Genomic DNA, 144,179 nt, shown 5'->3' on the forward strand with positions numbered 1-144,179 from the left:
AAAGGATGGAAGACAAATTCAACAACATGTCCAAGAAGAGGAAATGAAGAAGAACCAGGAGGAAATGAAGAATAACATAGCAGCAATAAAGAACACAATGGAAAGTATCAATAGTAGACTAGAAGAAGCTGAGGACCCCATCAGTGAGTTAGAATACAAGGTAGGAAAAAACCACCCAAGAACAGCAGCAACTGGAAAGAAAACCTAAAAATCAGGAGGAGAATGTAGGGAGCTTTGGGACAACACGAAATGAAACAAAATCTGCATATAAGGGTGACAGAAGATGAGGAAACTGAGCAAAGAATAGAAACCCTGTTTGAAGAAATAATGATAGAAAACATCCCTGATTTTGGAAAGAAAAAAGCCACACAAGTCCAAGAAGCGCACAGAGTCTCAAACAAGATAAATGCAAAAAGACTGACAGCAAGAGACATCATAATTAAATTGGCAAACATCAATGACAAAGTAAGAATCTTAAAGGCTGCCAGAGAGAGACAGAAAGTTACCTATAAAGGATCGCCCATTAGACTATCAACTGATTTCTCAACAGAAACACATCAGGCCAGAAGGGAATGGAATGAAATATACAAAGTGATGCAAAGCAAGAAAATTAATCCAAGAATACTATACCCAACAAGGCTATCATTCAAAATTGAAGGGGAAATCAGGAGCTTCACAGACAAAAAAGGGCTAAGGGTGTTTATTACCACCAATCCAGCAATGCAAGAAATGCTAAAGGGATTGGTGCAAAAAGAGGAAATAGACAGGGAAGAAGGAACACAGGCATAAAGAATAAAAATGGCGACAAACAAGTACCTACCAATAATAACCTTAAATGTAAATGGATTAAATGCTCCAATCAAAAGACATAGGGTAACTGAATGAATAATAAAACATGACCTATATATTTGCTGTCTACAAGAGACCCACCTCAGAAGAAAGACTGATAGTGAAGGGATGGAAAAAAAACTTTTCAGGCAAATGGAAATGAGAAAAAGCTGGGGTAGCAATACTTATATCTGACAAAATAAACATCAAAATGAAGGACATAACAAGAGATAAGGAAGGCCACTACATAATAATAAAGGGAGCATTTAAACAAGAGGATATAACTCTGATAAACATATATGCACCCAATACATAAAAATTCTGGAAGGTATCAAGAGTGAGATCGATAGCAGTACAATCATAATAGGGGACTTTAATACCCTATTGACACCACTGGATAAAATCTCTAAACAAAAAATCAGCAAAGAAATATCAATCCTAAATTGCTCACTGGATCAGATGGAACTAATTGATATCTTCAGAACATTTTACTAAAAGCTACAGAATATAGATTCTTCTCAAGTGCACATGGGACATTTTCAAAGACAGATGACATGTTGGGAAATAGGAAAAGTCTCTTTAAATTCATATCAAGATAGAAACCATATCAAGCATCTTCTCAGATAAAAATGGCATAAAATTAGAAACCAACTACAATAAAAACGATGAAAAAAATCAAACACTTGGAGGCTAAATAGCATGCTATTAAACAATGACTGGGTTACCAAAGAGATCAAAGAGGGGTGGGGGGAGCAACCAGGTATGAAAACACAACAATCCAAAATCTATGGAACACAGTGAAAGCAGTCCTGAGAGAGAAGTTCATAGCTCTACGGGGCTACCTCAAAAAAACAAGAAAAAATGATAATTACTTAACCATACTACTTAAAGAATTAGAAAGAAAGAAACAAGAAACTCCAAGAGTAAGCAGAAGGATGAAAATAATAAAGATCAGAGCGGAAATAAACAACTTAGAGACCAAATAATAATAATACAAAAGATCAATGAAACAAGAGTTGGTTCCTTGAAAGGATAAACAAGATTTATGAACCTCTAGCCAGGCTGACCAAGATGCAAAGAGAGAGGACCCAAATAAACAAAATCAGAAATGAAAGAGGTGAAGTAATAACCGACCCTACAGAAATACATAGGATTGTAAAAGCATACTATGAACAACTCTACTCCAACAAACTGGACAACCTTGACAAAATGGACATATTCCTAGAAAAATACAAGCTTCCAAAACTCAATTAGGAAGAAACAAAAAACTTGAATAGGTAAATAACTACCAATAAAATTGAAGCAGTAATCAAAAATCTTCCAGCAAACAAAAGCCCTGGACCAGACGGCTTCACAGGGGAGTTTTACCAAATATTCAAAGTAGAACTAAAACCTATCCTCCTCAGACTTTTCCAAAAAATTCAAAAGGAAGAAACTCTTCCAAGCTCCTTCTATGAAGCCAGCATTACCCTAATCCCAAATCCAGATAAAGACGCTACAAAGCAAGAGAATTAAAGCCAATATCCCTGATAAACATAGCTGCTAAAATCCTCAAAAAAAAAAATTCCAGCAAATCGGATCCTGCATTACATTAGAAAAATCATACACCATGACCAAGTGGGATTTATTCCAGGAATGCAAGGATGGTACAATATCCACAAATCGATAAATGTGATACATCACATAAACAAATTGAGAGACAAAAATCACATAATCATATCAATTGATGCAACAAAAAAAACACTTGACAAAATTCAACACTCTTTCTTGATAAAAACTCTCAGCAAAGTGGGAATAGAAAGATCATACCTCAACATAATAAAAGCCTTAAAGGACAAACCAACAGCCAACATCAGACTCAATGGGCAAAAACTAAACTCATTTCCCCTAAGAACAGGAACAAGACAGGGTTGCCTACTTTCACCACTCCTGTTTGACATAGTACTAGAAGTGCTAGCAATAGCGATCAGACATGAAGAAGAAATAAAAGGCATCCAAATTGGAAAGGAGGAAGTAAAACGGTAATTATTCACAGATGAGATGATACTGTACATAGAAAACCCTAAAGACTCCATCAAAGAACGCCTAGACTTAATAAATGAATTTGGCAATGTAGCAGAATACAAAATTAACACCCAGAAATCTATGGCTTTTTTATATACCAATAATGAACTCACAGAAAGAGAAACTAAAAAAACAATCCCATTTACCATTGCAACAAAAAAATTAAGATATGTAGGAATAAACTTAAATAAGGAGATAAAAGACTTGTACTCGGAAAACTACAGGACGTTGAAAAAAGTGATAGAGGAAGACATAAACAAATAGAATAATATATCATGTTCATGGATTGGTAAAACAACATCATTAAAATGTCCATATACCCAAAGCAATCTATAGATTCAATGCAATTTCCATTAAAATACCAATGGCATATGTCACAGACCTAGAATAAACTCTCCAAAAATTCAAATGGAATAAAAAAGGACCCTGAATAGCTGCAACAATCTTGAGAAAGAAGAACAATGTTGGAGGGATCTCAAAACCAGATATCAAGCTATACTACAAAGCCACTGTTCTCAAAACTTCTTGGTACTGGCACAAGAACAGACACATAGACCAATGGAGCAGAACAGAGAATCCAGAGATCAACCCAAGCCATTATGCTCAATTAATATTTGACAAAGGAGCAAGAAATACAATGGAGTCAAGACAGTCTCTTTAATAAATGGTGTTGGGAAAACTGTACAGATACATGCAAAAAAAATGAAACCAGACCACCAACTTACACCATACACAAAAACCAACTCAAAATGGATAAAAGACTTAAATGTAAGACGAGAAACCATAAAAATCCTAGAAGAATCCACAGGCAGCAAAATATTAGACATATGTCATAGCAATATATTTACTGATACACCTTCTAAGGCAATCAATACTAAGGACAAAATAAACAAATGGACTATATCTAAATAAAAAGTTTCTGCACAGCAAAAGAAACCATCAACAAAACAACAAGAAAGCCCACTGCATGGGAGAACATATTTGCCAATGTTATCTCCGATAAGGCTTTAATCTCCAAAATTTACAGGGAACTCACACAAGTTAACAAAGGAAGATAAACAATCCAATCAAAAAATGAGCAAAGGACCTAAATAGGCACTTTTGGAAAGAGGACATACAGAAGGCCAAGAGACATATGAAAACATGCTCAAAGTCACTAATCATCCAAGAGATGCAAATCAAAACAACAATGAGGTATCATCTCACACCTGTCAGAATGGCTATCATCAACAAATCAACAAATGACAAGTGCTGGTGAGGATGTGGAGAAAAAGGAATCCTCATGCACTGCTGGTCCGAATGCAGACTGGTGCAGCCACTGTGGAAAACAGTATGGCATTTCCTCAAAAAATTAAAAATGGAACTCCCATTTAAACCAGTAATCTCACTTCTAGGAATATATGCCAAGAAATTAGAAGCACCAATCACAAAGGACATATGCACACCTATGTTCAGAGCAGCACAATTTACAATAGCTGAGATTTGGAAACAGCCTAAGTGCCCATCAGCAGATGAGTGGATTAAAAAACTATGGTACATCTGTACAACAGAATACTACACTTCTGTAAAAAAAAGAAAGAACTCTTACCATTCACAATAGCATGGATGGACCTGGAGAGCATTATGCTAAGTGAAATAAGCCAGGTGGAGAAAGATAAATATCACATGATCTCACTCATTTGTGGAATATAATGAACAACATAAATTGATGAACAAAAACAGATCCAGTGACAGAGAAGCATTGAACAGACCATCAAATCTCAGAGGGAAGGCAGGGGAGGGTGGGGTGGAGTGGGGTGGTAAAGGATCAACCAAAGGTACTTGTATGCATGCATATAAGCATAACCTTGGACACGGATACTGGGGCGGTGGGTGCATGTCCTGGTGGGTGGGAGTGGCTGGGGAAGGGTTGATGGTGGATAAAGGAGACATATGTAATACTTTAAACAATAATATATATATATATTTTAAAAGACATGAAGCACACTTAAATGCATATTACTAAATGAAAGAAGCCGATCATATACATACTATATGATTCCAAGTATATGACATTCTGGAAAAGGCAACACTACAGAGATTGTAAAAGATCAATGTTGCCAGAGGTTTGGGGATAGGGTGGAAAAAAATTTTAGAGGACAGTGGATTTTTACAGCAATGAAACTATTTTGTGTGATATAATAATGGATACATTTCATTATACATTTGTCCAAACCCAAAAAATGTCCAGCACTAAGAGTAAATTGTAATGTAAACTTTGGACCTTGGGTAATTATGTCAATGTAATTTCATCAATTGTAACAAATATACAACTCTGATAGGGGATGCAGATAATGAGAAGGCTGTGCATGTGTGTAAATGGGGGAATATGGGAAATCTCTGAACCCTCCCTTCACATTACTGTTAACCTAAAAAGGCTCTAAAAATAAAGTCTAGTTTTCAAAAAAGTATAGAGATAAAAATTATAAATTTAGCATGTCAGATCTCTTTTTCAGTGATTCTGTTGGTAAATTATATTTTCTTTCTGGGTATTTGCTTTTCAAGATAAAATAGAGAGTAATAAGTATAATTTTTAATTAGATGTTTATTTATGTGTGAGTCTATTTATGGACTCTGTATTCTGTTCCATTAATCTATTCATTTATATTTATGCTAATTCCAGTCTTAATTACTGTAGTTTTGTAGGTCTTGAATTAATTAAATTTTATTCCCTTTAAGAAGAGAGGAATCAAGATGGCAGTGTAGAGATATGGGGTACTAGCATATTCCCACAACCACTTCAAAATTACAACTAAAATACAAATCAACCATCACTCACACTGCCTGAAATCTGGCTGAATGGAAGCCCTATAACTAGAGAATTAAAGAAGAAAGCATATTGAGACTGGTGGGGGAGGGGGGGAGGTGCAGAACAGGCTGGTCTGACACATGTTGCATGTTTTTAATAGAGAGGGATATCTTGGCTAAGGAGGCTTCCCATGAGGAGCAAGGGGTCCCAGCCCCAAACCACATCCCCAGTCCAGGATTCTAGTGCAGGGAAGAGAATTCCCTGTAACTTCAGGCTGTAAAAAACAGTGAGAATTGTGTCTGAGTGACAGGAGGCTATGGAAGTCCAAGGCAGTATCTCAAAGATATGCAGATTTACTCGGATTAACTCCCTCTGACCTCCAGCTCTGGGGCAGCAACTTGAAAGGATCCAGGGACATACAGGGAGGAAGTATATTATCTGGCATAAGAGCAAGAACTGGGGGACAGCTTTATCCCAGACAAAAGTGCTAGCAGAGGTAATTGTTCCTCTGCTGAGACCTCGCTGTCCCCTCGAGCTGATTAGAAGGTGCCATATCTCAGTCTTTATCAACCTGGCCCATACTGTTTGCCAAACTCTGGTAATTCCCTGAGATCCTGACCCACCCAATCTGCAGCCCCACCCAAGCTTTTTGCAGTGGCTTTCCATATGAATGGCCTGTCCTGCCTTAGGCTTCAGACTTTCCTAAAATCTCTCAAACAAGTAGCAGCTGGACTCTGTGTGACCAGTATCTCTCAATACGTGGCCCCAGGCCAAGCACTAGCAGTAGTTTGCCAAGGTTCACAGCTTGGCTTCTCCTGGGGATCCCCAGGCCCAACACAAGTATCAGCCATCTGCAGATCACTCTGTAGTTCATGCCCAGTGGCCCCAGGCAGGGCACAGACAGTGGCTGACTTTGCACCTCCTGGGAGGCCCCAGTGGAATGCACTGAATGGATAGCTTCAGACCAGGCCAGATAACAACTCTACCACATCCATGAGCAACACACTCAAAGGGTGGACTCAATGAGCACCAAAGCCCCACTGAAGCAAGTCCTGCCCCATAAGGGTGTCTCCTGCACAGCAGCTCTTCCACTATAGTCACAGCTGGTCCTCACAGCCATTTAGCTTGGCGGTCAATTCTTCCCAGTGACACCAACAACAATCAAAGCTCAACTACAACAGGACAGTGCAAACAGCCCACACAGGGGTGCACCTAGAGTGGAGGCTGAGCCACTGGGCCCTACAGGATACCTACTACACAAGGTCACTCCAGGAGAAATAGAGCTCTCCCTAATACATAGAAACAAACACAAGGGAGCAGTCAAAATGCAGAGACAAAGAAACATGTCATAGAGAAAAAATCAAGATGGTGGTGTAGGTAAACACTGGTACTTACGGCTTCCCACAACCACAACAAAATTACAACTGAAATACAGAACAACCATCATTCAGAATGGCCTAAAAGCTGGCTAAATAAAAGTCCTACAACTAAAGAAGTAAAGGAGAAAGCACATTGACACTGGTAGGAGGGGCAGAGGCATGGCACAGGCTTGTCCGACACCTACGTGTGGCCTGATTTTAGTCAGGAGGCATACATATCTCCACTGCAGAGGCTACCTTTGAAAAGCAAAGGGTCCCAGCCTCACACCAGACCTCCAGCCTAGGGTTACAGAGCTGGGAAGAGAAATCCCCATAACTTCAGGCACTAAAAGCCAGTGGTGATTGTGGCTGCGTGACATGGAGGCTGCTAGAGACTCGAACAGTCCCTCTTAAAGGGCTAGCACACAGACTTACTCGGACTGGATCCTTCTGAGCTCCAGCACTGGGCAGCAGCATTGGGGGAACCAGAGACATACAGGAAGGAACTGGATTGTCTAGCATTGGACAAAAACCCAGGGGTGGCTTTCTCCCAGATGAAGGTGCTCACAGGGGTCATTTTTCCTGTGCTAGGACCTCCCCTGTCCCAGAGCTGACTGGCAGCTATATCTGAGTTTCCATCAGCCTGGCTCACACTATTCCCTCCACCCTGAGACCCGTCCCACCCAACCTGCAGCCCCACCCAAGCTGTTTGCAGCAGCTTTTCCATATGAATGGCCTGTCCTGGCTCAGGCTTCAGATTTTCCTAAAATCTCTTAAACAAGCAGCAGCTGGCATCAGCATGCCCCATACCTATCAATAAGAGGCTCAAGACCCAGCACTAGCACCAGCCTGCCTTGCTTCACAGCTGGGCCTTGGGTCACTTCCTAGCCCAGGAGACATAACAGCTCTACTTAATACATAGAAACAAACACAGGGAAGCAGACAAAATGCAGAGACAAAGAAACATGTCACAAATGAAAGAAATGGAAGCAAGCAAACTACTGGATACAGAGTTCAAAACAATGGTTATTAGGTTATACAAGGATCTTAATAAGAGCTTCAAGAGAATTAATGAGAGCTTCAAGGAACTTAGTGAGACTTTCAAGTATCATAGTAACAATGTCAAAGACATAAAAAAGGACCAGTCAGAAATTAAGCATACACTAACTGAAATAAAGAATAATTTACAGGGATTCAATAGTAAAGTAGAAGATTCTGAGAATCAAATCAACGATTTGGTATGTGAGGAAGCAAAAAACACCCAATCAGAAGAGCAAAAAGAAAAAAGGACCCCAAAATATGAAGATATTGTAAGGAGCCTCTAGGACCGCGGTTCTCAACCTGTGGGTGGCGACCCCTTGGGGGGTCGAACAACCCTTTCACAGGGGTCGCTTAAGACCATCGGAAAAAACATATATAATTACATATTATTTTTGTGATTAATCACTATGCTTTAATTATGTTCAATTTGTAACAATGAAAATACATCCTGTTGCCGAAACCGGTTTGGCTCAGTGGATAGAGCGTCGGCTTGTGACTGAAAGGTCCCAGGTTCGATTCCGGTCAAGGGCATGTACCTGGGTTGCGGGTACATCCCCAGTAGGAGATGTGCAGGAGGCAGCTGATCAATGATTCTCTCTCATCGATGTTTCTAACTAACTTTCTATCTCTCTCCCTTCCTCTCTGTAAAAAATCAATAAAATATATTTTAAAAAAAAAAGAAAGAAAATACATCCTGCATATCAGATATTTACATTACGATTCATAACAGTAGCAAAATTACAGTAATGACGTAGCAACGAAAATAATTTTATGATTGGGGGTCACCACAACATGAGGAACTATATTAAAGGGTCACGGCATTAGGAAGGTTGAGAACCACTGCTCTAGGACAACTTCAAGCATACCAACATTCACATTATGGGGGTGCCAGGAGAGGAGAGAGAGCAAGATATTTAAAACCTATTTGAAGAAATAATGACAGAAAACTTCTCCTACCTGGTGAAATAGGCTTACCAGTCAAGAAAGCGCAGAGTCCCAAACAAGAGGAATGCAAAGAGGCCCACACCAAGACACATCATAATTAAAATGCCAAGGATTAAAGACAAAGAGAATTTTAAAAGCAGCAAGAGAAAGGCAGTTAGTTACCTACAAGGGAGCACCCATATGACTGTCAGCTGATTTCTCAACAGAAACTTTGCAGGCCAGAGGAAGTGGCAAGAAAATATTCAAAGTGATGAGTAGCAAGGACCTACAACCAAGATTACTCTACCCAGCAAAGCTCTCATTTAGAATTGGAGGTCAGATAAAGAGCTTCACAGAAAAGAAAATGCTAAAGGATCTCATCACCACTAAACCAGTGTTACAAGAAATGTTGAAGGGTATTCTTTAAGAAGGGGAAGAGGAAGAGAAAGAGGAAAAGGAAGAAGAGATAAAAATATGAAAAATAAAATGGCAATAAATACTTATCTATCAATTGAATATAAAAATCAAAATAAGCTAACAAGAAATCTAATGAACAAAATAAACTCATGAATAAAACAGAACCAGAGGCATGGAAACATGGAACAGACTGATGAATCTGAGGGAAGTGGGGAGGGGAGTGCAGGAAGAGATTAACCAAAGATCTTACTAGGAACACAGACAATAGGGTAGTGAAGGCCTGGGGTGGGGCAGGAACTGGGTGAGGGGGGCAATGGGGGAAAAAAGAGGGAATATCTGTAATACTCTTAACAATAAAGATTTTTTTTAAAACCACCCAAGTTTATATGAAAAGCTGAAAAAAAAAACATAATAGGATATGAATGGAACTCCATCCAACTGAGTTCTTATATCCTTTTATGTAAATGTAAGTTGAATTCATAAAGATATGGAAAGTTTATGAAAAACTGCCAACATTGACCTAATTGCTTTGTAATGTGGGCATCCCAGTCCCACAGTATCTTAAACAGGTACTGCATGCTTATAAAATCATTGACATAGAACTCAACTCAGTGTTTAAGTAACAAGATCAGAATGTTTTCTGTTCTCTTCTCCACTATATCCTCAGCTCTGTTCCATTGTGTAGCAATTGCTCAATGCCCATTTATTCAAAGAATGAAGTAGATATGTTTAAAATTAGGTTGTATTTTCACCCCTTATTATCTTACATTTTAATTGCCACTCTGTTGTGAATTTTGCCTATGACATGAAGGGGAAAAATGAAGTGAGTAATATTAAGGAAAATGAACAGTCAGCTTCCTCTGGATAGAAACCAAGAGTAACAAAGAGCATTTCTGGTCATGGCCTTGATAAGTCCAGGGCAACGAGCTGGTCTGATTCACAAATGGTTCTGATCACCTCAAAAACCACTGCCCCTACTAGAGGTAAGAAACCAGAATAAATGCTCATCAATCAGGCTCAGTCACAGTTGTCCAGGAAACATGAAAAAAAAATATGATGCACCCAAATTCTCCAAGTACAAAGCACTCTCGTAGCATATTTCAAATGCTAGAGAATATAGCTCTCTCGTCTGGACCTCCTACTCACTTTTTTTTTTTTTACTTTAAAACTAGCATTTCTATTATCATTTATCAAAACACTATTTTGGTTACTGTAAATAAAATATATTAAAATTAATTGTACCTCTTTAGTGTGACTTTTTAAAAATAAATCTTTATTGTTGAAAGTATTACATGTGCTCCTTTTTTCCCCCATTGCCCTCCTACTCACTTTTGCATCTCACCTCTGACCTCATTAAGTCTGTATTGGGTGCACCTTCTGTCCCACAGCCCCTGGCTCCCTCATTACCGTGTTCTTCATGATCTACCAAGATGTCTGTTTGATTAAACTCTGTGTGCCATCAGGACTGTTCATGTCCTTACTGCTGGTGCCAGCTCCACACAATAAAACAAAGGTAGGAGGGAGGGAGTGGAGAATAGAAAAATAGGACAAGAAGGAGCAAGAAAGAAGGACCGGGGGAAAACAAGTCAACCACAGAGTAAAGGGATGTTCCAAGTATGGCTTCCTTCAGAAAGAGCAGTTATAACTCTAATATCTTCATAGACTAGTAAAAGTCTTTTTATTAGTTAGAAACAGAAATCCCACAATGATGTTACTTACCAGCCCTGTACATACACTAGAAGCCAGAGGCAAAAGCCAGTTATAGCTTAAAGGATGTTTTTCAGCATCCCACAAAATGGTTAGAAAAAAAAGCCCACATGAATGCTTTTAAAAATAAGTTTCTCCAAGCTGGGCCATGAACACTGTCACTAATGCTTGTCCTTCCCCAGTATAAGGAAGGTACAACCAGTTGTTCAGTTCTGAAGTTCCTCGTTGCACTCCTTCTAACTCTTTAGTTCCCAGTATCAACTGTTCCTGGCTAAGTCCACTAGTGACAATGGAAATAACCAAAACCATAAACATAGTTAGAAGGATCTTCATAAGGGTACAGTAGGAGTGGGGTTGGGGGGGGGGGGGGAGCAAGGGCTGGTTATAAGCACAATGTGCCAAGTGCTATTAAGATGTCAGTGTACCTACATGTTTTTTAAGTTAAAAGCAAGTTTTTAAAAGTGTTTTCCAAGATATAAGCTGGAATACAGTGGGAGAATAATAAGAATTTTCTCTTTTACTATTAACCAAAATAGCAAAGAGGCTTCTCTTGGCTGTTTTCCTGGCCCCCCTGGTAGCCATTACAACAACTGCCTAGCTTTAGAGCTGGATGTCCATCAATCTGATGACTATACTGGTGCTGAAGCAAAGGGAAGACTACTACAAAGAATACTCATTTCATTTTCTTTCCAAATAAAATTTTAGAAGACACTATTTATTTCTTATTTCAGCATGTCCCTCCCTGTGAAGAAAATGTTACATCAAAAATTCTGCCAGATAATGGTTAACTGAAGTTACTGTGGTCATCATTTCACAATATATATGTGAAACCATGATGCTGTGCACCTTACACGTATTCAGTGATGTATGTTAATTACATCTAAATAAAACTGGAAATATTATTCTAAAGACCTAAGAGCAGACAGCCACCCAGGAACACTGCAAATAAAAGGCAAAGATCATATGCCAAGGTACTTTTGTAACCAACCTGTTGTGGCCAGGGTTCATTCTACAAATCTGTGTCCCAGAATTTGGGGCTATATACTAAAGGAGGTAGGCACAGTTTATCCTTATAATTCCTCCATGTTCAACTTTTAACAACAAAATATCGATTTTATAATGTGCAATGTTGGGAGGTCCAAGAAGGTGGCATCCAAGTAGGAGGACGCTGACCTTGTCCTCTCTGTGAGCAAACTCAAATATGCATATATGTAGGTAGCATTTCTCCTGCAAAGCAACCGAGTGCTGAATGAATAGCTCTGACAGCAAACAAGAGAAAGAGAACAAATAGAGAGGCTAGCAGCCATGGGAGTCCTCCACCATTGTGTATTGTCCCCTCCACCTAGACAGGGTGGGCAGAGGTTCTATGCAGGTACTCTGGCCTGCTTGCAAGGTAGTTGCAGTGTGTTCCTGGACACATTATCTGAACCCATTTTGACCCAAACAAAGGGAGCAGGCAGGATCAACTAGGCAGTACTACACACAACTGTCCTCCCCTCCCAGAGCTGCTTCGGTTCTTAACCTGTGGGTTGTGAACAATGAAAATACATCCTGCACATCAGATATTTACATTACGATTCATAACAGTAGCAAAATTACAGTTATGAAGTAGCAACGAAAATAATTTTATGGTTGGGGGTCACCACAACATGAGGAACTATATTAAAGGGTCGCGGCATTAGGAAGGTTGAGAACCACTGAGACAGACCAGATGCCTTAAACATCCGCTTAGCTCCTACCTATCTGCCTGTCAAAACCATCCAGCACATACAGTCTATACAGAGTCTACTTCTACATAGGCCAATTTCCCAAGACTGGAAGAAAGGACTATTTTTTTCTAATTCATATAAAGAAACTATGAAAAAATTCATAGAAAGTCAAACAAATTTTAAAAACAAAATTTTAAGATTAAAAGACAGAAGAGTATCTTTCAAATGAAGAAACAAGAAAAATCCTCAGAAAAAAAAAAAGAGAGAGAAACCTAGGAAACAAAAATCATTTGCCTGATTAAAAATTCAACGAAATGGTCATAGGATGCTCACCAAACTCAAGAGTGGAATAGAGGAACTGAGGGAAAACTTCAACAAAGAGTTAGAAAGTATAAGAAAGAATCTAGCAGACCTGAAGAATATAATAACTGAAATGAAAAACACAAGAAAAGGAATCAACAGCAGATTATCTAACACAGAACAATGGATCAAAGACCTAGAAAACAGACAAGTGGAAATCAATTAATCAGAACAGCAGAAAGAAAAAAGAATTTTAAAAATGAGAATAGTTTAAGGGACCTCTGGAATAAATAACATCAAGTGCTCAAACATTCATATTATAGGGATCCCAGGAGAAGAGAGAGAAAGGAGCAGAAATTCTAAGAAAACAATGGCTGAAAACTTTCCTAACCTGGGAAAGAAAAGAGGACAGACATCCAGATCCAGGAAGCACAGAGAATTCTAAGCAAAAGGAACCCAAAGAGACCCATACTAAGACAGATTGTAGTTAAAATGATAAAAGTTAAAGATAAAGAAACGATGTTGATGAAAGAGAAAAACAAGTTATGAAAAAAGAAAACCTGTATGATTATTAGCTGATAGCAGCAACTTTGCAGGCTGGAAGGAGTGGTGAGACATCTTTAAAGTGCTGAATGAAAGGACCCTACAACCTAGAATAATATACCCAGCAAGGCCGTCATTCAGAATTGAAGGATAGATAAACATTTTCTGGGACAAGCAAAAACTAAAGGACTTAATCACCATTAAACCAGCTTTACAATAAATGTTAAAGGGTCTTCTTTCAGTAGAAAAGGGAAGGCCAGAAGCAGAAAAATTTTAAAATATAAGAAACGTAAAATCCTCACAGGTAGAGCCAAACATTCAGTAAATATAGCAATCTGACATCTTAAAAGCAACTACAAAAGTTAAAAGAAAAAAGTATCAAACTCAACTCAAACTACAATATGTAGTTAGATACACAACACAAAAGGATCTAAAATATGACATCAATAACATAAAACATAGAAGAGAAAGTAAAAATGTAGCCCTTATAGAATATATTCTAATTTAAACACCTATCAGCTTAAAATAGATAAAGAATGATAAACATAAATCTCATGGCAACCAAAAACCTACAAAAGACATACAAAGAACAAAGAGAAAGGAAACTAAACAAAACACTAAAGAAAAACAGCAAACCACAAGGGAAGAGATCAAGAAGAGAAGAGGAGAACTATAGAAACAACTTAAAAACAATTAATAAAATGGCAATAAGTACATATTTATCAATAATTCCTCTAAATGTAAATGGATGAAATGCTTCAATCAAAAGACATATTAACAAATTATATATTCGATAAGGAGTTGATATTCAAAACTTCTAAAGAACTCACAACTAAACACAAAAAACAAACAATACAATTTAAAAAATGGGCAGAGAACCTGAGCAGATATTTCTCCAAAGAGGACATACAGATGGCCAATAAATATATAAAAGATGCTCAGTATTACTAGTCATCTGGAAAATGCAAATTAAAACTACAATGAGACATTACTTTACATTTGTCAAATTGACTAAATTGATAAATCAACAAACAGTGTTGGCAAGAATGTGGAGAAAAGGAAACCCTTGTATATTGTTAGTGGAAATGCAAATTGTTACAGTCAGTATGGAAAACAGTTTGGAGTTTCCTCAAAAAATTAAAAATAGAACTACCTTATGACCCAGCAACCCCACCTCTAGGTGTTTATCCAAAGAAACCCAAAACACTAATTCAAAAAAAATATATGCACCCCTATGTTCATTGCAGTATTATTTACAATAGCCAAGATACAGAAGCAATTCAAGTGTCCATCGATAAAGAAAATGTGGTCCATATGCACAATAGAATATGACACAGTTATAAAAAAGAATGAAATCTTGTCATTTAGGACAAAATGGATGGACCTGAAGAGTATTATGCTAAGTGAAATGTTAGAGAAAGACAAATACCATATGATCTCATTTATATGTGGAATCTAAAAAAAAAGTACCCTAAATAAATAAATAAAACAAAACAAAAACAGACTCATAAATACACCTGATAGTTGCCAAAGGGGTGGGGGTGGGGAGATGGGAATAAAAATAAATTAAAGTAAATTAACCTAGGCAATGTATGTCCTAAACTGTCTAGGAGTGTTTTGAGGCTCAAGGAATATACTTTTTAAAACTTCATGGTAATGCCAGGATAAAAAGCTTGAACATCACAGTTTGCTCTCAGAAACTACCAAAACTCAAAATTATTGAAGTGGCAAAAAAAGAGTTTTAAATAAATTGTGCAATGTCTATGCACACACGTGGGTATTACATAACGTGTATAACACACATATACACACACATGACCTCCAGAGGGGCTTGTTAGCCAACACATCTTCTGAATCCATCTGTATTCCCCCACCCCACCACTGCATTGCTCTTTGGTGCAAGTGACCAAAAACTGGATCTACGTAAATTTGGCACATTTCAAGGTCAAATGATTCAGCAAACAGAATTTGACCTCAAACAATGTGACTTTGTCCATTCACCCATCCACACAAATGTCCACACACACACCATTTTCCTTCCTACAACTCCATAAATGTCTATCCCAGAAGGTTACCTGCTTCTCCATCTAATGCTTACAGAAAGAAAAGGCATCTAGATGTGTTTGTTCCTCCCCTTCCATCTCCCACCCCCTACTCACTCAACATATATGTAACAGCTGTAAGAGCAAGAAGAGCATGTTTTAAAATTCCATTGGTTCAAGTAGGCACATAATTTGAAGCAGCTCCAAAATGGACATCAAGTTAAAAAAAATACGTTTTCAAAAGTCTATAATTATGTATTTACACAATTACAGATTATCAAGGCAATCATGCAAGGTGTAGTGTTCATGAGAACAAACAGAATGAAAACACCATAAACTGAATCCATTCATTTATCTACACAACGGAATCTAGTGGAGATAGGTTCCCCAACCTGGCACATCCTTCGACACTGCCTGGGATATTCACAAGATAGATGGGAGGGTGGTTCAATCATGTTAAATATTAACCAAGGTGCACATATTGGCACCAATTACATAGCGGTTGGGCTGTCGAAACATCTGTTGGTGAAAACTGGGACCACCCATTCCACAGTAGCTAAGGGCTGCCAAATGAAGGGCTCTAAGTCTCTTAGGCAAAGAACCAGATGCAAACCTCTGCGCTCACTCTGCTGCCCAATAGAACAATGCCCACCAGAACCCTGAGCAATCTACTCTCCCAGAACACTTATTTACATAAATTGCATAAGTCAATATTTATTTATTTACAGACCATTACAGTTTATTGTATCCATTGCCAAAAGCAAAAAAACATTTTTCTCTTTTTTTAAAAAATAGGTACCAAAACAAAATAACTCCAAATGTAGACATTAAAGTAGCATTTATCTAGGAATGCATGGAGCTTTTAGCTTTTTCACAAATTGTTTTCTTTATTTTGGGCTAATTGCACCTCATGCTACTTTACTTTTGGTTGCCACCTAAAATCAATTTTTTCAGTGCTAAATATTGTACCTATGACATCCTACAAACTTGATTCATCCCTGTGGTCAGATGTTTAATGTTTCTCAGTCAAAAATATTAAATGCCTTTTGGAAGAACTAAAGCCTGAATATGTGCACATTTTAACAGCAGCAAAGAGTTAAGTAATAAATAAGACTACTACATCTAGGGGTTAAATACAGTTTCTCTTTAGAAAGTTTAAAAGAAAAAGGGGGGGGGGGGGACTAAATGAAGAGAACATTCTGACCTTTATCGTAAATTAACTATCTTACATTGCTCCAGTCCCCCACCCCCAAAATATTTCTTAATTCCAAAGGTTAGACTTAATTTTTCCTTAATGCCTATCAGCAGGAGGACTCTTCTGTGTGCTCCAGCTTGGACCTTAGAAGGGCCACATATGTTCACGGCTATAAGTCATGGGCTTCTACTTCAAAACAGCTTTAACTCACCAGTGACATACCTTTATTTTTCATAGAGAATATGCATCACAGCAAAACAAAGTTGGAGTATTAAATTTTAAAATTAGCTACATAAATTCCAACACATTTTTTAACTGTCACTTTTAATTTCCCAACATAACTGACTAAAAACTATTCTCTATGGTATGATAATTTGTTATAAACTCCTTTTTCTTAAATATTGCTTTAAGAATTTGGCTCTTTTCTCCTTAGATATAGTAAGGAATAGTCTCCCTTGCCCAAGGGCAAGTTCCAAAATTATTGCTACTAAATAAATATGTATTCTTAGGCTTTTCAGCATAAAATGTTATAAAAGCCTTGTAAAAGATATTCTATATAGTAACCGCCTCTTTAAAAAACTGAGCGCTTGTGAAGACCTTTTTAAAAGCAAAACAGTCAACAAATATAATACTTCTCCCTCATTGTCAATTATTAGTGAAGAGTTATTAGTTTCATTTGCAAGTTTTACTTGAAGGTTCTATTACCACGTATTATGACAGTTCACACCAAAATCAATTTTCCATTAAAAATGTTACAATGACCTCTATGGTACTTGTATAATTTCATATTTGATAACCAAATGTACAAATAAAAAGTTTACAAGAATGATCCTACTAATCTGGTTCAGGTGTCCCTTTAAAGAATAATCTGTGCTATATAAGCTTTTTTTTTCCTTTTTGAGAATTCTAAATCAGTACAATGTTTGATGTTCATCCTGTTGTTCTAGAGACCAACTAAAATAAAAGCATGGCTACTGCTTAGCTTTGGTACATTCTGCAATAGATTTAGACGAGTCGGATATATACTGACCCTCATATTTTCCAACTGTGACATTACAAGGATGGCGTCAGTCACTTATGAGAGAGTAAATAGTACAGACACAGAATAAAAGTTTGAGACCCAGTTTATCTTTAATCCTCTGGGATAAGCTATGAAACAAGCATTCTGAAGAGTGAATACTCAGTGTCATGAATGATGTGCATAAGTTTACAATAATACGGGCACAAAAGAGATTGTCGCCTTCAGTACATTAAGGGTCATCAGAATTTCTCATATCCATGCAAAGTTATATTCATTTGCATGAATTCACCACAGGTTCATAGCAGACTTTCCCATTTAATGCTTACAGAGCCTAAGCTTCCAAAATGCCTATCTGGCCTGTACATATTTCATTAAAAATAAACTCTATATAATAAATAAATATATAAAATAAATAAAATGTTGCCTTTGGAATTTCTATAAATAAATTTAACTTTTTTTTTTTTTTTTTTTTTTTTTTTTTTACTAAGAGATCTTTGCTTTAAATTCACTGGGATGGCACCAGTGAGAATTAACTGAAAAGGTCTCTTAAGTAAGACTGCACCCTCCATGCCTTTGCAAATGCAGTGTACCCTTGAGCAGGCCACCAGCCAAGATCTCATGAGTCAAAGTGTGGCAGCTGTGCTGATACCAGCTGAAGGACAACTGATTGGACATGTGAAAGTGTGTCTATTCCCCAGCATGCATCAGGCCACCATCTTCTACTTTGCTCCTGTCTTTGATTTCCTGCTTCTCATCCACTCACACTCACTCATACACACACTAACATACACACACCCTTGTCTCTTCTCACAATAAATCAAGTGGGCACAGGCAGGCCTCCCAGAGGACAGGCCTGTAAGTGCAACACAAAGTCAGCACGTCCCCATCCAAGCCTCCATCCTATGTTATACATGCGACAAAGTTTGGCAACAGTGGAGCAGATGTGATGACACAGCTAATCAATAAGAACCCACTGCACAGAACCTTTATAGTGGTTACTTTTTTAAGGGCTCAAGTGAAGAAATGGTCTTTGTCAACTTTGGCTGAGAATATCCTTATATAGTTCAGGTACTTTGTCAGGGTCCACTGGTCTTGGTAAAAAATGTGTGAATTTCTGGTGCCGTTTAGTCCTCGTTCCTTCTCTTGGGGTCCCATCTTTATTTAATGCAACATAGTATCGCCTTCCAGTGTCCACATGTTTATAGAGATTCGAAGAGTACGTATTATACCAGTTTTCTTCAAACTGTTCTCTGAATACACACTCTTGGGTTAGTTTTTCCTGTTTAAAAAGAAAAGGAAGCAAATGAGTATTTTTGCTAAATTAGCTACTTTCTGTATTTAAAACAATTTTCATTTGCTACACACTATTAAGTCTGGCAAGAAAATGGTGATTTTAACCCACTAACCCATTTTAACACATTTTGCCAAAACTGCTTTACTATATAAATTTAACACATTCTCATTTCTTATTCAGAATGATTAAAGCACAAAAGATTCAAAGTATTTTCTCATTAGACTTTTATGTCTACCAATTATTAGAATGAGTCAAACAGGCAAAGGACAACTAACAAGATAAGTTGTTCTCATTTTTACTACAGCAATTAGGGTGATGACCATCCCAGCAGAAGCCAAAGGTTCAGGTAACTGCTTCATCTTTTCTATATTTTTCATAAAGTACTTGCTACATAGGCCAACATGAGCAACATCACCAATGATTTCAGTCGTTGTCTAACCTTTGAACAGTGGTGTTTGCTTCTCCCTCCATAAATGTGGTTTTCAAACCTCAGTGTCCACAAGAATCACATCAGATGCTTTTTAAAAATGCAGATTTCCAACCCCAATCCTTTAAAATTCTGATCCAGAAAGTCTGGAAATACGCATTTGTAACAGGCCCTTGGGGGAATTCTGATGCAGACACTCCTCGATCTACATTTTAAGATATAATGCTGTTGGTCATGACTAAAGTAAAAACAAATATTCTAGCCCTCCTATTTCCCTGAGCTTCGATGGAAGAAGAACCTTTCCCCCCAACTTAAAAAGCCACATTCTCAGGCATGCAGCTACCAAGAGAAAAGCTGTACTACTTCCCACATTTATCAAGCAAAAAGGTCCCACCACCCCAAAAATCTGCAGCTGCCTGTTGTGGACTGGAGTCGTGACCAGAAACAACATGCACATTAAATCCCAGAACTGTGAACAATGTTCCAAGCACAACCTCAAACTGCTCACCTGACACCTGGAGAAAGGAGGCAACAGACTGAATGGCCTCTCTGCTCTTCTCACTCAACTGAAACTTTTCAAATCAATCCCTTCCTAGATGGTACTTTTTAAAAATAAACACAAAAATGTCTTTTTAAAATCTCCTCCTTGCTCTTGCCCACCTGGCACCTTACATAAATAAGAAAACAAATAAATATATGCACACACACACACACACACACACAGTTAAAACAGCATAACAGATCAGGACATTTGACGTGTTTCCAATTCTGTCATTCAGACCCAGAAGACAGACAGCAAACTATACATCACCAAAATACAGACATCCTTTTCACATGCACACACCTGACAACACAACTTAGGACACTGAGTTCATAAGATATCAGCTGGGCAGAATCCATTCTCTCTGACTGCTGTGGAGTAAATCAGGAGAGTGAAGGAGGGGAGAAAGGGAGGGAGTCTCACAAAATCAGCAGTCTAACAAAGGCCACCTTCTTGCCTTCTCTTCTTTAATTAATTGAAGGCTTAAAACCCACTCAAAAGCACACAAGGGCCTGCATTTCCTGACAGGTGCTCTCCCAGGTGACCAGGAAGCATTGAGTAGGTCTGTAACTAAATGTTAACTTACTGGACAAGTTTTTGCTAAGTGAATGGAAACAGGGGAAAACAGAAATTAAAAACAATGCATCTGGCAAGGACAGAAGGGATGGGAAAACTGAACTGCTGATGCTGGTGTATGGGGGACAAATGAGTGGCAGGGAGTGAGAAGTGATCCATATTCCCCTCTGCAAAACCATGCCCATTTGGGGTGCCAGCAGGAAAAGGCCCTGTGCCTCCTCTACATGTAAACTACAGGCACATTCTTCTGAGAGGCACCCACCTGCACCCTCTGCACTGGGTAGATGAGGCTAAATCTCTATTAAAACTGGCAAAATAAAAATTGTGTATTAAAGACACTAACAGTTATTTCAATCTTTCCTTCCAACTGTATAATAAATATTGTCCTCACAGACAAGATTATTCATGGCTAAAATGTCTGGTTTGGGTTTGCTGTGATTAAATTAAATTTTCTAAACAAAATTTGTTCACTTTTTCTTAACTTCATAAAATGGACCAAACTATGGGATTATAAATGAGCCTTTAGTTCTACAAAGGATGTGAAAAGCTAACTGAAATTAAGCTTTCCTCTTCTCAGCAGGAAATCACATAACTTGACAGACTCTTCCTCCTCTTTCTGAAACATGAGTTGTACACTAGCTTGTACACACATCACACCTAGTTGTCTTGGGTGAAGAACACACACAAGTAACCTCAGTGGGAGACAGCTGGCATGCACAATGGCTCTGGAGTCTGAGGCCCATGTGAACCCTGGCTTTGCCCCTTACTGGACGTGGGCATTTATAACTACTTATTAACCTCCCAAAGTTCAGGAGCCCCACCCTTAAAGCAGGTGAGGAATAAGAATCTCGAGAGACGACTGTCACAAATATGCACGCAGAGAGCATTGCCTGGCACACAGGAAACCCTGAACAGACAGTGCTTAAGTTAACACCATAGTCTCTCAGATCTGGAACAGGCCTTAGAAGACAGCTGGTGCAACTTTTCCTGTCAAATATGCGTAAAGTGATCTGCCCCCATCTATGCAGCAGGATCTTGTAACAGTAATGAAGCCGCTAGAAGTCTTCAGGGTCCCTACTGGAAATGCAGGCCCTTCTGTTTTCCACTTGTCACTAAGCAGTGTGATGCCTCCAGACCCCCAAGTCAATCTGTCTTGGAAGCTTTCTGATGCTGCTCCCCAAGCACTGGAGACTGTGCAGGAGACAGGCTGGGGTAAAGCCACTCTTACCTAAGACTCAGACATGCTTCCTTCCTTCTCTACCTCAAAAATGTAACTTTTTAAAAACACCATTTTAAAGGAGGAATGGGAACAGATGAAAAAAACAGATTATGAACAAAATTCTACAGATAGATATATCACAGTCTAACAATGAAACACATTTATTTTCCATATTTAAGAAAAGATTCTTATTTTACACTAGTGGCCCGGTGCACAAAATTCATGTGTGGGAGGGGGGGTCCTCAGCCCGGTTTGCACCCTCTCCAATCTGGGACCCCTCAAGGGATGTCCGACTGCGGGTTTAGGCCCGATCCCGCAGTCAGATATCCCTCTCGCAATCCGGGACCTCGGGCTCCTAACCGTTCACCTGCCTGCCTGCCTGATCACTCCCAACTGCCCCCCCTTCCAGCCTGATCAACCCCAACTGCCCCCCCTGCCGGCCTGATTGTCCCACCTTCCAGTCTAATTGCCCCCACCTGCCCCCCCCCCCCCCGCCCCGCCAGCCTGCTCGCCCCCAACTGCCCCTCGCCCCGCTGGCCTGCTCGCCCCCAACTGCACCCCCCCGTAGCCTGCTCACCCCCAACTGCCCTCCCCTGCCAGCCTGATTGCCCCTAACCGCCTCTGCCTTTCCCCACCACCATGGCTTTGTCCAGAAGGATGTCCGGAAGGTCTCCTGGTCTAATTAGCATATTACTCTTTTATTAGTATAGATGTTTTGGGTTTTGGTTGTTGTTATTTTGTTTTAGTTTAAAAAAAAAACTTTAAAAAGTTGAATAAGCTAACAAATTGAATGTGCCTTTTCACTGCTCAGTGAACACTAGTATTTCCCCTTGCAGGCTATTTTAGCATCATTTATACACATATAATATAACTATCTAGCAACCCAGGTAATATTTCATTTAAAGCAGTATAATCTAAGGCCAGCATTTGTTGTGATGGTTAAGAGTTCAGTTGTCTCATACATGGGAGGGCTGTAACTTCCCTTAACAACTTAAATGTGGTTGTGCAGACATTACATTGCAAAACCACTGGGACCTTTCAGCTCTTGCAATTATTACAGTTGGTATAATGCCACTCAGAAAAGCTTACTTTTAATGATCATTTAAAATTAAAGACACTTTAACTTTTCTGTACCATGTATGTGCTTTTAAATAATTTCTTCCTCTTATTGGGGACTATGTTAATATGTGATTTTTTTTACACAGACCTATAAAAGTAACAAGATTTACAGAATTAATCTCTTTATCCTCACATTTCAGTACTTAGCAATAAAATATTTGAAGTGAATATATTTATGTTATGGATTTGTACTCCAAAATGACTTTTCTAAGTTAAAAATAAGCAAATGAATGCAAATTGGGACAGCGACAAATTTATTAACCTGCCTTCTTATAAATATAAATATATGCAAAGGAGAAAAAAGTTTCTGCCTTCAAATAAACTATACACTTTACAATTATAGAAGTCAGATGTTTGAAAGCCACCACATGTTCCCAATATAGACAATTTATATAGTATTCCACTATCAAGTGATCAATTCTTATTTTATTGTACTTCCATATTTTAATTATTTAATTAATTAATTATTGTTTATGGCATAACTATCTTTGAAATGTTGGATTGTATCACTAGGCTTGGGTGAAGAATGTGGATTTAATTCAAAATTCTTCTAAAACCCATACTTTGGCCCTAGCCAGTTTTGCTCAGTGGGTACAGCATCGGCCTGCAGACTGAAGGGTACTGGGTTTGATCCCAGTCTGATATCTTGGTTGCAGGCTCCTCCTTGGCCCGGACCCTGGTCAAGGCATGTGCAGGAGGCAACCAATTAATGTGTTTCTCTCACATCAATGTTTCTCTCTGTCTATCCTCTCTCATCCACTCTCCCTAAAATCAATGGAAAAAATATCCTCAGGTGAGGATTAAATAAATAAATAAAAACCCAGCTTTTGGAACAAAATCCAGTGAATGTTAGCAACTATGGAAACCTCTTTTCATTTTATATCACCAAACTCTAAGCAGTGGGGGAAAACCAAAATTTAAATTTCAAAACTTTTACCAATCTTATTAAAAACGAAGTATGAGATAATAATGTGAAAATTATAGTACACCTCAGATAATGTTTAGAGACATAATAAGACATAAACTCATACACACAATCATTTAAAATATTAGACAATTGAAAATGTAGAATCAATATGGGCTTTACTATGTCCAATTCATATCTATAGCCATTTTTTTTAAAAATCAGAATTTTTCAAAATTCAAAACTCATTTGTTTTCTTTTAAAATGAATAACTTTATCATGCTGCTATTTTAAAATGTGGTTTCCATGTTTACATAAACATGTAAATAAATATAGATGGTGTAGCTTTAAATACACTATCAAAATGGTCACTTTTATCCAACTGAAGGTCACTTTTATCAATTACTTGCATGAATCTGAGGTGGGTGATGTACAGAAACTGACAGACTGTAGAGTTCCCAAATAATTTGTGAATTAATTATTTGATGCAATAACTAGCTCCCATATCTGCTGTTTATTAGTCATGGTATTTAAATGTCCCGGAACCACAATTTCCCGTTATCTGTGTAGTCTTCCTCACTAACAATCTGGCAGTAATGTCCTAATGGGAGTTGTTGCAGGGATTAAGGTGGTTAAATATAATGACCATTAATAAGAAGCCAAATCTGTTAACTCTTGGAGAGAATTGGCAGGCAGCACTATTTCTTCTTTTATTAGAAGTTCTGATTCAGATCTGACCTCTTTGTGCCTTCAGTATGGCTCACCTTAAACTCCTCTTTTCAAAATCACTTTAAAATATCCCTTATTCTAGATGGGCCTTCTTTCAGATCTATGATCCTGACCATCAGGATTGCCACTAGAATTGTGGGAACAATTAAATCAGTTGTGTCTGGTCAATGTAAACAACAAGAAGCAAGTAGGTAAAAATTTTTTTCATTTTTGCCTCATCAAAATATACAGAAAGATAAGAATTCCTATTGTCGCCAAGGCCGGTTTGGCTCAGTGGCTAGAGCGTCAGCCTGTGGACTGAAAGGTCCCAGGTTCGATTCCGGTCAAGGGCATATACCTGGGTTGCGGGCACACCCCCCAGTGGGAAGTGTGCAGGAGGCAGCTGATCGATGTTTCTCTCTCATCGATGTTTCTAGCTCTCTGTCTCTCTCCCTTCCTCTCTGTAAAAAATCAATAAAATATATTTTTTTTAAAAAAAGAATTCCTATTGTCTCCACTCCTCCCCTACAAAACCAAACAAATCAAAATAACAACAATTTAAAAAATAATAAATTTTTAAAAGCCAGAAAAATACCTTCCTTCCAGAAGCTGCTGACTCAGGTATATGGGAATTTAAGGTTGGGCACAGTTTGAATCCAAGGGCACCTGCAGATATCTCTGATGCTATACATACACCACCTTTGTGGCACCATTAATGACGCCAAGGACAGACCTGCCAAATTGCCACAAGACAAGCTAGACAACATAGGGGCCTTCCTAAGAAGCTACCTATAGACATGGACATTTATTTAGCAAATCATATTAGGTCATAAACTTTCTATACATTTTCAGAGATACTGTCCCATGTGAAAAGAAAACCTAGCTGAGAGTATAACAGAACTCAAATCTGAGAAGACCAATATTCACTTTAAGAAGTGTTTTTGGAAAAACTATGTCTTTTGAGATTCCAAAATGGTGGTGGAGTGAGTGGAAGCTACACGGTCACTCTCCCAGGACCAAACTAGAAATACAACTAAAATACAGAAAAGCCATCCTGAATAATCAACTGAAGAGCAGCTGGAGAGAACCCTGATAACCAAGGACAGAAAGTGGAGACCACATAGAGATTGGTAAGAAGTGCAGAGGCTCAAAAGGGCTGGTCGGGCCCTACAGAGAGCAGCTGAGGGGATATCTAAGCTATGGGAGGTGTTCCCACTGAGAACTCTGGGGACTAAACCCCAAGTGGGACTCCCCAGCCCAGAACTGAGAAAGGTGCTCAGAAAATATCTGGCTGTGAAAAGCAGCAGGGTTGCTGTCTACCAGGGAGAGACAGCTGGAAATGTAGGCACCTTCTTAAAGGGCCAAAACACAAAATTTTGTGTACAGCCACCCACCTTGGGCTCCAGCAGAGTGAGGGCAGAGTGGACTGGAACTGTGTGAACAGAAGCCAGGTTTGGGGGATCAAGGGTTGGAGCTTAGAGGACAGCCACCACAGATTCCTGTGCTGAGTCATTCCTTTACAGTGCAGAGGACATCTTCCTCAGGTGAACCTTTGCTTGCTATACTGGCACATTTTTGCCTGGGGAAGGCAGTTGCCCCACCCTGCTGGAAGATGTCTCACCCCACCCTGCGGTCGATAGCCTAAGGCTAATCAAAACTGAGTGTCAATGGTACTGGAGGCAGAGATGGGTCTCTGGAGTCTTTGAGTCTTTGCCTGATCTAATCCAGGGTTCGGGGCTAGGAAAGGGAGACCCTGGAACACATCTTCATCCTTTACAAAGGCACTCAGCCCAAGCAGAGGGAGCAAAAAGCTGTGGATTGCTGATAGCTCCAAACAGGGTACTCAGGGCCACTCGTAAATAGTGTCTGACACTGTCCTGCACTAGAGATTGGGAGTCATAGCAGATCGACCTAATAGACACAAACCCAAACGGGCAGCCAAAATGAAGTGACAAAAAACCAAGCCCCAAATGAAAGAATGAGAGAATTCTCCGGAAGAAGAGCTAAATGAAGAGGAGATAAGAATTTATCAGACGTAGAGTTCAGAATAATGACGTCAAAGAAGTTCAACAGCATGTGAAAAGATATAATAAATATGAAAAATGATCTGGCAATAATAAAGAACACAGTGGAAGGAATACACAGCAGCTTAGGGCAGTGGTTCTCAACCTGTGGGTCGCAACCCGAACAACCCTTTCACAGGGGTCGCCTAAGACCATCGGAAAACACATGTATAATTACATATTGTTTTTGTGATTAATTTTGTGTAAGCCATTATGTTCAATTTGTAACAATGAAAATACATCCTGCATATCAGATATTTACATTATGATTCATAACAGTAGCAAAATTACAGTTATGAAGTAGCAACGAAAATAATTTTATGGTTGGGGGTCACCACAACATGAGGAACTGTATTAAAGGGTCACGGCATTCGGAAGGTTGAGAACCACTGGCTTAGGGGAAGCTGAGAATCGGATCAGTAAATTAGAAGATAGGGCAGAAAATATCATACAATCAGAAAGCCAAAAATAAAAAACAATTAAAAAACAGCAGGATAGCTTAAGGGAGCTATGGGACAACATGAAATGTAACAATATTCTCATAATAGAGGTGTCAGAGGTGAAGAAAGTGACCAAGAAGTAGAGAATGTGTTTGAAAAAATAATGGCAAAAAAATTCCCTAACCTGGTGAAGGAAAAAGTCACACAAGTTCAGGAAGAACAGAGAGTCCCAAGCAAAAAGAACCCACACAGGCCCACACCCAGACTCACAATTAAAATGCCAAAAATTAAAGACAAAGAGAGAATCTTAAAGGCAGCAGAAGAAAAGCAATTTGTTACCTACAAAGGAACTCCCATAAGGCTGTTAGCTGATTTATCATCAGAAACTCTACAGGCCAAAAAGGAATGGCATGAACTATTCAAGATAATGAAAAGCAAGGACCTGAAACCAAGATTACAATATCCAGCAAGGCTACCATACAAAATAGATGGTAAAATAGTTTACCAGAAAAAAAAAAAAACTAAAGAAGTTTATCACCATCAAACCAGCACTACAAGAAATACTAAAGGGACTGCTGTAATGAGAAGAAACATAGGCATAAAGAATTAAAAATGACAATAAATAAGTACCTATCAATGACAACCTTAAATGTAAAAGGATTAAATGCTCCAATCAAAAGACATAGGGTAGCTAAATGGATACAAAAACATGACCCAACTATATGCTGTCTAAAAGAGACCCACTTCAGAATAAAATACTCATACAGGATGAAAGTGAAGGGATAGAAAAAAAATGTTCCATGTAAATGGAAATGAAAAAAAAAGCTGGTGCATCAATACTCGTATCTGACAAAATAGACTTCAAACTGAAGGCCATCACAAGAGACAACAAAGGTCACTACATAATTCTAAAGGGACCAATACAAAATAATGATATAACCCTGGTAAGTATATATGCACCCAATATGGGAGCACCGAAATATATTTTTAAAAATACTTCTGGAGGACTTTAAGGGAGAGATCGACAACAATACAGTCATAGTAGGGGACTTTAACACCCCCGCTGACTTCACTGGATAGATCTTCAAGACAAAAAATTACCAAGGAAACAGTGATTCTAAATGACACACTGGATCAGATGGATTTAATAGACATTTATAGAACATTTCACCCCAAAGCTGTAGAATATACATTCTTCTCACATGCACCTGGGTCATTCTCAAAGATAGACCACATGTTAGGACACAAAACAAGTCTCTACAAGTTCAAGAAGATTGAAATCATATCAAGTATTTTCGGAAATCACAATAGAATGAAATTAGAAATCAACTACAATAAAAACACTCAAAACATTCAAACAAATGGAGGCTAAATAGCATGTTATTAAACAACTAGAGGCCTGGTGCATGAAAATTCATGCACTTGGGGGGATCCCTCAGCCTGGCTTATGCCTTCTTGCTGTCCAGGAGCCCTCAGGGGATGTCCGACTAACGGGGAGCCAGCCTAAGCCACAGTCTGGCCTCCCTCTGCGGGAGATGACCAGGCAGGCCGATCAGGGAGTGGTACGGGCCGGCAAGTGGCCAGCTCCGTTCCCCCTTCCCCTCCTGCTGCTGAGGGCCTCCCTCTGCGGGAGGCAACCGGGCAGGCCTATCAGGGGAGTGTCAGCCAGGCCTGTCCCGCCCCCTCCCCCCCAATCGCCCCTCTGCTGCCGAGGGTCGCTGCCACCCTCCGATCGCCATCCCCTCCCTCTGCCCGCTGGCACATGCCTTGGCTGGCCTGGTGCTGCCTGCTTGCCAGTCACGCCCCACACCAACCGATCGTTCCACCATTCAGTCGATTTGCATATTACACTTTTATTATATAGGATAAATGGGTTATCAATGAGATCAAGAAAGAAATAAAAAACTTCCTGGAAACAAATTAAAATGAACAGACAACAACCTAAAATCTATGGGATAGCAAAAGCAGTCCTGAGAGGAAAGTTCATAGTACTACAGGTCTAACTGGAAAAAAAATTGTTAATAAACTATTTAACCCAACAACTTAAACAATTACAAGAGAACAACAAGAAAAGCCCAAAGTAGAAGGGAAGACATATTAAAGAGTAGAGAAGAAATAAATGACATAGAGGCTAGAAAAAATACAAAAAAAAAAATCAATGAAACCAAGAGCTGGTTCTTTGAAAAGATAAACAGCCATAGCCGGTTTCGCTAAGTGGATAGAGTGCCTGCCTGTGGACTGAAAGATCCCGGGTTCGATTCCGGTCAAGGGCATGTACCTTGGTTGCGGGCACATCTCCAGTAGGGAGTGTGCAGGAGGCAGCTGATCGATGTTTCTCTCTCATCGATGTTTCTAACTCTCTATCTCTCTCCCTTCCTCTCTGTAAAAAAATCAAAAAATATTTTTAAAAAAGAGATTAAAAAAAATTGATTAATCGTTATCCTGACTCATCAAGAAACAAAGAGAGAGGACCCAAATTAAAAAAATCAGAAAGGAAAGTGGTGAAGTAACAACTGACACCACAGAAATACAAAGGATTGTAAGAAAAAACTATGAACTACTATATGCCAACAAACTAGACAAACGGGGCAAAATGGACAAACTCCTAAAAAGAATACAATCTTCCAAAACTCAATCAGGAAGAATAAGAAAACCTGAGTAAGCCAGTAACAACTGATGAAATAGAAGCAGTAATAAAAAAAATTCTCAGCAAAAAAAAGCCCAGATCTAGACAGCTTCACAAGGGAGTTTTACCAAACATTCAAAGAAGAACTAACACCTGTAGTCCTCAAACTATTCTAAAAAATCCAAGAGGAAGGAACACTTCCAAGCTTTTTATGAAGCCAGCATTAACCTAATTCCAAAACCAGATAAAGACACTACAAAGAAAGAGAATTACAGGCCAATAACCCTCATGAATATAGATGCTAAAATCCTCAACAAAATATTAACAAATTAGCTCTAGCCGGTTTGGCTCAGTGCATAGAGCGTCAGCCTGCAGACTGAAGGGTCCCAGGTTCAATTCCAGTCAAGGGTACATGCCTGGGTTGAGGGCTTCATCCCCGGTGGGGGGCATGCAGGAGGTAGCCAATTGATGATTCTCTCTCATCATTGATGTTTCTATCTCTCTCCCCCTCTCTAAAATCAATAAAAATATTAAAAAATATATTAACAAATCGGATCCAGCAATATATTAAAAAGATCATACACCATGACCAAGTGGAATTTATTCCAGGGATATAAGGCTGGTACAATATTTGCAAATCAATAAACATTATACATCACATAAACAAATTGAAACACAAAAAATCACATGATCATATCAATAGGCACAGAAAAAGCATTCGATAAAATTCAACACCCATTTTTGATTAAAAAAAACACACACAACTCTCAGCAAAGTGGGAATAGAGGGATCCTATCCTAACATAATAAAGAACATATATGAGAAACTTACGGCCAACATCATAATCAATGGGCAAAAACTAAAATCATTTCCCCTAAGAACAGGAACAAGACCAGAATTGTCTGCTTTCACCACTTTTATTCAACACACTACTGAAAGCCCTAGCCACAGCGATCAGACAAGAAGAAAAAGTAAAATGCATCCAAATTGGAAAGGAGAAAGTAAAACTCTCATTACACAGAAAACCATAAAGACTCCACCAAAAAACTACTAGATTTAATAAATGAAATTTGGCAATGCAGCAGAATACAAAATTAACACCCAGATATCGATGGCATTTTTATATACCAAAACAAACTCTCAGAAAGAGAAACTAAACAAACAATCTCATTTACCACTGCAATAAAAAATTTAAGGTGCTTAGGAATAAACATAACCTAGGAAGTAAAAGAGTTTTACTTGGTAACCTACAAGACTTTGATCAAAGAGACAAAGGAAGATATAATCAAGTGGAAGAATATACCGTGTTCATGGATTGGTAGAATTAACATCATTAAAATGTCCATACTACTCAAGGCAATCTACAGATTCAATGGAATCCCTATTAAAGAACCAACAGTATATTTCACAGATCTAGAACAAATATTTCAAAAATATATATGGAACCAAAAAGACCCCAAATAGCCACAGCAATCTTGAGAAAGAAGAACAAAGTTGGAGGGATCACAATACTACAAAGCCACTGTAATCAAAACAGCCTGGTAATGGCACAAGAACAGGCATATAGATCAATGGAACAGAACAGAGACCACAGCAATCAACCCACAAGCCATTACGCTCAGTTAATATTTGACAAAGGAGGCAAGAACATATAATGGAGTCAATACAGTCTCTTCAATAAATGGTGTTGGGAAAATTAGACAGACACATGCAAAAAAAATGAAACTAGACCACCAACTTACACCAACATACACAAGAATAACTAAAAATGGATAAATATCTTAAATATAAGACGTGAAACCATAAAAATCTTAGAAGAAACCATAGGCAGCAAAATCTCAGACATCTTTCGTAGCAATATGTTTGTGGATACATCTCCTAGGGCAAAGGAAACTAAGGAGAAAATAAACAAATGGGACTACATCAAAATAAAAAGATTCTGCCCAGCAAAAGAAACCATCAACAAAACGAAAAGGAAACCCACTATATGAAAGAACATATCTGACCATGATACATCTGATAAAGGGTTAATATCCAAAATATATAAGGAATTCATACAACTTAGCAAAAGAAAAGAAAACAATACAATTTAAAAATGGGGAAAGGACCGCCCTAGCTGGTTTGGTTCAGTGGATAGTGCATCAGTCTGCGGACTGAAGGGTCCCGGGTTTGATTCCGGTCAAGGGCACGTACCTCGGTTGCAGGCTGGATTCACCACCCTGGACAGGGTGCATGTGGGAGGCAACCAACCAGGTGTCTCTCTCACATAGATGTTTCTCTCTGTCTCTCCCTCTCCCTTCCACTCTCTCCAAAAATCAATGGAAAAGTATCCTCGGGTGAGGATTAACAAAAAAACAAAAACCAAAAGCCAAAAAACTAAAAATAGGCAAAGGACCTAAATAAACACTTCTCCAAAGAGGACATACAGATGGCCAAGAGACATATGAAAAATGCTTAAAGTCACTGATCATCAGAGAGATGCAGATTAAAACAACAATGAGGTATCACCTCACACCTGTCAGAATCAACAAATGACAAGACTGGCAAGGATGTGGAGAAAAGGGAACCCTAGTACACTACTGCTGGAAATGCAGACTGATGCAGCCACTATGGGAAACAGTATGGAGTTTCCTCATAAAATTAAATATGCAACTGCCATTTGACCCAGTGATCCCACTTTTAGTAATATATCCTAAGAAACTGGAAATACCAATCAGAAAGAATGTATTCCCCTCCCCCCACCCCCACGTTCATAGCAGTGCAATTTACAACAGCTAAGATTTGGAAACAACCCAAGTGACCATGAGTAGATTCATGGGTAAAAAAAGCTGTGATATATTTACACAATGGAATACTATGCAGCAGTAAAAAAGAAGGATCTTACAATTTAAGACAGCATGAAGGGACCTGGAGAGTATTATGCGAAGAAAAATAAGCTAGCCAGAGAAAGACAAATATCACATGATCTCACTCGTATGTGGAATCTAATGAACAAAATAAATTTATGAACAACATAGAGTCAGAGACATAGAAGCATGGAAGAGACTTTGAAATCTCAGAAGGAAGGTGGGGGAGGGTGGATGGGTGGGAAGAGATTCATCCAAAGAACTTGAATGCATGTATGCATAACCCACAAACACAGACAATAGGGTGGTGAAGGCCTGTGGTGAGGGGTGGAGGCATGTTAAAAGAGGTCAAAGGGAGAAAAAAGGGGACATTTGTGATATTTTCAACATTAAACATTTTTTTTTTTTAAAAAAGAACTGTTTCTGTCGATGTGCAGACAATGTACATTTAATTCTTCAATAAAGAACACTACAGGAAAAATTCACAAAATTTACTTTAGGATCTTACAGCAACAAATTAAAGAGAAATTATATGTAACATTTCTTTTTTCCTTTATTGCTAACAGTATTGCACATGTCCCACATTCTCCCCTCCCTTGCCTTCATGCCCCTTCACCCAATTACTGCTCCAGCTCAGGCCTTCCACACACTATTGTCTGTGTCCATGGGTTATAAATACATGCATATATGTTCCCTGGTCAATCATTTCCTGTCCCGGCCCCACCATCAACCACCCTCCCCTCTGAGATCTGTCGTTTTGTCCCATGCATCCATGCCTCTGGACCTATTTTGATCATCAGTTTATTTTATTCATTGGCTTCCATATGTTAGTGAGATCATGTGATATTTACCCTTTTCTGTCTTATTTTGCTTTGCATAATACTCTCCAAGTCAATCCATGCTGTGGCAAAGGGTAAAAGCTCCTTTTTTACTGCTACATAGTATTCCATTGTGTAAATGTACCACAGTCTTTATATCCACTCATCTACTCATGGGTATTTAGGCTGTTTCCAAAGCTTAGCTATTGTACAAAATGCTGCTATGAACATAAGGGTGCATATATTCTTCCTAATTGGTGTTTCAGGATTCCTAGGATATACTCACAGAAATGGGATTATTGGGTCAAATGACAATTCCATTTTTAATTTTTTGAGGAAACCCCATAATGTTTTCCAGTGCACCAATGTGCACTCCCACCAGCACTGTAGTAGGGTTCCCCTTTCTCCACGTTCTCACCAGCATGTCTGGTTTGTTCATTTGATGATGGTAGCCATTCTGTCAGGTGTGCAGTGATAGTTCACTGTAGTTTTAATTTGCATCTCTCTGATAATTAGTGACTTTGAGCATTTTTTCATGTCTCTTGGCCATTTGTATGTCCTCGTTGGAGACATGTCTATTCTGGTCCTTTGCACATTTTTTAATTTTATTGTCTTCCTGGTGTTGAGCTGTATGAGTGCTTTATATATTTTGAAAATTAACCCCTTGTCAGATGTATCATTGGCAAATATGTTCTCCCATACAGTTAGTTCCCTTTTTGTCTTGTGGGTGGTTTTTATTGCTGGGAAACTTTTTAGTTTAATGTAGACCCATTTTTAAAATGTTCCTTTTGTTTCCTTTGCCCTAGGACAGTGATGGCGAACCTTTTGAGCTCAGTGTGTCAGCATTTTGAAAAACCCTAACTTAACTCTGGTGCCATGTCACATATAGAAATTTTTTGATATTTGCAACCATAGTAAAAGAAAGATTTATATATTTTTTAATTTAATTTTCATTTTTTTTTTGCTAAAAGTATTACAAAGGGTATTACATGTGTGTCCTTCCCCCCCCCACCCCGCCCTTGACAATCCCCTGCCCTCCCTTACCCCCCAGTGTCTTATGTCCATTAGTTATGCTTATATGCATGCATACAAGTCCTTCGGTTGATCTCTTACTCCCCTCCCTCCTGCCCCCCAACCCTCTCTGGCCTTCCCACTGCAGTTTGACAATCAGTTTGAGGCAGCTCTGCCTCTATATCTATTATTGTTCAAAAGTTTGTAATGGTCTTTATTATCCATGAATGAGTGAGATCATGTGGTATTTTTCCTTCATTGACTGGCTTATTTCACTTAGCATAATGCTCTCCAGTTCCAGCCATGCTGTTGCAAATGGTAAGTTCCTTCTTTTTTACAGCAGCATAGTATTCCATCGTGTAGATGTACCACAGTTTGCTAATCCATTCATCTACTGATGGGCACTTAGGCTGTTTCCAGATCTTAGCTATGGTGAATTGTGCTGCTATGAACATATGGGTGCACATATCCTTTCTGATTGGTGTTTCTGGTTTCTTGGGATATATTCCTAGAAGTGGGATCACAGGGTCAAATGGGAGTTCCATTTCCAGCTTTTTGAGGAAACTCCATACTGTCTTTCATAGTGGCTGTACCAGTCTGCATTCCCACCAGCAGTGCACAAGTGTTCCTTTTTCTCCACATCCTCTCCAGCACTTGTCGTTTGTTGATTTGTTGATGATAGGCATTCTGACAGGTGTGAGATGGTACCGCATTGTTGTTTTGATTTGCATCTCTCGGATGATTAGTGACTTTGAGCATGTTTTCATATGTCTCTTGGCTTTCTGAATGTCCTCTTTTGAAAGGTGTCTATTTAGATCCTTTGCCCATTTTTTGATTGGATTGTTTATCTTCTTTTTGTTAAGTTGTATGAGTTCCCTATAAATTTTGGAGATTAGGCCCTTATCAGATATGACATTGGCAAATATGTTTTCCCACGCTGTGGGTTTTCTTGTTGTTTTGTTGATAGTTTCTTTTGCTGTGCAGAAGCTTTTTATTTTGATGTAGTCCCCCATTTGTTCATTTTCTCTTTAGTTTCCAATGCCCTAGGAGCTGTATCAGTGAAGAAATTGCTTTGGCATATGTCTGAGATTTTGTTGCCTTTGGATTCTTCTAGAATTTTTATGGTTCCCTGTCGTACATTTAAGTCCTTTATCCATTTTGAGTTTATTCTTGTGTATGGTGTAAGTTGGTGGTCTAGTTTCATTTTCTTGCATATATCTGTCCAATTTTCCCAACACCATTTATTGAAGAGACTATCTTGGCTCCATTGTATGTTCTTGCCTCCTTTGTCAAATATTAATTGACCATATTGGTTCTGGCTAATATCTGGACTCTCTATTCTATTCCACTGATCTATATGTCTGTTCTTGTGCCAGTACCAGGCAGTTTTGAGAACAGTGGCTTTGTAATACAGCTTGATATCTGGCATTGAGAGCCCACCTACTTTGTTCTTTCTCAGGATCGCTGCAGCTATTCGGGGTCTTTTTTTATTCCAGATGAACTTTTGGAGAGTTCGTTCTAGATCTTTGAAGTATGCCATTGGTATTTTAATGGGAAGTGCGCTGAATTTATAGATTGCTTTGGGTAGTATGGACATTTTAATGATGTTGATTCTACCAATCCAAGAACATGGTATGTTCTTCCATCTGTTTATGTCTTCCTCTATCTCTTTTTTCAACGTCCTGTAGTTTTCTGAGTAGAGGTCTTTTACCTCTTTAGTTCAGTTTATTCCTAGGTATATTAATTTTTTTGGTGCGATGGTAAATGGGATTGTTTTTATAATCTCTCTTTCGGAAAGTTCACTATTGGTGTAAGATTTATATTTTTGATATTTATTTTATATATTTAAATGCCAGTTAACAAAGAAAAATCAACCAAAAAAGTGAGTTTGCATGTCACCTCTGACACGCGTGTCATAGATTCGCCATCACTGCCCTAGGAGATGTATAGGTGAAAATATTGCTTTGTGAGATGTCTGAGATTTTATTATGTTTTCTTCTAGGATTTTTGTGGCTTCATGGTGTACACTTAAGTCTTTTATCCACTTTGAGTTTATTCTTGTGTACAGTGTAAGTTGGTGGCCTACTTTCATTTTATTTTTTCTATGTACCTGTCTAATTTTCCCAGCAGCATTTATTGAAGAAACTATCTTTACTCCATTCTATGCTCTTGCCTCCTTTGTCAAATATTGACCACAGAGGCACGGGTTGATTTCTGGACTCTCTGTGCAGTTCCATTGTTCTATGTGCCTGTTCTTGTGCCAAAACTAGGGTTTTTTCATTACAATAGCTTTGTATATTGTAATAGTTTGATATTGGGTATTGTGATCCCTCCATCTTTGTTATATTTCCTCAAGATTGCAGAGGATATTTAAGGTCTTTTAGGGTTCCATATAAATTTTTGGAATATTTTTTCTATATCTGTGAAATAAGCTGTTGGTATTTTTATAGGGATTACATTGAATCTTTAGATAGCTTTAGGTAGAATGGACATTTTTAAAAAATATATTTTATTTTTTACAGAGAGGAAGGGAAAGGGATAGAGAGTTAGAAACATCGAGGAGAGAGATACATCGATCAGCTGCCTCCTGCACACCCCCTACTGGGGATGTGCCAGCAACCAAGGTACATGCCCTTGACTGGAATCGAACCCTGGACCCTTCAGTTCGCAGGCCGACACTCTATCCACTGAGCCAAACTGGTCAGGGCTAGAATGGACATTTTTAATGATGTTAATTTTTCCCATCCATGTACCCAGTATATGCTTCAACTTGTTTGTATCTCCCTCTATTTCCTTTTTTAATGTCCTATAGTTTTCTGAGTACAGATCTTTAACCTCCTTGGTTAAGTTTATTTCCAGATATCCTATGATTTTGTTGCAACGGTAAATGGGATTTTTTTTAGTTTCTCTTTCTGAGAGTTTATTATTGGTGTATAAAAATGCCATCGATTTCTACATGTTAATTTTGTATAATGCTACTCTGCCAAATTCATTTACTAAGTCTAGCAGTTTTTTGGTGAAGTCTTTAGAGTTTTCTATATACAATATCACATCATCTGTAAATAATGACAGTTTTAATTCCTTTTTTCCAATTTAAATGCCTTTTACTTCTTCTTCTTGACTGATCACTGTGGTTAGGCCTTCTAACATTATGTTGAATAAGGTTAGTGAAAGCAGTCATGCCTGTCCTACTCCTTATCTTAGTTTTTGCCCATTGAGTATGATATTGGCTGTAGGTTTGTCATATATGGCCTTTATTATGTTAGGATATGATCCCTCTATTCCCACTTTGCTGAGAGTTTTTATCAAAAATGGGTGTTGGATTTTGTCAAACACTTTTTCTGCACCTATTGATATGATCATGTGATTTTTGTCTTTTAATTTGTTTATGTGATGTCACATTTATTAATTTGCTAATACTTGTACCAGTCTTGCATCCTCAGAATAAATCCCACTTGGTTATATGGATGATGTTTTAAATGTATAGCTGGATCTGATTTGCTAATATTGTGTTCAGGGCCTTAGCATCTATGTTCATCTGGAATATTGGCCTATAATTTTCTTTCTTTATTGTGTCTTTATCTGGTTTTGGAATCAGGATAATAATGCTGGCCTAGCGAAAAGACCCTGGAAGTCTTCTTTCCTCTTGAATTTTTGGAATAGTTTGAGGAGAGATGTTAGTTCTTCTTTGAATGTTTAGTAAAACTTTCCTTAGAAGCCATTTGGTTCAGGACTTTTGTTTGCTGGGAGTTTTTTTAATTACTGCTTAAATTTCATTAGTTGTTATCAGCCTATTCAGGTTTTCTGATTCTTACTGATTGAGTTTAGGACGACTATATGTTTCTAGGAATTTGTCCATTTTTCCCAGGTTGTCCTATTTGTTGGAAGTTTATCATAGCATAGTCTTACAATGCTTTGTATTTCTGTGATGTCAGTTGTTACTTTGCTTCTTTCATTTCTGATTTTATTTGGGTTCTCTATCTTTGTTTTGCGAGAACTGTGGTGAAAGTTTCATCAATCTTGTTTTAGTCTCTATGTCATTTATTTCCATTCTGATCTGCATTATTTCTTTCCTTCTACTAACTCTGGGCTTTTCTTATTGTGCTCTTTTAAATTTTTTGAATTGTAGGGTTAGATTGTTTACTTGAGCTTTTTCTTGTTTCTTGAGGTAAGCCTGTAATGCTATGAACTTCCCTTTCAGCACTGCTTTCACTGTGTCCCATAGATTTTAGCTATTTGTGTGTTCATTTTCGTTTGTATCCGGGTAATTTTTTATTTCTTTCTTGATCTCATTGGCAACCCATTCATTGTTTAATAACATGCTATTTAGCCTCCATGTGTTTGAATGTTCTTTAGTGTTTTTACTGTAGTTGATTTCTACTTTTATGCCACTGGGAACCAAGAAGATCCTTGACATGATTTCAATTTTCTTGAATTTTTTAAGTCTTATTTGGTATTCCAACATGTGGTCCATCTTTGAGAATGTCCCATGTGCAATTGAGAATAATGTATGTTGTGCTGCTTTGGGATGAAATGTTTTGTAAATATCAATTAAATCCATCTGATCTAATGTGTTGTTTAATGTCACAGTTTCCTTGTTCAGTTTTTTTGTCTGGAAGATCTACCCATTGGTGTCAGTGGAGTGTCAAAGTCCCATATTATGCCTGTATTGTTATGGAACTATCCCTAAAAGTCCACCAAGAGTTTTTAAAATATATTTAGCTGCTCCTATGTTGGGTGCATATATTTTTACAAGGGTGATATTTTCTTGTTAGATCAATCACTTTAGTATTACGTAGTGACCTTCCTTTCTCTCTTATGGCCTTTGTTTTGAAGTCTGTCAGATATAAGTACTGATACACCAGCTTTTTTTTCATTTCCATTTGCATGAAACATTTTTTCCCATCCCTTTATTTCCAGTCTTTGTGAATCTTTTGTTCTGCGGTTGCTCTCTTATACACAGCAAATATATGGGTCATGTTTTCTTATCCATTCAGCTATTTTATGTCTTTTGATTGGAGCATTTAGTCCATTTACATTTAAGGTGATTATTGATAAGTACTTATTTTTGCCACTTTATTCTTTATACCTATATTCCTCTCGATTTTTTCTTCTTCTTCTTAAAGCAGTCCCTTTAACACTTTTTGCAATGCTATTTTTGTGGTAATATACTCCTTGAGTCTCTTTTTGTCTTGGAAGCTCTTTACTTAACCTTTAATTTTAAATGATAGTCTTGCTGGATAAGTAGTCTTGTTTCAAGTTCTTGCTTTTCATTACTTTGAATACTTCATGCCAATTCCTTTGGCCTGAAATGTTTCTGTTGAGAAATCTTCTGACAGGGTAATGGGACTCCTTTGTAGGTAACTTTCTGTCTTTCTCTCGCTGCCCTTAAGAATCTCTCTTTGTCTTCAACATTTGACTATTTAATTATGATATGTCTTGGTGTAGGTCTCTTTGGGTTCACTTAATTGGGACTCTGTACTGCCTGTACTTGAGTGACCTTTTCCTTCATCAGGGTAGGGAAGTTTTCTGTCATTATTTCTTCTAACAAGCTCTCTATCCATTGCTTGCTTTCTTCTCCTTTTGGCACCCCTCTGATGCAGATGTTTTTATGTTTCATTTGTCTCAGAGTTCCCTTAAACTATCCTTCTACTTTTTAATTCTTTTTTCTTTCCACTGCTCTAACTGGATGTTTTTTCCACCTTGCTTTCCAAATGACTGATTCGATCCTCTACTTCATTCAATCTATTTTTAATTCCTCCCAGTGTATTCATGATGTTGGATATGGTATTCTTCATTTCTGACTGGTTCTTGCTTATGATTTCTATTTCCTCTCACATGCTGTTGTAGTTTCCAGTAAGTTCCCTGTAATTATCACTAAGTTCCTTGAGCATCCTTATAACCATTACTTTGAACTTCATATCTGATAAATCGCTTGCCTCCATATCATTTATTTTTTTCTGGAGCTTCCTCCTTTTCTTTCATTTGAAGATTGTTTCTTTGTCTCCCCATTGGAGCTATCTCTTTGTATTTGTTGCTATGCATTAGATAGAATTGCTATGCCTCCCAATCTTTGTGTGGTGGCCTTATGTAGTAAATGTCCTGTAGGACCCAGTGGTGCAGTCTCCTTAGATGAATACTCTAGGAATGTCACCTTGTGCGGGTTATTGGGCTCTCTTATTGTAATTGGGTCTTTATTGTTGTTGTCCCATTCATAGGTATATTTCCCCTCTGGCTGGGTGACTGTGAAAGCTCACCTCTAAACACACTGTGCTTTCTGTTGTGCAGGTGCTTACAGAACAAAACAAGAAACACAACAAAAACTTATGATAGACCCCCTAAACAACAATAAAAACAACCACAAAAGAAAAAAGAATTAGGAAAGAGAAAACTAAAATAAAAGTATGAGGGAAAAAAAAGGAAAGAAAAAAGAATATGAAAGGAAAGAAAGGGAGAGAAAAACTAAGAATATGAAATAGGAAAAGTAAAATGGTATAAAAGAAAAGAAGAAGGAAAAATGTTATAAAGAAAAAAGAAATCCTATATAATAATGAGCTAACATGCAAATGGTTGTCACACCCTCACACCGTCACGGCTCAGACACTCAACACTGGGGAGAAAGGAATGGGGACCAGCCAGGCACAAATGATCTTGTGAGAGAGAAATGGGAACCAGCCAGGCTGTGGCCTAGGAGAGGGACAAGCCACCTGCCCTGCGGTCCTGCGTGCCAGCGGCTGCGCCTGTGCCTGCGGCCCAGGAGAGGGACAAGCCGCATGCCCCGCAATCTGGGGCGCCAGCGGCTGGGGCGGCAGCTCGGCCTGGGAGAGGGACAAGCTGCACACCCCGCAGTCCCGGGAGCCAGCAGCTGCGCCTGCAGCCCAGGAGAGGGACAAGCCGCTTGCCCCACAGTCCCGGGCACCAGTGCCTACGGCTGTGGCCTGGGAGAGGGACAAGCCACCCGCAGCATGGTCCCAGGCGCCTGAGGCTGCAGCCCAGGTGAAGCCACCCGCCCATGGTCCCCTGTGGCTGCGGCTGGCCCAGGCGAAGCCAGACCAGGTCATGGGTGCCTGCGGCTGGCCAGAGGGAAGAAAGCCCAAGTCCTGGGTGCGGGGGAAAACAGAGGCAGTTAGGGGCAATCAGGCTGGTAGGGGAGCAGTTAGGGGCGATCAGGCAGGCAGGCAGGAGAGCGGTTAGGAGCCAGCAGTCCCGGATTGAGAGAGGCAGTTGAACATCCCCCAAGGGGTCCCGGATTGGAGAGGGTGCAGGCTGGGCTGAGGGACTTCCCCCCCCCCCCCGCCCCCGTGCACAAATTTTGTGCACCAGGCCTCTAGTTAAATAATAAGAAATAAAGGAAAAGAGAACAGAGAAAGGAAAAATATAGAGTAAGAAAAGGAAAGAGAAAAATAAGAGATATGAAAGAAAAAAAGTGAGACAAAAATAATAACAAAGCAATGAAAATAATGCAACACTGTCAGAAGTTGTATATATTTGGCTCTCGGCAATCTGTCAAAGCTTCAAGCGATTCATATTTGTGGCTGCCCCCATAAGGCTTGGCTGCATGCAAGAGTGGCCAAGCTGCACTCTGTACAGGTTGTTAGCAGCATAAGGCCTACAGAGGGGTCAGCAAATGTCCCAAGGTGTCTTGGGATCCACCTCCACCCACCTCTACCTGTCAGCCAGATGCCAGACTTAGTCACTGAAAAAGATGTTTCTGAAAGGTATTTTGATGGAATTGGGAGGATGTCACTTCTGAGTCTCCCGTGATGGGGAGGTGCCATTTAGATTTCAGGGAAGATGATGGGTGTGTTGCCTCCATCACAGAGCTACATATCTGAGTCTGCCCAGAATATTTCCCTGACCTGGACAGGGCAGAGCCCCTCGTATGCAGTCTAGTGGGGTCTGCTGTAAGCTGAGAGTTTCTATCAGCTCTCCTGTAAAGAAGAAGCACCAGTCAGGTTTTCAGGACAGTCAGGAAAATAGTCCCACCTCAAAGCCAGTCACTGAGGCCCCTGAGACTTTCCATACCCATAGGTTGGGCCTCTGCTGGCTGCCTCCTCATCAGGGGTCAAGATGCAGGGTGGAGCGAGCTGTGTCCCCGAGGGCAGGGTATTTGCCTTTTCCCAGACTGTTGCTGCTGGAAGGGGCTTGCACTTCTCAGGGAAAATGGCTGCTGTAGTATGTGGGGGGATGACCAAGCACAGATCTCCCGGGCTGCCGCATTTCCACATCTCCCCCAATGCCTCCCACCCTAGCCTTTCCTCAGGCAACTCCCATGCACACTGTCCTCCCTCCACTGAAGCCTTGGGTTATTGGCTGCAAAAAAATACAAATCTGTTGCTCTGGTTTTTGCTTTTTTTGTTTTATGTGGCTTTATCTCCAACTGACTCCTTCTCTCCCAGGATAGAAGCCCTGCCACGTTTCATGGCTGGATGTCACATGGGCCACTGATGCTCTAGGCTGGCAAGCCCAGCCTGGGGTCTGGGCCTCCCTCCTCTCATGGAAAGTACCCCCACATATTCCTCCTCTCTCTCTACCTGCCGCCTGGTGGCACTGAGCCAGCCCTCTCGTGGCCCTGCCCTTCCTACCAGTCTCAAGGTGCCCTTCCTTTTTAAAAGTCGTTTCTTCACCCTCACTGGTTTAACTCAGTGGATAGAGCGTTGGCCTGCGGACTGAAGGGTCCTGGGTTCGATTCTGGTCAAGGGCATGTACCTTGGTTGCAGGCTCGATCCCCAGTGGGGAGCATGCAGAAGGCAGCTGATGGATGTTTCTCTCTCATCTGTGTTTCTAACTCTCTATCCCTCTCCCTTCCTCTCTGTAAAAATCAATAAAATTATTTAAAAAATTAAATAAAATAAAAGTCGCCTCTTCAGACAGTCTTCAGTTGGTAATGCAAGGTGAATATTCCCCAATTTCGTTTTATTTCAAGTTTTGTTCTGGGAGGAGGTGCAAGAAAGACCCACCTACTCTGCCACCATCTTGAAACCCCTCTGTAACATTTCTTAACATAGAAATGTACCTGATAAGAGTAGTATGTCAGGGACTCCAATATGGCTGCAGACTAGGTAAAAGCAACACACACCTCCTCCCATCAATCCGGATTTACAGCTAAAATTTAGAGCAATTAACCTGAATAAACAATGGAAGGACAGCTGAATAGGAGTATTATATCCAAGAATTGAAAAAAGAAGCTACACAGAGACTTGTAAGAAGGGCAGAGAAGCAGAGAGGGCTGGTCCCTGCACTCAGGGGCAGTGGCTGAGAAGCCAGAGAAATATCATGGCTACAAAAATCCCCCATTAGGAAAGTGGGATCTCATCCACATGTCAGGACCCCCAAACCAGAGCATCAGGACCAGGAAGAAGAGCCTGCATAGAATGAGGCAGCAAAAATAAGCTGCCAGATTTTGTCTGCCAGAAAGAGGAGGGAGTTTGCTAGAATCCTTAGGTGTTCTCCTTAAGGGCCAATGCACAGAGGCTCGCTCCTGGGCATTCACTTGGGGTACCAGCAAAGGGAAGGAGACTTAAGGCATATGGAAGACATAAAGTGAAGATCTGAACAGCATAGCTTTGGAGATCTGGAAGGTCGGCTACTGAGGTCCTGGTCCAAAGTCAACATCCCATACTGCCCTCAGGTGTCATCTCACAGGGTTGAGCACTTCCATTCTTGCAGCACAACAGGGACCCTGAGGTACGCTATTTTCCGGGAGAAACTATAAACAGATTCTCAGATGGTCACTATATTAAGTGGTTTTGGAACAAGGGCTCATCTTTTCCCCCTACCATGGGTTAGGCAGGCGCCACCCCAATTGAAGACTCCCTTGTTAGGGCCTCAGGCATAGGGTAGCTGTGGAGCTAGGGGGAGGCATGCTTTTGCACTCCCAACCACAGCCCTGTGCCACCCCTAACAAAGAGCTGCCTTGAGTTACATTCCCAAATACTGCTGGCAACAGCCTGCCAAGTGCAGTTCCACATGGGTAATAAAGCGTGCAACTCAGAACTGGGACATTTGGCATGATTCCTTTAGAGTTTCACATCAGGCAGAGCACTGCCAAGCTAGGAGAAGGTAAGCAGCTAGCTCCCCTCCCAAGGGCCAAGGGCCCACATCATCCCAATTAAAGGGCAGATTTGATTTTCACCCCCAAATCCTGCTGGCCCCATCCTGCTAAGCTCATATCTGCAGGGGGAAAGGAGTGCAACTAAGAATTGGGGCATTTGTCATGACCCCTCAGAGCCCTCTGTCAGGCTCTCTGGCAATGCACTGCAAAGCTAGAAAAAGGTGAATAGCTATCTCCCCTCCCATGGGCCAGTACCACCCCCAGTAGAGGATTGCTTTGATCTGCTCCTCCAAGTCCTTCAGGGAGGAAGGGAGCAAGGAGCATAACTAGGAGCAAACAGGAACCGGGAGTTTTGGAATGCAGATCAGTTGGAATCTCTGAAGGCATGGCTGCAGAGCCAGCAAGACTACGAATGTAAGACTGACTTGGTTTGTTTTCAAAAGCCCAGTTGGCCCCATCCTGCTAGGCTCAGTTTTGAGGGGGAAGGAGGGTCTGCTCAGAGCTCGGACATTCAGAGTGCATTTACCTCAGAGGATCCAGTGAAGGGCTTGAGCAGGGAGGACTATAGAGCTTCATGGCACAGTTGGTGCCACCCCCAAAAGAAGGCTTTCTTAATCTATTTGCCCAAGTCCCAATGAACCTGTATTGTCTTACTGAGCTTGCTCCTGCAGTGAGGTCAGCTAGCTATATCCAACCTGAACCTGTGGTGTACTCCTCCTGGGGAAGTCAGAGTTGGAGACCCACACAGAGTGTGAATGGTATGGTTCTAGAGTAGGTGCCACATTCTCCCCGTTGAATGCCAGACCACACTGCCCCAAACTAGGGGACCTACTAACCCTGTCTGCCTGACCTGTTTGCCCCAACCTACCAAGCCTGAGCCCAACTTTATTGATCTCACCCCAGCTCAGAGCTCCAGGAAGTAGAACCAACTACACAGATTGGCCCCTCCCACAGACACCCAGGTCCAGTTTATGCAGACACAAACATTGAATGGTGTGGAAGCTCCAGACAGGTAGCCCAAAACCGGTTACACACAATGTCTGACAGTGACCTGTATCTGAACTGCACCCAAATGAACCCAGAACCAACATACCTAGTGGTGAGCTTCAGACCTCACCAGAGCTTGACCCAACCACCCACACAAGCAACACACCCAAAGGAAGAATCTGGCAGGCACCAGACCCTGCTGGAAACAACTCCACCTCAAGGGGCAGCCCCTACACAACATCTCATATATGGCAATCAAAGTTTACCCTTATAGCCACCCAACCTGAAGGGATAACTGCACCCACAAAAGGGCCAATAGCATTCATCATAACACAACTAAATAGGGGATGCACATAACCCACAGAAAACATTTCTGGAGCACAGAGCACATATCAAATGGAAGATTGTGCCACTGAGCCCAAAAAGACACCTCGAGGTTGCACCTGCACAGAAGCTTGCATGCCATAGTCAGATTGTGCCTTAGCCAGCCAGCCTGAGAGTCAATCCCACCCAGGAATGGGCCAAGAGCAATCAAGACCCAATTATAACAGAAAGACCCACATAACCCGTACAAGGGACATTCCTAGAGTATCCAACTCAGAAGCACAAGGAGACTGCACCATTGGGACCCACAAGACACATTATATAAGGCCACCCCACAAAGACTGAGAGGCATAGCAGTGCTATCTAATACAAAGAAAAAAAACACACAAAGATACAGCTAAAATGGGGAGACAAAGAAACAATCCCCAAATTAAAGAAAAGTAAGACTCCAGAAAAAGAGCTAAATGAAATGGGGGCAAGCAATTTATCAGATATAGAGTTCAAAGTAATGATTATAAAAATGCTCAAACAATTTAATGAGAACTACAAGGCACTTAGTGGGAAATGCTGAGCAGCCATGGTGAGCCAAGAACCATGCTAATTGTTTCATAGACACCACTTCCTCTATCCTTATAACAACATTGCCATGTGGCTTCATCAGCCCCTTCTCCTAGACTACCAAAATTTGTGCAGCTAGTGGGAAATAGAGATAGGATTTTGAGCCTTGTATTCCCACAAGTCTATGCTTTAACTCCAAGTCCAATCAGTTCAGAATGCAAGTATGGGCTTGACTACTCCATCAAAACATAGCAAACTGAAAATCAACTTTAAGGATAGAGAAAGCAGGGCGGGGGGGGGGGGGGGGGGGGCGGAGACACAATAAAAGTCAATAGAAAAATATCTGAAACAAAGTAATTCATATGGAAAAAGGATGGATGGAAGGAGAGGGGGGGAGGTATGGATGGAGGAGAGGGAAAGAGAGAGGAAGGAGGGAAGAAAGGAGGGAAGGGAAGGAATGGAAGGAAGGGAAAGGGAAAGGAAAGGACCAGGAGAATAGAAAGAAACCTAGAGCTAAGAGTGAACAGCAACTATGTGAGAATATACAGTGCAAAGTGGCAGGTGAATAGGCAAAAAATCACTCCAAGGCAAACATAGGATACCCGACAGGGACAGGGGTGTCTTTGGAATGACCTTTGCAAGTCTGTTCTTGGAGTACTTCATTGAGCTTTGAGCACTTCATCACAAATGAAAAGCAAATCATATTGGATTTCAATGAAGAAATACAACAGCACACACAAAAAGAGATTAAGAAAGGAGGGGATCAAGTTATGTCAGGATTTGAAGCATTTACAGAGAGGGCAAAGTAAGATAGCTCTGTGTGTGTCTCTCCCACTTAATGCTTTAACCTTTTAGTCCTTAGGAGAGCCATCTGTGGCAGGTGTGTTAGGAATGCAGATGTTTTTCTCAGCACCTGTTGGTATGCTGCTGAGGCCACCAGGTCAACAGATTGACAAAAGATTTTTGCACAAGTGTAAATCAGTCCCTGGCATGTGGGAGGTTGGGAGGAGATGGCCAGACCACTGCAAAAACTGCCCCCAGGGGAGTTAGTCCCACTTGCTTCCACTGGGGCTCAAGGGCACCTCTCAAGCCAGGATATAGAGCAACTTAGCAGCACCATCCTTGATGGCAAATGACAATGACAAGGGAGGTACCCTCCCAATGTCAGCAGTGTAGACTCCAGCAGCAGCTGGGAAAAAGAGAAGCAAGACAGGACCATAGAAGGGGAGCAGAAGTAAAGACAACATATTCAGGAAACATCTAGCAACCTATGTTTCCAAACCCTGCAGCAAAGCGGCCTTTTCTCCTGAGAATATCTACCTATTTTCCTGTATCTCCTCTGTGAATAATCCTGACATTCTCTTCCACCCCCCAGAACTTAGTTCCTTTCTCCAAGCCTTTTTTATATAATAATCCTATCTAATAAAAGAGAAACATGGTAATTAGCCATAACTTCGCTACCCTTCCCATTGACTAATCAGCGATATATGCAAACTAACTGCCAGCCAAGATGGCGGCCAGCAGCCAGGCAGCTTGAAGCGAACAGGAGGCTTGCTTGCTTCAGTGATGGAGGAAGCCAACATTCCCCGCCTGCCGCTGCTGGGCTCTGAGCTTGCAGTTTAAGAAACATTGTTGCAATTATAGAAGCTAAAAAAAACCAGAAACCTGCTTTCAGCCAGCCGGGCCTCAGAGCTGGAGTTGAAACAGTGTTTCGATTATAGAACCCAAACAAACCAGATACCTGCTTTTAGCAGCCGAGGTCTCAGAGCTGGAGCCGAGCCTCAGAGAGAAAGCTGGCTCTCAGTTCCAGTGACAGCCATAGAAGGTAAATAAATCCCAGAATAAAAGAAAAAAGGACAGGTTGGGAGCTTCAGTTGCCTGCCAGACTGAAAACAGCCCTCAGCCCCTCACCCAGACTGGCCAGGCACCCCAGGGGGGACCCCCACCCTGAAGGGGGTGTGACCAGCTGCAAACAGCCATCATCCCCTCATCCAGTCTGGCCAGGCACCCCAGTGGGGCCCCCTACCCTGAAGGGGGTATGACCAGCTGCAAACAGCCATCATCCCCTCACCCAGGCTGGCCAGGCACCCCAGTGGGGACCCCCACCTTGAAGGGGGTGTGACCAGCTGCAAACAGCCATCATCCCCTCACCCAGGCTAGCCAGGCACCCAAGTGGGACCCCCACCCTGATCCAGGACACCCTTCAGGGCAAACCAGCCGGCCCCCATCCATGCACCAGGCCTCTATCCTATATAGTAAAAGGGTACTATGCCTCCCAGCACCGGGATCAGTGGAGCAGCAAGGCCTCCCAGCACTGGGATCAGCGGAGCCGCGAGGCCTCCTTGCCCCTGGAGCAGCGTGACAGGGGGCAGAGCTCAAACCCCCTAATCGCCCTGCAGCTCTGTGTGTAACAGGGGGCGGGGCCACAACCTCCCTATCCGCCCTGCTCTGTTCGTGACAGGGGAAGGCGCCCCAACCCCCTGATCGGCCCTGCTCTGTGCCTGATAGGGGGGAGCTCCCCAACCCTCTGATCAGCCCTGCTCTGTGTGTGACAGGGTGTGGTGCCCCAATCCCCCCCATGGGCCCTGCTCTGTGTGTGACGGGGTGGAGCCACAACCTCCCCATCGGCCCTGCCCTGAGTGTGACAGGGGGGAGTGCCCCAACCCCTGATCGGCCCTGCTCTGTGGGTGACAGGGGGTGGCGCCCCAAACCCCTGATGGGCCCTGCTCTGTGTGTGACAGGGTACGGAGCCCCAACCCCCCTGATGGGCCCTGGTCTGTGCGTGACAGGGGATAGCGTCCCAACCCCCTGATCAGCCCGTGCTCTGTGCGTGACAGGGGGTGGCGCAGCAACCTCCCCATCGACCCTGCCTTGAGTGTGACAGGGGGCGGCGCCCCAACCTCCCAATCGGCCCTGCTCTGAGCCCAACCAGGGGCTGCACCTAGGGATTGGGCCTGCCCTCTGCCACCCAGGAGCGGGCCTAAGCCAGCACGTTGTTATCTCCCGAGGGGTCCCAGACTGTGAGAAGGCACAAGTGGGGCTGAGGGACCCCCCCCACCAGTGCACAAATTTTTGTGCACTGAGCCTCTAGTTCTATTATAATATTTATCATACCAAATTATAATTTTTGGTTTGCCTATCTAACTCCCCAACAAAGTTGCAAGTTCTTCTTGAATCAGTTCTAGGATCACCCACATGAGGAGGTATCATTTACATTTATAGGTTCAGTCATTTACGTTATCACGGTAGTTCTGTTCTACAGAGTAGCCATGAACACAGAATTAGAGAATACCGAACCACTTGTTCCTGAGGGAAAAACAGGGTTAGGTTCCTGCCAGCCTCTCAGCATAACATTTTTTCCAATAATCAACATATAACCCTGTTTTATGTGTGTTTCTGTTTAAGTTAATGTTGTTGATTCAAGTTAATGTTGTTGTTATTATCCTATATAATAAAGAGGTAATGTGCAAATTGACCATCATTCCAACACACAAAGATGGCCGCCCCCATGTGGACACAAGATGACCAGCAGGGGAGGGCAGTTGTGGGGGACCAGGCCTGCAGGGGAGGGCAGTTGGGGGCAACCAGGCCAGCAGGGAAGAGCAGTTAGGGGCGACCAGGCCTGCAGGGGAGGGCAGTTAGGGGTGACCGGGCTGGCAGGGGAGGGCAGTTGGGGGCAATTGGGCCGGCAGGGAAGGGCAGTTAGGGGAGACCAGGCTGGCAAGGGAGGGCAGTTAGGGGTAACCAGTCCACAGCAGGGGAGGGCAGTTGGGGGAGACCAGGCCTGCAGGGGAGAATAGTTAGGAGTGACCAGGCCGGCAGGGGAGGGCAGTTAGGGGCAATGAGGCCAGCAGGGGAGCAGTTAGGCATCAATCAGGCTGGCAGGGAAGTGGTTACGGGGTGATCAGGCTGGCAGGCAGAAGCAGTTAGGGGCAATCAGGATGGCAAGCAGGTGAGCAGTTGGGAGCCAGCAGTCCTGGATTGTGAGAGGGATGTCCGATTGCCCATTTAGGCCCGATCCCAGGATTGGGCCTAAACCAGTCGGACATCCCTCGAGGGGTCCCAGATTGGAGAAGGTGAAGGCTGGGCTGAGGGACACACACATACCCCTGCATGAATTTCGTGCACCGGGCCTCTAGTGTAACAATAAACTCACAGCCAATAGCACTGTAACCTGTGCCTGAACGAAACTTGTCTAACACATGCATTTGCCCCATAAGACACATCATTGCTTCCTTGCTTTCAGGAACACTAGACAGCACTCAATACAATGTGTGGGGGCATTTTAAAACACAAAATCACCAATAAAACACAAAAATGTCAAAAACGTGTCACTAACTAGATCCTGAAAAGAACACCTTTTTACAGTGAGAGCTGGAACAAGAAGGCAGAGGTTGCCTTGATGGACCTCAGCTGGGAGGGTACCCACCAGGTGACTACAAGGCGACTCATTTCTTGCTTGTCTGTGCATGTTTGCAAATGATCACAGAAGTGCCATAAGGAATAATTTTAGGATTACAAGCAAATTTTAGCAAGTAAATAAATTGGCAAATATGCAATCTACAAATAATGAAAATCAACTGTATTTCCAGCACCTGGCACATGATGGTAAGAGGTGATATCAATAATGCTTGTGGACTTTGTGAAAGCTAGCAAGCATCAGTGTGCAAGTGAGTAAATGGAAGAGTGAGTGAGTGGAAGAGTGACTGAGTGTGTGAATGGAATAGTGAGTGTGCAAGTGAGTGAATGGAAGACTGAGTGAGTGACTGGAAGAGTGATTGAGTGTGTGAATGGAATAGTGACTGAGTGTGTGAGTGAAGTAAAGACTGGGTGTTCAAGTGAGTGAACAAGCACATGGTTATGAAATGGAAGCATAAATGAGTGACAGAGCACCTCCTGGCTCTTGATCAGGCTCCCAATAGCATTAATGGGAGAAACTGGGAGATAGGTCTCCCTGAGAGAAGCAGGAAGCTCTGCAACTAAAGACCCATGAAAGAGGCTGAGCTGAGGAGCAAGTGCAGGCTCTGTGTGACCCACAGTCTGTTCTGGGAAAAGCGGCATCCTAAGAGGTGAGGTGAAGGTAGGTGAGGGAAAGTGGTCCCAGAGCTCTGGAGTGCAGAAGATCAGAAGGGGCAGAAGCAGGGAACACTGGGAGGCAAGGAGCCAAGGTTTGTTTTCCCCAATGTCATTTTCTACTGGTGGTCCTCACATCTCAACTTAGAAATTCACTCGATGTCGTGGGTGCAGCAAGGCTCAGGGTAGGAAACCAGGGGTCTGCACAGTCAGTAAACTTTATAAAGGAAACATCACCTCACAGACATGCTGCTCTTTCCAAATGTATATCTGACCTGCTCTGTAACCACTTAAAAACATTAATGAATTCTTAGGAGTTTTTGTCATAAGGCATTTTTTCAATCAAAAGACATAAGTACAAATACTATCATGTGGGACTCCCTGCCACTTTTTATCAAAAAGGAAGCCTTATATACAAAATGATCAGGAACTACTCTGGTCTCCTTTTCTAGCATCAAATACCTATTTGTAAATTAGGTGTTTGTAAGCCACAATCTACCTGGTCCTCTTTTTACAGAAAACAAGAAATAGGTAATCTGGAATCCCACTGACAATACAGTGACACCTTCAATATTTATTAAGTGCTAAATGCATGCAAGACATGGTTTAAGTCCATGCAAGACATGGTTTAGCTTCCATGGGAAACTAAAGTGACCACAACCCTACCTTTGCAGAATTCACACTTTATGAAATGGAATTCTATTAGGGACAGTGAAGAACTGTCCAGAGGAAGTTCTTCCACTGAATCAAGAACTTCCATTGGAAGAAACAGCTTTTATAGTGCCTTACTTGGGGCTTCCTGAAACCATTCTCTGAACTCTCCTTATCAGACAACTCTGACGGGGACTTCTGAGCACGCCGCAGTGTGGAACAAGGAAAATGACTACACCAAGGGCAGGAAGAAAGAAGTTAGGATCACGTGTAGAACTGTGCCCATCAGGAGGAAGATTCTGTTTGGGAATTCCTAAACCTAAAGAAGGACCATCCCTGAGCATGTTACCTGGTGCCCAGCACATACCCCTACCATGAAAGGGGATGATAGCCATCTACAGAGCCGTTAGCTATTAAAACTAAATCCTTTGCAGAGCCTGTAAGATCTGCAGACCTGTGCCCTATGATTTTGGCCATTACTGACCTGAACATTTTAAACACACCTCAGATAATCAGTAAATGTAGCTACCCTGCTAAACAACATAAACTTAATTAAAATTAAATAATAAGTACATATTTAAATGACTTCAACTAACTAGTGGCCAGCAGTAGAGATGCTAAGGACCAGTAAATGAACCACTAAATAATAACTAGAAAGAAAAATAATTGTTCCAAATCAGATCTGTGAAGGAAATACTAAAATCCTGTTATAATATGTGGTTAATTCTAGTTAAAAAAAATGTTATTCCCAAAAATGGATGCCCACTCTTATACGTGTATGTTGGACATGGTTTACTAATTCACCCAAGTTCAAATCATAATTTGTCACATACTATCTGGGTGACCTTGACTAAGTCACTAACCACTACATTCTCACTCTCCTCATCTCTAAAATAAGGACACTGTATGAAACAAAATCAAATAATATGGTAGAAGATACTCTTCTTAGGTGCTGCCCTCTTTATCATCAAAGATTAGTTGATCTTTTGAAAACATATGCAGTATAAGGCAATGCTCTGTCATCCAAAATCTGTGTTTAAAACCATTGTTTCCTGAGCATTCCTGCTTTCAAACAGACAAATGACCCTTTCCATTTCCTTTATATGAGTTACATTCTTTGGAGACTCTACGTAAAGGACATATCTGGATGTCTACCATCAAAATCATCTGAAATAACACACATCATGACAAACTGCTAAGTCTGGTGGTACATGCTATGTGTTATGGTGTCCTGTTTCATAAACACAGAGCTTATTCTGCTTGTTCAAAGTTCGCTCACAATTGCCACAGCAGAGCACCTAACGGAAACAATGCCTCCCATAAACCTCCAGGGTCAAGCTGCCACCTCCAGCACACCACAAACCCTCCTTGCTCGGACTTCCCACCACCACAATGTTTTCAAAACTGGCATCTTCAGATCCCAGGACCTATCCTGGGGGCTACAAGTATTCTACAAGAACATTTTCACTTTGTCTTCTCATTTCATGAAAAAATTAAGGGGTCATTTTAAGGCTATTCTAGACCTTCCAAATCAGTGGTTCTCAACCTTCCTAATGCTGTGACCATTTAATACAGTTCCTCATGTTGTGGTGACCCCCAACCATAAAATTATTTTCGTTGCTACTTCATAACTGTAACTTTGCTACTGTTATGAATCATAATGTAAATATCTGATATGCAGGATGTATTTTCATTGTTACAAATTGAACATAATTAAAGCATAGTGATTAATCACAAAAACATTATGTAATTATATATGTGTTTTCCGATGGCCTTAGGCGACCCCTGTGAAAGGGTCGTTCGACCCCCAAAGGGGTCGCGACCCACGGGTTGAGAACCGCTGTTTCAGATGGCCTCGTATTACCAGATACTGCCATCCAAGGGTGCAGTTGTGCTTAAAGTTACTTTCAGGGCTAATAGGAAAAGGAAATAACATATATGGAACATCAGTGAAGACCAGATGACCTCATCTGGCCTCCCAGTTATTGAATAGGAAGACATAGGGGAAAATGTCTTCCCAAGGTGCCAGGGGCTAGGTCTTCTGAGCTCAAGAGAAGATGGGCTGCCACATAAGAGCCACCCAACATTCAGAAGCATCTTAGCCTCAGTCAGATAACAACAGCCATCTCATTAAAACAATCATGCCAATTTGGCTTGTATCGGTTTTATAATTTAGTGTGGATTTTAATATATGTTTTGAATTGCCCTTATCAAAGGGGTATAAGGAGTTTGTACATATTTAAATAACCTAATAAAATCGTTTGAGTCAATATGGGATTCTAAGGATCTGAGATATGTTTTCCTCTTAAAGAGGTGGATACAGGTCTTCAATCTAGGACAGGTGGCTCTCCAGGGCCCCTCACCACTCTCCACATTGTGAAAACACCCCTCTAGTAGCTGGTGGCTCATGTACCTCTACTCAGTAAAGACAGCCACCCCAACTAATGGATTTACTTTTCTCTAAGACGATACATGTGGCAAATCCACCAAACTTCAGTTATGATTACATGAATTCACATAAACAGGGCCCAACTGCATCTCTGGAAATATAACCACCAAATCCTTTAGTAAACACTCACTTTACAAGCATCTCTGTCAGGATGGTGGCCAGGTTCTTACAAGAATTAGCTTAAGTCCCCACTGTGCCACCTACGAATTCTGGGCTTTGAGCAAGTCACTCAACCTCTCTTTGCTTTTTTAGTAGTTAAATAAGACAACTCCTATGGAAAAACTGGACTCTATAAGTGGACAATCACATACTAGGTCATGTATCAACACATGAAATTCAAATGTAGCATGACTCTGTGTGTGAGGGCCGTGATAGGCTGAGTAGTTGGGTCACTAAACCAGGTGCCAACTGCACAAATGTGCACCGCTGGGCCTTCAAGAAATGGAAAGATTATAGATACAGAGACTCTGACTCCAAAAAACACAGTCCAGTGGGAAATACGAAGGCATTAAAATTCTGGACAGAATGAAGCAAGTGCTATAAAAGGGATACAAACCAGGAATCTGTGTGTTGTCCTTGTATATCACTTTTGCAGAGTCCATGCTGTACTTTCTATATCATCACAATTTTAGTAATTGTGCTACCATTTTTTAATGAAAACATCAAATATCTTTCATTAAATGCCAGCTTTTTTAAGGAAATTAATTTTTCCTAGAGTTCTTTTTTAATTAGATATTTATCACAGTCAAGTATCTTGATAACACTCAGATAATTTGGAGTAAGATCCTAAAAATAACTATTTGAGCCTTACTTATAGTCTCTTTGATAACAACCAAAGTGGCAAATGTAAACATACTCTAATTCTTTAATCTTCTGGCCAAGTGTGTGTGTGTGTGTGTGTGTGAGAGAGAGAGAGAGAGAGAGAGAGAGAGAGAGAGAGAGAGAGAGGAGAGAGAGAGAGAGAGAGAGAGAAATCTAACACCCTCTCTAAACTTCACCAAGGCAGGATATCCTAATCTTTAAATTTAAGACTTATGTGCCCTAAATTGTCTGTCATTCCTTTTCTGAGACTCCTATACGTCCCTCAAGATCCAGTTTAAATGTAACCACCCAATTTCCCCAAATACTCTTCTGGGCACCCAAGACACCTGCATTTCTCTAATATAGTGCATTTCACATTGCACTGAACTACTAATAATCCTACCAGGTTTTAAGATATTTGTTGCAGTGTTATGCACTTAGAACATAATAGGTATAAATGTTTGTGAATAAATTAGCAAATGAATGAATGAATGATTAACATATGATACAATCTAATTCCACCCCAGAACTAGAATTATTCAAGTTTCCTCAAACCACACACCATGATACACAGCAATATACTTTTTCCTACTTCCACATTCTAACAGGAAACCAGAATCCTAGATGTACATTATTCTGAAGCAATATCACCCCATTCACTTCTGACCTTTTAAATCCATTCCTATAAACTTGAAAACAAAAGAACTACATAGATAAAAAGAGAAACAATCCAACTTTCAAAATACATTTTAAATTAATTTCTGCTACATTTACACATTCATTTACTTTATACAAGTGTCTGTTATTTCTCCAAATCTCCTCTTTACCTTCTTTAATAATGAGATCAATCTTTTCAAGTTTTCCTCGATATTTAGAAATAAAAATTCCACTTTAATTTACTAAGCTTTACACAACTTCGCAAAGGTGAAAATTCCTTAAGCTACAATTTTTGGTTTAATGTAGAATCATCGCCCATTTCTTTCCTTTCCTTCTCTGAATCTTATCACAATGAAATGAGATATTTGGGTCACTCCTCATTCCCAAGTGTGATGACCACAAGGCCAATGGACAATGTGGTCCTGGGCCATAGAAAAGCATTGCTATCACCCTCTCTCTACCCTTTACCTGCATCAGATACAGACCACAGAAAAAGCAACCTGGCTGCCCAGGGAGTTTTCCTCCCAGCTCTATGTGTAGGAGGGAAAAGAGCTCACTGCACAAACATTTCATGTGCACAGAGAACATCACAGGTCAGACAGACAAGACTCATGAGTGAACCTGAAAAAGCCAAACCATAAATTCTTGAGATGCAGAGTAGGAAGAGACATTCCAGACAGCTAAGTCATGCTTTTTGTTTTATACATCAGAGTGAACACCAGCATCTTGCTAGTGGCAGAGACAGAATGAGAGCCCATTCTGTTCCCATGCTCCCATCACTACACTTTTTTTGTCTCTAGGCTCAGCCATATCCCCCTGGGGCTGGACACATTATCACCTTCTGATCCAGCATGGCAATGGAACATAGCAATTCTTCCTTCCAGCAGAGTCCTAAGTACACACTAGCCATACAATGAGGTCCACACCTGTATGTTTAATGAAGCATAAAAAGAATCACAATGGTTCATTCATTTCAATCCAATATTCATATATTGAGCACCTATCATGTACAAGGGCCATGGCTATGTTAGGCAACATTAGTGAATACAGAAATACAATTAACTTCACTGGATATCATATCGTACTTGAGTGACCATGGAAATATAAACAGTGGTACAGGGACCCAAAGGAAAACACCAGAACTGCTAACCAGAATAACTGGGGTTCAAGTTAGAGGTGTAGTGAAGGTTTTGTAGAAGAGGCAATATTTTCATTGAATCTTAAAGAAAGAATGCTGCTTCATCAGATAGAGCAGAGAAGATAAAGACATGCCAGAGAAAGCAGTTAACTTAACCACACATACAAATAGAACAGTAAGTGGACAACTCAAAATACATGGGGAAAGAGGGCAAGAGATGGGACTGGCACAATATTTGTGATAATATTGATGGCATTGCTAAAGAATGCAGGCACTGGCATTTAAAAGCGAGCATTGGTCTGAGCTGAGAAGGACATTCATTTCTGGGTTTTGGAGGTAATTATCCCATTCCTGTGGAGAATGAATTGGAGATGAGAGAGGCAGGATGCACAGAAGCCATTTAAGATACTTTTCCACAAAGGAAACACTGTATGGAAATGTGTTCCTTTTCACACTTTTCCTCCAAGCCTGGAGACACACATGAGAAGGTATGCATTTCTCAAACACAGAAGGAAGAAGAGCTTTTTTTTAGCTTTTCTGGGATTGTCCCCTTTGCTGTGATAAGGATTGTCAACTAGTCCTATGGCTGTGGGGTAGTGGAGGTGAGAAGTCCACTCTTAGCCCTGCTCAGGGGCTCGCTCTAAACAAAGCAGTTGGAAGTCACAGAAAACTTACTACAATGGGATTCTCCAACTTCCTGCCTCTGGCCACCTTTTCACATACTCCTGTCACCGGTGTTCACTGAGGCTGGAGCCCTCACTCTGTCCCCAGTCTGTGCTACAGAGGGAGCCACACAGGCAGGAGGGCAGCTGAATGACAGGAGAGGAGGCCATCCAAAGAATCCAGAAGGAGAGACAAGGCTGAGCCCAGACAACAAATGGGAGGCTCCTGTGCTGAACACGAAGTTCCATCTGCTCCTTGTCAAACAGCAAACTGCAGGGGCTGTCACACAGCCATTTCATCTAAAAGATGAGTCATCTCTCTAAGGGGCAGGGGCTGTGATGGGGTATGCAAGGTGGTCCCCAGAGCAGGGGACAAATAGCCCAGCCTCTATTTGTGTTGACTCAGTCACTGCATCCTTAAAAAATGTTTACCTTAATTCATGTTTTATAAACTAATACTTATGAACTATATCTTATAAATACAACCTATAATAATAAAAGCGTAATATGCTAATTAGACCGGAGAGCCACCACCTTCCGGATGACCTTCTGGACGAAGCGGGAGCAGCCGCCGCGGCTGTGAGGGCCGAGACCCTTACACGAATTTAGTGTATCAGGCCTCTAGTTTTGAAATAATTTAATATGCATTATTGAAATCCATACTCAAAAACATTTTTGGTGGTGGTACATGATTTGAAAAGTTTGGAGATCGTTGTGATAAACCATAGTCTCACACAAAAAGTATTATATGGAGTTGAACTGTGACCAACTTAAATTCACATTATATGCCTAAAGGTGAAAAAAAAATTGAGGGAGGGACAAAAAGGAGAATGTCACTATATAGTTAAAAATTGAAAAATTTCCTTACATCTTATGTCTTCATACTGAAAGTATTAACAAAAATAATTTTGGAAATAAATAACTTTATCAAAACCAATAGCTGTGTTTAAAAAGCTAATCTCAATCCTATGCTTAAAAACATTTTAGCCCTAGCTGGTTTGGCTCAGTGTCAGCCTGTGGCCTGAAGGGTTCCAGGTTCAATTCCGGTCAAGGGCATGAAAAATAAATTAATTAATTAAAATAAAACCATTTCAAAAAAATCTATTCTCTCAAGGAAGCACTTTTTTTAAAAAGACTTAACTATCTAACAAAATCAACCAATCCTGATTCAAATTTTACAAAGGCAGGTAAAACACACAAGTGTCACTAAAAATGGTGTATGCTATATTCAAATTACATAATCCATAACTTATTGTCATCTGAAGTTTTAGAGTGAAAATTGGATACTATTTCCAACCCTAGTACACATATACACAAACACATTTACTAGTATGTGGCTAGGAAAGAAGCAATCTATAGAAAATATCTCCTGATTCTACATATATGCCCTTCATTCCTGTTACAGGGGACTCCAGAACCTCTCCATCCTCAGCTGTTAGTTTTCAACTTTTTGTAAATTCTAATCCAGGTTCTCATATGGCAGAGAATGGATTAAATTCCCATGTGACCACCAATAATGGCAGGTACCATAAATACTTCCCTGCCTCCCCCAAGCAGCTCACAGCCAATGAAGATAAGAAATGAGGAATAAAAAAAACCAAAATTCAATACTTGCAAATTATTATATTTATATTCTTACTCACATACAAGAATATCTGACAATAATTTCCATCTCCCTTCTGACTCCATAATGAAGATCTCATGTAGCTCAGAAAAAGGGCTTATATATCCTGCATGATCTATTTTTAGTTTTAATTACAATGCTTAGCAAAGCTTGGGAGAAAATAATTTCAATTCATTTAGAAAATAACTCCCATTCAATACAAGAAGATGAGATTTTTCACATGTAAATTTTATGTATTTGACATGAAAATGGTTTGGCATATGATAAAATATTTTCTTAGAAACTTTGGTCTATTGAAGATCCAGGGATGATATCTATTAATAAAAACAAAATGATTTGCCTCAAAAAAGTGTAAGAGCTCACACTCTCCTTCCCAACAGACTCGGTTTTATCGAGGCTACTATAACCCAGAAAAAGTGCATTCAAGCCAGTGTGAGACAGAAAGGCTGTGAAGTCTTCTCAGTACTTACTGATCCGTACAGCTCCCCCTTCTCATTCATGCCGAGGTAGAGTCCACTGTCCACGCCTCGAATGCTGACAAGGCCCACGGCTATACTGATAAATTCCAGAATGCCTACAAGACAATAGGCAGAAGGTGAAGGGCAGGTCAGAGCACAGAGCACTGCCCTGAGCCTCAGCATCACTAGAAGTTTCAAAGAGGACTGAGGTTAGCTCCCAACTGGGATAATCTCACAGTCATTAAGGAAGTGTCTTTTAGAACCACTGCTGAAGAGAATTGATTTTTATAATAATGATACAAAAATACTTATCAACGTGACACATAACATTTTAAAAATAAAAAGCTAGTATGTACATAGATATGCTGAGAAGTGATGGGACATAAACTAGTATACATATTCTAATTAACCTAAAATAATTTAATTGGAGAGAAAAACACCCAGTTTTCCTCCCAGATGACAAATGTGAAATTAAACATTTGTGTATGGGCATAGATAAAAAAAAATTATATTCAGAGAATGGTCTTATGTCCCTCAAAATAAGAGTATGAGGTGCTAAATTGATTGGTTTATACAGAAAGCTATCCAGCTCTCTACTGTATGTAGAGCTACATCTGAAACACTAAAATAGCCTACTCATATCCCAAATATTTCTGCTTAAACAAAGTATCTATTATTGCTATAGTTATCTAAGCCTCATAGGGATACTTAAGCAATTAAGATAACACAATATTCTGAAAAAAATGCAGATTCCAAAAATACTCTTGATTTTAAATAGTCATGGAATATTATATCCCAAAAACAAATCAACATAATTATCTTTTAGTTCCTTCTTTCTGCTTTCTTACCTCACTAAGAATAACAACACCTATGCTGGGCATAAACCCAGGATTTTATGGCTATACAACAACAGCTTCAATGTCTCTAACTATATTGTTGTTTTAATATGATTACCCAACAGGATATTTGGGACAATGCTAATATTACTCATGCTTAACAATTTACTCAATCTATAATAATAAAATTGTAATGTGCTAATTAAACCGGAAAGCCAAACGACCTTCTGGTCGAAGCCAGGGCTGCAAGGGCTGAGGCAAGCCGCCGCAGCTGCGAGGGCCAAGCCCCTTGCATGAATTTTGTGCATCACGCCTCTAGTTTCATGATAAAGTGCTAGACTTTGTAAAAGCCTTGCATTAATGTATACCAAATATTGGGTTTTCTAAAAAATCTTCAACTATTGAAAAATTTACTTACATCTTAGAATAACATTGGCCTATAGTTATGTGACTGACAAAAAAGAAATTATATGGATTTTTAAATAATTAATTTTCAACTCTCACAAAACAGACTGTGCTACAGTGAAAAGATGACATGACAGCCTGGTGATGTGGCTCAGTGGTTGAGCATTGACCTATGAACCAGGAGGTCATGTCTGGTTTGCAGGATCAGTCCCCAGTGTGGGGCATGCAGGAGGCAGCCAATCAATGATTCTCTCTCATCATTAATGTTTCTATCTCTTTCACCCTCTCACCTCCTCTCTGAAATCAATAAAAATATATTTAAAAAAAACACAAAGAAGACATGACAAATACATGGTGATGAAGGGAGACAAGACTTTGGGTGAGGAGTACACAGTGGAGTATATGGATGATGTTATTATAAATTGTACAGCTAAAAGTTATAGAAAGTTATTAATCAACGTCACCCCAATAAATTTAATTTTAAAACAAAACACATGGAGGAGACAAAATGGCGGTGAAATAGGCAGACGTGTCCCAAGCCTTGTCCCAGAGCAGATATAAGGAGCAACTAAATCGAATAACATCCACCCCGAATTGGCAAAGTAGACACAGCTGGTGAGACAATTCGCAGCCGAGAAGGGCAGAGGACACCTGGAGAACAGTAAAATCAGGGATCTGGGCTGGAAAGAATTACGAGACCTCCAAGCCCAGAGGGTCAGAAGGAAGCTGCATGGCACCAAGGCCGTGTCCCTTAGGACAGGCGTAACATCTAACTGTGGAAAGGAAGTCCACAGGGCTGCTGGCGACAGGGGATTCTAAATCTAAGCCCACAGCCACGAGAGGCTGAGCCCAGAGGCGGCAGCCGGAACAACTGCCCAAGCCGAGCTGTGCTGGGGTGGGGGGAGGTGCTCACAGTGGCGCAGCTCTTTCCCTTCTGGTCTTTGCTTTTATTCGCTAAACCCAGTTCATAGGACCTTTCAAATACAAACACTCACCTGTGGCTGAGGTTCGGACTTGTGGAGTCTAGGGAGGGGAGCAGCTTGGGGATAGGTGGCCGGGAGTCTGGTACTGAGACATACCTGACAAGCTGGACCTAGGTAGCCATTTTCTCCTGAAGAGATAGCCCCTGCCTGCAGTCTCCAGGCCCCCAATACAGCCACAACCAGACTACACCCTGAGTGCTACAAAGGATACCAAAAAAAAAAAAAATCTGAATAGTACCTGAGAGCCCTCAGGGACTGGCCTGAAGAGAGGCCATTCAGTCCTGGAAAGCCATACGACAACCTCCCCAACTATAGCCCTGTCAGAAACAGCCGCTTGAGAGATTAAGATTAAAAGCAGACAGACAGGCAAAGTGGGCTGATTAATCCCGCCTGCTGGCAGTCAAGGCTGTGGAGTTAGACACAAACAGAGGAGCAGTGGACCGCTTAGAACTTCAACAATCTAACAGGAAACTGAGAAGTGGCAGACAGTACAGAAGAGTGAGATCTTAAACCAGCCCCCATGGGACATTAAAACTCAGCGGAAAGGAACAACACTCACTTTTTCATTTTTACTAGTATTTTATTTTATTTTATTATTTTGTTATCTTTCTCTATTTTCTGTATTTCCTTTTTTGTTTCTTTATTTTGATTTCTTCTTGCATTATTTTTTCATCATCCTATTCTATTTTCCTATTTTTTTATTTTCATTTTCTTCATTTTATCCTATTTTTAATGAATTCTTTTGGTTTTTTTTTCTTCTTTCTCTTTCTTCTTATCCACTCATCCTCTTCCTACTTCCTCTATACTGAACTGAGGTCCTCCCCCTATTCATCCAATTCCTTAACCTTACTTTCTATATATAAGCTCAGCCTCTACAGATTCTGCCCCCACCCTCTTTTCTAGGTGTTTGATATTTGCATTTTTTTGTTCATCTCTTTGTTCTGTGGTGTTTTCTCCAATACACACACACACACACACACACACACACACACACACACTCTATAGGCCCGGTGCACAAAATTCGTGCAAGGGGGGATGAGGTTCCCTCAGCCTGGACTGCACCCTCTCACAATCTGGGAACCCTTGGGGGGTTCCAACTGTCAGTTTAGAATTCCAACTGTCTAAACCGGCAGTCATACATCCCTCTCGCAATCTGGGACCACTAGCTCCTAACTGCTCGCCTGCCTGCCTTATCACTCCTAACCACTCACCTGCCTGCCTGATCGCCCCTAACCGCCTCAGCCTCTGGCCCCTGCTGCCACGGCTTCATCCAAAAGGATGTCCGGAATGATGTCCGGAAAGTCATTCAGCTGTCCGGTCTTATTAGCATATTACACTTTTATTATTATAGATTTTTTCCCTCTTTCTTCCTTTCTCTTTTTTTTCTTTTCTCTCTTACCATTTTTTCTCTCCTTGATATCATTTGTGCTCTCTTTTCTCTCCTCTAATTCTCTTTTCTCTGGTGGTCACCTATATTGGGGTAATCAGTGTTGTGAGTACATTCTTCTTTTGTTCCCTTTGTGTAGTGTCTTGTCGAGTTGCATTTTTTACTGTTTGGTCAATATGGTAGAGAGCAAGCCACATAACCAGACACCCGGAGAGGAGACTCCATCCACAAACGGGTCAGAAACACTCCAGACCCAAATACAGAGGCAGGAAGATGGCGACAGTGAGGGAGAGAGCATGAGTGAGTGAGGAAGAGAAACAGGAGTGTGTGGACGTGTGGGGCCTGTGTGTGTGCATGTGAGTGAGGGACTGTTAGATCCCGCAGGACCTACGTGGGCAGGCAGACCGGGCTCGCCTAGCCAGGCAGCCTCTGCTACCATTGCGAACAGTTCCGGGGCGGCTGGCTCTACTGCAGAGGCTGCGCCTTCCTAAAGGGGAGAGCTGCTGTGACTGGGAGGCCAGCCTCACCTCTACCCAGGGTACCCTGAGACACCACCCAGGACTCGAAAGCCACCTCTGCCAGGGACCAGCTACCTCAGCTGAGGTCCCACGGTCACTGAGACTCCAGCCACACCAGCCATGGGCTCCTGTGAGTTCCAAAGCATGCTCCCCTATGGCCAGCCCAAAGCTTTAGCCTAGGGCACCATGACCACAAGAGCAGCAGCAGTGAGAGCAGACCACCCCCATCCAAGAAGCAGCCCCGCACGAAGCCTGCCCCCATCAGAGAAGCAGCAGCCCCTCAAGCAGTGTGCCCCAATCAGAGGAGCGGCAGTCTTACATGGCCTGCCCTCATCCAAGGAGCAGCAGCCTAGTGAGTATCCCACCCCCGTCCGAGGAGCAGCAGCCACGCGTGCAGCCCGCCACTGTCTGAGGAGCAGCAGCCCCGTGAGAAGCCCACCCCCATCTGAGGACCAGCAGCAGCGCAAGCAGCCGGCGCCCACCCGAGAAGGAGCAGCCCCGCAAGCAGCCCACTGCCATCTGAGGAGCAGCACCTGCACACAACCCGACCCAGTCAGAGAATCAGCAGCCACGTGGAGCCCGCCCCCGTCCGAGGAGCAGCAGACACGCACAGCCTGCCCTGTTCGAGGACCAGCAGTCACATGAGCACCCCACCCCAATCTGAGGAGCAGCAGCTGCACGAGTTGCCCGCCCCCGTCCAAGGAACAGCAGCCTCACAAAGCCAACCCCCATCCAAGGAGCAGCATCCTCGTTTGCAGGCCACCCCCAACAGCCAGAGGAGCCACCATTGCTGCGAGTAGCCATGTGAGCAGCACCCAACAGAGGAGCCACCACCAACGGAGGAGTGGCCACTGCCACGACCGCCCGAGGAACAGCCACGGCCTGAGGAGCTGCTGCCACCCAAGGAGCAGCCCCCGCACAACTCAACAAATAGATCCTTTGGTGAGAGCAAAATTGAGGAGACAAACAAACCCCCAATGGAAAGAAGAGGAGGATTCACCAGAAAAGCAGCTAAGTGAAAAGGAGGCATGCAATATGTCAGAAAAAGAATTCAGAATAAGGATCATACAGTTCATAAACTGGATGGATGAAAAAAATTAACAACTTATGTAAGAATCAAGAAGAAATAAAGAGTGATATCGCTGCAATAAAAAACACTATAGAAAGTTTCAACAGTAAACTAGGAGAAGCGGAGGACCGAATTAGCAAATTAGAAGAAAGGGAAACAAAACAAGGTTAAAGGAGTTTATCACCACCAAGTCAGCAATGCAAGAAATGCTAAAGGGACTAGTGTAAAAAGAAGAAATAAAAAGGGAAGAAGAAACACAGGCATAAAATATAAAAATGGCTACAAACAAGTACCTATCAAAAACTTTAAGCATAAATGGAAAAAATGCTACAATCAAAGACATCGAGTGGCTGAAAGGATAAGAAAACATGACCCATAGTATACGTGCTGTCTACAAGAGACCCACCTTAGAACAAGGGACTCACACAGACTGAAAGTGAAGGGATAGAAAAATATCTTCCAGGCAAATGGAAATGAAAAAGAAATCTGGGGTAGCAATACTTATAAATATCTGACCAAATAGACCTCAAAGTGTAGGCCATAACGAGAGATAAGGGAGGCCACTTCATCATACTAAAGGGATTGATAAAACAAGTGGATATAACCCTGGTAAACATATATGCACCCAATGCAGGAGGATCCAAATGCATTAAAAAAAAAAAAAACTCCTGGAAGATATCAAGGGAGAGATCGACAATAATACAATCATAGTAAGGGACTTAAACACACCACTGACATCATTGGATAAATCCTCTAGACAAAAAATCAGCAAAGAAACAGCAATCCTAACTGACTCACTAGATCAGATGGACTTAATTGACATCTTCAGAACATTTATCCCAAAGCCATGGAATATACATTCTTCTCAAGTGCACATGGGACATTTTCAAAGATAGACCACATACTGGATCACAGGCAAAGTCTCTCCAAATTCAAAAAGATTGACATCATATCAAGCATCTTCTCAGACCACAATGTCATAATATTAAAAATAAACTACAATAAAAACAATAAAAAAAAATTCAAACACTTGGAAGCTGAATAGCATGCTATTAAACAAAGATTGGGTTACCAAAGAGATCAAAGAAGAAATTAAAAACATCCTTCAAATGAATGACAATGAAAACACAACAATCCAAAATCTATGGAACACATGAAAGCAGTCCTGAGAGGGAAGTTTATAGCTCTACAAGCCTACCTCAAAAAATAAGAAAAAAAATGTTAATAAATCATCTAAATCTACAACTTAAAGAATTAGAAAGAGAGCAACAAGGAAACACCAGAATGAGCAGAAGGAAGGAAATAATAATGTTAAGAGTGGAAATAAATGATATAGAGACCAAAAAGACAATACAAAAGATCAATGAAACCAAGAGCTGGTTCTTTGAAAGGATAAACAAGATTGATGAATCTCTAGTCAGGCTCACCAAAAAACAGAAAGAGAGGACCCAAATAAAAAAATCAGAAATGAAAGAGGCAAAATAACAACAGACCCCACAGAAATACAAAGGATTGTAAAAAAATACTATGAACAACTATTCCAACAAACTAGAGAACCTATAGGAAATGGACATATTCCTAGAAAAATACAACTTTCCAAAACTCGATCAGGAAGAATATAAAAATCTCAAAAGGCCAATAACTATGGAGGAAATTGAAGCAGTCATCAAAAAGCTTCCAGCAAACAAAAGCCTGGGGCCAGACGGCTTCACATGGGAGTTTTACCAAACATTCAAAGAAGAACTAAAACCTATCCTCCTCAAACTATTCCAAAAAATTCAAGAGGAAGCAAAACTTCCAAACTCATTCTATGAAGCCAGCATTACCCTAATACCAAAACAAGATAAAGACAACACAATGAAAGAGAATTACAGGCCAATATCCCTAAGGAACATCCATACCAAAATCAACAACAAAATTCTAGCATACAGGATCCAGCATTACATCAGAAAGATCATACACCATGACCAAGTAGGATTTATCCCGGGGATGCAAGGATGGTACAATATCCGCAAATCAATAAATGTGATACATCACATAAACAAATAGAGAGATAAAAATCACATAGACATATCAATTGATGCAGAAAAAGCATTTGACAAAATCAACACCCTTTCTTGATAAACCCCTCAGCAAAGTGGGAATAGAGGGATCATACCTCAACGTAATAAAAGCCTTATATGACAAACCTACAGCCAACACATACTCAAATGGGCAAAAACTAAAACCATTTCCCCTGAGAACAAGGAACGACACAGGGATGCCTACTTTCACCACTCCTGTTTGACATAGTACTGGAAATTATTAGCCATAGCAATTAGACAAGAAGACAAAATAAAAGGTTTCCAACTGGAAAAGAAGAAGTAAGACTGTCATTATTCGTAGATGACACGATATTGTACATAGAAAACCCCAAAGACTACATCAAAAAACTATTAGACTTAATAAATGAATTCAGCAATGTAGCAGGATACAAAATTAATGCCAAGAAATCTTTGGCATTTTTATACACCAATAATGAACTCACAGAGAGATTAAAAAAACAATCCCATTTACCATTGCAACAACAAAAATTAATATACCTAGGAATAAACTTAACTAAGGAGGTAAAAGACCTGTACTCAGAAAAGTACAGGACATGGAAAAAAGAGATAGAGGAAGACATAAACACATGGAAGAACATACCACATTCATGGATTAGTAGAATCAACACCATTAAAATGTCCATACTACCCAAACAATCTGTAGATTCAATGCACTCCCCATTAAAATACCAACAGCATATTTCACAGATATAGAAAGAACTCTCCAAAAATTCATCTGGAATATAAAAAGACCCTGAATAGCTGCTGCGATCCTGAGAAAGAAGAACAAAGTAGGAGGACTCTCAATACCAGATATCAAGCTGTATTACAAAGTCACTGTTCACTAAACTGCCTGGTACTGGCATAAGAACAGACATATAGATCAATGGAATAGAATAGAAAACCCAGAAATCGACCCAAATCACTATACTCAATTAATATTTGACAAAGGTGGGATGAGCATACAATGTAGTCAGGATAGTCTCTTCAATAAATGGTGTTGGGAAAATTGCAGTGGTACATGCAAGAAAAATGAAACTTGACCACCAACTTACACCATACACAAAGATAAACTCAAAATAAATAAAGGACTTAAACGTAAGATGGGAAACAATAAAAATCTTAGAGGAATCCACAGGCAGCAAAATCTCAGACATATGCCGAAGCAGTATCTTCACCAATACAGCTCCTAAGGCAATGGAAACTAAAGAGAAAATAAACAAATGGGACTACATCAAAATAAAAAGATTCTGCACAGCAAAAGAAATAATCAACAAAACAACAAGAAAGCCCACTGCATGGGAGAACATATTTGCCAATGTTATCTCCAATTAAAGCTTTAATCTCCAACATTTACAGGAAACTCATACAACTTAACAAAAGGAAGATAAACAACCCAATCAAAAAATGGGCAAAGGACCTAAATAGATACTTTTCGAAAGAGGACATAAGGAAGGCCAAGAGACATGAAAACATGCTCAAAGTCACTAATCATCCAAGAGATGCAAATCAAAACAACAATGAGGTACCATCTCACACCTATCAGAATGGCTATCATCAACAAATCAACAAATGACAAGTGCTGGTGAGGATGAGCGAAAAAAAGAAGCCTTGTGCACTGCTGGTGGGAATGAAAACTGAAGAACAGTATGAAGTTTCCTCAAAAAACTAAAAATGGAACTCCCATTTGACCCAGTGATCCCACTTCTAGGAACATATCCCAAGAAACTAGAAATACCAATCAGAAAGGATATATGTACCCCTATGTTCATAGCAGCACAATTTGCAATAGCTAAGATTTGGAAACAGCCTAACTGCGCATAAGCAAATGAGTGGATTAAAAAACTGGTACATTGCCCTATTCGGTTTGGCTCAGTGGATAGAGCACTGGCCTGCGGACTGAAGGGTCAAGGTTCGGTTCCAGTCAGAGGCATGTGCCTTGATTGTGGGCACATCCCCAGTGGGGGGTGTGCAAGAGGCAGCTGATCGATGTTTCTCTCTCATCAATGTTTCTGACTCTCTATCCCTCTCCCGTCCTCTCTGTAAAAAAATCAATAAAATATGTATTTTTTTAAAAAACTGATACATCTACACAATGGAATAATATGCTGCTGCAAAAAGGAAGGAACTCCTACCATTCGCAACAGCATGGATGGACCTGGAGAATATTATGCTAAGTGAAATAAGCCAGTCAGAGAAAGATAAATATCACATGATCTCATTCATTTGTGGAATATAATGAACAACATAAAGTGATGAACAAAAATAGATCCAGAGACAGAGAAGCATTGCTTATATGCTCAAACCTCACAGGGAAGGTAGGGGAGGGTGGATGTAAGGAGGAGAGATCAACCAAAGGACTTTTATGCATGTATGTAAGCATAACCAATGGACACAGACACCAGGGGGATGAGAACATGAGCTGGCGTGGGGGGGGGGCAGTTAGGACACATATGTAATAGCTTAATCAATAAAGAAAGAAAAAATACATGTACTACATACATATAATAAAGCATAGGATTCCAAGGCAATGTGAAAGACAAGAGATATTTCTTATAAAGGGGCATTCCTAATTGTTTTTTTAAGTACAAAATACAACTAATATCTTGTGTTTACAATTCACAGAATATCTATTTGGACCTGCAAACTATTTATTTATGGAATATGAAATACTGTATAGAAAAATAGAAAGCAAAATTACAAATTATATTTCAGATCTGAAACTCTGTGACTCTGGAATGAAAGAAAAACCAAAATTAAAAAAGTTTCCTAATAGTCTTTCCTACCTCACAAAGCCATTTGAAAGATAAATACGGGAATGGGAGACCAAGATGGCGGCATAGGTAAACATCGGAGACTGCTGCCGCAAACAACCACTTCAAAAATACAACTAAAAGACGGAACGGACATCACCCAGAACCACAGGAAAGCTGGCTGAGGAGAGACTCTTCAACTAGAAGGAAAGACAACAGCATACCGAGGCTCAGAGGAGGCGCAGTGTGGAAAATTTAAAGGTGCGGAGGTGCGCGCGCAAAGCGGGCTGGTGGCTGAGGGCGCGGTTGTCGTTTTCAATCGGGAGGGAGTCTCAGACTCTGAGCTCCAGATCCGGGCAAGTCTCTAGGACTCAGACTCAAACGGGAGAAGCGGGATTGTCTGGCATCAGTTGGAACGTGAGGGCAGCTTTCTCTCCGAGGTTTGTAGCGGTTGCTGGGGTTCTGAGAAGCAGAGCCTCTGGGAAGAGGACTGAGAGCAGCCATAACTGCTCCCTCCGCCCGCCCTGTTGATCCCCTGCGACCAGCCCCGCCCAAGCCCTGCACAGAGCCATTTACCGGATCGCCTCAGGCAAGGGCTAGATTAGCACCTCCCCAGAGGACAGAAGTTTTCCCGGGCAGACACAGCTGATTCTCACAGCCAGTCGGCCTGGTGGTCAAATCCCTCTAGTATAAACTACAACAATCAAGGCTTAACTAGAACAAGACTGCGCACAAAGACCACAAGGGGGTGCACCAAGAAAGCATAAAAAATGCGGAGACAAAAAAACATGACAGAAATGGAGGATATAGAGCTAAAAAACGCAATTTTGAGGGCTTGCAATAAACTTGATGAGAGCCTCACGAAAACTAATGAGACCCTCGATGCTATGATAAAGAAACAACTAGAAATTAAGCATACACGGACTGAAATAAAGAATATTATACCCAATAGCAGACCAGAGGAGCGCAAGAATCAAGCCAAAGATTTGAAATGCGAAGAAGCAAAAAACACCCAACCGGAAAAACAAAATGAAAAAAGAATCCGAAAATACGAAGATAGTGTAAGGAGCCTCTGGGACAGCTTCAAGCGCACCAATATCAGAATTATAGGGGTGCCAGAAGATGAGAGAGAGCAAGATATTGAAAACCTATTTGAAGAAATAATGGCAGAAAACTTCCCCCACCTGGTGAAAGAAATGGACTTACAGGTCCAAGAAGCGCAGAGAACCCCAAACAAAAGGAATCCAAAGAGGACCACACCAAGACACATCATCATTAAAATGCCAAGAGCAAAAGATAAAGTGAGAATCTTAAAAGCAGCAAGAGAAAGAGACTCAATTACCTACAAGGGAATACCCATACGACTGTCAGCTGATTTCTCAACAGAAACTTTGCAGGCCAGAAGGGAATGGCAAGAAATATTCAAAGTGCTGAATACCAAGAACCTACAACCAAGATTACTTTATCCAGCAAAGCTATCATTCAGAATTGAAGGTCAGATAAAGAGCTTCACAGATAAGGAAAAGCTAAAGGAGTTCATCACCACTAAACCAGTATTATACGAAATGCTGAACAGTATCCTTTAAGAAGAGGAAGAAGAAAAAGGTAAAGATACAAATTGTGAACAACAAACATGCATCTATCAACAAGTCAATCTAAGAATCAAGTGAATAAATAATCTGACGTACAGAATGAACTGGTGATTATAATGAATCAGGGACATAGAAAGGGAATGGACTGACTATTCTTGGGGGGAAAAGGGGAATGGGAGATGCGGGAAGAGACTGGACAAAAATCGTGCACCTATGGATGAGGACAGTGGGTGGGGAGTGAGGGCGGAGGGTGGGGCGGGAACTGGGAGGAGGGGAGTTATGGGGGGGAAAAAGGAGGAACAAATGTAATCTGAACAATAAAGATTTAATAAAAATAAAAAGAAAGATAAATACGGTAATATTTCCATGAGATTCATTTCACCCTCATTGCAATCAGTTTGTTGCATTATACTATTTCTAGCTCTTATGGTTGAAAATAATTAAAAGTGTGGCATTTAACTGCCATTAGAAGTCACCTATACATGAATCTCTTCTTAGCTACCTGAAAACACAGCACAATATAGGTCACAGTTACCCTAAAATTAGTGTTAGAAATTCATTAATGTGCAATTGCCATCATAAAGTGAAAGACAGGAAACATTTGCCTCCTTGGAGGTCTGACCCATTAGGTAAACCATGTCAACAGGAAAAGGCTTAATCATAACACTAAAAAAATACTCACAACCCTATTAAAATACCAACAGTATACTAGTATTTCACAGACCTAGAACAAACTCTTCAATAATTCATATGGAATAAAAAAAGACCCCAAATACCCTCAGCAATCCTGAGAAAGAAGAACGATGTTGGAGGGATCACAATACCAGTTATCAAGCTGTATACAAAGCCACTGTTCTCAAAACTGCCTGGTATCAGCACAAGAACAGACATATAGACGAATGGAACAGAACAGAGAATCCAGAAATTGACTCAAGCCATCATGCTCAATTAATATTTGACAAAGGAGGCAAGAGCATACAATGGAGTCAAGACAGTCTCTTCAATAAATGGTGTTTGTAAAATTGCAGTGGTACATGCAAAAAAATGAAACTAGACCACCAACTTACACCATACACAATAATAAACTCAAAATGGATAAAAGACTTAAATGTAAGACCTGAAACCATAAAAATCTTAGAAGAAACCATAGGCAGCAAAATTTTAGACATCTCTCATAGCAATATCTTTACCAATACATCTCATAGGACAATGGAAATTAAGGAGAAAATAAATAAATGGGACTGCATCAAAATAAAAAGCTTCTGCACAGCAAAAGAAACTGTCAACAAAATAACAAGAAAGCCCACTGCATAGTGGAACATATTTGCCAATGATACATCCATTAAGGAGGTAATCTCCAAAATATATAGGGAACTCATACAATTTAACAAAATGGGCAAAGGACACTTCTAAACAGACACTTCTCCAAAGTGGACATACAGAAGGCCAAGAAGCATATGTAAAAATGCTCAAAGTCACTAATCATCAGAAGAGATGCACATCAAAATGACAATGAGATACCACCTCACATCTGTCAGAATGGATATCATCAACAAATTAACAAATGACAAGTGTTGGCGAGGATGTGGAGAAAAGGTTCCCCTCATATGTTGCTGGTGGGAATGCAGACTGGTGCAGCCACTGTGGAAAATAGTATGGAGTTTCTTCAAAAAATTAAAATTGGAATTCCCATTGACACAGTGATCCCACTTCTAGGACTATACCCTACGAAACCAGAAACACCAATCAGAAAGGATATATGTACTCCTATGTTCATAGCAGCACAATTTACAATAACTAAGATTTAGAAACAGCAGTGCCCATCAGCAGATGAGTGGATAAAAAAGGTGTGGTACATTTACACCAGTGATTCCCAAAGTGGGCGCTACCGCCCCCTGGTGGGGGCTGCAGCGATCCAGGAAGGCGGTGATGGCCACAGGTGCATTTGTTTTAACTTTTTTTGTATTACCTTTCTATTCTGAGTTCAATAAATAGTTTCATAATTTCAAACTTCAATGTTTCTAATTTACACCTTTCTTTACTATATTTTACAAAAAAGGTAGAAACATTAATACATATATCTTTCTGTTTAATTGCTATTAAAATTTTTTAAAAAATTAATTTCCAGGGGGCACTGAGTAATATTTTTTCTGGAAAGGGGGCGGTAGGCCAAATAAGTTTGGGAACCACTGATTTACACAATAGAATACTACGCAGCTGTAAAAAAGAAAGAACTCTTACCACACAACAGCATGGATGGACCTGGAGAGTATTAGAGTATTATGCTAAGAGAAATAAGCCAGTTACAGAGAGATAAGTATCACATGATCTCACTCTTACCAGTATGTGGAATCTAATGTACAAAATAAACTGATGAACAAAAATAGATCCAGAGACACAGAAGCATGGAATACAATGTCGAACCTCAGAGTGAAAGCAGGGGAGGGTGAGTTGGTGGGAAGAGGTCAGCCAATGAGCTTGTTTGCATATATGCATAACCCATGGACACAGAGAATAGGGTGGTGAAGGTCTGGGGTGGGGGACAGGGGCAGGCTAGAAGAGGTCAATGGGGGGGAAAGGGGGAGACATATGTAATAATTTCGACAATAAAGATTAAATAAATAAATAATATAATAAAATAAAAAATACGTCTTCTAAGAGAATATATATATATATATATATATATATAGACCTTTCTTCTTTCTCTAGACAGGAGGTAGCTCTGAAAACTAATAATGAATATTGGCCAATGGTGACCATCAGGCCCAAAAAGGAACAGAGTGTATGTGACCTCACAAAACCATCTGACTGGCTGGTATGCAGAACATCAAGAATAACAACAATGACAATCTAATTAGTAGCTAGAACACTTGAAAATTTAGTCTGTGCCAAATGAGAGGCCTTCTCTCATTCAATCCTCAAAATTTTTTTAATTCTCACCTGGGTATATGTTCATTGATTTTAGAGATAGAGGAAGGGGAAGATGAAAAGAGAGAATGAGAAACATCAACGTGAGAGCGAAACATCAATTGGTTTCCTCCAGTATGTGCCCTGACCTGAGATTGAACCCATAACCTAGGTATGTGCCCTGACCAAAAATCAAACCCGCAATGTGTATAGGACAATGCTCCAATAAACTGAACCACCTGGCCAAAGCTCATTACAATATTTTAATCTCCAGTTTATAAATGGGAACAGTTATCAGGGTATTAAATAACTTGGCTGCAAGCAACCAGGCTCCAAAACCTATCTCCTCATCTATTACACACATCTTACCATTAGTTTCACCTTTTTTTCGCGGATCCATGATTTCTGTATCATTTTTATATAGTTATTCCATGACTAGCGACTAGAAGATGTTGCCTAGGTCAGACTCCACAGACCCCATGGGCAGGACTAGGAGTAGCAGAGGAAATGAAAATGGGTGAGCCACTAGGACTGCACTGTCTTCTCACACAGACCTTGGGAAGGTAGGCATGTCTTGTGTGTGTAGACTATTTACCCAAACCACTTATTTTAACATAGCATATAGCTTCTTCTGTTATATAACTTAAGTTCTGAAATTATTATTATTACATACCTTGGAAATGAAAGTTTTAAGATATCTATCTTGTTTCAAGATAGCTATAATTCATTGTATTGACTCATTCAATCGACAAACTACAGTGGGGCCTTGACTTACAAGTTTAATGCGTTCCGTGACGGAGCTCGTAACTCAAATTACTCGTATGTCAAATCAACAGTGAACGAGTGAGACACGTGATGCTGGGCTGATGTTGTGGCATTCACTGTGACGTTCGTTGCGCCAACTAGTGGTGGGGTATCTGAAGCTGACTCGTAACCCGAATTTTAGCTAGAAACTCAAAGCAAAAAATCGGCCGAGAGACCGCTTGTATTTTGAAAAACTCGTTAGTTGGGATACTCGTAAGTCAAGGCCCCACTGTATTAGTGAGTGACTATTGTAAGTCAAGCATCAGGCCATTTGCTGAGTATATAAGGATGAATAAGATATAACCTGGGCCCTATAACCTCAAAGGCTTCCTCATCTAGTGGGAGGAAGGACGAATAAACAAATGAATATGATAACAATGTGGTGAATGCAGTGAAAGGGAGCCATTTAGGGAACAGTCAGTGTCCAAAGACAGTTTTGGGAAGGGGAGTGATAAGAGCTTGCTAAATGAAATAGTACCTGGGACAAGCCTCCAAGGGGCTTACCATGTGAAAAGGAACTACCTATCTAGTGACCCCAGGTGGAAAGGATTTCATTACCTCAAACATCATACATATCTCTGCAACTCCTTGAAAAGTAAAGACCTCAAAAGAACGGCCCAGCTTTTCATGAGGTCATCTCAGTGATCTGAGAGCCAACGGATGTTTGGGTCAGGGCCACTCCCAGGTCTTTCTATTTGAGTCAGAAAGACCTGGCAATCTGGCAACCAGATCTACACACACACACACACACACACACACACACACATATACCCAGGTCAGACTGAAATCCTTACCATTTATAGTACCATCTTGTCCCCAGTGAACTCTATAACCTCAACCAGGTCAACTCACCTGTCTTTTGGCCTGAGCCAGAGCCAAGCACATGCTTCCAACTGTCCTCATTTGAGTAAGGCCCACTCTCCATTATTTGTTTATACAGATGTTCAGCACAAAGGAGGCCCAGGAGAAGGCTTCTGTGTAGGAACATTTAAATGCTTAATGATCAACGGGAGAGGAGGAAAAAAAAGAGCAAGGAAAAGAAGAAGAAAGGGAGGGAGGGAGGGAGGGAGGGAAGAGTGAGATTGCACTTAAAAACTGCCATCATATGTGCACTATGGTGGCCTATCTCTCTTCTTTAACAGACACACCCTAGACATCCTCAAGTAATGGATATTGATGGAGGTACATGGGAAACACAGGGTCATGGCTAGTTTCATTTGGCATTCCCTTTCACAGCAACCAACAGTTCCCAATGAGGATGAGCTCACTGGGTTCCAGAGGGTCTTATGCTGTCCGAGGTCACTCCTGGTCCACAAGAGGCAAGGTCAGTTCCAGGGACTACTTTAGAAAAAAAGACCACACCAAAACTTCATCCTCACTCCAGACTCAGAAGGTAACTGATCAGCCCCAGAGCTCTGTTCAAAAGGACAATTAACACAAAGGTGGCCTAGCTCCCAAGAGCCCCCTATATTGTGCCTCACCTCCAACGCCATAACAAGGCCAACCCTGGAAAGTGTTATGGTGGACAGAGGCTGTTCTACTCTGGCCTATGTTAAACAGCTCTCTAGTCTAAAAGCCCCCAATACTTAACAGAGCTGCATTCTTCAGAGGACAAGAATGTATGCAGGCTTTGGAGAGAGGCATGACATGAGGCTCTGAAAACAGATTAACCTCCCTACTACAGCGAGTTCCCTGCTCAGCCAGCAACCCCATATGAGGGCCACCCAGTCATTTATATCAGGGCCTGCATCTCAGAAAGTCTAGTCAGCAGCAACTTGAGCAAATCTCAGAGTTACTTAAGAAATGACTACTTGAGCCCAGCTCAATGGTTGAGCATTGACCTATGAACCAGGAGATCACAATTCAATACCCCTGTCAGGGCACATGCCTGGGGTTGCAAACTCCAGGCATAGTAGGGAGCATGCAGGAGGCAGCCAATCAATGATTCTCTCTCATCATTGATGTTTCTACCTCTCCCTCTCCCTTCCTCTCTAAAATCAATAAGAATATATTTTTTTAAAAAGAAATGACTATTTAAATGGCAGTTATAACTCCACCAATTTTTCAAGAATCTGGACCAGTCCTAAACAGTTTCTTAAATAGGCAGTCTTTCCCTTAGTGAGGTATTTTTAATGAGATTGCTTTAACCTCTTTTTTAAAAAACTCATCCTACCCTGTTTCTCCCCTTTAGTACAACTTCCACCTGACTCCTGGCCCCTTTAAAGTGCAGCCCCAGTTAGGGTGTCATTTGGGGTTCTTGCAAGGCCACCACACCAGGCCACAAGGCACAGCCAAAAGAAGCAGGCCATCTGTCCACCAAGGCCAGGGTCAAGTGCTCAGGCTTTCTTCCCTGTGCAAGTAAAATAGAAGATCAGGCCCAACACTCACTTTTTTATTCTTCTACATGACCATTTTCTCAATTGATATTCTGTTCACTTTTTTCTGCCTAGTAAGTGCTTTAAAGAGAGGAAAAAAACAGGAAATGAAACGTCTGGCTCCCCTAGCCTGTACCCCAGAGCCACAATTCCCAATTCCTTATCTCTGCACCACCGCCCCCAAAGGGAAAAAGCACAGGGCCCTCTCAAGGTCTCACCTAAGCTGTCACCGCTGCAACTCTCCCCGCCCCCACTGCCTGCTGGGTCAACGCCAGGCTCCCCCAAAGCCGCAGTCACCTGCGGGTGGGGAAGAGAGGTCACTTTCCTCCAGGTGGTTCATTCCAGGTGGAAGATGCATCTTTTATATATAACAAGGTATAAACCAGCCCATCCCTGCCCCACTGAATGCTCTTTCCTAGAGAATGGGAGAAGACACTGAGGGTAAAGAATGCCGTCCCCAGAGAGGGAGCATAGAGGTGAGAGCCCTGTGCCTGGTGTGACACGCTACCGCAGCCCCCGCCCACCCCGCGCAGGTCTCTTCTGGGCGCGGCTGCGCAGCGAGAGTAGGAGGCAGGAGGCTAGCTCACCAAGCTGCAGAGGTTGCTAATATTGGGACCTGCCGCAGCGGTAGCGGCAGGAGACCGCGGCACTGCTGTCAACCCCACAGCCTTTCTCACTACACCCAGATGAAATACTTATATAGCTCTTGTTCCCCACCCCCGTTGCGCATAGCCACCCACTGAACTCCATCCAAGACCCGGAGAGCAACACCACAGAGAGTGCCAGGCACACCCTTCCCCCTCCGCCGGCTCTCGCTGATTATATAGCTCCCAGCCCCTCGCCCCCCACACCCCGCCCCCCCACATACAATATCCCTGCGAACCAGGCCAACAGTGCCCAGCGAATCTAAACAGTAGAGATGTCACCTGCAGGATGGGGGAAGCAGGGGGAGTGCCGAGGACTACTTTGTTATTTTATGGTCTTTATTCAGCCGCTGTACCAGCAGTCCTTGTCCGCTAACGCCACAACGCGCCTCTGGGGTCCTCGCCACCCTCGTAGTCCCCACCTTACCTCCCTTGCATCCTACTCTCCCAGTGACAATTACTGGATTTCTAATGACTCAACTGCATGTAGCAAACGTCCTACCCTAAAAGTGAGTACACTAAAATAATAATAAGCTTGGGGTGTGGGGGAGCCCCACTAGCACATCCCATAATCTCTCTATGCCGGGTCCAGTAGTGCCGCACGGGGGTTCCGAGGGTCCCTCAAAGACCAGGCTCGCCCAGTTCACACAATGCCACCGGGCCGGCCCTGCCCTGCCCCACCCCACGGCACCCTAGGCTCTCCGCGCTGAGAAGCCAGCCCACCCAGCGTTGGAAAGCCGGCCGCGGACCGCAGGCCAGAAGCTGGGCTCCGGGAAGCGGTTAACAATAGCTTGTCATCGTTCCACCGGGCCTTTGGCCTCACCCCCACCCCCCATCCTTCCCCGGCGCTCCGGACTTGCAGGGCCCGAGCCCCGACCCACCTCCCGGGCGCCTCGGAGCCCCGCCTGTGAGCTTCCAATAGAGGAAGAAAGGTCCGGGACAGAACGAGGTGTCAGGTTCCGATATCCAGGTGGTCCTCAGTCCCCGCACCAAGTCTCCCGCCGCGGCGCGCGCCTCCAGCGGTTCCCACACCGAAAACCACGGCGCAGCGGGGCGGCGGCTGTCAGCCCCGCAGACCATACACACAAAGAAACGAAGGGGTTCAACTTGGGCCAAAAAACCTGGTTACCCAAATGCGGCCATAGATGTAAAGCCACCGCCCGTGGCCTCCAGAAATGAGTCTGGAGTCTCCACAGCAACGCAGGGCGCACCAGCCGGGTAGAGGGTGCCGGATGTGGAGCGCGTTAGGACCGCGCGGAGCCGGCGGGGCAACCGCTGAAAGCGCCACGGGCCGGGGCTGCAGAGCCGGCACCTGCCGGCCGACTGCGCGAGGACCGCGTTCCGCCGCGGGGCGCACTAAGGCACCCGCCCTCGCCGCTCACCCCCGTGAGCGCGGCCCCGACCCCAGACGGCAGCTGCGACCCGGACACTCCAGCAGTCCCACCGGCGGCGCCCATCGCCTGTACCTTGGTGCGAACGCTGGGAACGGTGGCAGCCCCCACAGCGGCCCCAGAGCAGCACTAGTAAAGTTTAGTCTGCTGTGCAACTAACTACAAGAGCTGCATCCACTGGGGCGGGGTGGGGAGCGGAGAAGTATTTTTCAACCGAATAATTGCAAGGCCAGGAGTTACCACTTTTTTTTTTTTTTTTTCAGACAGCCAGGAATTTTTTGCACTAGCAGATTCAGCTTGGCGCTGCGGCTCGGGAAGCAAAGGGGCAAAATGCTAGGCCATCCCATCCCAGGCCTGAATCCTGCTCGCCTTCTGGCCTCATCAACAGCCCCTGAACCTAAAACAGATAGTTTAGATTGTGGTCTACATCTGGCATGAAAGCTTGAGGGAGAAAAATCACAGCGGGACTTTGTTTTTTACGACCCATTTTAAGTGTTGTCAGGTGGGTCCACTAAAAAATCAACTTTTTTCAACAGCCTGGTTGCCCGAACTGGCACTTTTTATTTCTTTATTTTTTATTTTTTGTATAAGTAAGGGGGGGGGGTTGCGGGGAAGCAGAGTCCCCCACCTGGACTGTGCTGACTGTTGGGCTCAGGGCAGCCCAGCCAGCACGTGTGTGCAGAAATGAAAGGGGTGGATGGTCACCAGCCCTCCGGTTTGTAGCCTCCATGCTGAGTCACAAGTACCCTCCTGGGGAAGTGAAGTCCTCAGAACTGAATGCTCTTTATAATTAGCTCTCAGCTTTTGCACAGCGCACACACATTCACACCAGAGAGTCACCCAGGAACCCCACCTAGGCTGCACACTATAGACCGGTGGTAATTTGATGGCTAGAAGGACAAGCAACCCCAGTGAGTGTCCTGCCCCTTCCCAAATCTAATGTGACTTCAGTCCTCCCAAAAGAACATTCAGCTAGCAAGCCTAGCAGAAGGGGTTCAGACTCTCATTTACAATTCAAGCAGGATACTTGTTAGAAGAAAGGGGGAGGGGGCAAAAACTTCATTGGGGCACCAGATTACAATAAAACATGCCTTCAGGAAATGCGTTTTTAAGTTCTCAGTAGTTAATGATTAAAGCTTTAAACTCCTGGGATTGGTCCATCCAAAACAAAAACAAACAAATTCCTAAACCTGATCTTCCTGAGTATCTGATTCAAAGGAATGAGGAGCTTATGTGATATTTATAAATAATGCCCTTCTTTAAAAAAAAAATATTTTTTTTAATTTAAAGCCTTTCAATGTAGACTTGCATAGGTGCCAGTGGCAGAAAAGCAATTCCGGGGGCTTTTATTTTATTTTATTTTATTTTATTTTATTTTATTTAAGCTGGCAAGACAGAAGCAGAAAGAGGGAGAGACCCTTCCTGCACCCCCGCCCGGCCACCAACCCTTCTTGGTAATTATAATCCCAACGTGTAACGGCGCGGACACGAGAATGTTAATGGTATACCTACCGAATCGGCTGTGGTCTTTCCTGGTTCCTTGGATAGTACCATTGGGGAAGATTTCCAAGTGAAATCCAGTCCTGCAGTAGAGCTGCCTTCGCCTGAGAATCCCCTTTAAATGATCCAAATCCGTGACTGCAGGTCCCCGGGGAAGCCCCCCTGCTTCGGACTGACCCAGGTGGTCACTTAGCAAAACCGGGCTGTCCACCGGCAACACGGGCACATTCCCAAACGGTACTGCATCCTGCACACCGAAATAGTTCCCAACTTCACCTAAGGGAGCCATCAGAAGGCTGGGCTGTTGGAGCACAGGGATAAACAATAATGATGGTGCCAACCCGGGAAATCTTAGGCGAGGTATATTCAACTCCCCTCCCTTACTGCGGTTGCAGAGAGGGGAAAAAAACACGTTATTTTCTTCAATCCATGAAATACATAAATAAAAGTAATCTGCCGTTTCACTGGTACAGGTTCAAGGTCAAACCACTAATAGCCTAAAGAAACCAGCGCTGTATACTCACACGCCGACACACTGATAAACACATCTATGCATCTCTATGGGCAGAGCCCCGGCTCCTAGCAGGCAGGAAGGTCTGCATCCCAGCCGGCGGTCGTACGGAAGAAATTTCGTAGTTTCTCCATTTGGTTCCAGATCGGAATGGCCATGGCAACTTCAATGCCTAGGCGTTATTATAGGATTTTAAGATGCACGGGCTACGTCAGAATCCACGGGTCCTGACTCCGGGGAAGGCATGCGCCGTTTTTACTCTAACCGACTATGCAGACATCAGCAGGAATCCTTCCAGAGCGGGGGTGGGGGGTGGGGGGGTGGAATCTCACGTTGGTGGCGTTGAAGACTCTCCCCTCCCGATCCCCCCTCCAAAACAAAACAATAATAATAATAATATAATAAAACAAAAACCAAAAACTTTAGGCGTCCAAAGCTGGAATCCGGAATCGTGCGGCGGCTCGGCGGAGGTCCATTGGTTCAGCGCAGACGGCCAGAGGCGAGCGAGAGAGCCGTGTCCACAGATCGCGTGCGCCCTGCGGCCGCGAACAGGTGTTGCCGCGCGGGCTCCAGCCTGGTGACGGGCGGAGCGCTCCTCCTGCGCAGCCCGGCCGGCGCGCAGAGTGGCGCAGCGGCGGCATTGGGCCGGGTTTAAGGTAGCGCCGTGCTGCCCGCGCGTCCCGTGGTCCTAGCGCCTGCCCTTTCCCGACGCGCAGTGGCAGGCCCAGCGCAGCCAGACGGGCGCGACCACCGGGACCACCCCGCGTTACAAAGACGCCCAGAGAGAGGCAGGGGATGCAAGTCCTGAGACTCTAAGTTCTCCTGCGGAACTGGAGCCTGGACCCCGAAACCTGGCTCGGCGCAGTGATGAAGGTTCAGGCAGGAGTGGGAAAGTAGTTTCGCGTGGACTCTAATGATACATGAAAAATACAACTTAGTTGATAGAGTTTGGAGGGATGGGTGCTGATTTAATGACATTGAATTGACACAGCAGTTTCTCCTTCAATCCTCTGCCAGGCAAACAGTAATGCAGGTGAGAAGGGCGAGCGGACGAGACCCCCGACCCCTATTACGCGCACACACGCACACGCACACGCACACACGCAGGTGGGGCCTCAGAGTCGGTTTTGAACGGCCTTTCCGGCGGGCATCTCCGGTGGGCGCTGTTCAGGTCCTACCCGCGCGGTCCCGGGGGCTGCGACGCAGGCGGCGGGGGCGCCCAAGACGCGCCTCGGTCCCGGAATTGGACCTGCGCGCGTCCGCGGAGAGTCAGGGAGGGGAGCGCTCCAGTGGGTCCCTCTCTCCCCAGACCAAGCTACTCGGGGCGAGCTCGGATAAGGAGAAGCAAGTCCAGTGTCCCCACTACGGCCGCGAGACAACGTGGAAGCCTGGGCTCCAGAGCCGGCCTCGGGTTTCTGCTCGCGACCCACGGCCTCCGCGCCCTGCCGGGCCGGGACAAAGCAACCCGCCGCCCGGAGCCGCAAGGGGCACTGCAGTGCCAGGCTAGGTGCGCTCTGCACGGGTCCCGGAGGAGGTTCCCCACCACACACTCACATTCACCCCGCAACCGCCCGCGGGCCCCTCTCCCTGCTCCTCTTTGTTCACATTGTCCTAGAAAGGAGCAGTCTCTCGGGTCTGGATGGGGAAACTTGGCGAGACTTGCGCGCAGCCCCAAACAGCAGGGCGAGCAGTGAGAAGCGAAGTCTAAGCCAAGACTGGACCCCTGCGGCGGGAAGGGGAATCGGAGCCTTTTTAGGGGAGAAGTCAGACCCGCCTTAGCAGCAGCTTTAAGCTGGAGGGGAAGGGCCAGGCTGTCCTCCTCAGGACGGAAGGTTATGGGAGATGAAAGGCAGCGATGAATTTGCAGATTCTCGGGCGACCTCACCCTGCCCCCGCGAGGACGACATGCTGGGGCGGATGAGAAGCAAGGACAGGGACGAAGTGACCCTCCCTTCTTTCCATCCCCACACCCATTTGCCGCAGTCCCGGATCATGGGGTGTCTCGGGCTGCCTCTGAATGTCCCGCTCACGTGCTCATGAAGCACCAGCGTCCTGCCCTGCCCCGCAGTATTTCCAGCAGTCACGTCCACTGTGGACTTTCACATTAACTGCTCGGTGGCGAATACAAGAAGCTGAGAAGCAAGTGTCACTTCTCATAAACCATCCGCGTAGCCTGCATTCATCTCGGGCAGCCAGCAGCTCTGGGTTAAACAGGGGTATGCGTGGACCACTTGGGTACAATGAGCCGGGTGATTACTTTTTTTTATGAAACCTGACTTAGGAAGAGACACAGGCAGACAAGAGAGATGGAGAGGGGGAGACGCTTGATCAGGAGACAACCGAGCAGCACGTGGACATTTCCACTGAAGGAAGGACGGGCAATTTCCACCAGCTGTCTCCCACCACATTCTTTAGAACTGGTTTTAGACTGTCGGCCAATGATGAACCCATACCATTTCCACTTAAGAATTCTGAAGCCTCGTGACTGTCACTTTAAAAAGCAATGCAGCAATGGGAGAACAGGCTAAGTAGCTGATGGAGCATTTTCCTACTTAGAGGCAGCCTCCTCTGGGCATCCCTTTCCACTGCAGTTGGCTTAGTCCACACTCCATCCGCATTCCTAACTGCAGCTGCAGGAAGACTTCCTTGCTTCCTTGCCCATTAACTTACCCATCCTGTTTCTTTCCCTCCTTTCCTATTACACATATAAAAACAAAGTCCCTCCTTTCATTGCTCACATCACATTTCTTAGAAGCTCACCCCATTGGCTATGGCTGACTTCTTCACAATTCCCTCCCAGCTCTGCCATGATCAGGAGCTCCTATGTCCAGGCCTGTAGGTGTGTTTTACAAGTATCCTTTAATTAGTATATTGATGTTAAGCTCCAAGAAGACTGAGGCCGGGCTTTCTAAAGACACGTGGTGTAATTGGCATAATAACACCTGCCTTGGAAGATTAAAAATAAAAGAAAAAATGCACATAAAACAGGCAGCACACAATAGACACTTAAGACATGGTTGCTGTTATCATATTATTCCTAACATAGTTCCCAGGAATTTCTGCACATAGTATATTCAGCAAATACTATTCTTTATTGCAGCTCCCAAGCTCTCTTAGGCTCTCTCCTCTCAAAATATTTTAATCCTTCTTGTTTCCCCTTCTTCCAGTTTGTCCGCTGTTTTTTCTGCTGACAATTTAGTACTTAGACTCAGATGAGAATAAATGACAAGGAAAGAGAAATGAAGAGGAATGAGCGTCAGCATACATCAGCAGATCTGGACCTGGCTTCCCCAATACCCATTTACTCCGTGTGATTTCAAGTTTCTCATAGACCGAGTGAGCTGCTGCCAAGATGGGTTTATGATACAAGTATGTTTAAATGGCCTATAAGCTATCAAGACCCTTTCAATTTAAGGTGGCAATTTGAAAAGTGCTCTGTTCACTTCCACTGTTTCATTCATTAACATGTATCTACTCCTCCAATCTCCTTGGACACCCCAAATGCAAATCACCAAATCATTTTATTCCTTTCCTACAACAAGGTGTAATTGGGTCTCTAGCCTTATGTCTCCATTCCCCTAATTCCCCCACCCACTCTGCAGCCCTCAGTTCAGTCCAGCACTGTTTAGAAAGTGAGGAGTGTGGCTGGAGGGGACTGGTTGGGAAGTTTGACATCTGTTCTCCATCTGACTCCCATGCACTAGATTTAAGCTTCAATGTAAGAGCACAGAACTGCTCACTACATTCCAGAAACCCTTCTAAGTGTCTTTGTGCTTTTTCTTTTCAATCCTCAAAAGTTCCTTATGAGGTAGGTACTATTATTATCCCATTTGATACATGAGAAAACTGGCTTATAAAGATTAAGTACCTTGTCTACTGCCACAGGGCTAATCAATGGTGCAGCCAAGTTCATAGACCTCAGACCCCCACTGTGCAGCACTGCCCTATATTATAATAAGCATATACTTTTAAATTTTTATAAATAGCATGTTTCAAAAAATAAATATACAGATATAAATAAATTATATGCATATATAAACAACCAGTTAAGAAACATAATGAAGAAATAAAGACACCAGTTACAACAGGGGAAAGAAGAAAAGATAAGATTCCTAGGAACAAAAATGTGCAAGATCTACATGAAGAAATGTATTTTAAGCTCTCTAGGGGACACAAAGGGAAACTTGGAACGAACAGAAGGGTATATAATGTTTTTAGATTTTAAAGAACTCAATTTCATAAATATGCATTCATTTCTAAATTAACATAAAAGCTTAACATTGTTACAATAAAAGTACCAACAAGTTTTTAAATTAGAAACACTAATGCTAAATTTTATATAATTAAATTGACCAAAAAATGTTTGAAATTGACAAGAAAAATAAAGGGGTAACTAGCCATAGATTATTTTTAAACATTGTGGAGCTATCACAATTAAAACAGTGGTATCACTGTATGAATTATTCATATTAGCATATGAAAAAGAGATAAAGCAATAACAGAATAAAATTACAGAAATAAACCCCGATACATATTGAAATTTAATAATGATAATCAATCAATGGGGGGAAAATGGACAACTAAGTAAATGGTTTTGAAACAACTGACTAGACAACTGGGAAGAAAAGTAGTACCTAATCTTCACACTTTACTTGAGGATAAAATGTAAATGGACCAAATATTTAGCTATAAAAATAAATAATAAGTACTAAAAGAAACAATAAAAGAATTCCTTTATAATCTGAGTTGTGAAGGCCTTACTACAGGCATACCTCAGAGATACTGCAGATTCGGTTCCAGGATACCACAATAAAGTGAGTCATGCAAACTTTTAGTTTCCCAGGGCCTATAAAGGTTACGTTTACACTACACTATAGTCTATTAAGTGTGCAATAGCATTATGTCTAAAAAACAATGTACATACCTTAATTAAAAATAATTATTGCTAAAAAAATGCTAACCACCCTCTGAGCCTTCAGTGGGTCCTAATGTTTTTGCTGGTGGAGGGTCTTACCTTCAATTCATAAACTAAACAATATGTGAGGAACACAATAGAGCACAGCAGAGTAAAACTAGATATACCTGTAATTGCATTACAGACTTCAAATGTCTAAAAGAAAATGGTAAATTCAAACACACACAAACATTTATTTAACTGCCTGGGAGGACAACATAAATTCAAAAGATAAATGACAAAATATAAAAATGTGCATCTCATGTAAAGATAAGGAACTAATTTCCCTAATACATAAAGAGCTCCTAAACCAATAAGAAAAATACAACTTCCAGTTTCCAGATTAACATGTAAAGAGCTTGGAAGTAATCATTCCTGTTCAAAAAAATAGCTGAAAAACTGAAAGTCAACAACTATTAGATCTATCAAAGAATTGCCCGCAGGTATGGTTCAGTGGTTGAGCATTGACCTATGAACCAGGAGGTCAGGGCACATGCCCGGGTTGTGGGCTTAATCCCCAATGTGGGGCGTGCAGGAGGCAGCCGATCAATGATTCTCTCTGACGTTTCTATCTCTCATTCTCTTCCTTCTTCTCTGAAATCAATAAAAATGTATTTTTTTAAAAAAGAACTGAAGTCACAGGACAAGCTGCTGCCCTGAAAACTGGAAAGACAGAAAAATAGAAACAGAATTATAGCTTTCTGGAACAGAAACCCATAGCTGGAACCAGTATCAGTAGAAACACTTTAAACTATAATGAAGCTTGAGAGTTAAAAATTCAGAAGAAACCCCCATACTTTCCCGAGATTTACCTCCAGAAGCCCTACCAGTACCAAGTTCTCACTGAGAAAATCTGAGACTATGCTATACACCTGAAATTAATACAAAATATTCAATGTAAAGTGTAATTGAAAAAAATTTTTTTAACTAAATCTGAGCAAAATCTCCTGTTTCCTTCAGGGGTAGGGAAACATAACCATTTTTAAAATATGCCCAGAGTGCTCTGTTCTCCTTAACAAAGTCATCCCTCAAGGTAAACTATTTCACCAGCACCTAACCAACCTGCAAGAAGGGGAAAATCTAACTCTAGCCCCCTTGGGCCTTCAATGTGGATGAAGGGAAACACCCAGCTGAGGCAGACTTACTGAAAGACTGAGGTGTCATCATAGGACTATAGAACACTTCCCCTACCCCCATACCTTACCATCACCTCCACAGGGCTCCTGTATAATAACAGGGATTAGAGCTAAAATACTCTAAATAGTCAGACCCCATTTAAGGAGTCTCAAGGGAAACTCAAAGACAACAGCGGAGACACAAGGACACAGGAAGAAATCTCAGCTGCTAACACCACAGCTACTGCAAACAGTAAAAACATCCTTACTTCTAGCCAGATAAAGGCCTATTTATCGCAGTAATTTTTATCCAATACATCATATCCAGCTTTCAATTTTAAAAAAAAAGCATGCTAAAGGTAATCACACACACACACACACACACACACACACACACAGTGTAAAGAGACAAAGCAAACATCAGAACCAGTCTCAGATATGGTCAAAATTTTGATATTATCACACAAGGTGTTTGAAATAACCATGATTGGTATGCTAAGGGCTCTAATGGAAAAAGTGAACAACATTCAAACACAGATGGGTAATGTAAGTAGAAATATTAAGATTAAAGAAAAGATTCTAAAGGAAAAGCTAGAAATCAAAAACACTGTATCAGCAATGAAAAATGACTTTGATAAGTTCATCAGTGGACTGGACACAGCCAAAGAAAGAATCAGGAGCCTGATCAGATGTCAATAGGAACTTCTCAAACTGAAATGCAAAGATTTTTTAAAAAGAAAGAAATGGAACAGCATATCCAAGAACTGTGCAATAGTAACAAACGGTATAACATACACAGAATGGGACTATCAGAAGAAAAGAATGAGAAGAAAAAAACCCCACAAGATATATTTGAAGTGATAATGGTTCAGGATTTTCCAAAATCGATGACAGATTCTAAACCACAGACCTAGGAAGCCCAGAGAAAACTAAGTAGGATACATACCAAAAAATCTACACTGTATATCATATTCAACATATATTCCATATCTACAGTGTAGACAATCAGAGACAAAGATAAAATCTTGGAAAAGGCCAGAGAGGGAGAAAAAATAAGCCTTACCTTTAGAGGGAAGAAGGATAAGAATTACATCAGAATTCTCTTCAGAAACCATGCAAGCAAGAAAATAGTGGTATCAAATATTTCAAGTGTTGAAAGAAAAAAAAATACTAACAATAGAATAAAATAGTTTACAGAAAAGGAAATGCAACTGGTTCTTAAACATTAGTAAATATACTCAACTCCACTTACAATAAAAAATAAAACTGTGCTGATATGCCATTTTTACCTATAAATTTGACAAATAAAAATAACATAAAACACTATGTTTGAGTTTGGGGAATTCAGGCACTCTTACACATTACTGTGGAGATAAAATTGACACAGACTATGAAGGGCACTATGGTAATATTTACTAAAATTTAAAATACACAGCTCCTTTGACTCAGCAATCTCTCTTCTGAAAACTTAAATATTTAAATATGTACACAGACATGTGCAAAATAATGTGTGTAGAAGATACCTCACTGTTATACTCTTTGTGGTTAGCAAAATATTGGAAACAGCCCATGCGTTCATCAAAAATGACTGGCTACAAGAATTATAATAAATCCATAAAATAGAATCTTAAGCAACTTGTTAAGAGGGGAAAAATAGGAAAGCTTTTTGTATACTGCTATAAACTAATCTCCAAAGAATATTGCTAAAGAACAAATACAACCCTGAACAATGTATATGGTATGCCATCATTTATGTTATAATGGATAACCTTTTATATTTATACTTATAAGTAAAATCTTTAGAAATATATACAAAAAACAAATATAATAGTTTTGGTTGCCTTCAGGGCAAGATGGAGAATTTTAATATATGAACTTTCTTACCTTTTTATCCACATAAATGTAGTATTTGTTTACAAAAACATAAACACAGTTTGATTTTTAAAAATAACTACATATTGCTCTTTGAAGAATGGAAATACAGTGGGTGATGCAAAGATCTTGAGAGCAACTGCAGAGAATGTTGGAATTATGGCCCTCCTTCCTCCACACAAGCCCAGGTGCACAAACTGACACATCACTGAAAATGCAATCAAGTCAAACTCATCCACCCTCCAAGGAATCTCTGTAATTCTTGTTTTTTCTTAGCCATGTCCAGCTTTTGTCCTTTCCATTTTACCTTCCTGCCTCTCCCTGTTTCTCATAAAGTGTGGCTGATGAAGTCCTGGCACTTCCTTCACTTACAATTGTCCCAGTGTTACGTCACTTTGCTGGTTCAAAATATCATGCCTCCCACTCCAAGTTCATCCTCATGGCCAGCAAAGTTACCCAACTTCCTAATGTGACCTCCTTTTTAATTCCATTTTTCTTCACTTTCCTTTAGGTCACTCCAGCATAATCCATTTTAACTTTTTTTTTATTGCCTATTTCCCTACTTTTAGAACATACATGTGGTATAATAACAACAACATTTAAAAGATACATGTGGTATAATAACAATGGTATTTATTAAACACTCACTATATAGAAAGAACTTCACATACATCATTTAATTTAAACTTGATTATGCTATGAATTAGACATTATTATCTCTGCTTGTTGAGGAAACTGAGGCTTAGAGAGGTTAAGACACTTGATCAAAGTCACATAGCTAGAAGTGATGGAGCAGGATTCTAACAGATTTCCAACATCAAATCCTGGGTTCTCAGCTGCTTTAATATACTGTGGAACTTAAGTTAAAATTGTGTGTGTTTTTTTCCTGTTAAATAGCTAGCTTAGGGATTTTTTACATTCAACCTCTGAAGGGAAAATAGCTTCTTTTCCCCTTTTTTTCTAAAGGCCTCTTCAATATTTGCTTCTTCCTGATAGTTGATGGAATGTTCTCAGGATTCTCCATAGATGATTGGAAACAAAAAGCAAATTACTTCTCATTGATGCTGCCCATATTCTCTGAAATTAATGATCAACAAAACAAATTCTGGGGTCAGTTCTCAACCTACTCTACTGCCCTCTCAGCTGAACTTGACTTGAATCACTCTTGGCTCTCATACACGTTTTTCATATCTTCCATGATTAGACATTCTCTGTTTCCCTCCTACTTCACAGATCCCTTTCTCAATATCCTTTGTTGCATCCTCCTCTCCTCAACATCCAATGTTTAGTGTCCAAAGGCTCAGTCCTCAGATCTCTTCTCTGTACTCACTTCTAAGAGGATTTCGTCGCCCAAGGCATTAAATAACAATCCATTAGCTGAGACTTCCCAAATTACAACTGTAGCCCTTTCCTCTCTACTAAACAATGTTTTCCAAGAATTGGGTGTTATTCCAAGTGTGATGAACACCCATGGTGATTGATGATGATTCCCTCAAAAGAATCCATACACTATACAATGCAATCATAATTCTAAGCAGTGTTTCTGTAACTCACTTCTTTCCCAAGACTGTGTTTTTCCCAGGTTTCTCTACCCCTACTACTTCCCCAAATTAAGCTTGATTTGTAATGTCTCCCACTGAGTTATCTGTTTATATTCTCAATGTTTTCCAACTTTGCTTTTTGTTATCATTAACAAGAATGCTAAGTTTAATATCTGTTTCATTTGTTATAGTCCTATGCTTTTTAGTGATTCAATTGATAATTACCAAGTTAACACCTTTTTTTGTTGTTGTTAATCCTCACCCTATGATATTTTTCCATTGATTTTTAGGGAGAGTGGAAGAGAGAGGGAAAGACAGAGAAACATCGATGGGAGAGAAACACATCAATTGGTTGCCTCCTGCACGCAGCCAGACCAGGGTCCAGGCTGGGGAAGAGCCTGCAACCAAGGTACATGTCCTTGACCAGAATCGAACCTGGGTCTCTTTGGTCCACAGGCCAATGTTCTGTCTACCGAGCCAAACCAGCTAGGGCTAGGTTACCACTGTCTAATAATTACCTAAAAACATAAGACATAGGAAGAATAGAAAAACTTACAAAAGCATAAATTATATTAAGAAAAATAAAATATTAGTGGTGTGAGTTAAATTTATAAAAGCCATGAATAAATTTGGTGAAGGATGAGTGAAAAAGAAAGAAGAGGAAGGATAAAGAGAAATTTATTTAAAAAGAAGATAAGGGTATTTATCTTTTGCATTATTTCCCCTGCATTTTCCAGTTTTCATCTGGAAACATTGTCCTTCTGCCTAAAGAACTCTGTAGTTTTTCTTCTAGTTAAGTCTATTGGCCATAAATTCCCTGTTTTGTCAGAAATGTGTTCACCTTCATCTTTTTTTTAATATACATACTTATTGATTTCAGAGAGGAAGGGAGAGGCAGAGAGAGATAGAAACATCAATGGTGAGAGAGAATCATCAATCAGCCACCTCCTACATGCCCCACACCGGAGATCAAGCCCACAACCAGTGCATGTGCCCTGACCAGGAATCGAACAGTGTCCTCCTGTTTCATAGGTTGATGCTCAACCACTGAGCCACACCAGCTGGGCCGTCTTTGACTTCTCAGCAGCTTTAATATGTTGTGACTATATATAATTTTTTGTGTCTTTATTCTGCTAGGTGTTTAAAGAGCTTCTTAAATAAAGAATTGATGTTCTCCAGCCTGGGAAACTTCTTCGTTATGTTTTGAATATTGCCTATTCCCCATTTTCTCTTTGTCTGGTACTACAGTAATGTATATGTTAGACAATTTTGTTTTGTTTTCTATTCATTTTTTCTCTTTGTACTTCAGTTTGAGTATTTTCTTAAATCTCTCCTCCAATTCACTCATCCTAATTTTCACTATAACCATTCTACTATGAAGCCACTTCACTAAGCTCTTAATTTCAGACAACAGTTTTTTCAGTTCTAAAATGCTCATCTGATTTTTTTAATAGATTCCCATTCTCGTGAAATTTTCCACCTCTCTCTCTCTCACACACACACACACACACACACACACACACATCATTTAAAAATTTTTATCTATTAACTCCAATAGTTTTATCATGTGATATGCTTCTGCTGGTTTTTCTTCTGTCTCTTTATCATCATTCATATGTTCTTGCTTCTTTGCATGTCTAAATATTGTTGATTGTATGTCAGATGTTGTATTTAGAAAAGTGAAGGCTTCCCTGGCCAGTTTTTCTCAGTGGTTAGAGTGTCATCCATGGACCCTAAGGGTCATGGGTTTGAATCCCAGTCAAGTGTACATACCTGGGTTGCAGGTTTGATCCCCGGCCCCATCAGAGCGCATACAGGAGGCCACTGATCAATGAGTCTCTCTCACATCGATACATAGATGTTTCTCTCTCTCTCTCTCTCTCTCTCTCTCTCTCTCTCTCCCACTAAGCCTGAGCCAAGTCCAATCCACAACCCTCTCCCTCCCTTCCACTCTCTCTAAAAGTCAATGGAGGAGAATATCCTCAGGTGAGGGTTAACAAAAAAAGAAAAATGGAGGCTAACAATAATGATTCCACTGGAGAATATGTCCCTTTTATTCTCTCTGAGCACCTGACTCCAGCAGGAATTGAAATGGGTTGGGGTTGGGCCACAGTTTTAGTAAGACTCTATGGACCTTTGGTTGGCCCCTGTTCCTTGGATGCATCACTCTTACACTTCTGATGGAGAGCCTGGCTCGTGTCATTTCCTCAAACTTGAAAGATTGCAGGAAATCTATCTCTACCCTTTAGAGATTTTTCAAACCAGTTCTCTAGCTTCCTGGCCACACAAAGCTTCAAAATCTGGCAAAGGCCTTAAAGGGGGAACAACCATGTGCCTGAAGCAGGCCCCATCCTCTAGAGTAGTTGTTCTCAACCTTCCTAATGCCACGACCCTTTAATACAGTTCCTCATGTTGTGGTGACCCCCAACCATAAAATTATTTTCATTGCTACTTCATAACTGTAATTTTGCTACTGTTATGAATCGTAATGTAAATATCTGATATGTAGGATGTATTTTCATTGTTACAAATTGAACATAATTAAAGCATAGTGATTAATCACAAAAACAATATGTAATTATATATGTGTTTTCCGATGGTCTTAGGTGACCCCTGTGAAAGGGTCGTTCGACCCCCAAAGGGGTCGCGACCCACAGGTTGAGAACCGCTGCTCTAGAGGCTTAGTGTTTCTTAGGAACATAAGTCCGTGGGAGGTTTCATTTGCTCTTTAGAAACATTCAGCCCCACTCCCCAGTATCCTATGAATCCTAAGAACTCAACAAATATCTTGAGGAGAAAACCAGCTCTGAGTTTGAAGCCCCTTAAGTTTCTGGTTTATCACACTAGCAGTCTATTGATTAGAGTTTTGCAGGTTTCTCTTTCCTTCACAAGGACCCTCAGCCTGAGCCAAGTCCAATCCTCAACCTGTGTGCAGTCAAAGGCCCCTCAGGCAAAAACAGCTGTTAATCATCAGCTTACCTTGGAACAACTTTCATCTCTCTTTAATTTTAGTTCATCTAGGACTTGTTTCTTCCAAAATCTATGGTGCCTTTAAAATGGTCATTTTTGTAATTTCTCCAGTTTTCCCTACTTGTTGCAGTAGGACTACCAACCTGCCTCCAACAGCTAACATATTAGCCAAAGTACTATTTTCATGTTTTATTTTTGAAATTAAGAAAATTACTTAATTTCATGGTGTTTTCTAGTTTTCAAAGGTCTTACACATTCACTGTCTCAATTGAAGCTTGTACCAAAGCTGTGACATAGGTACCTAGGGTACCTGACTCAGCAATGACTCTCTGAAGGCCTACCACCACCTGGGCATGACTCTCCATGTGAAATGCCAGGAGGGCTTTTCCAAGTTCTTCTGAGACCAAGCTTGCCTACATTCTCTTTAAACACGTAAGCATAAATGACAGTGTATTCACCAGGCTAAACAACAGTCTTCAATAACTGACTTGCACTTCTTAGTCTTCATTTACAAGACTGCATGAATGCAGACAGATTCAAGGTGAGATTTAAAGTTATTTGTGAATTACCATCTCAGATCTTCATAAAGGTGGGTTTACAACATTTATGAAACAATCACCTTAGGCAGCATTTTCCACTGATGGGAGAAAATTCAAAATCAAAAATAACATTCCAGCCCTTACAGCGGTTCTCAACCTGTGTGGGTCATGAACAATGAAAATATATCCTGCATATCAGATATTTACATTACGATTCATAACAGTAGCAAAATTACAGTTATGAAGTAGCAATGAAAATAATTTTATGGTTGTGGGTCACCACAAGATGAGGAACTGTATTAAAGGGTCGCGGCATTAGGAAGGTTGAGAACCACTGGAGAGCATCAGCCTGTGAACTGAAGGGTTGCAGGTTCGATTCTGGTTGAGGGCAAGTACCTGGTTTGCAGGCTCAATCCTCAGTCCCAGTCAGGATAATGTGGGAGGCAACCAATCGATGTGTGTCTCTCTCTCACGTCAATGTTTCTCTCTTTGTCTCTCCCCCTCCCTTCCACTCTCTCTAAAAGACAATGGGAAAAATATCCTCGTGTGAGGATTAACAAAAATAATAATAATAACTTTCTACAGTTTTCTAAAGATATATATAGCAGTAAAATCATGCCCTATGTGAATTTTCTGGCACATTAACTCTACAAATTATGCTGGTATATAAACTCAGAAAACTATGCTGGCTTCTCGATATGACAGAACTGAAAATATATGTTTATTCTTACCAGCTCTCTGGATGGCTTTTCCAAACTGGCCTTTCAAAGACATGTTTGTGCAACATCTTTAAGCACTTCTTCTAGATAGCTGTAGGAATTCAATGAAGCTCCTTTCACTGTGACAAAGTCATTGCTGTTCAGCTGAACTAGTCTTTAGCAAGGTGGTCAGAAGTATGTATGTGATAGCCTCTAAAGGACATCCAGAAAGTCCCTATGCCCAAAACTTCTCCCCTAGCATTACTGTAATTTTTTTTTAAAAGCAGAGGGATAGAAGAATGGGTCTCATTCATGAACTGACGAGGCCAAGAAGATAAACTATTAATATCAAGAATAAACAAATAGCATGAGTTTAAAGAAAAGTAGGGAATGGTGACCATGCCCAGCCAACCAAATCACTGTAGACAGTTATAAATGAATTCGGCAATGTAGCAGGATACAAAATTAACACCCAGAAATCTATGGCCTTTTTATACGCCAATAATGAACTCACAGAAAAAGAAACTAAAAAAAAAAATCCCACTTACCATTGCAACAAAAAAATTAAGATACCTAGGAATAAACATAACTAAAGAGGTAAAAGACCTGTACTCAGAAAACTACAGAACACTGAAAAAAGAGATAGAGGAAGACATAAACAAATGGAAGAATATACCATGTTCATGGATTGGTAGAATCAACATCATTAAAATGTCCATACTACCCAAAGCAATTTAAAGATTCAATGCAATCCCCATTAAAATGCCAACAACATATTTCACACACCTAGAACAAACTCTCCAAAAATTCATCTGGAATAAAAATGACGCCGAATACCCTCAGCAATCCTGAGAAAGAAGAACGATGTTGGAGGGATCACAATACCAGATATCAAGCTGTATTACAAAGCCACTGTTCTCTAAACTGCCTGGTACTGGCATAAGAACAGACATACAGACCAATGGAACAGAACAGAGAACCCTGAAATCGACCCGAGCCATTATGCTCAATTAATATTTGACAAAGGAGGCAAGAGCATACAAGGAGTCAAAAAAGTCTCTTCAATAAATGGTGTTGGGAAAATTGGACAGATACATGCAAAAAAAAGAAACTTGTCCACCAACTTACACCATACACAAAAATAAACTCAAAATGGATAAAGGACTTAAAAGTAAGATGGGAAACTATAAAAATCTTAGAAGAATCCACAGGCAACAAAATATCAGACATATGTCGTAGCAATATCTTTCCCGATACAGCTCCTAGGGCAAATGGAAACTAAGGAGGAAATAAACAAATGGGACTACATCAAAATAAAAAGATTCTACACAGCAAAAGAAACCATCAATAAAACAACAAGAAAGCCCACTGCATGGGAGAACATATTTGGCAATGTTATATCTGATAAGGGTTTTAATCTCCAAAATTTACAGGGAACTCATACAACTTAACAAAAGGACGATAAACAATCCAATCAAAAAATGGGCAAGGGACCTAAATAGACACTTTTCGAAAGAGGACATACAGAAGGCCAAGAGACATACACGTAAAAAAATGCTCAAAGTCACTAATCATCTGAGAGGTGCAAATCAAAACGACAATGAGGTACCATCTCACACCTGTCAGAATGGCTATCATCAACAAATCAACAAATTACAAGTGCTGGCAAGGATGCGGAGAAAAAGGAACCCTCCTGCACTGCTGGTGGGAATGCAGACTGGTGCAGCCACTGTGGAAAACAATATGGACTTTCCTAAAAAAATTAAAAATGGAACTCCCACCTGACCCAGTAATCCCACTTCTAGGAATATATCCCAAGAAATCAGAAACACTAATCAGAAAGAATATATGCACCCCTATGTTCATAGTGGGACAATTTACAATAGGTAAGATTTGGAAACAGCGTTAAGTGCTCATCAGCAGGTGAGTGGATTAAAAAACTGTCATACCTGTATACAATGGAATACTACATTGCTGTAAAAAAAAAAGAACTCTTACCATTCACAACAACATGGATGGACCTGGAGAGCATTATGCTAAGTGAAATAAGCCAGTCATCCTATATAATAAAAGCCTAATATGCTAAGTGTCTGGTCGTCCAGTCATCCATTCAACCAATCAAAGTGTAATATGCTAACGATATGCTAAGGCTGCTCAACCGCTCACTATGACATGCACTGACCACCAGGGGGCAGACGCTCCACCCAGTAGGTTAGCTTGATGCTGGAATCCAGCTGATTAGGACTGAGCAAGACAGGCTGGACATGCCCTGTAGCCCTCCCATGGTCCCTCCCTGGCTGGCCAACCTCCCACGTTCCTCCCCGGCCCCAATCATGCACTGGTGGGATCCCTCGGCCTAGCCTGCGCCCTCTCGCAATCCAGGACCCCTCAGGGGATGTTGAAGAGCTGGTTTCGGCCTGATCCCGCAGGCCAGGCCAAGGGACCCCACTGGTGCACAAATTCATGCACTGGGCCTCTAGTGGAAAGATAAATATCACATGATCTTACTCATTTGTGGAATATAATGAACAACATAAACTGATGAACAAAAATAGATCCAGGGACACAGAAGCATCGAACAGACTGTCAAACCTCAGAGAGAAGGAAGGGGTTGCAGGGGGAGGGGGTAAGAGATCAACCAAAGGACTTGTATGCATGTATATAAGCATAACCAATGAACACAGACAGTAGGAGGGTGAGGGCATGTGCTGGGGAGTGGGAGTGGCTGGGGATAGGTCAGTGGGGGAGGCGGAGAGGAGACATATGTAATACTTTAAACAATACAGAATTTAAATTAAAATAAATGAATAAATAAATAAATAAATAAAATGCCAACAGTGGCGATACTTTCTTCACCACCATGCTGCAATTGGATAATATATGTGTTTTAGTTGACTGACCATATTTGGGGTTTAGTGTGGCATTGTTTACTTTGTGTTGAACACACAGTAAAAGGACAAAAAAAAAATGCCTTAATGTTTCTCAGTATACCCAACTATGGAGAGAATACTGTATTTTGAATCAGTTCTCATGTGAAAAACTACAAGAAAAGCCAATGACAGTGCCTGGTCTTAATCTTTGAACATTTCTTTAACAATGACTGGATTTTGCTTACTACCTTCCTTACTTATTTATTTTACTTCCCAGATTTCCAGTTGGATTGGATGACCACATAACACTTTTTCTGTCACTCTCAAGTATGTATCTGACTATGCGGATTTCAAGTGGGATAGTTACTGGTGACAAACCCAAAGCTTAGAACTATGGAATGTGAACTAAATTTGAAAACATAAGCATCAATAGTCATGTACCTAAAATAAAAAAGCATGGTTCACTTTGCTGAGTTTTAGAAAAACACTATACAATACAATATGGAGCCAGCTATTGAGTCTTTGCACATATTCTTTCCCACAGAGCAAGATGAAAGGAATGCTCTCCCACAATTCAAAAATCCTTTTAGTCACCAAAGAAAAGGTAATGTGAAATGAGCAAAACAAGAGAGTACAGCAAAGTAGAAAGATCAGATTCCTCAAAGGCTCTCTTGGGCTGGAGAGGATCGTTAGCAGTTTCAAGACGAATTTCCTCATCTGTACAAAAGAATGATAATAATACCTGCAACGTACTTGTTTTGAGAATAAAAAGAGATAGACCATGTCAAATGCCTGGTACCTAAAAAGGGCTCAATAAAAGTACACCATACTCATGAGCATAAATTAAGTTTACCTAAACAGTAAAGCTATTTTCAGTAGGGAAAAATAAAGAGAAACTGATATTTATAAAGACTAAGTAATAAGAAAGGAAAAAGCAGAAACAAATTTTAAAACCAGTATGATTAGTACTATACAAAAACCACATTTGCATATGGTGGGGGTTCAGGAGCGAAGATCAAGTAAATACGCCAAAATGCTGGCACCAATGATTCATGATCATGAACTTACTAGTGTTTTTGCTCTCTATTTTCAAGATTTTCAATAGTGTACTTAATGTTACTTATATAATGAAAAAAAATGTGGTTTTTTTTTATTTTGAATGATGCCCTTTTTCACAAAAATTACCTACTTCCTAGCAGAGGCATTAAAACATTCTTTTATATAGTCCAGAGCTATTTTGCATGATTGCTAATAATGATTTCATCCAATTCATCATTTATCAGGAGCTTTGTGCCAGACTCCAAAAGGACACAAAATAAATGATAGGGTCCTGTCCTCAGTATATCCCTTGATAATAACAATGGCGGTGTTTCTACTGTTGTAAATTGGTTTGTTCATTAAGGCTTACAGGGAAACCGAGAGGGAGCAGGAGAGGGAAGAAGAGATATACTGCAAGGAACTGTGGGGGTTGGGGGGGGGGCAAATTCAAAATCTGTAGAATAGGCCTGATCATAGATATTACCTACATCTGCAAAAAAACTGTGCAAAACCTAGAAGGCTGTTTGAAGAACTGAAATATGTAGCCTAGCCAAGTGGATATATCCAACTGAACCTCACAGTCACTCAATATTCCCTTTATTTTCTTCAACTTTCTAGTTTACTTAAAGCCACCAGGCTCTCAGTTCATTTCAGACCACACCAAAAATAGTGCATTCAGGAAATACTGTCCTTGATGCACACCATCTTCCTTCCCAAGGCCAGCTTGATACAACAGTGGATGGATTGGAAAGTTACACTCTGCTGAACCATCAACTCAAACAGAGTGGATGTCTTAACAAATTAGGACAGAATTCTTATTTTGGGTGGGCTATTGCTTTAATCCTGGTCAAAACCAAGAAAGAGTGGCATTAGAAAAGTCAACGAAAAGCAAAATCCACTTCCTATTAACCACAATGTTAAATGTCAGGAGGCAAAAGGTAGAGATTGGCTGTGTGTCCAGCATTGTGGGTTCCAAATATTTTGTGATAGTTGTCCTCTATTGAACTTTATTTTTAGTAGTCAATCTCCTATTTTTTAATTTATTTTAGGGTATAATCCCTTACTTATTTGTATAACTGGCCTTACTCATGCCATATGTATCTAATCCCCAGGGTTTCTCAAATGGGGCTAATTTGCCTCCCAGGGGATTGCAGGAAATGTCTGGAAACATTTGTTGACTGACAAAATTTGGGGAGCTACAGGGTAAAGGCCAAAGTGCTGCTAAACACCCTAAAATGTACAAGGCAGGACCATACAACAAAATATTATCCAGTCCCAAATGTCCATAGTGCCCATGTTAAGGACCATGGTCTAAACCAGCCGTGGGCAAACTACGGCCCGCGGGCCAGATCTGGCCCGTTTGAAATGAATAAAACTAGAAAAAAAAAAGACCGTACCCTTTTATGTAATGATGTTTACTTTGAATTTATATTAGTTCACACAAACACTCCATCCATGCTTTTGTTCCGGCCCTCCGGTCCAGTTTAAGAACCCATTGTGGCCCTCAAGTCAAAAAGTTTGCCCACTCCTGGTAGTGAGAATTCTGCCACAAATTCCAATCAAGATCCTCAAAAACTAGGTCTATGAAGAAAAAAAGCTTGTTAAATTTTCTTAACCTTTAGTTTCCAGACTATGCTGAAATTGCCCTTTAAAATCATGTCAGGTCTTTTAGTGATTTTGGAAGGGTAAGATGAAGAAAATATGTCCATTTTTTAAATAGCTGAAAATTCTAATGTTCTAAGTGAGAGTTATTGTTATTAATTATAGTTAAACTATTAAAACTTTAAGTATAATCATATGTATAATGTCTACAACACTATTGTTAGTTTATCATGAGACATAAATTTATATTATTAATTTTTTAAAATAATATATTTCAAATGATTTAATTTTCGTTTATTCTTTAACTGAATTTACATTACATATCTTTTTCTCCTTTCAAATTCTATTTCATCTCAAAAGTGGAGTCAGAGGAAGTTTTCTAAATTGTAACTTTAGAATGCTCATGCCCAATGAGTCTAATTTACAAGTAACACAACCTATATTTTCCTGCTAACAATCCAATACATTTGTCATTGAGGAAAAAAAAATTTTGAGGGAGTCTCAGGGAATCACCAGGACAGGGCAAATAGTGCCAGCCAGGTTGATGAAGGCTTAGATATGGCACCCACCTGCCAGTTCTATGGGGGGAGGTCTCAGCAAAGGAACATGGCCTCTTCCAGTACTTCTGTTTGGGTGAAAGGTACACCTTCAGCTCTCACCCTAAAGCCAGACAATTCAGTTCCTTCTCATATTTCGCTGGTGCCCCAGCATTAAAGCTCAGAGCAAGTGAGTCTGAGACTCTGGTTAGGAAAAGAATGGGACAATCCCAAGAGAGGCAAACATGATGGAAGCCTTGAGGGGACTGTGTATTTTCAATGCAGGCATCCAACTAGAGGATCCGTTATTAGTCCAACTTTGGAGTAGACTTTCTTACTGCAATTAAGAACTGCTATGTATTAGATAATGGACCAGAGGAAGATGGAAAAGAGCAAATTTGTTACCACTGGAAATAAACCTGTTGAAACTATTGTTTTTGAGTCTGTTATAAAATGTCGAAGTCAGCTGAGCAAGTTGCAAGAAATTTTTTTTTTTAGGAATTGTGCAGTAAATTGTGCTGGTGACAGAGGAAGCATTGCCAGCGTGTCCTAATATTAGAAATATAGATTTGTCAAAAACCTGCTGACAGTATGGGATGCTGATCAGCTCAGACACCTGAAGTCCTTAATCTCAGTGAAAATAAACTGAGATTGGGGGAGAAACCAAGATGGCGGCATAGGTAAACACCGGAAATTGCTGCCTCCGACAACAACTTCAAAAATACAACTAAAAGACAGAATGGTCATCATCCAGAACCACAAGAAGGCTGGCTGAGTGGAAATTCTACAACTAGAAGGAAAGAGAAGAGCACACAGACTTAGAGGAGCTACGAAAGTAAAGTGCAGAGGTATGGAGGCTCGGCGCGCGGGGGAAGGGGCTGGCACCTGAGGACGCGGCTGTCTTTTTGAATCGGGAGGGAGTCACAAGCTCCCGACTGCTCTGAACTCCGGTTCTGGGAAATCTCTGGGGTCCCAGGGCTCATACGGGGAGAAACTGGACGGTCTGGCAGCAGGCAGAACTCGGAACTTGAGGGCGGCTTTCCCTCAGAGGTGCTGGCAGCAATTACCTGGACACCAAGACCCGCGGCCCCTTAGGGCAGGGCTGAGAATCAGCCATAGCTGCTTGCTCCGCCCTGTTGATTCCGAGACCCCGCCCCATCCAGGCTGCTGCAAAGGCTTTTGCATATGAATGCTTGGGTCCTTTGCAACCTGAAAATTACCTAACAAATTGCAGCTGGGCCAGACAGACCCAGAACTTCCAAGAGAAGGCCCAAGGCCCCACAGCAGCTTGCATTGCTTCACAGCTGGGCCTCATCTGGGCACCCCCAAACCCCCAATAAAGGAAGGGGAATCTGCATATCTCTTCGTAGCTCCTGCTGGGTAACCTCAGGAAGAAGCTTAATTAGCACCTCCTTAGATCCAAGAGCCAGTGTACCCAGTGGTCAGAGTGGGACCATCCAGATTACAACTCCTCAGATTCATAAGGAACACACTCAGGGGGCAGACTCAGTGAGCACCAAAGCCCCACTGAAGCAAGTCTTGCCCCAGAAGGGTGTCTTCAGCACAGAAGTTCTCCCACTGCAGACACAGCTGATTCTCACTGCCAATTGGCCTGGAGGTCAATTCCTCCCAGTGACACCTAAAACAATCAAGGCATAACTACAACAAGACTGTGCACAAAGCCCACAAGGGGGTGCACCAAGAGTGTCCACCTCAGGTAATTGGGGAGGCTGAGCCACTGGGCCCTGTAGGACACCTAGCACACAAAACCACTCTACCAACACAGGGAAGCAGACAAAATGCGAAGACAAAGAAACAGGTCACAAATGACAGAAATGGAGGAAAGCAAATGACTGGATATAGAGTTCAAAACCATGTTTCTAAGATTTTTCAAGAATTTTATGGAAACCGCCAATAAATGTAGTGAGATCCTCAAGAAATCTAGTGAGACCCTTGATGTTGTGATAAAGGACCAACTAGAAATTAAGCATATACTGACTGAAATAAAGAATATTATACAGACTCCCAACAGCAGACCAGAGGATCGCAAGAATCAAGTCAAAGATTTGAAATACGAAGAAGCAAAAAACACCCAACCGGAAAAGCAAAATGAAAAAAGAATCCAAAAATACGAAGATAGTGTAAGGAGCCTCTGGGACAACTTCAAGCGTACCAACATCAGAATTATAGGGGTACCAGAAGAAGAGAGAGGGCAAGATATTGAAAACCTATTTGAAGAAATAATGACAGAAAACTTCCCCTACCTGGGGAAAGAAATAGACTTCCAAGTCCAGGAAGCGCAGAGAACCCCAAACAAAAGGAATCCAAAGAGGACCACACCAAGACACATCATAATTAAAATGCCAGAGCAAAAGACAAAGAGAGAATCTTAAAAGCAGCAAGAGAAAAAAAGTCAGTTACCTACAAGAGCGTACCCATACGACTGTCAGTTGATTTCTCAACAGAAACCATGCAGGCCAGAAGAGAGTGGCAAGAAATATTCAAAGTGATGAATAGCAAGAACCTACAACCAAGATTACTTTATCCAGCAAAGCTATCATTCAGAATTGAAGGTCAGATAAAGAGCTTCACAGATAAGGAAAAGCTAAAGGAGTTCATCACCACCAAACCAGCATTATATGAAATGCTGAAAGGTATTCTTTAAGAAGAGGAAGAAGAAAAAGGAACTCTTACCATTTGCCACAGCATGGATGGAACTAGAGAGCATTATGCTAAGTGAAATAAGCCAGTCAGAGAAGGATAAATACCACATGATCTCACTCATTTGTGGAATATAATGAACATCATAAACTGATGAACAGAGACAGAGAGGCATTGATTGGACTGTTGGGCCTTGGAGGGAAGGTAGGGGAGGGTGGGGGTAAGGGGGAAAGATCAGCCAAAGGATTTACATGCAAGCATATAGGTCTAACCAATGGACACAGACAACGGGGGGGGGGGGGGGGGGGTAGGGGGTAACGTGGGTATAAGGACACATATGTAATATCTTAATCAATAAAAAAATAAAATAAAATAAAATAAAAATAAGAAAAAGAAAAAGAAAAAAGAAAATAAACTGAGATTTCCCCCTGGCTCACCAAATCCAATTGGAACATTTCTATACTGAAGGTTTAACAAGAATAACATGGGCATAGGTGTTCTGGTGTGCCACTGGGTGGCTGGTCTTCCAGGAGTCTAACAATCTCCATTTCAGAAAGGCTGGCTATCGTTCTACAGATGGTCAAGTTATTAGACCTTTCCTCTAATCAACTAATTGGTGAAAATCAGCTGTTTCCAATAGCCTATCTGCCCAGATTAGAACAACTAATGCTTTCAGACATTGCGATTTCTTCTCTACATTTCCAAGATTCTGGGATTGTGTGCAAAACTTCAATGTTCAATACCTTATAGTCAATGACAACTGAATATCGCAATGGCCATTTATCAATGAATGAGCCGGATAAGTTACACTGTCTGCATGATTTGTCCTGCCTATGAAACCCTGTGACTGAGGGATGCAGAGTGGAGACCACCTGCCAGCTCATTATCATCAAGATCAGTCAGCTGGAGACCCTGAACAAATGCAAGATTCTTTGCAAGGAGAAGAGAGGCCTGGAGCTGAGACGGATTACCAAAAAGCACTTGAAAGTGAATGGAAAAAGGCAGGTGGGCATCAAGATCCAGAAAAAAAACAGGCCAAATGCGGAGTTCCTAGCAGCCCGTCCCAGATGCCAGTCATTCTGCCTCAAATATGGTGCACCTGAAGATGGGGACTTCAAAACACAACAACCATTTTTGCTCAAAATCCCAGCTACTACACTGAAGATAAAATATCCTAATCATCTTAATCAGAAAATCCTAGAGAAACAACTGCCAGACTACATGATGACTCAAGGTGAAAGGATTGCTGTCACGTTGTCTCAAAGTTCTTGTGTCAGACCTTCAGTTGTCCTAGGAAAGTCCCAAAATGCTGGGCAGAGAGATTGAACTAGAAAATGACCAACAGTTTTATTCTGTGGAAAATGGAGACTATTAGTGCAATGGTAACAGCCAATTAATAAACTTCAGAAACTAGACTGTTTATGGTGACTGGGGTTCACTGGAAATAAATTATCTATTGGAACAATTCTACCCCCCCCTCAAAAAAAGAGGTTTTATAACTTGCCCTATATTTAGAAAAGGTTGTGTACTTTTCATTGGGAATAGACCATTTCTAGGTTTGTATATAATAGCAACAATAAACACTTTGTACTTACTTAAAAAAATGTTTGAAAATACACTAAAAGTCATGTGTTTTTCAATGCCCATTGTATTATTCAGGGTTCTCCAGAGATGAGAATCAATAGAATCAATATGATATGTGTATGTGTGTGTGTGTGTGTGTGTGTGTGTGTGTGTATGGAGAAAGAGAAAGAAAAAGAAATGGAAATTTATTATTTATGTCATATATAATAGATGATTGATATATCTATAACAATAAAAGCATAATATGCTAATTAGACTGGACGTCCTTCTGGAGAATCTTCTGGATGAAGCCGCAGTGGAGGGGGCCGAGACAGAGGTGGCCGCCCACAGCAGCGGGGGCCGAGGCCCTAGCACAAATTTCATGCATTGGGCCTCTAGTATATACATATATACATACACACACATATGTATACACTGAGTGGCCAGATTATTATGACCACCTGACGTTTGTAGGCAAATTAGCTATAATTTCGCGCTGAAGTTGCTAGAGGGCCAGACCATTATAAATAGGGAAGCAGGTTGTTTACCACGACAGAAGTGATTTTTTTTCTGAAGATATGGGTAAACAATGCAATTCAACACCCTTTGAACATGGGATATATATATATATATATAGATATAGATATAGATATAGATATAGATATAGATATATACATATCTATATATATAATATACTGAGATATATATATATACTGAGTGGCCAGATTATTATAACCACCCCATCAGTACTTTGTTGGGCCACCTTTTGCCTTCAATACTGCGGCGATTCTTCTTGGCATTGACTCCACGAGATGTTGAAAGGTGATGTGAGGAATCTGACACCATGCCTGATGAATAGCACTGTCCAGTTCTGTGAGATTTGATGGTTGTGGAACCAGCTGCCTGATGGCTCCCACAAATGCTCAATTGGATTGGGATCTGGTGATTGTGGGGGCCACCCAAGCAAAGTAAAGTCTCCCTCATGTTCTTGAAAGCACTCCTGCACAATATGAGCACCGTGGCATGGCGCATTGTCTTGTTGGAAGAAGCCATCTCCATTGGGATATGCCATCAACATGATAGGCTGAACTTGAACAGCAACGATACTTAGGTATGTTGTGCTATTCAGACGTTGTTCCACATGAATTAAAGGGCCCAAATCATGCCAGGAAAACATGCCCCAAACCATAACACTGCCCCCACCAGCTTGAAGGGTTGTACTCATGCATGTGGGGTGCATGCTCTCATGCTGTTTCCGCCAAATTCTCACTCTGCCATCTGCATGATGCAACTGGAAATGTGATTCATCAGACCACATGACTTTTTTCCAATGCTCGACTGTCCAATCCTTGTGTTCCTGTGCAAATTGGAGACGTTTTATCTTGGTAACTGCAGACAGCAAAGGTGTTCGAACAGGCCTTTGGTTTCTATATCCCATATGATGCAGTGTACAGCTAACCTGCCTACAAACGTCAGGTGGTCATAATAATCTGGCCACTCAGTGTATATATACATATATATATATATATATATATATATATATATATATATATGGACTTATTATAGAGAATTAGCCCATGTCATTATGGAGGTTGGCAAGTCAAAATCTGCACAGCTGATGCCCCAGAAGCTGCTGTGGAACCAGGAAGAGCCAATGTCCTATTTGGAAGATCATCAGGTGGAAATTTCTTTCCTACTCAGGGCAGAGTCAGAGTCAGCCTTTTGTTCTATTCAAGCCTTCAACTGATTGGATGAGGCTTACCCTCATCCTGGAGGGCCATCTGCTTTACTCAGTCTAGTAATATAAATGTTAACCTCATCCAAAACCAACATTTGATCAATGTTTGATCAAATATCTAGCACATACACCTATAACACCCACTGAAGAAAAAAATTAACCATAACACCCACTAAAGAAAAAGAAAGACATCAGAAAAAGGGAAGAAAAATTAGAAATAACTTAAATGTTCATTAATACAGATCAGTTAAAAGATTAATTCAGCCCCACACTGATATACATAAACCATTAATTTTTAGTGTAGCAGAAGATTGTTTAGTATCATGGAAAAGTTTCTTAAATACCATCCAACAGGCTTTGCTATTAGATGAGTGAATTCTTATAGTATCTTGAGATATAATTCATGCAGGCCTAGACATTTAAACCTGTCTAGTGCACTCAGGTACATCAGAGCCAGAAGATAGAATCATATAACTGGAACGAAACGTTGTGGTCATCTCATCCAAATGCCCCCTAAGAGTGATTAAAAAAAATAAAGCAGTGGTTTAGATATATCTAGAATTATTGACAGAGCCTTGATCTCAGACATGTAAAAATAGTATTGTAAGCATTTAAAATGTCAGACTGAGGTTTGATGCTGACCATCTAAACAAATGGGAAAAGTACAAACCTGTTTTGGCAAAATAATGTTTCATTATTCCTATTTTGTGTTAAAGTCAATATTACACAGAGTATTTTTACTATCAAAGGAAAACCCAGGCTTGGTTCTGCCTATGCCTCAGGATTGCATGGGGAATGACATAAAAATATAGTTGTTGGGACCCATCTCAGACTTATTGATATTATTTCCCTCCCCTTCTGGTGAAAATGCTGATCTAGAGTTTTACTCAAACATTTGATTTTATTTATTTAGACATGCCCAGAGAAAAATGCAAAAAATAGGGAGTTGTACATACAAATTATGATTCAATATAAAAAGCAGTTCTACAATTTCAAAAACAGTGTTTTCACTACTGTTTTCAACCTCTAAAATAAAGCCTATTATCAGAGAAAGTCTAAATAATGCCATTTATGAAGTTAATAACAAAAAAAGTAAAACAGCTCGACGGTATAGCTCAGTGGTTGAGCGCTGACCTTGAACCAGGAGGTCATGGTTCAATTCCAGGTTGGGGCACATGCCTGGGTTTTGGGCTTGATCCCTAGTAGGGGCTGTGCAGGAGGCAGCTGATCAATGATTCTTTCTCATCATTGATGTTTCTATCTCTCTCTTCCTCTCCTTTCCTCTCTGAAATAAATTAAAAAAATATTTTTTTAAAGTAAAACAATTGGAGTATTGATTTTAACTTCATATCTGGGACCAGCCTTTCAAAATCCAGTTATTAAATGTATATAATACCTCTACCTGTTAATAATACTTAAAGATTTGAATGTCACTCCCTCTCCATTAGAGTTTAAAGCTCTGATATTTTTTTAATATATTTTATTGATTTTTTACAGAGAGGAAGGGAGAGGGATAGAGAGCTAGAAACATCTATGAGAAAGAAACATTGATCAGCTGCCTCCTGCACGCCCCCTCCTGGGGATGTGCCCGCAACCAAGGTACATACCCCTGACCGGAATCGAACCTGGGACCTTTGAGTCCGCAGGCCAACGCTCTATCCACTGAGCCAAACCAGTCAGGGCTAAAGCTCTGATATTAATAACAAATATATTCTTCTTGTACCACTTAGTGTGAACTGCAACAAAGTCTACAGAAATATTAGTTCTTATTACCAGGATGTGACTTTTAATTATGAATATGCTATTCATGAACTAAAAATGAACCAGCCCTGGCCAGTGTGCTCAGTGGTTAGAGCGCGAGTCCTCACACCAAAGGGTCACAGGTTCTATTCTGCTCAAGGGCACAAACCTAGGTTGTAGGTTCAATCCCCGGCCCCAACTGGGGCATATGTAGGAGGCAACCAATTATTGTGTCTCTCTCACATCGCTGTTTCTCTCCTCTTTCTCTCCCTCTTTCTTTCTTTCCCTCTTCCCCATCCCTTCCACTCTCTAAAAATCAATGGAAAAAAAATCCTCATTCCTTGGAAGAGGACTAAAAAAAAAAAAAACATGATGAGAAGAATGCCTATAAAATGCACTAAGATCCTTGGATTAAAAGTACCATGTAGATACAAACTTTAAAGCTATAGCATTATAGATAGAGTAATCAACGGAATCTGAAATTTTTTCTTTAGTTTGTCAAAACCATTTACTAAGTTGCATAGCCTCTATTGGAAAGGTTGAATTAACCTTTTTTTTCTTTAATTTCTTTATTGGTTAAGATATTACATATGTGTCCTCATCGCCCCATTAACCCACAACCCCCGCCCCAACTCATGCTCTCATCGCCCTGTTGTCTGTGTCCATTGGTTGGGCTTATATGAATGCATACAAGTCCTTTGGTTGATCTCTCCCCCTTACCCCCACCCTCCCCTAATTTCCCTCTGAGGTTTGACAGGCTGATAGCTGCTTCTCTGTCTCTGGATCTGTCCCTGTTCATCAGTCTATGTTGTTCATTATATGCCACAAATGAGTGAGATCATGTGGTATTTATCTTTCTCTGACTGGCTTATTTCACTTAGCATAATGCTCTCCAGTTCCATCCATGCTGTTGCAAATGGCAAGAATTCCTTCTTTTTTACCGCAGCGTAGTATTCCATTCTGTAGATGTACCACAGTTTTTTAATCCACTCAGTTGCTGATGGGCACTTAGGCTGTTTCCAAATCTTAGCTATGATGAATTGTGCTGCTATGAACATAGGGGTGCACATATCCTTTCTAATTGGTGTTTCTAGCTTCTTGGGATATATTCCTAGAAGGAAGATCACTGGGTCAAATGGGAGTTCCATTTTAGTTTTTTGAGGAAACTCCATATTGTCTTCCATAGTGGCTGCACCAGTCTGCATTCCCACCAACAGTGCAAAAGGGTTCCTTTTTCTCCACATCCTCTCCAGCACTTGTCGTTTGTTGATTTGTTGATGATAGCCATTCTGACTGGTGTGAGATGATACCGCATTGTCATTTTGATTTGCATCTCTCGTATAATTAGTGACTTTGAGCATGTTTTCATATGTCTTTCGGCCTTCTGTATGTCCTCTTTCAAAAAGTGTCTATTTAGGTCCTTTGCCCATTTTTTGATTGGATTGTTTATCTTCCTTTTGTTAAGTTGTATGAGTTCCCTGTAAATGTTGGATATTAAACCCTTATCAGTGATAACATTAGCAAATATGTTCTCCCATGTAGTGGGCTTTCTTGTTGTTTTGTTGATGATTTCCTTTGCTGTGCAAAAGCTTTTTATTTTGATGTAGTCCCATTTTTTGATTTTCTCTTTAGTTTTCATTACCCCGGGAGCAGTATCAGTGAAGAAATTCCTTCAGCAAATGTCTGCGATTTCGCTGCCTGTGGATTCCTCTAGTATTTTTATGGTTTCCCATCTTATGTTTAAGTCTTTTACCCATTTTGAGATTATTTTTGTGTATGGTGTAAGTTGGTGGTCTAGTTTCATCTTTTTGCATGTATCTGTCCAATTTTCCCAACACCATTTATTGAAGAGGCTGTCTTCATTCCATTGTATGTTCATGCCTCCCTTGTTTATTATTAATTGAGCATAGTGGTTTGGTCTATTTCTGGGTTCTCTATTTTATTCCATTGATCTATATGTCCTTTCTTGTGCCAGTACCAAGCTGTTTTAAGAACAGTGGCTTTGTAATGCAGCTTGATATCTGGTATTGAGATCCCACCTACTTTGATCTTCTTTCTCAGGATTGCTGCAGCTATTTGAGGTCTTTTTTTTTTTTATTCCAGATGAATTTTTGAAACGTTCGTTCTAGATCTCTGAAATATGCCATTGGTATTTTAATGGGAATTGCATTGAATCTATAGATTGCTTTGGGTAGTATGGACATTTTGATGATGGTGATTCTACCAATCCATGAACACGGTATGTTCTTCCATCGGTTTATGTCTTCCTCTATCTCTTTTTTCAGTGTCCTGTAGTTTTCGCATATAGGTCTTTTACCTCCTTAGTTAAGTTTATTCCTAGGTATCTTAATTTTTCTGGTGCCATGGTAAATGGGATTGTTTTTTTAGTTTCTCTTTCTGTAAGTTCACTATTGGTGTAAAGAAATGCCATAGATTTCTTGCCATTAATTTTGTATCCTGCTACATTGCCAAATTCATTTATTAAGTCTAATAATTTTTTGATGGAGTCTTTAGGGTTTTCTATGTACAGTATCATGTCATCTGCAAATAAGGACAGTTTTACTTCTTCTTTTCAAATTTGGATGCCTTTTATTTCTTCTTCTTGTCTGATCGCAATGGCTACTACTTCCAGTACTATGTCGAACAGGAGTGGTGAGAGTGGGCATCCCTGTCTTGTTCCTGTTCTTAGGGGAATGGTTTTAGTTTTTGACCATTGAGCGTGATGTTGGCTGTGGGTTTGTCATATATGGCTTTTATTATGTTGATGTATGATCCTTCTATTACTACCTTGCTGAGAGTTTTTATCAAGAAAGGGTGTTGGATTTTGTCAAATAGTTTTTCTGCGTCAATTGATATGACTATGTGATTTTTATCTCTCAATTTATTTATGTGATGTATCACATTTATTGATTTGTGGATATTGTACCATCCTTGCATCCCTGGGATAAATCCTACTTGGTCATGGTATATGATCTTTCTGATGTATTGCTGGATCCAATTTTCTTGAATATTTTGGCATCTATGTTCATGAGGGATATTGGCCTATAATTCTCTTTCATTATGTTGTCTTTACCTGGTTTTGGTATTAGGGTGATGCTGGCTTCATAGAATGAGCTTGGAAGTGTTCCTTCATCTTGAAGTTTTTGAAAAAGTCTGAAGAGGATAGGTTTTAGTTCTTCCTTGAATGTTTGGTAAAACTCCCCTGTGAAGCCGTCTGGCCCTGGGCTTTTGTTTGCTGGGAGCTTTTTGATGACTGCTTCAATTTCTTCCATAGTTATTGGCCTATTGAGATTTTTAGATTCTTCCTGATTGAGTTTTGGAATGTTGTATTTTTCTAGGAATGTGTCCATTTCCTCCAGGTTGTCTAGTTCGTTGGAGTAGAGTTGTTCATAGTATTTTTTAACAATCCTTTGAATTTCTGTTAGGTCTGTTGTTATTTCGCCTCTTTCATTTTTGATTTTATTTATTTGGGTCCTCTCTCTTTGCTTCTTGGTGAGTCTGGCTAGAGGTTCATCAATCTTGTTTATCCTTTCAAAGAACCAGCTCTTGGTTTAATTGATCTTTTGTATTGTTGTTTTTTTGTTTTGTTTTGTTTTTGGTCTCTATGTCATTTATTTCTGCTCTGATCTTTATTATCTCCTTTCTTCTGCTCACTCTGGGCTTTTCTTGTTGCTTTCTAATTCTTTGAGTTGTAGAGTTAGATGATTTACTATCATTTTTTCTTATTTTTTGAAGTAGGCCTGCAGAGCTATAAACTTCCCTCTCAGGACTGCTTTCATTGTGTCCCATAAATTTTGGATTGTTGTGTTTTTATTGTCACTTTCCAGGATGTTTTTAATTTCTTCTTTGATCTCATTGGTAACCCAATCATTATTTAGTAGCATGCTATTCAGCTTCCAAGTGTTTGAGTTTTTGGATTGTTTTTATTGTAGTTTATTTCTAATATTATGCCATTGTGGTCTGAGAAGATGCTTGGTATAATTTCAATCTTCTTGAATTTGGGGAGACTTTGCTTGTGACCCAATATGTGGTCTATTTTTGAAAATGTCCTATGTGCACTTGAGAAGAATGTATATTCCGTGGCTTTGGGGTGAAATGTTCTGAAGATGTCAATTAAGTCCATCTGATCTAGTGAGTCATTTAGGATTGCTGTTTCTTTGCTGATTTTTTGTCTAGAGGATTTATCCAATGATGTCAGTGGTGTGTTTAAGTCCCTTACTATGATTGTATTGTTGTCAATCTCTCCCTTTATATCTTCCAGGAGTTTTTTTATATATTTGGGTGCTCCTGCATTGGGTGCATATATGTTTATCAGGTTATATCCTCTTGTTGTATTGATCCCTTTAGTATTATGAAGTGGCCTTCCTTATATCTTGTTATGGTCTTCACTTTGAGGTCTATTTTGTCAGATATAAGTATTGCTACCCCAGCTTTTTTTTTTTTTTCGTTTCCATTTGCCTGAAAGATATTTTTCCATCCCTTCACTTTCAGTCTGTGTGAGTCCCTTGTTCTGAGATGGGTCTCTTGTAGACAGCATCTATATGGGTCATGTCTTTTTATCCCATTCAGCCACTCGATGTCTTTTGATTGGAGCATTTAGTCCATTTACGTTTAAAGTTATTAATGAAAGGTACTTGTTTGCAGTCATTTCTATTTTTGTGCCTGTGTTCTTTCTTCCCTTATTTCTTCTTTTTACAGCATTCCCTTTAGCATTTCTTGCATTGCTGGCTTGGTAGTGATAAACTCCCTTAACCTTTTTTTATCTGTGAAGCTCCGGATTTCCCCTTCAATTTTGATTAATAGTCTTGCTGGATAGAGTATTCTTGGATTCAGTCCTTTGCTTTGCAACACTTTGTATACCTCCTTCCATTCCCTTCTAGCTTGATGTTGTTTCTTTTGAGAAATTATTTGATAATCTGGTGGGGGATCCTTTGTAGGTAACTCTCTGTCTCTCTCTTGCTGCCTTTAAGATTCTCTTTGTCTTGAACATTTGCCATTCTTATTATGACGTGTCTTGGTGTGGGTCTTTTGGGATTCATCTTGCTTGGGACTATCTGTACTTGTGTAACTTTTTTCTTCCCCATATCTGGGAAGTTTTCTGTCATTATTTCTTCAAATAGATTTTCTAATCCTTGCTGCTCTTCTTGTCCTTCTGACAGCCCTATTATGCGTTTGTTACTTTGTTTCTTGTTGTCCCAAAGCTCCGTTAGGCTCTCCTCCTGCTTTTTAATTTTTTTCTCCAGTTGCTGTTCAGATTGAGCTTGTTTCTCTAACTTATCTTCTAACTCACTAATTCAATCCTCTGCTTCTTCTAGTCTACTGTTGAAACCTTCCATGGTGTTTTTGATTGTAGCTGTATCACTTTTCATTTCTTCCTGATTCTTGCATAGGTTGTTGATTTTCTCATCCATCTGGTGAATGAATTGTACAACCATTACTCTGAATTCTTTTTCTGTCATGTTGCATGCTTCAATTTCACTAACTTCCTTTCTTGGCAACTCCTCATTTTCTTTCCTCTGGGGATTGTGTCGTCTCCCCATTCTGACTATCACCAGAAGGTTCAAACGTCAAGTTGTGTGGGCCTAGGCCGTGTGCAGTGGGAGCTTTGCACCACCCTAGTGTCACTGAAGAGCTCTGACACTAAGATGTGTGGCTGTCATGGGTTGGTGGGAACCAGGCTCACTCAGACACAGCATTACCGGCACTCAGTGTGGCCTTGTGTGTGCACCTAGAATCAGGGACCCCACCTGCACCACGCTGAAACAGAGACCCCCCTCTTGTGTGTTGAAAATCAGAGCCCCCTAGCATGTGCCAGGAGTCAGAGTTCCCCAAGAATGCAGTATCAGAGTCTCTGTTGCTTTGCGCAGCCTCACGCAGAGAATCAGGGTCCCTGTGTGCGCATGCACCAAGAATTGGAGTCACTGGCTCTTGGTGTGAATGCACTGGGAATCAGGGATCCCAGGCGCATGTGATAAGAAACACAGTCAAGTCACTGGTGCTTAGTGCTGCCTCCCGCCTAGAGAATCGGGGTCCGGGTCAGCTTGGGGGATTGGGTTGCACAGTAGCACTGTGCTGGCAGGAAGTTCTCTCCTGTGCTACAGAAAGCAGACTTCAGTGTGTGCTTGCCCAGAATTGAAGTCAGGTGGCACTGCCACCCTGCATGGGCTTCGGGTTTGGTCGCCCGATTGCTTTGTGGGGAACCGATTCCCAGTGTTCACAAGCTCTCAGGCTCAAATTCCTGCAGCGGCACTGCGCCCGTGCAGGGCGGGTCCATCTGTTACTATGGTGCTGCCTGCGAGCCTGCGGGGAGGGGGATGTGCTCTGTTACTCACAGAAATCTGCCGCCGGGATGTCTGGATTCTTGGTGTCTGTGGGTCTGTAGCTGTGGTCCCAGGTCTCTGTCCCCAGTGGCTGCAGGGTCCTGGTTTGCGTCTGAGACCAGACTGGGTGGTGCTGAGGCCAGGATCCTAGTCTCAAGCAGCTCTGTTTCTCAAGATGGCATGGTCTCTGTGCCCGCGCTGGCCGCCCAGGAGTGTCCACGCTGGGAGTGGGGCTCCGCCGTCTAAGACTGCCTGGTTTGGCAGACCCTTGGAAGATTGCAGAATCTAACTGTCATAGCTCATACACACACACACCACACATGTCCACACACTCCTCTATCGCTCCCTCGAACTCTCACACTCTCTCTCTCCCTATGTTCCTGCCAGTCGCCATCTTCCACTCTCCTCGAATTAACCTTTCTTAAACATAATTCAATAATTCAATCATATATCAATTATGTATCAAAGGTCCCTCCTTTCCACAGTAAACAGCTTCCTATAACTGGCTGCCAAATGTAGACACTTCACAGCCTGGTCTATGTACCAGGGGCCCCAGAACTTTACTTGAAAATCAGTTGGGATCTTCATTTAAAATGCACATCCCTGAGATCAAGTATGTCTGGGATGGGACCAAAACACCCACATTTTTAATGCATACCCCAAGTGACTCTGGGTGGCAACCAGTGAACTCACACCTGGAGGAACTCTTCAGTGCCACATAGTCTTTGCATTGTAGTGGTTTTTTCTGATGGTTCTCATTCCCTTGTCTAGTTTTTCTTAGTGGTTCCCAACCTTGGGTGACCTTTGGGAAGCTAATAAAGCTTCACTTTTCTCAGTGTAAGCCCAACCCTCAAAGATTCTGAGTAAACTGAGTGCATTTTAGTAAAGCTCCCAGGTGGTGGTCCAGATTGAGGATCCAGTTGGTGGTTGTCAAACCAACTGTAATGATCTCATCTCCAAGCTTTGAGTACCTGATAAATCTCTCCATGACCAGGACCCCACACCAGAGGATAGGTAGGTCACAGAGGTATGAATTTTCATGATAGGGAGAAAGAAGTCCTTTGGACACAAGTTCAGAAAGGATCTTTGGGGACATTGCACCATACTCCTCACTAAAAGAAATACAAGGCCAACCAAATGAGCCTGTGAGCTTTTCCTTGCTTTCAGTCACAGAAAATGGGAATTTCTTACTAGTAAAGGATGGTCTCTCTCCCTTGTGAGAAGTTCTGCTTTATCTCCCAAGAATAAATCAATAGTTTAAAAGTTAATAAGTAATAAATATTTAATGCATATATTTATATGTTTATTTTTGGCTACTAAAGCAGAGCAGTTCTCATGCAAGAAACGGGCTCCTGTCCTATGTTATTTTCAAAGCAATATAAGCTTTCTAGAAGACATTCAAACAACTCAAAAGTGTATGAAGTAAAAATTTTTAAAAACTCCATCCTCTCATAGACACTCACTATTGTATCCTTCCAGACCTTTCCTAAATACCTCTACATGTATAGAATTGTTTCTTTACATGGGAACAAATTACACATATTGATATGCAGCTTGCTGTTTGAAAATCAATGCTTTACCATGGACCACCTCCTCTGTCAGAACATGCAGACTTACCTCATTCTCTTTTAAGGGCTACTTCATTTTCCACAGTATCATCAGACAACAATTTCCTCCTATTGGTGAATGTTTGGATTGTCAGTCTTATAGACAATGCCACAATGAACATGCTTCAAACTCGATACAGTTCATGTTGGTATCAGTACCCCTCCTTGCACAATTGGGATGTGTGCTAGGAGAAGAAGATGAACCCTGGAGATGGAGACAGACCTGCACAGAGTGATGGCTCCTCAGCATAGTTTGTGACATCACAGTTCTCCCTATGAGCCTTCCCTTGCTTATTTATAATATTCAAATTAAGTCAGTAAACACAGATTGAGGTCCTACTAAGTGCACAGCTCTGTACTAGATGCTAGAATTCAATGATACATAAGATATGGTCCTTGCCCTCAAGGAACTTGTAATGATGCCATGTCAAGTGCCAATCTAGTAATAGAAACAAAGAGCAGAGGGAGAGTAAAGACAGGTGTAATTGTCTCACCAGGTCCTGATCTTGACCTATTAACCTTTATTAGTTATACCCTCTTCTCTCTTAGTAACTGCCTAACTTTCAAGAGATGATCACTCTAGTAACACACCAACCCTTTCTCCTATGAATAATAAGTTGATATGTTGACTATATATGCTAAAAAGCACAATGAACATATATTACATACACATGTTTTGTGTCGGGGAGGGGGGCGTGTCTAGAAGTGATGGACCAGCTTCATACGTGGCTGTCATATCACTCATATTCCCTCTGTGTGGGATTTGTTTTCAAGTGTACAGGCCTATGTATGGTTCACTATTCTGTTTCTCTAAGATGATTCCTTATTTGTTTAGGTTAATATATTTATGGCTGTTTCAAGTTTTAAAGATAAATAAAGCTTCAAGATAGTTCATGACCAGACTTTGATCAAGATGGCAATGTAGGTAAACACAGTACTCAGAACCTCCAACAACCACATCAAAATTACAACTAAATTGGAGAACAAGCAGCATACAGGACTACCTGAAATCTAGCTGAACAGAACTCCTCTAGCTAAGGATATAAAGAAGCAGCCATATTGAGACCTTTAGGGTGGAGATGAGAAATGGGCTGGTTCCACACTCATGTGTGGTGGTTTAAAATTGGGAGGGATAGCCTAGCCAGTGTGGCTCTGTGGTTGAGCATTGACCCATAAACCAGGTGTTCACGATTCAATTCTTGGTCAGGGATCATGCCCAGGGTTCTAGGTTTGATCCCCAGTAGGTGGCATGCAGCAAGCAGCCAATCAATGATTCTATCTCATCAGTGATGTTTCTCTCTCTCTCTTTCTCTCTCTCTCTCTCTCTCTCTCTCTCTCTCTCTCTCTTGCTCTCTCTCTCCTCTCTCCCTTCCTCCCTCCCTCCCTCCCTCCCTCTCCTTTCCTCTCTGAAATCAATAAAAATATATTTTTTTAAAAGAACAAAATTGGGAGGGATATCTTGGCTGCGGAGGTAACCCCTGAGGAGTAAAAGGTCTCAGCCCACATCAGATCCCCCAGCCCAGGATTCCAGGGCAGAGAAGTCCCCAAACTGCTGGCTGTGAAACCAGTGGGGACTATAGGTGAGTGGGATAGAGGACTCCTGGAGTCCCAGGCATTCCTCTTGAAGGGCCCATGCTAGGACTTGCTCAGACTTACTAACTCTGAGCTCCAGCACTGGGGCAGCAGTGCTAAAGGCACCAGGGACATAAAGGAAGAAACTGAATTGTCTGGAGGGACAGTTTTCTGCCTGACAAGCTAGCAGAGGCCATTGTTCCTTTGGTGAGCCCATCCCAAACAGAGCCAGCAGGCAGGCTTTATAGCTGAGTCTCTATCAACCTGATAACACTGTTTCCCCTGCCCTGGTGATTCCCTGAGTCCCTGCCCCACCCAACTTGAGGACCCATCCAAGCCATTTCCAGTATATTTTCCATACAACTGGCCTCTCTTGGCTCATGCTTTGGACTTTCCTAAAATCTCTCAAGCAAGCAGCATCTGGCCTTTTTGTAACCCCTACCTCATGCTAAATGGCCCCAGGCCTGGCACTAGCAGCAACCAACCTCAGTTCACAGCTTGACCTTTCCTGGGCACCTCCACACCCAGCAAAAGTAGCAGACATATGCAGATCACTCTGTGTAGCTCATGATGGGTGGTCCGGGGCAAGGCACAGTTGGTGGCTGACCTTTGCACCTCCTAGGAGGCCCCAAAACCAGTGAATGCAGTGGACAGCTTCAGACCATGTCAGATTACAACCCAACCACCTCCATGAGCAACACACTCAAGAGGCGAACTCTGTGCACACCAAAGCCCCACTGAGGCAAGACCTGCTCTGTGGGGTTAGCCCCTGCACAACAGCTACTTCACTGCAGTTGCAGCCAGTCCTCAAAGCCTATCAGCCTGGGAGTCAATCCCTCCCAGTGACATGCCAACAGCAACCAAGGTTGAAGAGGACAGTGCACACAGCCCACACAGGAGGTGCACCTAGCACACCCAGCTTGAGTGACTGGGGAGGCTGCTTCACTGAGCCCTATAGGACACCTGCTACACAAGGCCACTCTACCAAGTCTGGGGAAACATAGCAGCTCACCTAATAAATAGAAACAAACACCGGGAAGCTGCCAAAATGAGGAGACAAAGAAACAGGTCCAAAATGAAAGAATAGGAGAAATCTCCAGAAAAATAACTTAATGTAATGGAGGCAAGCAAACTACAGAGTTCAAAACAATGATTATAAGGACGCTCAAGGAACTTACTGACAACTTCAACAGCATTTTAAAAAAGGACATGGAAACCATAAAAAATAATCATCCCAAAATGAAGGATACACTAATTGAAATGAAGAATAAATTTCAGGGAACCAACAGCAGACTGAATGAAGCAGAGGATCAAATCAGCAATTTGGAATATAAGGAAGCAGAAAGCAACCAATCAGAACAGCAAGAAGAAAAAAGAAATTTTTTTCAAATGAGGATAGTTGAAGGAGTCTCTGGGACAACTTCAAGCATACCAACATTTGCATCATAAGGGTGCCAGAAGGAGAAGAGAGGGAGCAAGGAATTAGAAACCCATTTTAAAAAATAATAATGGAAAAATATCCTAACCTAGTAAAGAAAATAGACATACAAGTCCAGGAAGTTCAGAGAGTCCCAAGCAAGATGAACTCAAAGAGGCCCACACCAAGACACATAGTAATAAAATGCCAAAGGCTAAAGACACAGAGAGAATCTTAGAAGCAACAAAAGAAAAGCAGGTAGTTATCTACAAGGCCTCCATTAGACTGTCAGCTGATATCTCAACAGAAATTTTATAAGCCAGAAGGGATTGGCGCAAAATATTCAAAGTGATGAAAAGCAAGGACCTACAACCAAGATTACTCTACCCAGCAAGACTATCATTTAGAATTGAAGGACAGATAGAGCATTTCTGGGACAAGAAAAAACTAAAGGATTTCATCACCACCAAACCAATATTACAGGAAATGTTAAAAAGTCTTCTTTAAGAAGAAGAAAAATAAAAAATAGGAATAATAGAATAGCAATAAGTACATATCTATCAACAATTACTTTAAATACAAATGAATTAAATGCTCCAATCAAAAAAAAATACTGTGACTGAATGAATAACAAAACAAGACTCCTGCAATGCTGTCTAGGTGAGATGCACTTTGGCTTTAAAGTAAAGGGATGGAAAAGATATTTCATGAAAATGGGAACAAATAAAACAAAAAACCTGGGGTAACAATACTAATACCAGACAAAATGGACTTTAAAACAAAGGCTTCACAAGAGACAAAGAAGGACCCAGCAATTCCACTTCTGGGTATTTATCCAAAGAAACCCAAAACACTAAATCAAAAAGACATATAAATCCATATATTTATTGCAGCATTATTAACAATAGCCAAAATATGGAAACAACCTAAGTGTCTATCAAGAGATGAATGAATAAAGAAGTGGCACATATATACAATGGAATATGATTCACTCATAAAAAATAATGAAATCTTGCCATCTGAAACAATATAGATAGACCTAGAAAGTACTGTGCTAGGTGAAATAAGTCAGACAGAGAAAGACAAATGCCAGATGATTTCGCTTAAATATGGAATCCAGAAAACAAAATAGATAAACAAGCAGAAAAGAGGCAAACTCATAGATTGGTTGTCAGATGGGAGAGGGGTTGGGAGGTTGGGTGAAAGAGGTGAAGGGATTCAGAAGTGCAAACTGGTGGTTGCACAATGGTCATGAGGATGTAGTGTGCAACACAGGGAATATACTCAATAATATTGTGATGACTATGTATGGTGTCATATGGGTACTGAATTTATTGGGGTGATCACTTCATAGGTTATATAAATGTACATGTGGAACTAATACAATATTGTACATCAACTGTAGTTTTAAAATAAAACAAAACAAATTTTTTAAAGATAGTTCAGGACCAGTTTCATGGAAGGCTTGTTGGTGTTCCTTCCACGGGTCTTGCATTTTGTTCTTCCACATCTTGGAATTCAGATTTATTTCCTATTGGCTTGGTTCCTTCTCCCAGATGGATATGGTCACTATCCTCTCCAAGAAAACAACTCTTCATATATTTTAATGCCATCAATAAGACTAATTTCAACTGTGTCTTCCCATGCTAAATAACACTAAATTTTTTTTGTTAATCTTCACCCAAGAATATTTTCCCATTGATTTTTTTAGAGAGAGTAGTAGGGAAGAAGGGTAGGGGGAAAGAGAGAGAAACATCAATGTGAGAGAGACACATCAATTGGTTGCCTCCCACACATGCCCCCGCATTCAGGGCCGGGGATCGAACCTGCAATCCAGGTATGTGCCCTTGACCAGAAATCAGACCTAGGACCCTTTGGTCTGAGGGCTGGTGCTCTAACCACTGTAAGCACCCCGGCCAGGGCACTAATTTATTTCACTTTCCTTTTCCTTGCCTTCCAACCTGACACTGTATTTTTGGATATTCTATTCAGTAGGATCTGCTCCCAGCACCACGCAAGTATGAGCTCTGCAAAGTGGAGGCTGTTTGTCCTGTTCACCGATGTGTCCACAATCCAAGGAGGGGGGTTAGTCCATCTCAGGTGCTCAATGGAGGTTTGCCGACAAACTGGATGACTGTCCCTAACTCATCTCTCTATGTTCCAGGTCAGAGTATATCAAATAAATAGGTTATATGCCAAAAAATTAAATTCTCTCCTAATCACAATTTTGTGGGTTGTCAGGATGTGTGATGACACTGTACAGCTAACTGTTTAAATACAAGGGAAGACATTTTCAAGTGCTATAAAATAATGCTTGTGATGACTTTTCAAAATTGTCCTCACACACTCAAGGCATTTTATACGTATTATCCTTGATGTTACAGGATGAACATTTTGCCTTCTGGTTTCTAAAAAACAAGGTGATGTTTTTGTGCCCAGCCCTGGCTTTGCCATTACTAATGAATAGGTATACTATCTGGCATGACAGGACAATGAATGCTGATGCTTGGATCAGAAACCAATCCTATCTAATAAAAGAGAAACATGGTAATTAGCTGTACATCCGCTACCCTTCCCATTGGCTAATCAGGGCGATATGCAAATTACTGCCAGCCAAGATGGCGGCCGGCAGCCAGGAAGCTTAAAGCAAACAGGAGGCTTGCTTGCTCCAGTGACGGCGGACTCCAACGTTCCCCGCCTGACTTGCCGGCCTCTCAGCTGCAACTCTAAGCAACTATGTTGCAAATATAGAAGCTAAACAAAACCCCAGAAACCTGCTTTAGTCAGCCGGGCTTCAGCCAGCCAGACCGCAACATTGTATCAAATACAGAAGGTAAACAAAGGCCAGGAACCTGCTTTCAGCAGCCGAGGCCTCAGAGCTAAAGCTGGCCCAGAATTTAAAAAAAAAAAAAAGAAAGAAAGGAGCGGTTGGGAGCTTCAGTCACCCGCCAGCCTGAAAACAGCCCTCAGCTCCTCAGCCAGACTGGCCAGGCACCCCAGTGGGGACCCCCACCCTGATCCAGGACACCCTTCAGGGCAAACCAGCCGGCCCCGACCCGTGCACCAGGCCTCTATCCTATATAGTAAAAGGGTAATATGCCTCCCAGCACCGGGATAGGCAGAGCCGAGAGGCCTCCCGGCACCGGGATCAGCATGACAGGGGGCAGCGCCCAAACCCCCTGATCGCCTTGTGGCTCTGTGTGTGACAGGGGGCAGGGCCACAACCTCCCTATCCGCCCTGCTCTGTTCGTGACAGGGGAAGGCGCCCCAACCCCCTGATCGGCCCTGCTCTGTGCCTGATGGGGGGAGCTCCCCAACCCCCTGATTGCCCTGCGGCTCTGTGTGTGACAGGGTGCGGCACCCCAACCCCCTGATCGGCCCTGCTCTGTGTGTGACAGGGTGCAGCGCCCCAATCCCCTGATCGGCCCTGCTCTGTGGGTGATAGAGGGCAGAGCCCCAACACCCCCCCCCCCCACGGGCCCTGCTCTGTGTGTGACGGGGTAGAGCCATAACCTCCCCATCAGCCCTGCCCTGAGTGTGACAGTGGCGGCGCCCCAACCCCCTGATCAGCCTTGCTCTGTGGGTGATAGAGGGTGGCACCCCAACCCCCTGATCCACCCTGCTCTGTGCGTGACAGGGTACGGAGCCCCAACCCCCCTGATGGGCCCTGCTCTGTGCATGACAGGGGGCAGCGCCCCAACTCCCCCATCGGCCCTGCTCTGAGCCCGACCAGGGGCTGCACCTAGGGATTGGGCCTGCCCTCTGCCACCCGGGAGCAGGCCTAAGCCAGCAGGTCATTATCTCCTGAGGGTTCCCAGACTGCGAGAGGGCACAGGACGGGCTGAGGGACCCCCTCTTCCCCCCAAGTGCACAAATTTTTGTGCACCGGGCCTCTAGCTTTTGAATAAAAGGTTAATGCTAACACGTTTTTTTCCTTTGTGATTATTTCCTGCTCAACTTCAGTGATTTCTTAAAGAATTTCTTTGGCTTGGTAAAGTGGAGGTAGACTGACTCGAAGATAAAAGTTACCTCCTTCACTTTCCCTTTGTGTAGTTAGGTTTGCTGCTGTTCCTCAGATTATACAGGAAAAAGAGGAAACACTACCAAAGGAATCTGCATAAGTCTATAGGCTCCGTTAGAAACTCAAGAGAACACCAAGCTCATCCATAAATGCACAGTGTCTAATGAAAATGTGGTAATGATTATTTTACTTTTATTACGCAGCAATAAATGCACTAAATTTATTTTTTAAATATGTTTTTATTGATTTCAGAGAGGGAGAGAGAGATGATAGAAACATCAATGATGGAGAGAATCATTGATCGGCTGCCTCCTATATACCCAACACTGGGGAGCAAGCCCGCAACCCGGGCATATGCCCTGACCAGGAATCAAACTGTAACCTCCTGGTTTGTAGGTCGACACTCAATAATTGAACCACACCTGCCGGGCTGTCCTAAATTTCAAAATGTATGCACTCAGTTATTAGTGTATAGAAACGGCTGGCTGTTTGTTTTCCTCAGTAATTGACACATTGTTTCCACAGCCTGATGGCAGCTGGCGTCACCACTCTGCTCACAAGGTGGAGGTTTTCTGTAAACCAAGGACTGCACCTGATCACATCACCTCCCATCAGTACCACTAGTTACGGATCAAGTCCCATAGTACAGATTGAGTCAATATGGGACTAGATACTTACTGAGTCCATTGGGTTTTTTTTTTATATTTCTCTATAGTAAAGCATTTGTTTGAATTTTCAAAGTAAGGAATTTGCTTCTTAACCCAAAGATCACACACAAAAGCGACTTCATAACCTAAATCTACTTCTGATTTAGAAAGTACTGCCATCTTAGACAGACTATTGTTCTAATTGGAGAACAACAACAAAAAATTAGTTCCTCAGGGGAATGTGAGAACCCCCCAACAACCATTACTGTACAAGCCCTTTAATAACTCTTATACAAAGTATGTTTAAAATATAGCAAATGTTAAACAAGTGAGAAACCACAACTTGTTTTTCAAACCCAAATTGTGAACTGCTCACTTTCTCTAAATTCTGTAATGAAAAGAATAAAATCAGTCGATAGAAAACTCTCACTTTAAAGTAATGTGCTATGTGCTATTCTTCTTTGTGCCACCTCCTCTTTAAAGCTACAAGTCCCTGAAATGACTCAAGCAAAGCATACAAGGAACATACAGGACCCAACCTGACGGGGCATGACTACCCCAGCACACCTGAGGCCAGTCTGTTAAAAGGTCCCCTCCCTTTTTGCATCTGGAGTTATTTTCAAACACAAAGAATTTAAGTTAAAATGGTCACTTGTGAGTTGAATTCAGCACTGACTCTCATTTCGACTGAACAAGGGATCATTTTCCAGTGAAATTATTTTTTACGAGCCATTTTTGTGTCTGCATGCTATGGCTGAAACACACGCTTAACCCTAAAAAGGATGACAAGAGAGCTCTTTAAAACTTCGGACACTAACTGTATTTGTCATTTCCTCATCCTCACTTTTCTAAGATGACACCTCAGCAGCTATCACACACGTACAAATTTTTTAGAAACCTAAAACAAATTCAAACCTTCTCGGTTTTCTTTTCCCTGACAAAAATGCCCAGATGTAAGTCATCAATATGCTCAAGAAAAATTATGATGAAAAAGATCCAGTTCATCTTTGAATCCACCCAGTAGACAAATTATTCTTCTAACTTTTATATTTAAAAATATTATGCAACTCATTCAACACCTATGTCTTTCTACACAGAAGATGTAGTATATGGATCTACATTATGCAAAATGTTTGAATGTATTAAATCCAAACATTTAATACATTCAAAGTGGTTCTTGTCAGGACTGGGCCTGGGACAAGGGTGAGGGTGAGACCCCTGTGATGCAAATGTTAAGAGAACCTCCCTTGAGTGAGCTGACCCTGCACTGACGGGATCCTGAGTATCTCCTTCCTCACTCTCCCCAAGTCCAGGTTCTTCTGGAGTCAAGTCAGTGCTGCCACGAGTGGACAAGGCTGGTCATTCTCACAGATTCATAAAGCCAAGCCATGTGACCTTAAAGTATAGTGGTTGTCACAGTCAGGCCTGGGAGCCCCACTTCTAACACCCTCATGGTTGTTAAAACCTGTGATTAGTAACCTGGTTCATGATGTTAAATAGCATGACTCACAGCTAGAGCAAGTCCAGCTGTCTTTATGGATTCTCATCACCTAAGCAGACTTCTGCCTTTTGTCCTTCATTTCTCCTTCTGAAATGTTACAGGTAAACTGAAGGCAGGGGTGCGGGAGGGCACATGGCTCTGTTTTCCCCATACTGCCTTGCACTTGTCACATGAAGTGCCTTAGATATCTTTACAGAAGACGGATTTTGAGAGAAGGCCTGCCTTCCTCACTTGCTCCTCCAGCTTTGTTTCTGTGGAGGGGAAGAGGTTAGTGTCACTTATGTCTATTTTGGCTTTCTCAGGAGACACGAAACCACTTCTGGACAACAACAGTAAAGTACCTAAATGGACGTTGTCACAGGCCTGGGATCGCTCAATGAGATTAGTCTCAACCATAGCACATGGTCTTACTAAAAAAGCTATTCTGTAATTGTTGCCATTAGTGAGGCCACAATTAGGCAGTTGCCTCAAACTTCCTGAAGGGATTGGAACAGCAGGGGCTGCACTAATTTCCAGGCCCCCATCCATTAGGGGAGAGAAGCAGCTCATTAGAGGTCCCACCCTCTCAACTCCAATTACCCTGAGATAATGACAAAACATGGAGCACAGTGGAAACGTTGGGAGCTTCACAACCAGTTCTCTCATTCATGGTCTCTATTGATTATGTCCACAGAAATAAACTTCCCACAGACAGGCATGTCCACATAATCAGCCTTGAGGACACCAGGTCACATTCATTGAAAGGCTTGGAATTTTATCTATATTTGAGACTTTCAGAGAAAATGCTGAATGTAATAAAGTGATATAGAAAGATTTGTTTTTTCTGGCTCTTCTTCATCTCACAAGAAAATCTCACAGCAAAGTGAGCAAAAGCATGTCTCACAAATTTTCATATCTTCTATCTTTGCAGAAAACTGTACAGAACATAAAGCCTTACCTGGACAGCCCCTTTCCCACGCCATATTATTATAGGGGTAAAAAGTTGAGCAGACAGAAACTAAAAGGAAAAGAGAGAAATATTTCCCAGTAAAGCAGAAATTGCATAAATCTGTTCTAAAAATGGCATCATCACCCATGTGGCAATGAATTAGGCCACCAGGCACAGTAGAGCCCCTGGGCCACAGGGCCCGTTTTTTGCATACTTCTGTCTTGTGTCATTAAAATTTAACTTCTGTTTCCTCTGTCTTATCTGCTTAGTCCATTATCTATGTTTCAATTTCAGATTCAGTTTAGAAGCCACAGATTTTTTAAAAATATATTTTTATTGATTTCAGAGAGGAATGGAGAGGGGAAAGAGAGATAGAAACATCAATGATGAGAGAGAATCACTGATTGGCTGCCTCCTGCACACCCGCTTCTGGGGGTGTAGCCCGCAACCTGGGCATGTGCCCTTGGCTGGAATCGAACCCAGGACCCTTCAGTCTGCAGCCTGACGCTCTATCCACTGAGTCAAACCAGCTAGGGCAGAAGCCACAGATTTTTAATGTTTTTCCATTCTTTTTGGCCACTTAAAGGAGTTTGTGTGTTTTTCTACATGTGTCCTCATCACCTATGAGACAGACAGCTGCTTTACCGTTCCTCGATGTGATCTGAAAGTATAGTGTTTGAACTTACTTCTGGCAATGTCTCCATAGGATGTAACTGTGTAAATAATAAGAAAATGCCTAGAAGAACCAAAAAGGTGGCGTAGTAAATGCCTGTACGCGCCACCTCCCACAACCACCTCAGAATTACAACTAAAATACAGAACAACCATCATTCAGAACCACCTGAAAGCTGGCTGAATGGAAGTCCTACAACTAGAGAATTAAAGAAGAAAGCACAATGAGATTGGTAGGAGGGGCAGAGGCGTGAAACAGGCTGGTCTGACACCCACGTGTGCCATTTTTTTAACCGAGAGGGAGTCTGTTTCTGCAAAGGCCGCCCAGGAGGAGCAAGGGGTCATAGCCCCACACCAGACCCCCAGCGCAGGGTCCTAGAGCTGGGAAGAAAAGTCCCCATAACTACAGGCTGTAAAAACCAGTGGGGATTGTGGCTGAGGAACACGGAAGCTGCTGGAGACACGGATGTTCCATTTAAAGGGCCAGCCAACAAACTTACTTGGACTCCCAGCACCATGTGACTCTGGGGGACCCAGACACATACTGGGAGGAATTGGACTGTCTGGCATTGGAGCAGAATCTCAGGGGTGGCATTCTCCCACACAGGGGTGCTTGTAGGGATCATTGTTCCTGTGCTGGGACCTCCCCTGTTGCAGGGCTGACTGGCAGCCATATCTGAGTTTCCATCATTCTGGCTCCAACTGTTTGCTACATCCTGGGGATTCCCTGAGACCCCACCACATCCAATTATCAGCCCCACCTAAGCTGTTTGGAGCAGCTTTTCCATATGAATGCCCTGTTATTCAGGCTTTAGACTTTGCTAAAATCTCTAAACCAAGCTGCAGCTGGTGTCAGTGTGTCCCAAACCTATCAATAAGAGGTCTAGACCTGGCACTAGCACCAGCCTGCCTTGCTTCACAGCTGGGCCGACCCTGGGCCCCTCCAAGCCCAATACAAATAGCAAATAGGAGTCGTCTGCAGATCCCTCTGTACCTCCTGCTGGGTGGCCCCAGGCAGTGGCTGACTTTGCACCTCCCTGGAGATCCTAGAGCCAGTGCACCCAGTAGACAGCTTCAGACCATAGCAGACTATAACTCTACACATCCACAAGTGACACACTCGAGGGGCAGATTCAGTGAGCACCAAAGCCCCACTGAAGCAAGTCCTGCTCCATAGGGGTGTGTCCTGCACAGCAGCTCTCCCACTGTAGTCCCAGCTGGTCCTCACAGCCAACTGGCTTGGAGGTCAATTCCTCCCAGTGACACCAACAGCAATCAAGGTTCAACTACAAGACTGTGCACACAGCCCACAAAGGGGCTCACCTAGAGTGCCCAGCTCAGGTGACTGGGGAGGCTGAGCCACTTGGGCCCTACAGGACACCTACTACACAAGGCCACTCTACCAACTCCAGGAGACACAGCAGCTCTACCTAATACATAGAAACAAACACAGCAAAGCAGACAAAATGAGTAGACAAAGAAACATGTCACAAATGAAAGAAATGGAAGCAAGAAAACTACTGGATACAGAGTTCAAAACCATGGTTATAAGGTTATTCAAGGATCTTCATGAAACTTACAAGGATCTTAGTGAGAATGTCAAAGACTTGAAAAAAGACCAGTCAGAAATTAAGCATATATTAACTGAAATAAGGAATAATTTATAGGGATTCAATAGTAGAGTAAAGGATTCTGAAACTCAAATCAACGATTTGGAATATGAGGAAGGAAAAAACATCCAATCAGAAGAACAAAAAGAAAAAAGGAATCCAAAAATATGAAGATAGTGTAAGGAGCCTCTGGAACAACTTCAAGCATACTAACATTCACATTATGGGGGTGCCAGAAGAAGAAAAGAGAGCAAAATATTGAAAACCTATGTGAAAAAATAATGACAGAAAACTTCCCCTACCTGGTGAAAGAAATAGACTTACAAGTCCAGGAAGCAAAAAGAGTCCCAAACAACAGGAACCCAAAGAGGCCCACACCAAGATAAATCATCATTAAAATGCCAAGGGTTAAAGACAAAGAGAGAATCTTAAAAACAGCAAGAGAAAAGCAGTTAGTTACCTACAAGGGAGCACCCATACAACTGTCAACAGAAACTTTGCAAGCCAGAAGAGAGTGGCAAGAAATACTCAAAGTGTTAAATAATAAGGACCTACAAACAAGATTACTCTACCCAGCAAAACTATCCTTTAGAATTGAAGGTCAGATAAAGAGCTTCACAAACAAGAAAAAGTTAAAGGAGTTCATCACCACAAAACCAGTAAGTATTACATGAAATGCTGAAAGGTATTCTTTAAGAAGAGGAAGAAGACAATAATTTGTACAATGGTTTATTCCCAAGTATGCCTTAAGCAGAACAAATGTGTTTTTCTATATAGTTCCTTGCCTTAATAATTATGTAATATACATTTTTTTAAAAAGAAGAGGAAGAAAAAGGAGACCAGATAAAAAATATGAACAATAAAATGGCAACAAATACATATCTATCAACAATTGAATCTAAAAATCAAAATAAGCTAACAAGAAATCTGATGAACAAAATATGCATTGGTGGTATAGTGGTGAGCATAGCTGCCTTCCAAGAAATCTGATGAACAAAATAAACTGGCGAATAAAATAGAATCAGAGGCATGGAAGCATGGAACAGACTGACAAATCTCAGAGGGAAGAGGGGAAAGGGGGGCAGGAAGAGATTAACCAAAGATCTTACCTATGAACACAGACAATAAGGTGGTGAAGGCCTGGGGTGGGGCAAGAACCTGGTGGAGGGGATTAAATGTGTGTGTGTTGGGGGGGGGGGGGGGGGAGAAGGGGACATCTGTAACATTCTCAACAATAAAGATTTTTTTTAATCTAAATAAATAAATAAATAAATACCTTAATATATATTCTTTAAAAGAAAATACCTTGCCCTGACGGGTTTGGCTCAGTGGATAGAGCGTCAGCCTGCGAACTGGGGGGTCCTGGGTTCGATTCCAGCCAGGGGCATGTACCTTGGTTGTGGGCACATCTCCGGTGGGGGGTGTGCAGGGGGCGGCTGATCGATGTTTCTCTCTCATTGATGTTTCTGACTCTCTGTCCCTCTCCCTTCCTCTGTAAAAAATCAATAAAATATATTTTAAAAAAAGAAAATACCTCATTCATTTGTTTCATGGTTTTAAATGGATCAACCTCTTTTTTTCTGTTATATTAGTATTCTTTGAAACAGCAGGGTGACAGGTCTTATTCATAGGTAACATTTTCACAGATCAACCCGCTAACACTGAGCCCACGTGTCATAGGGATACTGTTAGGAGAGGCACAGCCCTTGCTTTTCTGACATCTTAATCTAACACCCCAAAGTTACAATGGAAAAAATTATAACTACTTATAATTAACAGAGCTTTCAAAATTACATAAAGTTGGCTGTGCAAACAGCAAAACCTAAGTCACTCTTCTGTTTATTCCGAGCCAGTATGAAAATAGAAACTTGCCACCAGATGGAAAATGAAAACAAAGGATATAGACGCCCCCTTGTGGAGAGAGTGAGCACTGCCACTTCAAATGCTTTGATTCTGCAAAACACAGTAGGTCCCAAATAATATAGCATTTTAAAAGATGGTCATCTTCCTAACTATTGCTGAAGTGAATACTTGGCCTACTAGACAAGGGCTTCAGAGTCTCATATGCTGTGTGATCAGAGTCTTGCCTCCCAAATTCTTCTTAGCAGACTCTCCTGTGTGGTCCCAGGCCCATGAATGCCCTCAGGGCTTATATACCCAGTGCTTCCCTGATGGTCTCACTTCAGGTCCTACCCTTTCAAGGCCTGAAGCCATCATAGCCTTATTATTTCATGTCTAATGAAATGGGTACTTCCCTTTGTCAGAAATTGTGCATTCATTTTACCTTAATTATATGAAAAAGAAAACCTGATATGAGTGAATCTTATGCTCACTGTGCTCAGAGAAACAATGGTGCTGTTCTCACGTTTGGAAAACCTGCTAGGGCAAGAGTTCTTCCACAGCATTTGTGATGGCAGATTTTAATTGCTCAACTGCTTAGTGGTCTCTTTTTAGATTGTAAGTGCTGTGAAGGCAGAGACTCTCTCTTACTTTACTGGGACACTCTCAGGGCCCTGCACAGTTCCTGGCATACAGGGGTCCCGGAACCGAACCTGGGACCCCTCAGTCCGCAGGCCAACGCCCCATCCACTGAGCTAAACCGGTTAGGGCTAGAGCATTTATTTTTATATCACTATTTTTTTCTTGTCAGTGAAAAGGAGTAGATTCATCTTCTGGTCACTTTCTATTTTAGAGAAACTGGATGCACATTATACAGTAAGAATTAATCAGTAATGACAGGTAAGAAACAAGAGGAAGTTCAAGGTTGGAAATGTACTTCATGATTACTTGGTAAGAAGTAAACAAGACTTTCATCATTAACAACTTAATAAGCAGCCTTTGTTTTTGCTAGTCTGTATTTAGAATGCAAAATTATTAAAGCCTAATAGCAAGATAGAGGGGTTTTTTAAAGGAAAATCTTTATCTAGAACAGCTGTCACCAACCAGTGGTCCACGGACCACTGGTGATCCATGAGGTCCGAAAGATTGGTGACCGCTGGTTTAAGGAAACCTTTGGAGCAGCAGTCACCAACCAGTGGTCCGCAGACCACTGGTGGTCCGTGAGGTCCGAAAGGTTGGCGACTGCTTATCTAGAAGAAAGCATTTCACTTGGAGTTAGGAGACCTGGGTTATATTTTGCTAGACCCAGCACAAAATTCAAAGTCTCTGGGTTCATTTTATCTTCTTTATAAAATTAGAAAGTTAATAAATGATTTCAAAATTTTCTTCCAAATCTAAATCTAATCTCCCTAATAACTCTGAGCCTCTTCAAATCAAGTGTAGTGACTCACCTGCTCAGCTGCTGGAGACATTCAATGAGTTCATGCCAGGCATGTGGCATCACTTATGTTGGCCATTTTATACCATACTTAAGTTCTAAGAAAAAACTTTTTCTTTTTACTAATCAGTACCTCGGAAATTTGCAAAAACCCATACCAAAATTTATCATTAAAAAAGTATTTTAAAATTTTGAGGTCATGGAGACCTTCAAAAATAAAATTAACTTCTAGAGAATTCAAACATTCCTATTACTGCTGTAATGAACAAATGGTATTTGCCTTTGTTATCAGTACAGATATTAGGATAACAATATATTTTCCACTATTCAGATAGCAACTCTTCCCAAAGAATTTGGTGTATTTTTCATATGTATTCTCTTTAAATATCTTGACTACAGGAAATAATTGTAGTTAAAATACAATGTGTTTTATAGGAAACAATAATTATGATGTAGTTTTACAATCTAAAACTTTATTGAGGGGAAAATATATATACTTTGTCATCTTCAATATTATTTTTTAAAGCATCACATTTTAAGATAAACTTTACTATTAATTATTGTTATTAACAGTAATAATACTCCTTGTATTCATTAGCCCTTGGCATCTGCTCAAAGAAACTGGAAACTCAATAAGCTTCTTCAAGTTTAGCATTTTCATGCAACATATAATTTAAAAATACTGAAAATAGATTTAAACACTAGTAATAATATATTTGTTTCCTTAATGGTGTTGTGACGTAATAGATTTCTTTCCTGTTTCAGTTACTTCTCCCAGATGCATACACAGCAATTATTCAAAACTCTGTAATTCACTTTAGCCTTAGATACAGAGACCCTAATAAATATTCCAAGGGATTGAAGTAAAACATAGCAGTTAACATTGCTGATCTTCATGTTTTATTATGCTTCGTAATTAAGCTCATTTTAGAACCCAAAGACAATTAGATAAATTACTTTTATATAATAACACCATGTTAAAAAGGAAACTATCAGTAAAGAAATAACAAATGAATATTTCTAATAAGAATGAAAAAGAATTGACACAACCGGAAACAGCGTGTGGGTCTCTTCCCTCTTGCAGCCATCGTAGGAGCGCCAGCGGTCAAAATGAAGTTCAACCTCTTTGTGACTTCTGACCGGAGCAAGAACCGTAAGAGGCATTTCAATGCACCTTCCCACATTCGAAGGAAGATCATGTAGTCTCCTCTTTCCAAAGAGCTGAGACAGAAGTACAATGTCCGGTCCATGCCCATCCGAAAGGATGATGAGGTTCAGGTTGTTCGAGGACATTACAAAGGGCAGCAAATTGGCAAAGTAGTCCAGGTTTACAGGAAGAAATACGTCATCTACATTGAACGAGTGCAACGGGAGAAAGCTAATGGGACAACTGTTCATGTGGGCATTCAACCCAGCAAGGTGGTTATCACTAGACTAAAGCTGGACAAAGACTGCAAAAAGATCCTTGAATGTAAAGCCAAATCTCGCCAAGTAGGAAAGGAAAAGGGAAAATACACGGAAGAAACAATTGAGAAGATGCAGGAATAAAGTAATATTATATACAACTTTCATTAAAAATTTAAAATGAAAAAAAAATGAATGAAAAATAAATAATTCCACTAATGTTACACATCCTAAACTTTCTAAAATGGCTCATTTCACTGAGTACCTTTATTGATACTTATCAGTTTCTTCCAAGAATCAGTGGTGAACTCTTACTGGAGTCCTAGCCACAGCGATCAGACAAAAAGAAGAAATAAAAGGTGGCCAATTTGGAAAGGAGGAAGTAAAACTATAATTATTCACAGAAGACATGATAAATTATATGTAAAAAGAAAACTTAACGACTCCACCAAAAAACTACTAGATTTAATAAATGAATTTGGCAATATAGCAGGATACAAAATCGACACCCAAAAATCAATGATGATGAATAATGAATTCTCAGAAAGAGAAACTAAACAAACAATATCATTTACCGTTGCAACAAAAAAATTAAGATACTTAGGAATAAATATAACCAAGGAGGCAAAACACCTGTACTCGAAAAACTACAGGACATTGAAAAAAGATATAGAAGAAGATAGAAACAAGTGGAAGAATATACCATGTTCATGGATTGGTAGAATCAACATCATTAAAATGTCCATACTCCCCAAGACAACCTATAGATTCAATGCAATCCCTATTAAAATACCAACAGCATATTTCACAGAGCTAGAACAAACACTAAAAAAAATTTTATGGAACCAAAAAAGACCCAGAAAGCCCCAGCAATTTTGAGAAAGAAAAACAAAGCTGGAGGAATCACAATACCAGAGTTCAAGTTATACTACAAAGCCACCATAATCAAAACAGCCTGGTACTGGCACAAGAACAGACATATAGATCACTGGAAAAAAACAGAGAACCCAGAAATCAACCCAAGCCATTATACTCAATTAATATTTGACAAAGGAGGCAAGAACATACAATGGAGTCAAGACAGTCTCTTCAATAAATGGTGTTGGGAAAATTAGACAGATACATGCAAAAGAAATGAAACTAGACCACCAACTTACACCATACACAAGAATAAACTCAAACTGGATGAAAGAATTAAATGTAAGTCATGAAACCATAAAAATCCTAGAGGAAATCATAGGCAGCAAAATATCAGACATCTCCCATAGTAATATGTTTGCAGATATAATTCCTAAGGCAAAGAAAACTAAGGATAATATAAACAAATGGGACTACATCAAAATAAATGATGCACAGCAAAAGAAACCATAAACATAACAAAAAGAGAGCCCACTATATGGGAGAACATATTTGGCAATGATACATCTGATATAGTGTAGGGAGCGGCTCTAGGGTCAAGCCTCGGGCTGACCTGTGGCAGGGCCACAAACAAGTCCCAGCCTGGAGGGCAGAGCTCTCCTAGCATAATGAAGCCTGACCTTGAAGCCCTCCCTAATTCCTTCCTAAGCAACTAATGGGCTGTGGGAGGTGCAGCAAGTGTTGCCAAAACAAGAACATTTGTATACATGTTAATCTACCCTTGTTTTAATCAGACTATAAAATAAAGCATCAGTTTGCAGGCTGGGTCTTTTGTGTCCTCATCCAGACATGGGAGATCCACCAAGCCCCAGCTGTATTCTCTTGTCTGTCTTTTCTTCAATCCTTCACCACTCCTCTCAGATTCACCCTTGGCCGTGCTGGCGCAGCACAATAAAGGGTGAATATCCAACATATATAAGGAACTCATACAACTTAACAGAAGGAAGACAAACAATCCAATTAAAAAATGAGCAAAGGACCTAAATAGACACTTCTCCAAAAAGGACATGCAGATGGCCAAGAGACATATGAAAAAAAATGTACAGTCACTGATCATCAGAGAGATGCAAATGAAAATGAAAATGAGGTATTACCTCACACCTGTCAGAATGACTACCATCAACAAATGAACAAATAACAAGTGCTGGTGAGGCTGTGGAGAAAAGGGAACCCTAGCACACTGCTGGTGGGAATGCAGACTGGTGCAACCATTATTGAAAACAGTATGGAGTTTCCTCAAAAAATTGAATTCAGTACTGTCATTTGACCCAGTGATCCCACTTCTAGGATATATTCTAAGAAACCCAAAGCACCAATCAAAAAGAATGTATGCACCCCTATGTGCATAGTAGCACAATTTACAATAGCTAAGATCTGGAAACAGCCCAAGTGCCTATCAGTAGATGAATGGACAAAAAAGCTGTGGTTCATTTATACCATGAAATACTATCTATCTACACTAATAAAAGAGAAACATGGTAATTGGCGTAGGACCGCTACCCTTTTCATTGGCTAATCAGTGAGTATATGCAAATTAACTGTCAGCCAAGATGGCGGCGGCAGCCAGGACGGGATCAGCGGAGCCAAGCGGCATCCGCCCCGGGGATCAGCGGAGCCGAGAGGCCTCCCGGCCCCGAAATCAACGGAGCCGAGAGGCCTCCCGGCCCCGGGATCGGCGGAGCCGATAGGCCTCCCGGCCCCGGAATCAACGGAGCCGAGAGGCCTCCCGGCCTCCTGGATTGGCGGAGCCGAGAGGCCTCCCGGCCCGGAATCAGCAGAGCCGAGAGGCCTCCCGGCCCGGGAATCAACGGAGCCGAGAGGCCTCAGGATCGGCGGAGCCGGGAGGCCTCCCGGCCCCCTGGATCGGCGGAGCCGAGAGGCCTCCTGGCCCCCTGGATCGGCGGAGCCGAGAGGCCTCCCGGCCCCCTGGATCAGCGGAGCCGAGATGCCTCCCGGCCCCGGGATCGGCGGAGCCGAGAGGCCTCCCGGCCCCGGAATCAATGGAGCCGAGAGGCCTCCCGGCCGCCTGGATCAGCAGAGCCGAGAGGCCTCCCGGCCCCGGGATCGGCGGAGCCGAGAGGCCTCCCGGCCCCGGGATCGGCGGAGCCGAGAGGCGTTCCGGCCCCTGGATCGGCGGAGCCGAGAGGCCTCCCGGCCCGGGATCAGCAGAGCCTGATGGAAGCCCTGTGTTTTTATGCACCCTGGGGGTGCAGAGGTCCTGTCCTAGGCAGAGGCCTATGGCGAAAATTTCGACTCTGAGAAGTAGCCTAGGGGCTGGAAGGCGGCTCCTCTGACCTCAGTGCTGGAGAAGACAATTAAGCAGAAAACTAAAGAAACCGATTTTACATCATTTCCCAGGTGGAGAACAGTTGGCATGTAAGCCCCTGACCAGTGCCCAGCCTCTCCTCTGTCAGTCTATCTTACTCTTAAGTACCATGTTCTTTGTTCTGTCTTAACTGCAACTCATTTTTAAACTAGATTGCTTTTAAAAGAAGACTAAATAAAGTTTCCCTTAAGTTATTTAGGTGGTGCTGGGGCTGCTGGGGCTGCTGGGGGCCTGATAGAAGACACAAACACGCAACGGGGGGCCTGTACCCAGCAGCCCCAAGGCCCACCACCTTGGTGCTGGGGCTGCTGGGGGTATCAGAGACACAAACCCACAGGCCCGGCTCCCAGCAGACCCAAGGCCTTCGTGGCAGAACTAAGGAGCAGCAAGCCAAGCTGTAGGAAGCAGCAAGCAGGTGGGCAGTAACAAGGGAGGGGTCCCGGACTGCAAGAGGGCACATGCTGCGCTAAGGGACCCCCCATCCATCCCCAGTGCACGAATTTCGTGCACCGGGCCTCTAGTATATATATAAAAGGCTAAGTGTCCGTCCATCCGACCAGTAGCTATGACACACACTGACCACCAGGGGGCAGACACTCAACACAGGAGCTGCCATGTCGTGCACAGGCCATCTACACTAATAAAAGAGAAACATGGTAATTGGCGTATGACCGCTACCCTTCCCATTGGCTAATCAGCGTATCCTTATGCAAATTAACTGTCAGCCAAGATGGCGGCCGGCAGCCAGGCAACTGGAAGCGAACATGAGGCTTGCTTCCTCCAGGGACTGCAGACTGCAATGTTCCCCGCCTCAGGACTCTCAACTGCAACTCTAAGCAACTATTACTATGTTGCAAATAAGAAGCTAAACAAAACCGGCTTTCAGTCAGCCCCGGACCGCAACATTGTATCCATGTTTTCAGCAGCGAGGCCTCAGAGCTAAAGCTGGCCCAGAATAAAAAAAAAAAAGAAAGAAAACAAGGAGCGGTTGGGAGCTTTTAGTCAACTGCCAGCGGGAAAACAGCCCGCAGCCCCTCAGCCAGCCTGGCCAGGCACCCCAGTGGGGACCCCCACCCTGATCCAGGACACCCTTCAGGGCAAACCAGCCAGCCCCTACCCATGCACCAGGCCTCTATCCTATATAGTAAAAGGGTAACATGCCTCCCGGCACCGGGATCAGCGGAGCCTCGAGGCCTCCTGGCACCGGATCAGCGTGACAGGGGGCAGCGCCCAAACCCCCTGATCAGCCCTGCTCTGTGCCTGATAGGGGGGAGCTCCCCAATCCCCCGATTGCCCTGCGGCTCTGTGTGTGACAGGGTGCGGCGCACCAACACCCTGATCGGCCCTGCTGTGTGTGTGACAGGGTGCGGTGCCCCAACCCCCCGCCCCCCACGGGCCCTGCTCTGTGTGTGACAGGGTAGAGCCATAACCTCCCCATCGGCCCTGCCCTGAGTGTGACAGTGGCGGTGCCCCAACCCCCTGATCAGCCCTGCTCTGTGGGTGATAGAGGGTGGCGCCCCAACCCCCCTCCACGGGCCTTGCTCTGTGTGTGACAGGGTAGAGCCATAACCTCCCCATTGGCCCTGCCCTGAGTGTGACAGGGTGCAGCGCCCCAACCCCCTGATCGGCCCTGCTTTTTGTGTGACAGGGGGCGGTGCCCCAACTCCCCTATCGGCCCTACTCTGTGAGTGACAGGGAGCAGCGCCCCAACCCCCCTGATGGGCCCTGCTCTGTGAGTGACAGGGGGCAGTGCCCCAACCCCCCTGATGGGCCCTGCTCTGTGAGTGACAGGGGGCAGTGCCCCAACCCCCCTGATGGACCCTGCTCTGTTAGTGACAGGGGGCAGCGCCCCAACCCCCTGATCGGCCCTGCTCTGTGAGTGACAGGGAGCAGCGCCCCAACCCCCTGATTGGCCCTGCTCTGTGAGTGACAGGGGGCAGCGCCCCAACCCCCTGATAGGCCCTGCTCTGTGCGGCACAGGGGGTGGCGCCGCAACCTCCCCATTGACCCTGCCTTGAGTGTAACAGGGGACAGTGCCCCAACCCCCAATCGGCCCTACCCTGAGCGTGACTGAGGGTGGCATCGCAACCTCCCGATCCGCCCTGCTCTGTGCATGACGGGGCGGCGCCCCAACTCCCCAATAGGCCCTGCTCTGAGCCTGACCAGGGGCTGCACTTAGGGATTGGGCCTGCCCTCTGCCACCCAGGAGCAGGCCTAAGCCAGCAGGTCGTTATCTCCCGAGGAGTCCCAGACTGTGAGAGGGCACAGGCCGGGCTGGGGGACCCCTCCCGCAGTGCACAAATTTTTGTGCACCGGGCCTCTAGTCCCATATAAGAAGGGAGGAATCTGCTAATTATCCGTTACACCATAACGTTATGCCGTAACATCACCACCGGATTAGCAGGCTATGTCCCCGCCCTCTGCTCAGGCAGCTGCAAAGCCTTGGGTAGGAAAGGATACAATAGGAGGGGATAAGAAAGGAGAGGTAAAGGAAGGCAGGCCTGCATGCAGACAGGCCTAGAGGAGAAACAGAAATACAAAAAGGGAACAAGCTGAGAGGGACAGGACGCAGGCGGCGTGGAGTGGGGGGCCCCACCCAGACACCCGGTGCGGGCCATTGGCGGGTCCCCAATTGGAGGGGTGGGCAGTCTGAGGCCTTCCGGGCGGAGGCGCTCCTGCTTTGCAGTAGCAGTGCCCGGGCACGCTGCCCTTGGCCAACCTCGCTGGGCCAGGCGTCCTGGGCAGGGAACAGGAGCAGAGTGGCGGTGGGGAGGCCGGGGAAGGGGGTGTAGCAAACACCTGGCCAGGGCTGAGCCCTGGGCTGGGGGTTAACAACCCCCCAATGGAAGCTTTAAGGAGGGGAGGAGGGCTGCTCCCTCTCTCTCACACACCCCCGCCTGGGCCTCTTCTCTCTCTCCGGCTCCATTTTCTCCGCCACCAGGGGCAGGGGTCTCCTGTGAGGGTCCCAGCCGTACCCCAGGTCTCCCTTCAGAGCTGGGGTGAACCCCCGAGGGAGCCAGGAGATGGAGAGATGGGCGGGGGGGGGCGGGACGGAGGGAGCAGCAGCCTGGAGAGTTTGGGGGGGAGTAACCAGGTGGGGAAGGGGCGGAACAGGGAGGGGGCCTCAGGCCCCCCTTCCACTATGGACAAGCGGCTACTAGGGCTGCCCCCTCCAGGCGGGAGCTGGGGGATCCTATGGCTGGTGGGTGGGGAGACTCAGGGCCCTGGCGAGCCTCCCAGTGGGGGTGGCGGAGGGAAGCAAGACATCGGGGACATTCTATAGCAGATAATGACCACCACGGACCAGAGCCCGGACGAGGCCCAGGCCAAGAAACACGCCCTAAACTGCCACTGAATGAAGCCAGCTCTCTTTAGCGTCCTGTGTGAAATCACAAAGACCAGCCTCAGCATCCGAAGCTCCCAGGAGGAGGAGCCAGTGGACTCCCAGCTCATGCACTTGGACAACATGCTTCTGGCAGAAGATGTGGCTGGGCCTGAGAAAGCAGCCGCAGCAGCTTCCGGGGAGGCGTGTCCCCTGACAACTCCATCGAACACTCGGACTATTGCAACAAACTTGCCCAGATTCACCATATCTACCACTCGGAGCTGGAGAAGTATGAGCAGGCATGTAACGAGTTCACAACCCACATCATGAACCTGCTGAGGGAGCAGAGCCACACGAGGCCTGTGGCACCCAAGGAGATGGGGCGGGTGGGAGCATCATACACTGTAAGTTCAGCGCCATCCAAATGCAGCTCAAGCAGAGCACCTGCAAGGCCGTCATGATCCTGCGCACTTGGTTCCTGGATGCCAGACGGAAACGCCGGAACTTCAGCAAACAGGCCACCAAGGTCCTAAATGAGTATTTCTATTCCCACCTGAGTAACCCGTATCCCAGTGAGGAGGCCTAGGAGGAGCTCACCAAGAAGTGTGGCATCACCGTCTCTCAGGTCTCCAACTGGTTTGGCAACAAGCAGATTCGCTATAAGAAAAATATCAGAAAGTTTCAAGAGGAGGCAAACATCTATGCCATCAAGACCGCCATGTCTGTCACCCAGGGGGCCATAGCTGCACCAGCTCCCTGACACCCCCTTCCTCCGCAGGGCTCTTTCAATCTTTCAGGGTCCGGAGACATGTTTCTGGGGATGCCCGGGCTCAACGGAGATTCCTACCCTGCTTCCCAGATGGAATCACTCGACACTCGATGGGCCCAGGGGGCTACAGAGATAACCTTGGGGAGGCCAGATGAACAGCCCTCAGGAAATGAGGGCAAACGGCGGCTGGAAGGAGGCTGTGACCCCATCTTCAGTGACATCCCCAACAGAAGGACCAGGGAGCGCTCATTCTGACACTTCCCACTGCTCTCACCCCTCAGGCCACAGGGTGGGGGCTCACGAGGTGACTCTTGATGAAAGGACAACGGCATCCAGAGGACAAGCCCCAGACACAGGAGAAGCACAAGATGGAGAAGGGCAAATGGGGTCGCCCTACCCCAGCCGACTCAGTGCTGGGGTTGCTGACTACATGGCAAGGAGAAGGGGGTCCCCTAAGGGGAAGGTAGAGTCTGTCTCCCTTTTTTCCCTTCTTTTCAATCTTTTTCTCTCCCCATTTCTTACACAGAAACACACCCAGAACCCTATCTTTCAGATCCTCTCTCTCTCTCTCATAGACACATACACAACTATTCTGTTTCTCTCTCTCATAGATACATATACAACTATTATTTCTCTATAGACACATATACATTCTCTCTCAGACACATATATGATTATTCTGTTTCTCTCTCTCTCTGGTTTCACCCATTCTCTCCCCCCCACACCCCTTATTTGCTCTGGGATCTGTGGAGATGCCAGCCTTGTCCTACCTAGCAGAGATGCCAAAAATGGGACACAACTTCTGGACAGATGACCTGGCCACCCCCTACCCCAGGTCTCCCACCCCTCCCCCTCCAGACAGCCTTATTACCTCATATGCAGCTCATCTTAAACCAATAGAATTGCTCAGTGGGAAAAAAAAAGAAGGGAAGGAGGGAGGGGAGAACTTTATAAAAGAGTCAGTAGACAGCAGAGTTAAAGAAGGAAAGAGGATGTATAAGTGAACTGTAGGAGCTATAATGAAAATCAAGTATAGTTGTGTACTGGGGACAGATTTTAAAAGTAGGAATCAGAAAAGAAAAAAAGATAAATGATAGTGAATAATTAGGCAGGTAGATAGATAGATATTAAAACAGTGGAAGTAAGTAGAGAAGAATGCATGGGAAAGGTAGGATGAGAGAGAAAGAGGGAGGGAAGAAAATTTTTAAAGGGGGAGCTGGTAGAGCTTCAAAGGAGAATGGGAAGAAGGAAGAAATGGGAGAGGGAGCAAAGCAGGTCCAAGGGAGGAAATGAAGAAAAAAATTAAGGTGGGAAGGAAGGAAAAGGGGAGGGAGGGCAGGGGTAAAGATAAAGGAAAGAAGGAATGTGGGGAGGGAAGGAGGGTAGTAAAAAAATGGGAAGAAGGATGATGGAACAGAAGTAGGAAATGAGGAGGAAAGAAAAGTTTATAAATGATGAGTCAGTAGGAAAAAGTGTTACATAAAGGAGAGAGAAAAATTGTGTGAGAGGGAGAAGCCAATAAGGAAGTCAAATACAATAGTGTGTGAAGGGGATAAGATTAAAAAAGAAAGTTAATAAGGGTGACCAGGCCGGAAGGGAAGAGCAGTTAGGGGTGACCAGGTCGGCAGGGGAGGGCAGTTAGGGGGATCAGGCAGGCAGGCAGAGTGGTTGGGGCAGGCAGGCAGGTTAGCGGTTAGGAGCCAGAGGTCCCAGATTGCGAGAGGGATGTTCAACTGGCAGCTGAACATCCCCCGAGGACTCCCTTATTGGAGGGGATGCAGGTCAGGCTAAGGGACCCCCGCCCCCCTGCACAAATTTCATGCACCGGGCCTCTAGTTAAAAATAAGCGGCAGCACGGACCTGGCGCCGACAAACCAACACTCGGCTTCCCTCAAGTGGGACACAGGCCCTGCCACCACCCTGGAGTGACACCCCACCAAACTGCAGCCAATGCTGCCAAGACCCCATGGCACAAAATGCAGCCCACAGCGCAGCCCAGCCCAGAAACACTCACTGTGGGTGCTGGGTAATGATGTCATGTAGCAATGCCCTGCTTCCTCTCCCTAGCAACTAGCCTCCTGGGAGTTTCTTTAGCCCAGGAACACAACTTGCTTTATAGCCAGGTGCAAACATTTTACAGTTTAACCAAATGTTTGTGAAGCATTTTCACGTGCCTCATCTCATTTGATCCTCACAGAAGTCCTGGAGTAGATGGATAGGAGACTCGATGGAATCCTATTTTCTTTTCATTAGCCGGAAAACGGAGATTTAGAAAGTTTAGAAACTTGACCCGACTGAAAAGAAGTAAGAAATGGTGGAACTTGAAAATGACTTCAGGTTTTCTCACTGCATAGAATATAGTCAAACACTGCTACAGTTAAATATTTTACCCTTTGTTTTCCCTGCGTGATCTACAATAATAATCTGCATCATGTTGATATTTACTGCTGTGTTGCTGACAATTATCTGAAAGAGAAGTTGGGGTGCTTTACTGGGCTGCAAAAAGTTTAGCTAAATCAGAAAGCAGGTCTAATTAAGCAAGTTTATTCTATACATATAAAAGGCATTGACTCACGCATGAGCGATGCATATAAAGCTCTCACTGGCGCCAATCACACATGTGTGTTTCGATCTGTCACTGTCGATCATGAATTTGGTTGACACTTCTATTATAGAGAAAGAATGAATAGCGATATTAAAATAT

At 42.0% G+C, this 144,179-nt stretch overlaps 1 protein-coding gene and 3 pseudogenes across 1 annotated transcript; 3 read left to right on the forward strand and 1 right to left on the reverse strand.

Annotated features, from left to right (window-relative positions):
* Positions 1-18,389: 18,389 nt before the first annotated feature.
* FGF9 (fibroblast growth factor 9) lies at positions 18,390-82,221 on the reverse strand. Its single transcript, XM_070409298.1, has 3 exons — positions 81,226-82,221; positions 59,978-60,081; positions 18,390-19,216 (listed from the first exon to the last, which is right to left on the reverse strand). The coding sequence occupies exons 1-3, from the start codon at positions 81,500-81,502 to the stop codon at positions 18,971-18,973; spliced, it is 627 nt and encodes a 208-aa protein (XP_070265399.1). The 5' UTR covers positions 81,503-82,221; the 3' UTR covers positions 18,390-18,970.
* Positions 82,222-98,833: 16,612 nt separating this feature from the next.
* Positions 98,834-105,495, forward strand: LOC139006282 (tubulin-specific chaperone E pseudogene; annotated as a pseudogene).
* A 28,327-nt stretch (positions 105,496-133,822) lies between these two features.
* Positions 133,823-134,295, forward strand: LOC139005170 (large ribosomal subunit protein uL24 pseudogene; annotated as a pseudogene).
* Positions 134,296-140,643: 6,348 nt separating this feature from the next.
* Positions 140,644-144,179, forward strand: part of LOC139006284 (pre-B-cell leukemia transcription factor 2 pseudogene) — a 6,776-nt pseudogene continuing 3,240 nt past the window's right edge.

The sequence above is a fragment of the Myotis yumanensis genome, unplaced genomic scaffold, assembly GCF_028538775.1.
Source record: "Myotis yumanensis isolate MYYU_CA2020_CCGP unplaced genomic scaffold, mMyoYum1.0.hap1 SCAF_3, whole genome shotgun sequence".
NCBI classification, from domain to species: Eukaryota; Metazoa; Chordata; class Mammalia; order Chiroptera; family Vespertilionidae; genus Myotis; species Myotis yumanensis.

Bases quoted from the DNA above. Each gene is read 5' to 3' on its own strand.
- FGF9 (XM_070409298.1), bottom strand. From the start codon at position 81,502: ATGGCTCCCTTAGGTGAAGTTGGGAACTATTTCGGTGTGCAGGATGCA. The intron at 60,082-81,225 runs GTAGGTATACCA...ATTGTCTTGTAG, and splicing joins GAAAGACCACAGCCGATTCG to GCATTCTGGAATTTATCAGT. The intron at 19,217-59,977 runs GTAAGTACTGAG...CTTTTTAAACAG, and splicing joins AGGGGGAGCTGTACGGATCA to GAAAAACTAACCCAAGAGTG.